Source organism: Macrosteles quadrilineatus, unplaced genomic scaffold (assembly GCF_028750875.1).
Source record: "Macrosteles quadrilineatus isolate MER2022 unplaced genomic scaffold, UCM_ALF_1.0 Scaffold_10__1_contigs__length_6754688, whole genome shotgun sequence".
NCBI lineage: Eukaryota > Metazoa > Arthropoda > Insecta > Hemiptera > Cicadellidae > Macrosteles > Macrosteles quadrilineatus.
In genome coordinates, this window is record NW_026542603.1 from 831,467 (window position 1) to 975,645 (window position 144,179).

Below are 144,179 nucleotides of genomic sequence, written 5' to 3' on the forward strand. Positions count from 1 at the left end.
TAAAATATATTTAATTGTTACTTACACAGGTTAAATGAATGAGAATTTCAGTTGCATTATAAATTGGCATATAATGAAATCTTATCTCATAATTTGCCTAATTATCCTATGATTGTGAAATGTACACTAGCTTTGAATTCATACCTTTTCGTACAGTTACCTAACAATGTACATGTTCTCTCACTGATTTGAGAAAGCAAAGTGGCCAATTCACTCATCAGTGAGACAATGTTAACATTTTCATGATGGGTAGCCTCTGGACCATACAGAAACAATAATAATGGTTTAATTTACCTCTGTCAATATGGTCCTTGCGTGTAGTTTGTCACTACCACTGCAGTTTCGTGCTCGTGGAGCACATCTTCAGGTGAAGGTCAAAAAGTTCAAACAATTTCCTCACGTGAAGGTCGTCAATTTTTGAAAACACACCGAAAAACACATAACACACGAACGGTACGAAAAAACCATTTATAAACATGGCCAGTATATTAAAAACGTTACACACGGGGTCCGGCGCTTCACCTAAAGATGTGCTCCGCGAGCACGAAACTGCAGTAGTGACAAACTACACGCAAGGACCATATTGACAGAGGTAAATTAAACCATTATTAATGTTAACATTGTCTCACTCTAATTACTTTGTCTCACTCCAGATTTGCAACGTGAACGCACGAAATAGTGAGCGCGTAACGTGCAGACAAGGTCGTATGCGCGCGAAATACGTTTGGCAGCACTGGCTGTAAATCAGCTGGTCAGCTGTTGTACTGTTGTATTTGTCACTTCACATTAAATGTTATATTAAAAGTCACTTCTGTGTAAAAATATGTTACGTTTCTTCATCAATTTATTTGTTTTATTGTAACTGTAGGAAAAATATAATGTACAACTCGAGTGCAAAGTACAATTGCCTCACTCGAGAAACCATTCCTCACTCGCCTACGGCTCGTGTGTAAGGATTTCTCTCGAGTGAGTCAATTGCTCACTTTGCTCACTAGTTGCACAAATAACTTTTGGCATAATATAGGTTTACTTTGACTTATTTGTAGCTTATAACGTCTAGAGTATAAGATTTAAACGTTTCAGATTTACAATAATTACATTTAAAATGCCGTATAAGTGTAAATTGTGTGTAAGTTTAATACATTTGTATAATTATGTATATATTTAACATTGATGTCACATTTATTCTGAAATATATCTAACGAATACACAATTATATTCATAGATGTTTATGTTCCTATTTGAGGTTGAAACATCTATTTTCAGTCAAAAATAATTAATTTAAATATTTTATACACTTTGTAGCTTAAAAAACTTAATATCTGTGACCTAAAATTTGCAACATTGTTTTGTAGTAAAAAATGTAATGTAACTTTGTACTTTGTATAACATGAATGGTGCATACCCATACTATTGTATTTTTAAATCTGGCTTATTAACAGACATTCGAAAAATATGAGTTGTTACATTATATTACATGAACCAAACATGTTGCTTAAACAAATGAAGTAAATCGTTTCAAGATATACATAATTATTAATATATGGTCAAATTTAGAATTTTTACATTGCAAATCATTATCTAATCCGTAGACATAAAGCTAATTACAAAGCAAACAGATAGTCAATAGTCGACTTAAATTCCGGGAAAATCAAGATAATAGATAGAAATTCGTTGCTAAATATTCATCCAATATTGACGCTGCCGTCTCTATTGGACATTCCAAAAGTGAAAGCGAATTCCTACCGTTTTGGTCTTCAAATGTTTTACTGATTCATAAACATGTTGACAGCCAATTTAAAACTGGTTTTAAATTGTTAACAGAAATAATTTTGGTCATTTCATGTTTTTCGCTTATGGAACAGCGGAATCTTAAAATATCTATGAACTTAAATAAACCGTAAAGTTGAATCTTACATTTATTACGTCAGAAATGACATTCGACAACAATTACATACTTTTTTTACAATGACAAATAAAAATTTCAGCTGCAGAAAGCCGACCGGATATCAATTTATCAATGTTATTCGGTGAAGCACAAATATCACAATTATTCACTGCTATTTTTAAAAAGAGATCACAAATATTTCACTTGTTCAGATATACCTAGTGGTAGCCACAATTTCCATGAATGTTTCACGTTACATTCCACGTCAGTTGTTTTGCGGTTATTTTTAGCAGATCACCATTCATAAACTAGTGTCATTGTTCGGGTATTTTAATGTAATTTACAAAACGTTTGGTTTGAACAATGATAAAAATTAGCATTAATTTGTTTTGGAGATCCTTTGTTTGAGACCCTGGGATAGGCTATACAGCGTTTGCCATTTTCTTATCTACGAAATAGGTTTTGTATCATTGATGCGATGTTAAATATCCACGCACTTACAAAGGGGTTTGAAAGTGACAATACCCATTGTGATAAACAAAATTCAAAGTTCTTTAACAATGGATAAGAGACTATTTTGTGCAAATTATATTTGTAAATGAACAGGATGGTATTTAATTTTATGTATTACAGTATTACTAGCTAACTTTCATACTTTTTTAAATCAAGCGATGCCATTCATTTCCAAATCTAAAATTATTTTAATACCATTGATTATTTGACAAAGCTTTTGATGCTGTCGGTAAAAAAACAGCATGAAAAACTATTTTTATTTTATTTATAATTTAATCGTGGATGAATATTTTTCACATTCCATATCCCATCCATACAATTGTTATATACAAGGAATCGTTAAAATCAACATTTCGTGACGATCACATAAAACTCATTTTATAAATATCTTCTATCTCTAATGTCAATAATATGAAACATGGACAACGAAAACAATGAAAACCGTTTACACAGACATCGGTTACATCGTTACAAAGACAGATATAATCCATGTAAGCCCTGGATAACGAAGACTGCCCTTGGCTAACCTTTATACAAGCGGACCTTTGTTGGTGACCACAAGCAATTATTTATATATCTGACAAGAATCAGAAATCGGTCCAACATTTGTGTCCCAACGTCGGTTAAGTTGGTAAAACTACTCTATTAACCAAAAGCTCCACCCGAATAAATCAATAGTTATAAGATAAATATCAGTAATTCGTTTAACATTTATTTCTCATTTAACAAAACTTTTTCAATTACTTAACGCAGTAGCTCAATAGTTGTGATTTTGGCTGATATAGTATTTGCTAGTTTATGACTGTACGATTGCACTATGTTATCTCTGGGATCAACAGTGGTTTGCGTGTGTGACTCGAATCGTAATATCGGTTCTTCAGTCCCTTTACAACACACACATCAATAGCGTACCGGTAACGGGTAGTTGAGTTTCACACATCAATAGCGTACCGGTAACGGGTAGTTGAGTTTCACACATCAATAGCGTACCGGTAACGGGCAGTTGCGTTTCACACATTTTATATTCACTTTATTTAGACAAAAGGATCCTGTTCAGGTTTGCATTTAACAGGCAGCTAACCCGCTCATTAAAGTGTTATATGCAACACCAAGAACTTCTTAACGTTTCCCTCAATATGGTATTGTGGTTACACATATTAGCCAACTTAAGTAAATCTCTACCTTGTACAGTCTGGTGTTAACCCACAGAATTTACATTTACGTATATATTAAATATTTATAATGATTTATTTGTAATCTTGATTTTATAAGACTGGTTATTTTCAAATTGTATGTTTTAAAACGGCTTACAATAAAATATTAATGCCAGAAAGAACCGACATGAAGAACATACCAAAACTGGATTCCTGTTGATTTATATAACTTACAGGGCTTAATTTATTGTACCTATTTAGTTGGATTTATTGTATATCTTGTTATGGTTATTACTAAATAAAATATTTATAATATTTTGTATAAAAACTTAACCCTTGTTTTGATACAAGTTGTTAAAAGTTTACAAAACGCAAATTATTCATTTATTTATATCTTGTTATGGTTATTACTAAATAAAACATTTATAATATTTTGTATAAAAACTTAACCCTTGTTTTGATACAAGTTTTTAAAAGTTTACAAAACGCAAATTATTCATCTTGATTTGATACTTAATAATGAAACCAAATACTAATACAGGTTACTACTTTGATCATATATGTTGGTAATTTGTATATAAAGGATATTAAAATTTCGTGGTTAAGTTCATGTATTCATTACTTGAGAAAAATAATAGTTGTTAAAATATTATCGTGTCACTGGAAATTTAAATAGAATTAAAATTTATTTTATAAACTTGACCATAATAATATGAAAAACACATTTTTTTATTTTATTGGTTTTTATTTTGTAAAAAGTACTTATGTATTTTAAAATTTCTCAATTTTCATAACAATGTCAATCACCTTGGCCTTCTCTTACCCCCACGCTAATATAGGGTAGGGTAGGGGGTAGGGGGGGGGGTAGGGTGTGGTAACTCATGCTCAAGACTGGTTAAGAATTAATTTAAACTTTTGTTGTGTAATGTCAACATTTCCATCAATTTCTCACTGCTCACTTCAGTGATTGATAGTGCCTTACTCGTAAATGTAGGTATTTAACTGATCAATTTCTGTTTTCAACCTCGATTGCCAGCTATTAAGGACTAGAGGTCTTTTCAACTATCTTAAGGCATTAAAGCACCACAGCATTAAAATCAGTGACAGAGGCATACAGACGACAGTCAAGTGGTAATGTTTGGCTTATTTGCCCAAAACATTACCATTGAAGTTATAGCACTAATTATGCAAAGTTATTAACATAGTTCTCTTCCTTTTATATCATAGTTCTATTTTATAGTTTTATTTCTTGGAATAACCATGCAAATACAAGATAAAAATAAAATGATTTGGAGAAAGTCTGTCTTCAAAGTAATAATGCCTCTCATTCATCGTATTTCAGTTTGCCGAAGACTCAATAAATATTTATTCAATCGGTTCATTTTAAGTTCTTGTGTAAAAGTATACTCCAAGGAATACAAAAATATTAATTCGACTTTCTATGGATAAGGCTCTAAAAGCATACAGATTATTTTTTCTCAACACCATAACAAAATTATGTATCAATTTAATAATATAGTTGTGTTAAATTTTTATTGTATCTCATTTATACTTTCATTGAATGATAACCATTTAACGTGTCATAATTTATTTAAAGCATAAAACTACCTCCGACAATGGAAGGAGGTGTAATTTTTCGAACTCAATTTTATCATTCTGCTTTATTAACATACAATTTAAATAATTAATAGTTGGCTCATTTAAAAAAATGTATAAGGAAAATATTTCTCGATGGAGAGAGGACTTGCATATTATACTTGGTAATAGCACACAACCCCTCAGTAAACCTTATAAACTGTATGGTGTGAAAAGAAAAAATAAATATCACTCATGATAGTACAGTAATGTCAATTGTTTAACACGAAACGTATGTACTTTCTTAATTAATGCAATAGGCACCCCTGACTACCAGAATAACCAATAATAACCCCTAGTAATAATCATTGTTGTGGTATCCTTTGGAACTAACTACCAGCACTATATTTAAGCTGTGGATATTAAAGAAAATCTAAATTTTTGTGGTAAAAGCTACTGGTCAAAGGATTTAATCATTTATGCTACTAAATACTTCTGATTAACCACTGAAAAGTCCAGAAGACTTTACTAATTTAAAAATGTAAATATACCACTGTCTTATATCTAAAAGATTTTGTCAAGGACACGAATGTTTCGTATGCGAAAGTTTAACACTGCATTGAACAATAAAAACATGTTTTCATTATTTTATCATGAGAATAGTAATTACAAATTGACAAGAACCAAGCAATGAAATCAGCACTCTTCCATTTAACTCAACTAGTAAACAAGAGTAAACGGTAAAAAATGAATAGTAACGTAGCTTCAATTCAGCAATAGATTAGGGTAACTCAATTGTATACCCATGATCTTTGCTAGAAGCGAAGCTACTCTTTGTTTTGCATCTAATTTAAACTTCAGTGACAATACGTATTTCACACAACTAACTTTTAATAGAACGTCGTCGTTTTTATTTTCCACCGTATTGTACAGTGTTACCCCAATACCATTGTGTTACCCACAATTCCAAATGATTATTAAACTAAAGTATTTGGTAAACGTTTAGTCATAGATATAAAATAAAGTCATATATTACATGCATTTAGTACGTGAAATGTACACTAGAAAAAGTTGTTTTCAAAACATTTGTTTGTTTTCACATAGCTTACGTTTATGTACTTAAAGAGAGGTTGTTACATTTAAGAGAGTTTTCAAAATTGAATTTTTATATTTAAACTAAAGTTTATTGTGGTGAAATTAGGTAGGGAAAACCTATTAAGTTGATCAACAATAAACATTGACCATATATGAAGTGAGGTATAAAGTCAAACATACTCAAGACTGTTAACCTACTCTGAGCCAGCTCAATCCCTCAAAATTAGAAAAACTAGTAACAATTTCATGTTTGAGCCTGAATTTGAAGCTGGATGATTGAAGATAGAAAAGATTTATAAGTGACACAAAACGTAAGGTGCAAAGTTATTACTACGTTTATAGTAACAAATTTAGGAAAGAGTTGCCAGGGCTACAGATATACATATCTGTAGATATGTGTAGATATGTATATCTGTAGCCCTGAAGAGTTGCAGTATGATGGCTTAACCACCCCTAGAAAAATAGGAAAGAATACTTAAATTTGAAAAGTCGAGTGCTTTCAAAGGGTATAGGGGTATAGCTCGTTTAAAATGAAGTGCACTAAGTGATCTCCGTGCTTCAATTGGATAAACTGCTTTCACCACAATAAGTGTAAAGAAAATGTTTTTTTTTTTACTTTTCAAAAATCCACCATTATAAATAAGGGGGGGGGGTTAAAATTTGAAAATGTCACTTTATGAGTTTTCTGGGTGGCTTAGGACCAAGATCTGTAATCTTAAAAAAATTGCAGACCACTAGCTTTTCTAGAAGTGTGTTAGAATTTGTATACCTGATCTGTTAGCCTGCGGATGTATATTTAATTTTAAAAAGTCATGCTAAATGATCGAATAGATATAACACTATCAGAAATTTTAGATTATAACTTTAGAAACAGCACAAACCTTTTCCTAGTTCATAGCTTTTTACTTACAATAATTTATCAAACCAGGGGGGAGCAATGTAACCTTCTTGTTATCACAGACCCAACGATGCGTAACTGATTGTAATGTTCCATTATATCAGATTGGCCTCAGTGGAACGCCACTAAAACATGATACTGAGTAACTAAGTAGAAAGTCCTGTGTGTGTAATACACATAGTAGAACGCATAATGTAGAATTGCAGTAGTGTTACTGTAGTATTTTCATAAAGACACCCCCCGGTCTTTTTTTTTTATCATCTACCCGTCTCCAATCGTATATAAATCAATTTAAATATCAATGAGTATTGAGTAGCAGCTAAACGAAAAGTAGATCTGTTTATTACTAAATTAAATACTATATAGATGTTTTAAGTAATTGGCTGACATGGCTTTTCGTAACTGTTTTCGTTACTGTATTTTTCTAGGAACCATAAGCATTTCATTGTTGAATGTGTTTTAAACAAAATATGAGAAATATGCTATGAGTAAATTCAAGTAAAGCTGCATTATTTGATGTGTACTAGAGGCATCAGTTTATTCTATTGCCACAAAATACTGCTAAAAAATAGACAAATAATTTCGTAATCAAAGTTAAAGATCATAGTGAAGTGAATTTTACCAATTTTTTCAAACAATAGGCCTAGGCCCTATAAATCTATAATGGTTCTATTTGATGAGAGGGAATTTCTGCTCTAAGCATTTTAATATTTGAGGTATGTCTGTCTCTCTCACAGAACGCTTTTTTTATTATTAAAGCACATTATGTATCCATCGTAATTTATAATTACATGCATAAAATAAGCTAAAGCATATTGATTCAAATAAGACAAGGCAGTTTACATTTCCTTAAACAATACACCCCCCGGGGTTGTTTTAAATCAAAACTTAAAAATTAATCCAAAGTCTTTTGTAGAGTAGCTGTGTAGCATGTAGTATGTGTGTGCTTTAGATCTGGGTCATCATACTTTAGCAAACAAATATAGAACGACATGAAACTAAAAGTTCCCTCCGGTTATATGACTTCAACCAATAGTTTGTGACTCAGATGTTTACAAGTTTAAGATTTGCTGGTTCGTGGCCCTAAACCTTCTTTATCTGTTTGATGTTTGAGGTGATCCTGAAACTCAAAATATATTTTTTGACAAGTAGAGCTTTTCAAATTTAATTGCGTTGCGAGATTTTATGTAATACAGAGTCCAGTAGAGAAATTACACGTACATATATTTTTTTAGTTTATTGAAACACCGGCTTGTTCATTTAATTAATGTGGTATACAAAATTAAAAATCACTTATAGAACAATTATTTTAGGACTCGAAAAATTATTGCCTCCCCTTGTATAGTAATTGGTATAAAATTTATTAACCATATTATCGATTGCAGTTCGGTTTCCATTTTAGTTGTTAAATGTTTATCCAGACAGAACAAAGATACATAAATCCTAGAGAATGATTTATTACGATTCTGGTAATGAAAAAACTTGTTATCTGTAATAAATTAGATAATTTGCATAAGATTTTAATAGTCGATGCAAAGTTTACGCAAACATCCTCTCTGATACATCTTTTGAATAAAGGCTTCACCTCTTTTCCAGATAAAATGTTATAAATAAAAGTGAATATACTGGCGAATAATACAGAAAATACACGAATAAACGTTCGTTAAAAGTTTAAATATTCATTTGTGTAGTTCCACAGCTTAAACATTTCCACAAGATTTTAAGGAACGATCAAATCCTAGCTTTTCTACTAACAAATGTTAACCCGTTCTTATAGAGAATCATAGCTCATACCAGACTAATTGTACAACACAATATAGACTACGACATTTTTTTCACGTCTGATGGGATAACGATGATGAGTGAATGACAAAATTTGGTTCGAAGAATTACCATATCATTTTTGACTTCTTGCTTGATTAATAATTTGAAACTGCAATAATTGGAAACAAATTTTATATCTGATCAGAATTTTTCACCACACTAATTTTTGGCTGTATTACATGCGTTAATTGGTGGCTGAAAGTTACGTTTTGCTGGCCATGCCAGCTGTCATCGTAATTTGGGGACCGAGCAGGTTTTTACAGGCCGGGGCCGCAAAATCAGCTGTCCGCTTACTTACTTAAAACATGAATGCATTTTAAATACACAATCAAAATGCATAGCATTGCAATAGAATTGCGTTATTTTCACCGTTGCCTAGCAACTATTTATTTTTATTTTTGCTGATTCCTCAAATTATTTCTTCACATAACATTAAAGTTCTAGTTGTGTTGACTATCAGTGTGCATTATTATAGTGGTGAATAGTGGTAATAGGGTATAGTGTGGTGAAAAATAGCGTTCGTACCACGGACCGAAATGGTTTTGCCGCTCTTGATCGATTTAAGTTCACGACTTCGTCTCGAACTTAAAAACTATCTCGAGCCGGCAAAACCTCATTTTCGGCCCTAGGTACGAAATATACTATTAACCCGACGACAAATTTGAACATCTTGAAACAATAATAATTTGAAACTTGATTTTTAATTTGAAACCAATTTTATATCTGAATAGAATTTCAACCCAACGACATTTTGCTTTACTTATTTCCACATTCGACTCCTGGAAATTTATACCCAGGGAAGTTAAACATCGGCGATTATGTAACAAATTCGACACACTTAATAAATTGTCCCACTATTTCTTACATATCTATCATATTTATTTAAACATTGATATAAATGCTAAATTATAAAAATGTGTATTTTTATGTGCACAATGGACGAATTTGACAAAATTGTACAAAATGGACAAATTTAAGAAAATTTGAGAAAATTTGCAAATATGGCAAAATTGGATAACTTGTAAAACCTTGTACAATATTGTCCAATTTTTTCAAATTTGTCCATTTTATCAAAAACTTTCATTTTGTCAAATTCAAAGGTAATACCAAAATTAATGCCAAATCCCATGTATTGGAAAGTCTGTGTCTGTGTCTGACATCAATGGAATTCAAGACACAATTGCACTTCCCACACACTTGATAGTTTTGTGGCTTTTACGCTTGCTTCCCAAAGTTACATTCATCAGTTCCTCAAGCAATATTAGGCTATTGGGTTTTTAATTAATATTTTAAATATTGCTTGATCCTATTTTGAAAGTTTGTATTATACACCTGAGCTTTTGGGTTTTGATACATATATCGAAAACAGGTTTTTCGAAACATGCATGATCTTTTAATTTCAAATATATTTTTTTATTGCAATATCTTTAATATTAGGAAATGTTAACAGCGCCATTATGTGCTTAAAATGTAAATACTACTTTTTAATCCCCTTTTGCAAACACAATCTTGTGGTACAGTTTAAAAATAAAGACTAGGCCTTTACATTTTAACGAATAGATGGAAGCTTTTTCTAAATATGATACGAATTAGGAGCTATTTTGGTTTACAGCTTAACTTGTTAAAAGTATTTTTGTAATTCCATTTCAGTTTGATAATTAGCATGTTAGTTTCATTTGTAAACTTATAAAAATATGTGGTTTTAACTGTTTTATTCCCTTGATATGGGCGAACGAAAATACTAAACTTACATTTCGTGGGTGGTTTATGAAATACTGTTTCACGTGGAACCAAATCTGATTGAAATCTCAGGATAAGAAATAAACTGAGGTGGTTTTCTTGAGTGAAACCTTAGGCAACGAACATTTTCGAACCTAGGAGAAAAATCCAATTTAGGTCAAACTGTAATTAAGATCTTTCAAGAGCTTCCGTTATGAGTTTTAGGAAACTGTTCAGAAAGTAAAAATAAAAAATCTTCAGCTAATAACACTTTTATCAACCTCACTCTAGAGAATACTCTGTCATAATAGTTATAGAAACTAGTTAATTTTATAATTATAACATTATTATTACTATTGAGTATTGACTTAATTTTAAAACCAACAATCCTACTAATATTATAAATGAGAAAGTTTGGATGTATGGATGGATGTATGGATGTATGGATGTATGTTTGTGACAAGTGAACGCGAAAAATACTGGTCGGATTGGGCTGAAATTTGGCATGATGATAGCTCACATTCCCGATTAACATATAGGCATATTCTTATTTCAAAAATCCTTTCGGGCTCCGCCCCAGTGGCTCTGGAGTTTCCCATGTTAACCTTATGAGAAATGAAATTATTGAATCTTAACAGCTGTTTCAATTAAACAAGTTGGTTCTGTTCTGTGATCTTCAATAGCATTAAAGTTACAAAAATTACCAACAGGGTGTAGCACTATTATTTCTTTCACATTTATGACAACAGCTAATTTGCAACCAAAAGGTGAGTGAGCGTAGCGAACGAACTTCAACCTGGAGGCGAGTTAGCGTAGCGAACGAGCTAACCTGAAGGCAAGTGAGCGCAGCGAACGAGCTCCAACCTAAAGGTGAGTGAGCGTAGCGAACGAGCTCCAACCTAAAGGTGAGTGAGCGTAGCGAACAAACTTCAACCAGGACGTGATTGAGCCATGCGAACGAGATAATCTTGAAAATTAAGAAGTTAAACGGGGCAAAGCCCGCGGGTTACAGCTAGTTTTACAATAAAACAGCATTTTGTTGATTTGAAAAGACTTGAATTGAGATACTGTTTATCATACCTCCGTGGCCACTGAAACCTTAAGAAGATTCTTGCCTCCAATTGTCTTCTATACCCGCCTCTTCTAATGTAGATCCCGGTCAGGATATGTCTTTAATTACTTATGGTCTTTCTTCCACTTCACTCTTGGTCTTCTACCTTGTGATACTATTAAGAATACACTTTTAAACATGTGGAGGATACACTGTAGCCTGATTTTAACTTCAGAGCAGGTTACGGTGAATTACTAGACAGACAGTGGTCATACACTAGAATCTATGATCCCGAAACAGTTATTATATTTTTATTACATACAGAGTGTCCAGCTTCAACGTGGGAATCTTGAACGAAATGTATGGTGAAAAGAAGGGAATTAATAATACAATTTTAAAAATGCTATATAATATATTTCATTCTTCATACAGTCATTGGTGTAATGATTTATATCCGTTAAATTTCATTTTTCAACTCATCTCTGTACATCATACATTAAGTTTTGTCAACGGAAGTACAGGAGAAAACTGAAAATACATTAAAACTATTCTTTACAATGTAGCTTAACAATAGGTTATTTTCCCATGTTGGATATAAGTGGAAACTCATTCACTGATCCACTCACCCTATAATGGGTATACAAATGCAACACTTTTATTCGTAAAATACAGTGGCTTTCAGTTTACTAACAATACTTACAGTGAAAGCAAGTACGTACTGAAGTAGTCACTAATGAGACGGACATTCATAGAACACAATGGGAACAAATTTAATTAGAAACCTTTTTATAACAGATTACTCCACTTAATTAAAAATGAAATAAGGCAAATTATTTTTTCATCTACTATTACTTTTATTTTTGTGTTCTTACTTGTTGAAATTTAAGGTGGTCCTAATAGTCGTGTTCATATTAGTTGATCATTATTTAACTTTACCATGTAAATTTCGATCAATATAGACCTAAACGTGGATGATCTATGGTTTTACATATCTCTACTAGATAATTCATTGGATTAGTTTTGTTAGCAAACTATAATAGACAGTAATCTAAGAATGATAGCAAAGGTAGCATAAGTATTTAAAGTTCAATTTTTAATTTTATGATAGTTAAAATTGAAAATATATGAACTAAAATTAAAACTCGTACAATATTGTTTAATACAGTGGAACCTTGATAAGAAGACCCTCAATAACAAGTGGCCCTCGGTAACTAATGTCATTTTTAAATAACCATGATTTTATATTGCCCTTAAATGCATGTTATTGCAAACCTCTATAAGGAGTCAACCTTGATAAGGAGTCATATTTGATCATCCCCATAAGGGTCTTCTTATCAAGGTTCTACTGTACTTACATATCATGATGAAGCAGAGACATAATTAAAGCTTCAGCTCTCAACAGGTTTGATGTTTTGGCTATGACTTGCTAACTAGAGTGGTACTTTAAATACATTGGTTCTGACACTGGATCACATTACCACATGGTCAAAGGCCAATAACGACAAGCAGAATACTAACTCTGTGCCTCTAGTATAGAGTGAGGCTGAGATCACATTGGACGCACAACTGCAAGTTGCGAGAACGGCGATGTGCTCACACTGATTGCAAGCAAATGCAAGTTAATTATAATAAACAGGTCAGTTGAAATGGTGATGTAAGACGATAAGGACATCGTTTTAGAAAGTGGTATGTTGAAGTCTTTATTGTTGGTTGAACAAGATATTAGAGAAAAGTGGTGAACGAGTATTTTGTGAGCAGAGAGGAAGATTATTTTGATAGAGAGTATGCTGAGACAACTTGAGAATTTTTTTCACTGGGCCTATTTTAGGATGGCGCCAGAGACTTTCATACAGGACAAAAGAACACCTACACTAAACAGGCAATGTAATTTTTCCGTATCCATAGTATAGCATGTCACTTTCACTCGACTCATTGTCAAGGTATCCAACTGAACTGAGATCCTGCTACTTGAGCACGCTTGCAACTACGAAACAAATAGTGTTGTTTTGGTGTGGAGTCTGAGTAAGCTTGTGGAAGCGTTCACTTGCTGGTGGCAGACAGCATGAGCAGCAATGGACAAGTCACCACTTGTTTTGTCGATCTCGTCAGATTTCAATTCAAGGCGCAGTCTTGCGCACGTATGAGCCACGAAATTACTTGCACAAGCATGCGTCCAATGGGATCTTAGCCTTAAGTTCAACATTTTAGCACTAGACCAGTGGCCCTTGGTTAATAAATAAATGCATTTTGTCTATAAAAAATATCCATAATTTTTATTACCCTATTAATTTGAGAACTAAAATAATATTTAAATATGATAATTCTATTTTCATAAAAAGTATAACTATTACAAGTACTATCATAACAAGAAAAAGTTAAAACAGTAAACTATTTCCAAAACTTCACTATTAGAAAGTGAAACAACGAGGCCTAACCATAAGTCACAGAGTGCCTGAGAGCTTGATCAGAGTCAATTTTTTCTGTTGCAGAACAATTAAAACAGCTGTTCCCAAAGTTTACCCAGCATTCCACACAGCAGTAAGAATCACACTTTGTACACTTGTGGTGTTTAGGTTTCCAGAATACAAGGAATGGCTCATTTTCCTCGCAGATCACACATACTGGACGAGCTGAAGAGAAGACTCTCAAGGGAAAGTTCCAAGGCTGCGGTACGCTTGTGCAGATGCGATAGAGACATCTTTCGTTATACTGGAACCAGTCATGAAAGAATATAAATATAGATTTTTTTTATTAAATCTGAAGATTTACAATTATTACAGTACAGTAGAGTTATCTGACTTTTGACAATTTTAACCAAACTACAGGTGATTCTAGTCCCACAAAATATCATGCTAGGTATGTGGTAGACCTATTAGTTATCAATAGTAGCACAGGTTAAATGATGATTAAAAATGAATTAAATTATAATTGAAAAGACATCCATACATAAATCCCAAAGTCAAACTTCATAAACCATACTTAAAATGTTCATGACGAGAAACCTAGCGCAAAACTATCCATTATTTCATAAGTTGCCCTTTAAGGTCGTAATTCCTTTCTAAAGGGAACTTTTCATATACCTAATGTTAATAATACTTCAGCTTTACTTTTTTGTATGTTATTCTATCAATTATAAAAATCAGGTGTAATTATTTGTTTGTATAGCTGTACTCTGTTTTATTTATTTCAGCTTCCAATCAATCATCAGTTTTATTAATACTTATGAAGGCAAACAGGGTGAAGCCCGTTGGTAATAGCTAATAGCTATTATATCATAATGTACGTTTTTACAACTGAATAAGCAAGTCCTTTCAAGCGATGAAAAAAACATTGTTCATTGAAATAAAATTTCTGTATAAAAGTAACGTTTTACTTGTAAATAAATAAATCAACATAGTAAACTTAAGCATTGTAATTTGAAAGTGGACTCTAAATATGCGTAAAGTTGTGCATGAACAAACCAGAAAAAGCTTTCAGAACTACATAGCCTTAGTCCGAGGGAATAGATTTTTACATGCGTTGCTGTATAAAATAAATAATAGGGATTACCATTGTTTCATTGTTTTTCACTCTCTTGAATATTTCTTCTATTTGTCCTTTGAGCATTTTCCTTCTATCATATATGTTTCTCCTATAGAGTGTCTCAATTCTTTTCTTCTCTTGCTACAAGTAAAACATACCATCAAAAAGTTGTTGCTGGAAACATATCTTTGATTCATCTTCCTTTAAACAGGTAAAATGCTTAATAATTGCATAATAAGCCGACAATTTTTGGCTTTTTGTAATGTTTCTATAGCAAGGGCGATAGGATGAAAATACACCTTTTTGTTGAATAGATTCTCACTGTTTATTTTGATACCATAACTGCTCTTAACTCCTTTAGTTTCAACTTAACATATCATATTCCAAAAAACTTGCATAAACTACTTTTTAAGACAAAAATATTGTTTGAGCTTTATTAAAAAACAAAATAAAACGTACAATTAATTGTTAGTTTAACATTATTTAATTAAAGTGTACTATATTCATATCATGTCAGGTTTACTCTATTATAAAGGATTAATTCAATTGTATTATACCTACGGTAGTAAAAAATCAACTTACTTCACGATAGTAGAAAGCACAAATGGCTCTTCTGAGTCTTTTTAAGTACCCCTCAGAGTATGTCAGAAGACATAAAAAAATACAAGTTCCGTACAATTTTATGTACGCTTTCATGCCAAGATGCTTTGCAGCTGGTAAACATGCTGCAACAAATATAAATGCAATTAAAAGAACATTTTCTCAAAAAGATTAGTGGGTTTAAGAAGTATAGTACAGTAATTATTATAATAACTCATTTGTTGTTTTTTTTAATTTTGTAATAAAAATTATTTACAAAAAATTTAAATGATTTGTTATACTATATTGTAAAAAATACAACAAACTTTATCCATTTAGTTACAAAAAATTATACTGCTTTTTATAGAAACATTTTATTATTGAACTTATGTTGTGGATGATGCATTTTTTCACTAATCTATCATATCTGTCAAATTTATGGAGGAAATTTTGAAAAATCTATATAAAACAAACTGAATTAGAGGATCTATGAAGGGGCTCAGATAATTAGTAGATGTAGCAAAGAAAGAGGAATAAAAAGGGAAAAAATCATAAAACAGAGGATGTTACAGACACTCAAAAATAACATTTCAGTAGGGATGGTTGAGACTGGATTTTAAGTTTGAGACAAGATCGAGGCAGATTCTTTTTTCTCTTCAAAATTCGAGGCAAAATTATAGATCTCAATACTATCAGGAATTATCCGTTTACAAAGATTTACAATGGTTAATAAGTAACAATAGAGCACTATTAAAATAACCGCTTAGATACAATAACTAATTATGTATTACAAAGGTTGATACCAAATGAGTGGACAGAAGAACAAAAGCTTACAGGAACATAAATAGTTATCAAAATATATAATAAGAAAAAATTTAAATAAAATAAGACATATTTTTTTATGTAAGATTATAACATGCACACCACAACTAACTGTATTACAACCAATACAGTCTATAAGAGACAAAAGAAAATTGTAGTAGCTTGTGTGGTGTTACTTCTGATCTCCGTCCTAGTGCATCCCCGCGAGCAAGGTCATAACGGATAAACAAATTACAGCATAAACAGATTTTTCCGATTGATGTACATCGTTAAAAACACCTTCTATACAAGTCTCTACAATGCCCGCAGTACAGGAGCGCGTTGTTATTGCGTTTCCTTTGCGAAGGTGTTCAATTTTTATTTTTTTTTCAACATCGTCTCAAAAATGTCTTGGAGCAAAGCCATATTTTGCTCGAACTAACAAGATTTTTTTATATTTGAGATGTATTTCACGAAAAAAGTATACGGAAAGAAATTAAGAGAATATTTCAGTGGAAATTTGATCAGGCAAATGGAAATTAGCTGTACCACCTGAAGGGTGGGACAATCTCAAACAGGTCAGCAGGACCGGGAAATGATAACACATCGTAACTGACTCACCCTGATTTATTAAAAGAAAAACAAATACCCTTTTACAAACTGATTCAAACCATATATGACAAATTTACTACAAGTACGACAGGCGTAGACAAATTTCTAAATAATTAATACACCTGAAAAGCCAAAATGTGAATTACTTATCAACTAAAACCTTTGTTTCGCCAACATTAACACCAGACGAGATTTTGGGCCCAAAACTCTTAAAAGATACAAGTACTTAAATAAAATGACAACCTGCAATAAAGAAACTAACTATAAATCTAAACAGTAATTCCTGGGACACCAAGTCTGTGCTGTAACCTATTGAAGCTTGGCCAAAAATTTATAAAAGTTAAAGTTAAGTGAAATTTAATCAAAACATCTTTTAATTCTTCCCAGTATGGGTTTACAGAATAAAATTCAATATAAAATGAGTTAAAGTTAAAGCTAAAATTCAGAACAGATAAAACAGTTTAACGTTACAAGAATCTCTACCAAAAATTCGCTGGAAATCACCAAGTTAAAGTTAGGCCAGAAATAATAACCAAAATTTATAAAGTTGTATACATGAAGTTAATTTGAGTCCATGGGTGCACCCACTAAGTTCAAATAGGCCTAGGCCTAATTTAGATTTCACTTTGAAAGTTGTAGATCAGTCCATCCGCTGAAGTAAAATAATTTCCAAAAAGTTTAGAAGTCACCTGAGTATCGAGCAATTTTGAGGTGTGTTGGCGAGGTGGACAGAAGTAGGTAGTTGCCCATGGATGTACTCTAGCGTTGAAAAACTCCAGGTCCGACAGACTCACAAGGGTCCTCGCCCTCCAACACAGGGTAGACAAGAGGTTCCTCTAAGTGGTGTTGCTTTCCCATACCCAGGTGTCTAGGCTAGTAGGCCTGCGGCTGCAAGTTAGTTCTACGATGACATCAGCGTGTTCGTCCCAGGAAGTCGAACCCCTGTTACGAAAAACTTCATACATAGTAATCTGTATACAATAGGCCTAAGTCTTAAATGAAAGTGAAATTCGTTACATCTTTAACACTCAAAATTTGAGATTCATTTAGTTCACATTACATGTTAGAACATTTTGATATTTAAAGAAATTAGCTACATACAATTGGAAATAAAACCTACTAAAACCAAATCTGATTTGACAAAGATAAGTTTCCTTTTTTATTTAGTGTTGCCATAATAGGCCTAAGTTGTATAACTCGCTATATTTTTTTTTTTTTATTAAAATTAACAAAATTTATAGAAACCAATATATTCATGCCTGTATGAAGCAATAACAGTGTTGTTCCTTTATCTGCAAAACCAAATCGACATGTGCCGTTAACCAGTCATTGGATCTGGTAGGCCTAGCCTGCAATCTTTAGTCCTATCCTTCCAGCTAACTAAAAGTCCAGAAATTAAATTTATCTTAAACACAGAGCCTCCTGGATGTCTAACAAAGTTACAGCAATGCAATAAACAATAATTAATCGTTACTAGATACCAATACAGAGATTTCTTTCAAAAATATACCTGCCAAATAATTCAAGTGTAGGCCTAGGCTAGTAGGTATGATACAGTTTATTTTATACTCATAAAACAAAGGAAAAGAAATTGTACAAGTCAGGGATTAAAATGAGATTAACAGAACTTTATAAAATAGTTTGAATCTTGAAAAAGTGTAACATTTTAACAGGTATGAAACTTTCTACAGGCGAAACGAACTAATCAGCATTTTTCTCTGAGTCAGTTTTGAGATCTTAATTAGTAGTTAATACAAATTCAACTTACCATTATTATGGGGTTGTGGGTGAGTCAGTCAAACATGGAATTTAAAATGATATCACTCAAACATATTTAAGGAAACAAAATTCAAAAGACTTTGGTAAAAGTTCTAGAGTGACAAAACGACATGATTCTTCACTGCAAGATGGCGAAGCAAGAGAAAAAGAAACCGGGACGCCGACTCAACTAACGACTGAAACCAAAACCCAAACTTAAACAACAGTAACGGATTTAAACATAGTCAAACGACTGGAAAAAGTAACACAAAATTAATATCGTCCACCAACATGATTTCCAATACGCCTTAAATTCTAAAACAAAGTAATATTAAATATCTCAAACAAATAAACTTCCACTTGATTTCCTATAACGTTGTCAATTTTCGGGTTGTCATTGCCGATGCTCCCAGTTCTACCACACACGCAAAATAAAATCTCAGCAACTCGGTGTTCTCGCACTATAAGAATGTTTTAGAGAAAACTCTCATCATTGATTAAGTTCTCTTATGACCCAAAAAACTGGTGACGGAAAAAATTCAAAAATTTCTGGTGAATTTCCGGCACATACTCCCTCCTCCAAAACAATGAACCCCGGTTCATTGAAACCTATGAAAACTTAAATTCTAAATACTAATATCTACTGCCATGGTCTTTTATAGTTTTTCATCGATGAAATAATTTTTATTTACACATTTGTAGTACTACTTTCTTGTCTCGTTATGCCTGCATAACGGAAATTGTCTGAGCCGGGTAAATAATGAAAATAAGAAGTTGATCAGGCTTCTTATCTTACATATAAGTCCAAACAGTAAACACTTGTTTGTACCTAACCATTATTAGATTTATGGTAACCTTTCAAATGAGAGACGTGACTTTTCCTGTAAACTCGGTTTGTTTTCATGTCCCACAGTTCCGCGGTAACTGGGGATAAGAAACGTATAATCCTAAACGGTCCCTTCCACCTATAACTGAGTTTGGCAGCTACTTTGTCCTTTCCTCTACTTTGTGGAAAATCTTTGCACCACACTAATTGTCCTACTACAAAAGGGGAATCTCTATGTTCTCTGTCATATTTTACTCTGACCCTCTCATGAGCCCTGACTAGATTTCTTTTAGCCCGAAGCCAATGCTCTTTAATTTCTCCAGTTGTTGGTCTGTCCGGTAGCAGTGTGTCGATGTTCCAGAGATTGGATAATGGGTAGTTGGGTCGGAAACCAAACATCAATTTGAAAGGTGTGTCTTTATTGGCTTCATGTACGGCTGAATTGAAAGCCAACTCCAACCACGGAATATTCTCATCCCACCTGTTTTGACTTTCAGCGTGGAAAGCGATTAGTGCAGATCTTAAATTTCTGTGAAAACGCTCAACTTGGTTACCATGTGGCCTATAAGGGGAGGTAGTAATATGTCGTATCCCATGAGTGAAACAGAAATTCTTAAAAAGCTTGCTAGTGAAAGGCGTGCCATTGTCTGACACAATCCATTTTGGATAAGAGAAATGCTGGAAAAGTCTCTCCTTTAGAGTCCGACACGCAATCTCAGCTTTAGCCTGCCTAATCGGGAAAATCCAAACAAATTTACTGAAAGAATCTGTGGCTGTCAATAGGTACTGGTTTCCTTGCCGACTCCTAGGGTAAGGGCCAACAAAATCCACATAAATCTTCTCCATTACATAATCGGAAACATCTGACGCCAACTTTCCTATGTGAGAATCTTGGGCAGGTTTACTCAAACTACAAATTTCGCATCCTTTTACTCGTTCCGCTATCTCATCACGCCAATTCGGCCAATGAAAGAATTCTCCTATCTTTAACGTGGTTTTGTGTTTACCTAGATGTCCTCCTACAGCCGAGCAGTGGAAATAATCAAAAAACAAAGGTACCAAACTCAAGGGCAATTCAATTTTCTTAATGCCTTTTCCACCTTGCCAATACAAAATTCCCTTGTTCAACGTAAACGCCGGAGGGGCATTTCCTTCTTTTACTTTCTCCACAATTCTTTGTATTTCCTCATCCTTCTGCTGGTGTGAAATCAAATCAGAAAAGGCCAAAGGAAAATCTACCAACAAACCTCCCACTAGATTTTCTACTTCTCCCTCTTTGGTTTCCCTACTTGACATCTCTTGATTGCCTGAGTCATACATCCGTGAAAGCGCATCAGCCACCACATTCATAGTTGACCTGATATGTTGAACCCTAAACTTTAAAGACATTATTCTCATAACCCATGTCCCTATCCTTCCAATCTGTTTTGGGTGAGCTAAAATCCATGACAAGGCCTGGTTATCGGTCTCCAAGAGAAAAGGTGCATGTTCCAGGTAAGATCGAAACTTTTCAATCGCTTCAACAACCGCTAACCCCTCAAGTTCATAAATGGAGAACTTGCGCTCACTTTCCGAAAGGGTCCTAGAATAGTAAGCCACAGGCTGTCTAACTCCATCTGTCTCTTGTTGCAATACCGCCGCGATAGCAATCCCGCTGCTGTCCGTTGTTAGAATTAGTTCCTTTGAGAAATCAACCATCCTGAGTACTGGGGGGTTCATCAGAGCTTCCTTGAGAGCTACGAAGGCCTGGTCCTCTTCTTCTCCCCACTTGAAGATTGCTCCTTTCTTCCGCAACTTATTCAAGGGTGCACATATTTCCGCATACTTAGGTATGAATTTAGAGTAGAAATTCACCATTCCCACGAAACGTGACACACCTTTAACATCTTTGGGAGGTTGATAGTCCCTAATGCTTTGCGTTCTATTAGCATCAATGGATACGCCACGATGAGAAACGATGTGTCCAAGGAAAGAGATCTCCTTTACAGCTAAATTTAACTTCTTGGGATTTACTGTCAATCCTGCTGTTCTTAAACGGGTAAAGACTTCCTCTAAATGTTTGAGATGGTCTTCAAAAGACTCTGAATATATCACACAATCATCCAAAAAATTGAAAACATATCTGAACTTAATGTCACTGAAAATGTGGTCTAACAGTCGTGTCAAAACTTGAGCTCCTGTTGCTAACCCAAAAGGCACCCTAGTGAATTGGTATAGGTTCCAAGGCACACAGAAAGCCGTCAATGCTTTGGATCGGTCAGAGAGAGGAATTTGATGGTAGGCCTGATTCAAATCGATACAACTGAAATACCTAGCCTTACTAAACCAATGAAATGCAGAGTGGAGATCGGGGAGTGGAACTTGTTCAATCTCAATATATTGATTTAATTTACGAAAGTCAATAACACAACGCCATTGTTGTTCAGTAGGATTTTCACTTTGAGTCCCTTTGGGAACCAGGAAGGCAGCACTAGAGTGAGGGGAAATAGAAGGCTCAATTATATTTTTTGATAGTAATTCGTCAATATGATTCCTCATAACTTCCATCTTAGGTGGGGATAACTTATAGGGATGTGACTTAACTACCACGTTTTCCTTCAGTTTTATGTCGTATTCGATTAGATGCGTCAATCCTAACTTCTTAGTAAGGACATCTGGAAATTTAGCACAAAGATCTTCTACAGCCTTCCTTTCACTGGGAGTTAACAAATCCTTGGTCTTGCTATCACTCACAATTAAATTGTTTTTTGAAACTTTGCCCTGGGAAGTATGGGTGACTAAGTCAGGATCACTACAATTGGCTAACGGAATCTTTACCTTGCGGTTAAACTTAAAGTACAAGTATTGTGATTGAATATCCAAAACTAACCCAGCCTTACTTATAAAATCAGCTCCTAATATACATCCCATTCCTAAATTTCTTGAAACTAAAAACTTCAGTTTCCATGTAAAATCTGAAATTCTTACTTTAACAGTGGCTAATCCTTCAATTGCAATAGGTGAACTGGTGGCCGTGACACAAGTTATGTCTGTAGAAACCCATTCATACACAAGACCCCTTTTTTGTAAAGTAGCATAAAGGTCATGGCTGATCAAACATCTAGAAGAACCTGAATCCACTAAAGCATTTACACACAATCCTCCAAAATCTACTCTGACCCAGGGGACTCCATAGTTACTCCTAGAAACTGTAGAAATGTTAGCTGACAACTTGTTTGTTTTAGCCCTGGTCCATTGTCGCCTGTACTTTCTCTTGGGTTTATGACGCCGTGAAACGTTTTGAGGTACGTGCCGGCCAAACGCCCTCACGCCAACTAGTTTTTTGGATCACTACGACCTTGCCTACAAAACCTCCAAATATGTCCGACTTGACCGCAGTTGTAACATCGAGGTGGTCCCCGTGCACCATCTTGTCTTGGGAAGTGTTCTTGACCAGTTGTACTTGGTGGCTTTGAAGTTGATTCTCTGACAGCATTGACTGCGCTTCGTTGTCCCAAAAATTTTCCCCCTGAAAAGTTCTGAATCGGGGTACGGTGTCTATCGGCATACCCTAGGTTCTGAGAGTAAATGCACAATCTGTCTAGTTCTTGAAGATTGGTAGGCCTAGTTGAAAATACAAAGCGGGACCTTTCGACCGGGTTTAATCCCTCAAGGATAACATTTACCAATTCCGCCTCATTCACTGGTACGCGTAAGAGCTCAGCGGATCCTTTTATATCAGCTATGTAACATGTTAGTGGTTCCCCATTCCGTTGGAGCCTATGAAAAAGTTCTTGTTTCATTCCCTGATATTGCCGGTTTGGGATAAAAAATTCAATGATGTCCCCATGGTACTTATCGAAAGACCACCCCTCGCTTAAGGCTAATTTTGTTCTCTCGGCCAGAGGTCCTCGGGTGAAAGGATAAATTAAGTGCAATAGTTCCAAGTCAGTAGCACCTGGTTGCTGTTTCATTTTGAGAACTCGCCTTAAGAAATCCATTAGTTTAGGCAAAAACAATCCATCAGTCTCAGGTATTTCCTTCAAAAATCTATCCATTGGGTGGGGTAATTTACTATACAATGATACCTTACTAACCTGGCTAGTTACTCTGTTTACCTCTTCCCTAGCGTTGAAATGCTGGTTCGGTGAACTCAAATTTATTAGACTGTGGGATGTGGCTTGGTTTAGGTTAGGTTCGGTTTTACTCTGGGGACTTTCGATACTTCCCCCCTCTACAGTTTTCTGTATAGGCCTATGCTGTTCAGGATGTACCACCAGTGGCTGCAAAATCTTTAATTCCTGCTGCTCCTTTTCTTCTTCCCCAGCCTTCGTTGTTAGTTCATTAGAGGCTGCCTCTATCCTCTCTAATTCCCTCAATCTGTCTTCAATTACCTTAAGAAGGTTAGGCGTTAGAGATTGCATACCTTGTACAGCCTTCTTTTCCTTAGCATCCATACCCTCCCCTAAACTTACGAGGACCCCTAGGCGCCTCAACAAATGTTCAAGTCTAGCTTTGTATCGTTTCAGGGCACTGTGTGAACTTTCTACATCAATTCCCTCTACTATACCAGAAAACTCTTCGTACCTGCGATAACAACGATTCACCTCATCTGTGACCTTAAAATAACTAACACCGTCAAGGTTCTTTGCATCAGAAACAACATTGTCCGAAAAAGCTTGACGCAAATTACGCCTCATCGAGTTCACATCTAATTTCTCAAAATCCAGTCCACGTACCGCTAACTCAAAAATAAGATCCTCTTTCAACAAAAGGTCCGGATTGAAAGCCATGTTGGTTCGCCCTAATTTAACAACAACCTAACCACAAACTAAATAAAGCGTCTTTTCTTTTACCTAGCACATCTTTACTTTCCACCCCTCTACAAAAAGGAAAAACTTTAAAAATTTACTTTATCACAGCCCGTTCCTCGACCTGTTAGCAGAGTGGCGCAGAATTTGTACCACCTGAAGGGTGGGACAATCTCAAACAGGTCAGCAGGACCGGGAAATGATAACACATCGTAACTGACTCACCCTGATTTATTAAAAGAAAAACAAATACCCTTTTACAAACTGATTCAAACCATATATGACAAATTTACTACAAGTACGACAGGCGTAGACAAATTTCTAAATAATTAATACACCTGAAAAGCCAAAATGTGAATTACTTATCAACTAAAACCTTCCCAGTCAGCACACGAGGTATTATATACATATATTTTAGGTCAATCTTGGTAAACTATGTAAAGTATATTGAAATATGTAAAATTTACATATAATTTACTCGCTGATATTTACATAGAAAATATTGCTACCTTTTGTTTTAGGTCAACATGAAATACTGTCTTAATTAATATGTGATTGATTTAAACCTATTTTCTGGCCTATTTCTCGATACATTTAATGTATACTGAATGTAACTTATTCACATCCCATATACTTTAATATTGACGTAAAATATACATATAATTACGTCACATATACATAAACCGTTTCCCTGGATTCATACCAGATAGATTTGTAAATTTTGCTCAAAGCCTTGAGAAAGAGATATTTTTTGCTCAGACCAAACAGTTGCTTTTAGAGAAAGTTTTTCTTAGAAGAAGGGACAGTAGGAATTTACAATACAGGCAGCTAGACAAAGAACTGTAATACAAAGGGGTGGCAAGTGCGAAGGTCACTTGTAGAATTCCTTCACCAAGCCAAGAAGTGTAGTTAGACCGAACCGGTTTGGGATTGGGGTTGCAGCGTTGACTTATTGGATCCGAATAAAAATATCGAAGCCAGACTAGGACTAGATACTAGAATTATATCGATAGTCAATATTAACATCGAATGTGATAGGCTCGATATTTCTATTCGATAGCTTACTGGGCAGTTATGATTAATTTAAATTTATGTAACTACTACAGTCTAAGTTAGAAAAACTAAATAAGTTAATAATTAATAACTAATATTATTATTATTACTAAGGTATAACTGAAATAAATCATAAATCCTTTCTACACGGAGCATTACTGGTCTTTCGATATACATTGAAAATCGTATTAGCACGATAGTATCGAATGGGTCAGACAGTACCGTAACGCCGACTAGCCGTCAGCCGAAGCCGAAGCCGCCACGCCATTGTTGTTTTTGTATTTGTTTAGTTCTGTGTTTCTGCTGCAGTTCGAGTTCTTTACTTTATCTCTTCTGCTTTTTATTCTGTGTAGTCTCTGCCCTCTTCGAGATCAATATTTTAATCGTTGTTTGAATAACTTAGCTGTTAATTATTCAGTTTTTTAGTTAGTTTTAAAAGTTTATTTTACAGTTGTATTTAAGTTCAAGAATCAAGAAGTTTAATTGGCCATCGGTGTTACCGTTGGTCCTAGGCCCACTTTTAGATTTTCGCTAGATCAAGCTAACTTATTTATGTTTTCAAATCATCATCAATTTTCTACAACCCTCAAAGGTAAGTGTTCTGCTTTTATTTATGGTCTAAACTTAAAAATACTGGATTTTAATTAGGCTAGGCTAAGTTAAGTTAGGCTACTTACATCACAGACAATTGGATAAAGAAGGTTTAAGTTACATCTTCATTTTTACTGGTCTTGGATGATATTTTCGGTAGGTGTGTATTCTTTCAAGATTTCGGTTGCACTTTAGTTTCTGTCCTACATTTACTACCCTATTATAGGACTACCAGTCACGAATACTAGAACATGTTTTCTAGTAACTTACCTAAGTTATTTAGGTACTACACAAATAGGTAGGCCTATTTGTGCTACCAGCTGATGAAACTGTTCTAAACTTAACTTAACCTTAACCAAACATGCAGTAAGTACTAGGTAACTTGAGTTATGTGAGTAAATGTAGGACAGAAACTAAAGTGCAGCCAAGATTTTATCAAGTAGGCCTACGATATTAACTAACTTAAGTTAGGCCTATTGATTAGCACATTAGTAAGTTACAGGGTTTTTAAATTCGCAGAGGATACGCATCTGGTAACTGGACGTGGAGTGGATTAGGCGTCCAGCAGTTCCTGTCATAACCTAACCTAACCAACCAAATTTGCTGATGATGAAAAATTATAATGAATGAAGGTTAACCCTCCCAGTGTTACTTGACGAAAATTCGGCAAGCACCACACTTTGTATAGTGTTACTTGCCGATTTTTCGACAAGCAGACATCGTTTACGGCGAAGGCTCTATAACTGACTGAATCGGATTGAACTGGATCGAGTTAGGTATCGTTCTTTCCGTTACATTCTAAGCTGTCTCCAGATGTCTGTCTCTAAGCGCTATTCATTTTAGTTCTGAAAATATTGTAGCAGACAGCTGACTTGCGTGTATTTGTAAACAGCTAGGTTCCCCCGGACCGATGACTGATGTGTTTTATTACGTTTATCATTGTTTTAGTGTTAAAAATCAAAAGTAGTGATATACGTGGTGCATTATAAGAAGATTTAAGTGGTTTTGAAGTGCTGGTTGATGATCCTGAAGAAGTAGGTAGTGATATTGATGTAAATTATCAGCCAGATTCCTAGCTATGGTTAGGCTATGCATTCTTAGCTAAACGCTATGTACTGAAATCAGTTTTTTGCCCATAACTTATTTATTTGCAAATATACTTCCTTATATTATTATATATTTGTAATCCTCATAAAATTTAGAGTGGCTATTTTCAAATATTTATAGGCCTATAATTTATACAATTTCATTAGGCGCGAACTTATTTTTTTTTGAAAATTTTCGAAATTATATTTTTTTTACCTAAAAAAATTTTTTTTTTTTTAAATGTTCCTTATGTTTTATATATAATATTGAAGCCCATGATTTTCCAAACAAAATGGTATATAGAACATTAGAATTAACATTGTTTTAAGCTTCTCAGATCCGTTTTAATAAAACCTTGCAAATGCGCCAAAAATAGGTGGACATTAAGGCCTAAACTATGGACACTTGGAGGGTTAAATTATGTCCATAAAATAAAATTATAAATGCCAAAAAGGCTGCACTTTACTTGACGTCCTACACTCATTTTGAATGAAAATATCGATCGATATATCGATTAATCGATTGCTTCATTCGTCATATCGTTTGGTTAGTTAGGTAAGGTTAACCTAACCTAACTAACCAAACGATATATCGAATAAAACAATCGAATGAAAATATCGAATCGGAAAAAAAACAATCGAATGAGTGTAGGACGTCAAGTAAAGTGCAGCCGCCAAAAATTCTAACAAAAGATGTACAGTTAATGGCATTCAAAGCAAAATCTTTGACAAAAAGTTAAAGTTCAGGGACCTCTTGCGTTAATCAGCCTAGCACTCTATCCACGACACCAAAAACACCGATGGTTGTACATCGTATCGTTGTGGTAATGGCGTTCCAGGCCCTCACAACCCTGTGACGTCACTGCCGGACGCCTAAGTTAATCCACGTCCGGTTACTTGACGAGTATCCTCTGTGTTTAAGTTACGCTTGATGTTTTTTTAAATTTACAGTAGGCCTAATGGTAATTCCCAGGCCTACACTAAGATTTTAACGCAACTAATTATATGCTTCCTTATGTTAAATTATCAAGAGATAAGTTAATTTTTTGGCTAGGGGTTTTTGAAATTGTCCAGTTTTTGTTACACGGTTTGTTTATTTACAAATGACTAATAGGTAACTATATACTATATGCTAATGAACTTAGGTCCATGTTATACGGACAGCAAGAACGCGACAGATAAAACGCCGACGCTGAACTAAAAATTCAGTGCTGTTATTCAATCAGCAATCACACTGCGTCATCGACGCCAGGGAGCTGTTATACAAGCAGTAAACATGCCGCGGCAGGCTCCGAGGGAGCCCGAAGGTCGCCGAAGTGTGAATTTTCATTCCCGTTAAGTCGCCTGGGAACTATCCTGTCGGAGGAGTAAAGTGGGGGTGAAGCACGGATCTGCCGTGTAAAAGCTGCCCGTATAACAGTAGGTAGCCTACTCGCATTATTTCTGTCGCGTTTTTTCTGCCAGTTTTACTGGTCCGGTCGCGTTGTCGACGCTGACGCCAGGTTTCCAGTGTCCGACGCGACAGATAAAACGTTCGTATAACTTGCACACAGTGACGTCCATTGCTCTGTAGGCTTGGCGTCTACGCGGCGAAAAATCTGTCGCGTTTTTTCTGTCCGTATAACATGGGCCTTAGGCATACACAATTTCATTCAACAATTATTACAAGGAATTAAGTTAACTTATGCATAGATAGGTATATCTGTCATAAGTTAATAAGATAAACTTAATTAATTGTGAATGCAACAAATGTGCCTAATTTAAAAAACATATCTTCTGTTGCTGTATCTAGGTTAGGCCTATGTTATGTTCACTCCTAGGGGCCAGTTGTGGAATCAGGTCTGGGTTTACTTATTGTTTTGGGAAATATAATGGTTATAACAGTCAAACACACCTAAGAAGGTACTTAGCCAAAAGTATAAAACCATTAAATATGACTAAAAAGTTTTTTTGTTTTTGTAGATCGACTTCTTCCAAAGGATTGGGGGCTCAACAGTGGAGGACTCTGGCTGTCGAGCCCTCATCAGATCGCGTACAAACGAAGTAGGTGTTAATTTCAGTTGGGAGGGAAGGAAGGGAAAGAGGACCCTCCACAGCCTCAACTTCATAAAACACTGGAGAGTGAGTATAATAGTTGCCTACTAATAGTTACTGGAATCTAATGGAATTTAAACAATAGTCCCTGAAAAGTAATTTTACCTGGGGAGCAGTGATTACAGTAACTCTTTTGTTTGAGTTATAATTTTAAATCTATTTTTAAAAAGCTACCCAACTTAATATTTATGAACACTCTTTTTTTAAAGGTGTGCGAATTATTTGATTTATTTCAATCTAATCTGTATCTAATCATGGGGAGACTGTGGGAGAAATTTGTAAGGGTGAGATGCCGTTTTTTTCTCTAAAACTAATAATGTTAAATGTGAGTCTGTTCTATATTCATCGTTAGATTCTATTAAAACCCTCTTATGTTCCCAACCGGAGACTTTATTTGGGGCCCCTAATTTAAACCAACAAAAACAGAAAATATCAAAAAGAAAAAGAAGAAATAGGGGCCTAGTTATAAAAAAGTTAAAGGAAAATTTTAACAAGCTAACAAGTTAACAAGTTTAAATTCTTTTAGCGAATTTCCCATATAGGGAATAAGCTATTACTGTAGGTCTCATGGTAAGACCTCGACCCGGGACCGATTTACTTTTTCATTTTGGGGTCCTCCATAGGCCAAAAACACCCTCCGTTCAAATTCATATATATATATATATATATGAAATATATACATATGTATGTATATGTCCGTTAGCGCGATAACTCGAGCAAAAATGAACCGATTTTGATCAAATTTGGTACTAATGTATAAACCTACGTTTATTCAAAATAATTTGAACAGACTATGGGAACGAGGGTTTATGGGGGGTTTTATGGGGTAAAAATTGGGTTTTCTGATTTTTGATTTTAAAAACACATAACTTCACGATTTATTTCCAAACCATTTTGTATAGCTTAAAAAAGAAATAATTTTGTCCCTATTGAAGCGTTGTTGTATGCCTATCGGGTACGGAGATAATCAAAATATATTGTAAATTAATAATTTCTGTTATTCTCACGGAGAAAAACTGTGGTAGGCTATATAAATATATTTTTGTCAAATTTGACAATTTTGTTTGTTTCATTGTAGTTTATGAACATTTCAGTTGAAAAAAAAACCACTTCAATACCTTCCTTGTAGCAGCAAACCTAAGTACAGTACTCATTATAATCAATGTTACCTATTTAAATAGGAAATAAATCTTACAATTTTAAGGGAATGCAGTAGAGTTCCGAAAACTCGGCATAATGTGGACTGAAAGGGTGTCGAGTTTGTGAAATGTCGGGTTATTGGGAACTAGGGTTATAAATAAGAACCATACAATTTGTAATCCTTTTAGCTGCCTTATTTATTTATATTTATATTACAAGTCAGTATTAAGTCATCAGATATAGTACAATAAATCCTTGGTACAAGTGGGAATGATTTAACTTGAGCCCATGTTTAACTCGTACTCAAAATTCACTAATTTTCTGAGCCAGGTGATGGCCGAGTTATCCAGACTGCCGGGTTATCGAGTGCCGAGTTTGCGAGACTCTACTGTACTTAAGTAGAAATCCAGCCTAGTAAATGGAAATTTGCTTAGTCTGCAGGGTTGCTGTGGCGGGGATATTTGATATCCATAACATAAAAAAACTTTTTGTAAATCATCACTTGGCCTCTATTAATCTAGGTAACTATAGTTGGCTCTCAATAATCGGACATTTACTTAAATAGGCCCATTAGAATGTCAGTTTGCCAAAAATGTTTGACTACCAATGTATGGTGATTTTCCCAATTTCATGGTGATCGTAGGTGGCAATGGTTTCATGATCACAGGATATGTTAACGATTTCGTCGTGATCGTAGGATAACTGAGGTTAGTTTGACCTAGGTCCGCAAGTACTCTAATTACGGCACTGTTATTAGTAATGATTATTTCTGGATACACGAATAAGCTAGAGTATATAAAAATGCTTATGTAGGCTATGTCTAAAACGTGCAAAGGTCTACCAGACCAGTCCAAGTAGATGACAGAGAAGTGTTGATGAACGAGTCTATTTGTGGGTCTCCTTAATCCTGAACATTGGATGCGCCATTTTGCTTTGCTTCGACCACATACTATGCTTACTACTCAAACCGGCCCTGCAAAATATTCCCGAGTTTATACTCATAAAGTATTTAGTATTAACTAATTAGTGTCCAGTTGCATCACCGCCATGTCGGATTATCAAGGGTAAATTGTTTTGAACCCCCGTAAAAAGTCTTCTTCTAAGTTAAAGGACAAAGTAGAAACAACCTTATGAGAAAAAACTGAATCAAACACATTAACACTTGCTTATAACATAACAATCATTGGGAAAACTCTGTGGTATCATATTGTAAAATCATGTTTCAGGTGTTGTTGCAGCCTCTCACGGAGACAATGTCACATACAAGGCATTTGAAACCAAGGTTAAAGAATGGTTCCGGCAGGCAGGCTCGAAGATTAAATTTTCAAATGTAAAGCTGTACTTGATTTATTAAGATTACATTTTTTATTGTAAAGCTGTACTTTGTACTTATTGCCTACTGTTCTAATTTTAGTTTTGTTGGGTAAAAATTAAATTCTAGTAATTACTAATTATATGATATTATGTTAATAATTCTAGAATTATTAGTTTTCCTTTTGATTAATGAGAATTTGTTTCCTATAAAATAACAAATTTTTTATACATTCAAATTCAAACAAATACTAACACACCACGAATGAGTGAAGACGGTTTAAAAAAATAAATTACAACTTACCACAGTTTTCATAGTACTACCGTACTGACCATAGTTTATCGTACTGACCATAGTTTATCGCCTAAAGAGTCACCCTTAAAAGTGCCTCAAGTTTTTAGGATGAGTAATATTTTTATAATAATTGACTTTAGCTGAGAACTAATCCATCTTTCTTATGTTGATTATTGACAGAACATTTATTATTATGTTTATTTAGGTGCTCATTATAATTGAATAAATTGGTTCTTAATACAATTTAATTAGATTCAGATATTTTTTGCATTACTGTATACAATTAAGATGATTTACATAAATAATACTTAAATTTACATATTATTGCTTCAGTTTAGCTTGTACAAAATTTACATTCCATATACATATATCATTGACGTATTATTTTTGTATATGGTTTACGTAAATTAACGTATTAGTAATACGTATTATTTACAAAATAAAGTGGGACGTATAGATGTCAAATAGATGTATTCAATATCAATTCAATACGTATAATTTATTTTGGATTTACTTTGGCTCAAAGTAAATAATACATATTATATACTTCTGTGTGCTGACTGGGTTTGTTTCGCCAACATTAACACCAGACGAGATTTTGGGCCCAAAACTCTTAAAAGATACAAGTACTTAAATAAAATGACAACCTGCAATAAAGAAACTAACTATAAATCTAAACAGTAATTCCTGGGACACCAAGTCTGTGCTGTAACCTATTGAAGCTTGGCCAAAAATTTATAAAAGTTAAAGTTAAGTGAAATTTAATCAAAACATCTTTTAATTCTTCCCAGTATGGGTTTACAGAATAAAATTCAATATAAAATGAGTTAAAGTTAAAGCTAAAATTCAGAACAGATAAAACAGTTTAACGTTACAAGAATCTCTACCAAAAATTCGCTGGAAATCACCAAGTTAAAGTTAGGCCAGAAATAATAACCAAAATTTATAAAGTTGTATACATGAAGTTAATTTGAGTCCATGGGTGCACCCACTAAGTTCAAATAGGCCTAGGCCTAATTTAGATTTCACTTTGAAAGTTGTAGATCAGTCCATCCGCTGAAGTAAAATAATTTCCAAAAAGTTTAGAAGTCACCTGAGTATCGAGCAATTTTGAGGTGTGTTGGCGAGGTGGACAGAAGTAGGTAGTTGCCCATGGATGTACTCTAGCGTTGAAAAACTCCAGGTCCGACAGACTCACAAGGGTCCTCGCCCTCCAACACAGGGTAGACAAGAGGTTCCTCTAAGTGGTGTTGCTTTCCCATACCCAGGTGTCTAGGCTAGTAGGCCTGCGGCTGCAAGTTAGTTCTACGATGACATCAGCGTGTTCGTCCCAGGAAGTCGAACCCCTGTTACGAAAAACTTCATACATAGTAATCTGTATACAATAGGCCTAAGTCTTAAATGAAAGTGAAATTCGTTACATCTTTAACACTCAAAATTTGAGATTCATTTAGTTCACATTACATGTTAGAACATTTTGATATTTAAAGAAATTAGCTACATACAATTGGAAATAAAACCTACTAAAACCAAATCTGATTTGACAAAGATAAGTTTCCTTTTTTATTTAGTGTTGCCATAATAGGCCTAAGTTGTATAACTCGCTATATTTTTTTTTTTTTTATTAAAATTAACAAAATTTATAGAAACCAATATATTCATGCCTGTATGAAGCAATAACAGTGTTGTTCCTTTATCTGCAAAACCAAATCGACATGTGCCGTTAACCAGTCATTGGATCTGGTAGGCCTAGCCTGCAATCTTTAGTCCTATCCTTCCAGCTAACTAAAAGTCCAGAAATTAAATTTATCTTAAACACAGAGCCTCCTGGATGTCTAACAAAGTTACAGCAATGCAATAAACAATAATTAATCGTTACTAGATACCAATACAGAGATTTCTTTCAAAAATATACCTGCCAAATAATTCAAGTGTAGGCCTAGGCTAGTAGGTATGATACAGTTTATTTTATACTCATAAAACAAAGGAAAAGAAATTGTACAAGTCAGGGATTAAAATGAGATTAACAGAACTTTATAAAATAGTTTGAATCTTGAAAAAGTGTAACATTTTAACAGGTATGAAACTTTCTACAGGCGAAACGAACTAATCAGCATTTTTCTCTGAGTCAGTTTTGAGATCTTAATTAGTAGTTAATACAAATTCAACTTACCATTATTATGGGGTTGTGGGTGAGTCAGTCAAACATGGAATTTAAAATGATATCACTCAAACATATTTAAGGAAACAAAATTCAAAAGACTTTGGTAAAAGTTCTAGAGTGACAAAACGACATGATTCTTCACTGCAAGATGGCGAAGCAAGAGAAAAAGAAACCGGGACGCCGACTCAACTAACGACTGAAACCAAAACCCAAACTTAAACAACAGTAACGGATTTAAACATAGTCAAACGACTGGAAAAAGTAACACAAAATTAATATCGTCCACCAACATGATTTCCAATACGCCTTAAATTCTAAAACAAAGTAATATTAAATATCTCAAACAAATAAACTTCCACTTGATTTCCTATAACGTTGTCAATTTTCGGGTTGTCATTGCCGATGCTCCCAGTTCTACCACACACGCAAAATAAAATCTCAGCAACTCGGTGTTCTCGCACTATAAGAATGTTTTAGAGAAAACTCTCATCATTGATTAAGTTCTCTTATGACCCAAAAAACTGGTGACGGAAAAAATTCAAAAATTTCTGGTGAATTTCCGGCACATAGCTGTCAGCAGGTTTTTTGCAGAAGAGGTTTTCCTAAATCCAAGAGAATAAAAAAATTGTGTAGAAGTTGTTAAAAGGGAATTTATGTGGAGACATATGGCAAGTCTAAGATGAAATTCATTAAATTAGTTATACATTTTTAAATCCTGTATCGGTCAGTGAATTTTTAAACAGTAAAAATAGTTTAATTAATTTAATAAACTCAATTTTTTATCATTCAATACAAAACAGGCTAGATTAAAATTACAACCAAACATTCAGCTAGATGGATAAAAAATTATTCAAAGTAAACCATACAAAATTCCTTGGATTAATACTGGACGAGAATGAGTTGGGATAAGCACGTTGATCATGTAGTAAATAAAATGTCAACTGGCATATACACTCTGAGACTAATGTCTCATGTATGCAATATTGGCACTATGAAATCAATCTATTTTGCTCTGATCAACTCGCATATAGCTTACGGTATTGCTTTATATGGCGGGACTAGCAATAAAAACCTCAAAAAAGTTCTGAAACAGCAAAAGAAAGCATTACGTACAATTTTTAATATAAAAAATAGAAAGTCGACAAAATAATATTTTTCCAAATAAGGCATCATGTTATGACCTATTTGAAACCATTTTACATTTAAAAAAATCAAACACAAAAATACAGCTGAAAATCACATAGCCTACATACAATAGAACCACATAAATTACAGGTTTTTTTTTAAGAAAACTACTTTTATTGGTACTAAATTTCTTTATAATCTGCCTAAAAATATTCTTTGTGAAGAAAAATATAACAGTTTCAAAACCCGCCTTAAAGAATACCTATTGACTCATCCTAACTTTTCAAGTAAAGATTTTTTAAATTTAAGGAATGTAAAATACATGTTTTTGTATTAGTGTCATACAACAACATACAATTATTTGTAATTATCACATTTTATCTATATCTATAAAAGAGGAAGTTTGTATGTATATGTATATATATATATATATATATGTTTGAACGTTATGGACTCCGAAACCGCTCAACAGATTGTAATGAAACTTTCAGGAATTATTAAGCATCTTTCAAGGATGGTTTTTGTGAAGTTTGGTGCAGATCCGTCAAAAGGGCTCCGCCCCAGAGGGTTTTAAGTGGGACAATGTCAGACTTTTTGAACTACAATGTTTACAAATAAATATAATTTAAAAGCAGATGTTTTCTTTCACCAACTGTTTTGTAGGTTTGAATAATCACAACGTTCTGTATTAGTCATGATTTGAAATAGTGCCACAATGTTTCTACAGAGTGCAGCACAGAAAACTATTTTACTTTTGAATAAGTCCAAATATATTAAACCCCAATCGCAGCACACCTGTGCACTCAACAACGTTTAAATTCTCCAATGTTGAATATGTAAACATAAAAACCTTGATTAAAGTATTATCTTATCTTATCTTACTAATATTATAAATGTGAAAGTTTGTGTGTTTGTTTGTTTGTTTGTTTGTTTGAAGTTCAATCACGCATTAACGACTGGACGGATTGGGCTGAAATTTTGCATGATGATAGCTCACATTCCAGATTAACATATAGGCATATTTTTTCCTGAAAAATCCTTTCGGGCTCCGCCCCAGTGGCTCTGCAGTTTCCCATGTTCACCTTATGAGTAATCATATTAAAAGGGAATTAAAGAATTTTGTCAGCTGTTTCAACTAAAAAGTTGGTTCTATGATATGAAAAGCATTAAAAAGTTATACGATTTACCAACAGGGTGCAGCACTATTATTTGTTTTGCATTTATCATAACTACAGCAAGCAGCAACAAAAACTGTGATACGCAATGAGAACTGTCAAAGTAGGATTGTTATGTTTATGTTTTTAATTTCATGAATAATTTGTGATATTTTGCAAACTTTTAATAATTTATTTTTCTATATAGTTTAGGTGAAGTGGTAGAACATTATGACTATGGTGGATGTGTAATACTATGGTATACCGTAAATTTAAATAAGCAAATTTTATCAAACTGTGTCCTCCCCCATTGAAAATGCAAATGCAAAGCTCGAGTATAACTGCAATAAGCGTTTTATGCCGACCCCGTACGAAGGACGTGTACTCTGCTAATACTATTATAAAGAAGAGGTGGTGTATGTGTGTTTGTATGAGATAAACTATAAGCTACTGAACCGATTGGACTCAAATTGGACAAAAATCAAGCTACCGCTCCGACGATTAGAACTACCCCCCCCCCCCCCCCTTCGATATTGAACTAGTATCTGCTCCACGGGCTTTCAAAATTCTGAGGTGAGGGATTTTTAACTTATTTAATACGCAAGCAGGTTTTTCTGTGACATTTACTCCTCCGAAACTACTAAACCAATTGGCATGTTTTTGGTGTCATTTGGAAAGAGCGAAACGTGAAGTTGTGCAGGAAACTCTCTTTTTAGGGAAATAATTAGGGTGAGGCCATGGGGCCCTTTAAAGTTTCGTATTTCTCCATAAGATTAATGGGAAACAGACGTTGTTATGTAACTCCAGCTGTTGTCAGAAATTAAAAATAAGAACATATGTTAATTGTAAACATTATGTAATTTACACAACTATGTGGTAGGTTTATTTATGCAATTGATTATTGAAATGAAGAAAAATTCTATAACCATAAGTTATGAAAATTATGTTATTGATATATTTTAGTAGGGTAATTACAATGTAGGGCATACTACAAAAATGTATAAATGTAAATTTGATGGCTATTTGTTTAAAAATTCAATCTACTTAACAAGTGTTTGGATTAGGCAGTATGGACGTTTGGTACGTATCTTCCCGTTGCGAAGCACGGGCACAGCAGCTAGTAAACAATAAAAGGGATGGTAATGCCTTAATATTTTTATCATTTGTTCTATACCCACACAATCTAACATAAATTATTAAGTGAATAATAATCGTGCGTGCTATCTCAGGTATTCAAATGCCATTACTGGCATTAAAAGAAGGAACTCCATTAATACTAATGCGAAACTTAAATCCACTTAAAAGGAGAAATAGTCTTAATCCCAAGAATACTGATGACTTCATCCAAATTACCCTCTGAATTGAAGCAACTACAATTTCCTTTTTTTGTCTTTCTTTCCCAATCACCATTATAAGGCACTAGGGCAAACCCTGACTATCGTCGGTTTAAATTTTGAAAATGCATGCTTTTCACACGGACAGCTGTATGTTGCGTGCTCACGTGGTGGTAGGTACGTCTAAAAACTTATAGAAAAAACAAAAAAAATTGTTTAGGCCCTATTCACTGGCAATTAAGTAAAATATTCTATTTTTATTTTTGGTACACACTTTTATTATTCATCGTAAAGAACAAATTACCATTTACAATAATAGTTGTTAAGCGCAGCAACGCGCGCCGGGTAACTGCTAGTGTTGTTATAAAATTTGACCCTGTTCAATGTATTCATGTAAATACTAATAATGAATAAAGATTATTTGATTTGATTTGATAGATTGAAGCTCTGCTGGGAAACTGGAGGTGCTAGATTAATGATGATGATGAAGAAGAAGTGCAAAATCTAAATGAGGATGCAAGGCTAATTTATTGCTGGGACTTACCTCTGTTACTGACTTCTCCTTTCAGTTCTTTGTTAAAGTTGAAACTTTGGATAATTGATCTAACAAGGGAAGCTACAAACCCAATTCCTTCAACATCAATTTTAAACTTGTGTTGTCCTTTAACAACAAAATAATAATGCTAAAAATTTGAATATGTACCTGCATTTATGCAGTCCACAATGTTGCTATAGGGCAACCAGTTTCAACCATACCAAGTAGTTATATTGAGGCATACTAAAATGTTGTATTTCTATTGATAAAATTGATCAATTTTGTATCAACCAGAAAAAGATAGTTTATCAGGTTTATAAAAAACCTGATCGATTTTAACTTTGTCTCACTCATTCCGTGTTAGAGGTAGAAACCTCTAGTTTTCATTATTTGTTAGGGAAACTCAAAAAGTTTTATAATCAGCTGTTTTTATTAGCAGTACCTTCTTACATTGTTGTGTGATAAACAAAAACAAATAAGTAACATTTTACGATGGATCCTCGAGTGAAGACGCAGTATGTCGAGTGGTTAATAGAAACTAAGTCTCCTCTTGCTGTTCAGCGTGGATTTAGAAGGAGATTTAACGGAAATCCTCCTTCAAAGAACACGATAAAAGCATGGTATGAGAAGTTCATGACCCATGGGAGCATACATCACAGAAAAGGCAATGGTCGTCCAAGGGTAAGTAAAGAAAATGTTCAAAGAATTAATCAATCATTTCTTAATAATCCGAGACAATCAACAAGATCTGCAGCTCGAGAGTTGAATATTAAGCATTCCACTCTACACAAAGTGTTAAAAAGAGTTTTGCATTTTCGGTCTTATAAGTTACAGATAGTTCAAAAGATTACGCGACAAGGCTGGGCCAGACGCAGAGAATTTGCAGTTACAATGCTCGACCGTTTAGAAACTGACAATAACATCTTAAACCGGATATTTTTTTCTGATGAAGCTACGTTTCATGTATCAGGGAAGGTGAACAGACACAATGTCAGGATATGGGGATCTGAGAATCCTCATTTTCACCAGGAGCATACTAGGGATAGTGAGAAGGTGAATGTTTGGTGCGCCTTATCTTGCAACAGATTGATCGGCCCTTTTTTTGCCGAAAGAAATATCAATGGGACCATTTTCGTGGATATGTTGGAAAACTTAGCCATTCCACAGTTTGAAAATGGGCAACCAAACCTGATATTACAACTAAATGGCGCTCCACTTTATTGGAGACGGTTTGTTCGTGACTGTCTCGACGAACATTTCCCAAATCGTTGGATTGGCCGTGACGGACCTATACCTTGGCCACCAAGGTCGCCAGACATTACCCCATGTGATTTTTGTTTGTTTGGGGGTTTGTAAAAGATCGTGTTTACTCCAACAAAGTCAACAGCCTGGAAGAAATGAAGCAAAAGATCAGAGAAGCATTTGATGAAATTGATGTTCCGATGTTGTGGCGAGTTTGGGCAGATCTCGAACACAGACTTGATTATTTAAGAACTAATAATGGAAAACATGTAGAAATAAGATAGTGTGAATGTGTCATCGTAAACTTAAGGAAATTGCCTTTGATTTAACATTAATTTTAAAAATTGTGATGAAAAATAAAAGAGCTATGACTGTTTAAAATCGATCAGTTTTTTTATAAACACCCTGTACAATTTAATTTAATTTAACATCTTTGGTTTCTGTTTATATAATTTATTCGGTTTGATTCAACCAGTTGTAAGGAAGATTAATAACTTATTAAAATGCAAACAAAGTTTATACCGTAACTTTATCACTGTTTTGATTTTTTCGCTGTTAAGGAGACCAAGCAAACACTGCTATTTCCAAAAGCACCACTTAGAGCATTTTAAGGTCCACAGGGGGTTGCCTGAGAGGATCATGATAATCCCGTCATGATAATCATAAGGACATCATAAGCCATGTTGGACAGGTTCATGATCTACTTTTACGTAAATAAATGTCAGCCCATTATTGGCTCACCTAGAACAAATTAACAGGCACACAAATAAAAAGCACCCCATCTTTATAACATGATAGATTTTAGTATCACATACCTTGTTCTGAATATGAGAACTCCAAATTGTTTTTTATCCAATCCAAAGCTTCACTCAGAGCGAAATCAATCCCAAGAACAATTGAGCAAACAAGTATCAGGGCACATATTAGCCAAAACTCTTTGTTCTGTAACATTAGATGTATGTACTATCGGACAGCTAGGAAACAGATAGTTTCTTTGATACTTTTTGGATATGAATTCATACAAAATATATGACCACAACTATTGAAATAAAACTTAACTATTAAAAATAAAACCCTGCGAAGAGAAATGTGCCACAATGCATGCAAGTGATGTTAAGAGGACCTAGATTGTGAGAAACAACACTCAACTCAGTCTAAAAATCTTTGATGATTAAGAAAATCCAAAATAACAGGGCAGTCCAAGATCCAAGATCACTAACAGACAAGTGGAGACTCCTGAGAAGAATAAATAGGAGGTTGTAGAACTACATGATCTGAGGTTGTAGATAATGAAGATTCATTAAAGCAAGAAGGATCTGTTGAATGGAATGCTCAGAGTAAAGTGTTTAGGAACATGGTGCAAAGTGGGAGATAAATGCAAATATGGATGAGGAGATGGAATATCTGGTGAACTTTAAGAGGGAGAGACTGAAAAGTTCTACATCATCAACAAAGTGAGCCGAATGAAGTGAAATTGGGACAGGGTGAGTCGGTGGCTCAGTCGGTAGCGTCGCAGACTTCGGGCCCAAGGCAGTAGTGTCGTGGGTTCGAATCCTGGTCACTGCCACTAAATTTATCAGTACAGTTCACCTTTGTACTGTACCGGCTCACCCCTTGCTTTGCTGGATACGTTCCACGCACAGATCTGTAGTCTATGTGGACGGGCAAATGCAAGGTTAAAAGAGGCCACCAACCTCTTTAAAATAAAAAAATAAAATAAAAAATAAAAATAAAACATGGACAACAAGGCCTGACAGAAGAAAATGTAACTAAACTACATGATAAGTTAGAATAGACTGAAGTATGATATGTATCTCCTATATTATTAAAAGGATTTTTAGGATTTTCGTGTGCAGCATATCGACCCCTAAATATTTATTTTTATAGGCATATTGAGTATCAATTTAAAGCTCTATTCTCTGATGTGCATTTTGCCGGTTTGGATGATATCCCGTGAAAGCCCATGTCCTATAGGCTTTAAAATTTCATAGTTTGTGCTGAATTATTCTGTTGTCAATAATCTGAACTTTTTCAAGCAAACATTTGTTTACAAACAGATGACAATGATACAATTTTGTTTACATCCATACGAAAATGGGGTTTTCTTTAGTTGGTGATCTTTAAGTGAATTGAAGTAAAATGTTGTAATATTATTTGTATAAAATGTAAAGAAGAAAATTATTTATGCTAGATATTGTATTGTGATAGGATTTTGTGTTTTCATAGTATGTTTTATTGATGTCTTAGGGAATTCAAGTAAACTATTGTAATGTTATTTGTTTAAATGTAAAGAAGAAAATGACTTGCGTTAGGTTTTCTGTTTTCATTGTATGTTTCATTAGTATTTTTAGTTTTTCTAAGATGCCTCGAAGAAATCGTGCATACAATGAAAATAATAGGGCTTGCGGTGCAAATAATAGGAATATGATGAGACATAATTGTTTTCACCCTTATCAACTATACCTATATCAAATTTATACGGATTTTAAAGTCACAAAGTGACACAGGCTGCTAGTAGTTTTAAATATGTCATGTATCTAGTATTTTGTATCTAATGAAGTATTGTTAACTGACCTAGACTAGTTATTGATCTGACCAAGTGAGGTGGCATGCTTCTTCTTATTCGGGAGGTCGGGTTGTGAGGGGCTCCTCAATAATGGTCCTGACTAAAGAGCCAGCTGAACTTAGTCAGTAATAGAGCTCTTATCTCATACATTCAACACTCATTCTCCATTCTCTTTTGGGTGTCAGCATCGTAAAAATCTAATCTATTCCAAACATATCTGACATATTGAACTGTAGGCTACTACTAACCAAACCAGACTTTTCTGCCTTTGACAGTGACAGACTGTATGGATCAGCTGTCAATCTTCTCTCAACTTTGGTCTGTGGAAGCAGTGTTGATTTGCTGTATTTACGGCGTCGGGCATCCAAAACCCTATAATCTGCTGTTATATAAATGTTATCATAGTCTGTGAATCGTAGGTAGTTATTGTGGTAGGTTTGGGCACTGCAACAAAAGCAATCCAAATATGAGCTGGAAAATATCAGAGAAGAGGCTGGGTTGGTAACTAAGTAATCATCTCATCAATGATTATTTTTATTCCTCACCATTAAGTTTCGAACTATGGTATTGATACACTTGGAACTTAATTGCCAACCCAACCAAGCCTTTGTGATAAGAAATAAACAAAATACTTACTAAGAAAGAAAATTGGAAAACAAATATTAACATTCTTTATTTAATTACCGGTAGTGATAGAAACAAGAGCTGTTTGTAAGTTAAGGTCATTGAACTTCTGACGAGACCAGAGAGCTGGTTCATATCTGAGACCAACGCTGTGTTGTTTATGTAGTTCACAACAACTCCAAACAGCAGTTTCTACCCCTTCAAGATGATATGCCTTGTCTAATAGCTGAAAACGATATAAGGGAATATCACCCTTCCCACTATGTGAATCAGGTTTTTTGTGGTAAGGGGATAAGATAAACCCATATTTAAATTCATTGGTAATTAATATATGTGTATGCAAGAAACTGTTTAGACATATTATGACATGTGCACGAGAGGTTTAAAGAATTCTCAGAAGGCCATACATATTCGCAAAAACAGGATGGCACCGAGCATTCAACAATTTCCATCCGGTCAGAAGTCTATAGTCTTATAGAGCAGTCGCCTATCAGTTTCAATCACAACACAATCCATGAACAAAACTAACCCCTGGTCACTGCTTCTAGCGAAACTGCTAAAAGACTGTCATACACCATTGTGCAAATGATGATAACTACCTCTGTACCCCTCAACCACTTCATACTTTACTCCATTCACATCCACCAACTATTAATATTTGGTGGACGCCTTACACTACAGAAATCTTCATACTTGGTGGGAGCGTAGATTTTCCTTCACTTCGTAATTGACTAATTTGACGAGACCAATCGTCCAATAGGGGTGGGAACCAGCTAGAACAGTAGTGCATGATATAAAATACACAAGTTGTTCTCAACTTTGAACTGGCTTGTTTGACCACATCAGCAGTTCAATAATGACTTTAATTTACAAATAGCTCTTGTGTATGATAATAAGTAACCTTCTAACCTAATCAGAAAGATTTTAAAATCCACACATTAGTTATGTTTAAAAATTATACCTCATAATTATCTCACCTGAAAATTACCATTATAAACAAAAAAGCAAGAAAAGTTCTCGTAATGGTCAAGAAGGCATCGGCTAAAGTCTTTTTTAAATAAATTTCATGAATGAATTCTTTTGTAATTGAAACCACTGAGTGAAGTCCTACCTGAAAGAAGTTCATGGTTGTTTAGTAAAGTAGGCTATATGGTGGTTCTAAGTATTACTCGTATGTGTAGTTCAATGTCTTCAACGATTTTTGTTTTAATTTATATTTGTTTCATGACATTAGTATGAATAAAATAATAAAAGTGTTATACTGCTTAAGCAAAAGAGTTTAGAGAAAGACCAAAATTTTGCTGTTCACAATGATACAAAATTTCTCGGTTTGTACGTAGATTCAAATTTAAATTTGAACAAAAGCATGAAAATTTAATTAGTAGACTGAATTTGGCTTGTTATTAAATGATATGTTTAAGAAACACTATTGACTTAAAAACTCGTTGGATGTTATACTATGCATACTTATATTCAATTCTTCAATATGGAATATTTTGTTTATGCCAATTTTATTTTTATAGTTTTAGTTTATTTTAGTTTTTTATAACTCCTTAGTCTTAAGTTATTTGTATTTTGACAATATGACCTGATTTATAACATTGCTTTGCTATATTATGAAAATGTCGATTTATTTATTTATTTCATACAAACCCATATTAGTTAAGAATATATGTAGTTATTGAGCTTTCTGCGATGACGTAGAACCATTCTCAGCCTGCCCCTTCGATGCCGTTGTCAACGCGGGCGCGGTTTACCCAAAACGTAGTAAATTATAACTTTGAAAAAAAAGTCAGATTCTTACCCCTCGACAGGTTTTGGGTCGTTACAAATACAAGATTGAATAAATTATATTGAAGATATTGCCAATTGATAATTAAATGTATAACTAAATTTATATGTTCAACAAGGCCAATATAAAATAAAATTATTTGTTTTATTCACAAGCGCTTTCAGAAACTATATGTTTCTATCGTCAGGCTTTGTTTTTCAACACCAGTACAAAAAGTAAATATTTACTTAATAATAAATTTATTTGAAACTAAGTTAAAACAGATGATGTAAAAGATATACGAAAAATATATAACAAATAATATTAGAAAAAATAATCTTTTGAATTTTGTATAAATTACAGTGTTGTTCTGGATGTAATTATTTTCAGAAATTCCGAGTTTATAATTGGGCCGTCAACCGCAGTTATGTACTTGAGAATGAGATTGGATGTCCGACTAACTTTCCGAGAACAGATAATGTTTGCGACTGAGAAAGCGGAAAGGATTGTTGCCAATCTGAGCAGGCTGATGAGGAATATCGGTGGACCAGTTGACAGCAGGCAGTGAGTTCTGATGTCCGTTGTTCACTCCGTTCCTCTTTTCGGATGTGAGACATGGGCAGAGGCACTCGAAACAAAAGACTAAGAAGAAAGATGACAACAGTCCAGAGTAGAAGCGCTCTTCAGATCGCCTCGGCGTATTGTACAGTGTCAGAGCCAGCGGTCCTCGTAGTTGCAGGGGTAATTCCCATTGATCTCCTTGCTTTTGAACAGAAGCGGATCTTTGATGGGAACGGTGACTCGAGCCGTACTGAAGCCCGAGAACGCACTACGGAAGATGGCGATATCGCTGGGAGAGGGATGAACGATGAAGATGGACAGTGAGACTCATTGTCCTCTCGTCCTACAGTCATCAGCCAGCTATCCTCACAAAAATCCTAAAAACCTAGGCCCTTGTGCTGTATGTTACATCCTTAACATAAAAGTCACAATCTTAGAAACAGAAACACAATTCATAAAATGTATCTGTAAATATTTTTGTCTAAGAAAGTGTAGTATCATTAATAATAAGATATGGATAGACTTATACTTACAATGTTAGGAGGCTTAATTAGTTTATACTGGATACGCTCTTCTATAACTTTATTTTGAAGTTTATCAGGTGCATTTCTTAGGTCTATGTATCCTTTTCCAATACAACTACTGACTACGGATGAAGGGTCACAGTCGTATCCTCCATAAGTAAACACTAAAACATGTTAAAACATGCATTTAGTTGGGAGGCTCACAGGCCTTGTGGAAGGGAAAATGCCAACATGGAGGGAGTAGTATGGGTTAATATAGTATGGGTTACTAGTATGGGTTTTATATTGATGACTTTTCTGACTCTTCGTTGTTTATTGATCCCAAATATTTGTATTAAAAAAGTTCCATTAAAACCTTTCTGAAACAATATTACACAATGTTCCTGTTTTAAGAAATGGAATTAATTTTTTATATAGGCCTATGATTACAAATTATATCCCATATAATTACAAAAATACCTTAACTCAAAATTATGTAATATAGTTTTGGAGTTGGCCTACACTACTCCTCTTTGATAAAAATCTTGTCTTCCAATGATATATTCCAAACAATAATTATTTACGTTTAAACATTTTTCATCGTATATTTCTATAAGCGACAAAATTTAAATGCAACTGAACACCATATAATTAATAATTATTAATTATTCTAATACATGAACACTGCTGGTTACATTTCAGCATTTCATAGCCCAAACACTTTATTCGAAGCATACAACTATTGACTTGACACTGACTAAACTGAGGTAGTGTAGTGAGTGACACATTAAGTGAAATGACAGATCAACAAGTGGCTAATACATGTCACTTGTGCATCTATCAGCCAATGAGAGCGCTCGGAGCTACTTCTAAGGCAGCTCCCCATAAATTTGCAGGGATTGAAGCGGTAAATCGGCTGTCGCTCCCTTGCGAGATGTAAGACGGGGATGACACCAGCAATCACCATGACTGCAGGCTCGTTGACCGTGCTGTAGGCAGAAGCAACTCGCGAGGCCCTCGACACTGAATATGGGAAAGCCGGTCATGGAAGACACACCTTTCCAGCACATGGTCCAAGACCTTAGCACTGTGCAAGAGCACTGATTGGACAGCAGGCATAAGTAGGTGGTGTTGCAAGAGCAGGGACCGCCGGCATTTGTCATAAGCCTACAAAGAGCAGCGAATCCCTTAGCGCTATTACCGTTGATGGCATGGTAAGACCTAGACTCGGGACTGATTACTCTGTCATTTTTTAAGTCGCCGCAGACAAAAAACACTAATCGTTATAACTTTTTTATGTATATTTTTCCCTTTCCGATTAGCAGCAAACCTGAGTACTTTACTCGTTAAATCTAATGTTATTTAAATTGTGACGCAAAATTCTAGGGGGGGAATAAACTAGTATTCACCTAAGTCAGGCTAGGCCTACCCCTAGAACCGGCCACACTCAAATTTCTTCCCCGGAGTGCTCAGAAGGAGCCGAGAAAAATCCAGGGGTCGATACGAAGTTGTCACGGCTTTGACTGATCAATTTATTTAAATTTAATCGAAGGCTCAGAGCTCTAGAAGCGCTCAGGAAATCCTGCAGACGCCCAGTTGGAGCTATATCATCCCAGCCATCGCTTAAGTGTTTTGGAGAATTTTGCCTAACTTTTAGAATGGCTCTGTAGGGCCGACGAGTATTCAATCTTAAGCCAATGTGATATAAATACTCGTATTAAACTGTGAACTATCTGGCTAAAGTCGTTGGTAAATAATATAAAATCGAATATAAGGTAAAAGTAATAATTCCTACAGAGTCGTCGGGCCCAATCAATATAATCGAACGGAGAATTTAACGTGATAGGTTTAAAAATAGATTCAATATTAATATTCGTAGCTGTTTGATTGTTCAAATCAGCTGCTCCCAAGACTTGATCCTTTCACCCGCCAAAGACAACATAGACAACATAGAACATAGACGACAAGTCTCGGGGTATTAAAACGGTGAAAACGAGATATAATTTTAGACGTGATAATTATTTGTTAAGCGAACGGAGAAATCGTAATTTCGAAACTAATTAATGGTAATTAAATAAACGATAGCCACCGCTAGTCACTGGCAGGCAGGAACTGGCGGGTCAAGACTCAAGTTAAGATATTAAATTTAGATAATTCGAAACGGAATATTAAGAAAACGAAAAGGTATAATAAGTTAACACGTTCGCGGCGGCATGGGAGCAATCGCTCCCATACGGAACCCTAATGCCATCCTGGTGGGTGCGATCGCTCCCAAGCTGCAATGCAGTACGAAATGATTTTTCTTTAAGCTAGGATTAGAGCTAGAAACTTAAAACCTCGCACAGCACTGCTTAATAGTATACTGTATTTTTTGTGGTGTAGGTTGGTAGTAAATTTCCCCGTAAAATCCTCGTCTGACAATCTCAAAAATGTACTTTTTGTCCCGTCTTTTTCCCTCCATTTGGCAATACAATTCCAATGAGACCGGCTACGTTACAAGCAGTGCTGCTATCTGTGCGTGTTTAGCGAACTACGTCGACTCTTGTTGTAAAACAGGACATCCTCGCACGTTATTTGCTATACGTCAGACCGAAATTGGAAAGCCAATCACACGCGGCAATCGGGTTTGTTCGACGCTGAGGGCCGCGCCGCACTGGGGATACGCCCGCCATTTGACGTGCCGCCGCGAACGTGTTAAGTATGCGTAAGGTAAAACAGAAATAACGTAAAACGTAAAAAGGGGCCTAACTAATATAGTAGCTAACCTTCGTAATAATATCGTACAGTCGTAAGAGCTTCTCGTGAACAAGTCGACGGTTGAACAGCGAATAATCCTTGTCCGGCTCAAGTCCCGATTTCCTCGGCCGCGGCTCAAGCGCTGCGGTGGCGATTTCGGAAACTAGCCAACAGCTGATCGGGGATTTGCCTGTTGAGCCGGTCTAGTTGTCGTCTGTCGTTGGTCAACAAACACCATTTTGAGGCTAAGTGATGTTGTAATCGGCGTTAAATATTCGTAAAATCGGTCGTTTTAACTTTATTTGGTGAAAAGGATTGCTATTAAGAATAAATATGTAGTTGTGGGTGTGTTCGTGTACTTCACTGTTATCAAAAGTAGGCCTACGTTCTTTGGCCCATAGCCCAAGCTAGGGCCAACACATAGGCCTAGGATTAGGATGTTGTGGATAAAAATCGGGTAAGTTATGGTGTTTGTTGACTAGCAATACGTTTTTACCCCCTTTAAAATTTGGTACCTCACACCCCTTACCAACTTCACAAAAAAAGAGAAAAAAAGATTCCAAACGTAGGGGGGATGGTCCAAAGGTCTCGTAGAAGGGGTAGCTGAAGAAACGGCGACGTGAAGAAGAGGTCGTGTATGAGAGGGAAAAGGAAACGAAAAAATAAAATCTTCTTGAAAACAAAATAAAAAGGACTTCTTAAACGAAAATAAAGACCAACTGGTATAAAAACACCTCTCGTAAAATCGAAAAAAAAGGATGGACGATAAAACAAAAAAAACTTCTGAATCATCCGTAGGGGAATGATTCTTCGGCCCTCAACGTTGGTGGTAGGGCTTCAGGTCCTTCACGTGAACTACGTGTGACAGCCCCGTGCGCACGTCTCTCACCGTGTAGATGTTGGCCCCACGCCGCTCCTCAACCTCGCAGGGTCCGTCGAACTTGGGCGCGAGCTTCCCGACCACGGCGTCGGCCGCGGAAGACAGCGTGTGAATTCGCCGCAGCACGCGATCGCCGTTATGGTACTTCACCTCCCGTCGGTGGAGGTTGTAGTACCTCGCCTGCTGCTCGTAGGCGGTCTTGAGGTTGGCGTGGACCTTCTCGTAGATGCGTCAGAATTCTTGCGTTCGTCTGTCGTGGACTTCGGCGAGCGTTGGCTGTCCGTCAACGTCGGGTGTCGCCTCCAACGTTTTCCCTCGAACAGCTTTCGGGACTCTGAGTTCGCGGCCTAACGTTAACATCGCCGGCGTGTAACCCGTTGAATCGTGGACGGCGGTGTTTATGGCGAACTGGAGCTCGGCAATATGGGCGTCCCATGACCTATGATTCTCCTTCACGAACTGAGAGATCATGGTCTTCAAACGCGGTTGACTCGTTCTACCGGGTTCGATTGCGGACTGTAGGGAGCTGTGTTCGTAAAAGTTATGTCCCAATCCGTCGCCAGGTCCCTAAAGAGGTTCGAAACGAACTGAGTCCCATTGTCAGTGATTATGGACTCTGGTGCTCCGTATCGAAGGAGCATCTCTTTAGTTTTGCTGACAACGTTCTTGGCCGTTGCTGACCCGATAGGACATAACTCAACCCACTTGCTGTACGTGTCCTGGATCACCAGCAGGAATCGGTGGCCCTTGCCCGATCTGGGTAGCGGACCCACTAGGTCGGCGGACACCGTGTACCACGGACCTTTTGGAGCCCGGAAGTACATCTTCCCTGCCGGTTTCGTCTGCGCCACCTTGTACTTTTGGCAGGCATCACAGGATCTCACGTAGGCTTTCGTCTCCCGACGCCATCCAGGCCAAAAATATTCGGGCCCTACACGGTGAAGCGTTTTCTTGACACCCAGGTGTCCTGCCGTAGCGTCATCGTGGTTCTGTCGTAGTACCGCCTCTACTTGCCCTGGAGGAACGCACATTCTCCAGGACAGCTTACCACCACTCCCATGGCGTTGGGAGGTTCGGTAAAGGCGGTTCTCCACGATTTGATATCGCGGATAGCGTCGTGGGTTGGCGGTCACAGCTGCGTACAACCGGTCGTACCAATCAGTCGGAGGGACGTCGTTGGCTTCGTCGGGACGTGCGTCGGATTGCGTCGCGTCACTCGGTTGGTCTCCCGGTCTCGTCGATTCCCTGCGTCTGGTCGTGCGTCGCTCGCGAGGCGCGTCTGTCACCTCCGATGTGAGATGACTCACCGCGACCAGGCCCGATTGGCCCTTGTTGGTCACGGGTTGCCTCGACAACGCGTCGGCGACATGGTTCAGGGTGCCCTTCCGGTACTTGATCTCGAAGGTGTACTGCTGAAGTTCCATCACCCACCGCGCTAGGCGTCCGCTAGGCTCGTGTAGCCTCATTAGCCATTTCAGCGCGACGTGGTCGGTTATGGCGACGAACTTGTAACCCTCAAGGTACGGCTTGAATTTTCGGGTCGCCCAAACCAACGCAAGACACTCTAACTCCGTCGTTGTATAATTCTTCTCTTGGTCCGTAAGCAGTCGGCTAGCGTAAGCGATTACGACTTCGCCGGATTCTTGGTTCTGCGTGAGAGCGGCTCCAAGACCGATGGTCGACGCGTCGGTCTGGAGGACAAACGGGACCGAGAAGTCGGGACAGGCCAAGACAGGAGCGGAGGTGAGGCGTCGTTTCAGTTCCTCGAACGATTCCTCCTGTTCAGGGCCCCACAGCCACCGAGCGTTCTTCTTCAACAGTTGTCGCATCGGGGCGGTTACTTGGGCAAACCTGTCCACGAAACGACGGTACCAAGATGCGAGACCGAGAAAGCTCCGTAGGGTTTTGCCGTTCGTAGGCCGCGGGAACTCGGCGATAGCACGGACCTTCTCTGGGTCGGTCGATATCCCCTCGTTGTTGACGACGTGTCCGAGATATCTGAGCTCCTTTTTGCAGAAGTTACACTTCTCTGGGTTTAAACGTAGGCCAGCCTTTCTAAGGCGTTCGAAGACCACCCGGAGGATCTGCAAGTGCTCAGTAAACGTGGCGGACACCACAACGAGGTCGTCGAGGTAGGGGAACACCTTCGGCTCAAGCTCCGGACCGATGACCTTGTCCAGGAGGCGTTGAAAGGTCGCTCCGGCGGAATGGAGTCCAAAGGGCATAACCGTGAACTGGAATAGGCCTAACCCGGGTACGGTGAACGCGGTGATCGGTCGGCTTTCCTTCGCTAACGGCACCTGCCAATAGCCTTGTTTTAAGTCCAGTGTGCTGATGTACCTCGCCGGCCGTAGTTTCTCCAGAATCGCGTTGATTCTGGGCAGCGGATACGTGTCGGGGACAGAGCATTCGTTGACTTTGCGCATATCGATGCAAAACCGAAACTTTCCGTTGCTCTTCCTCGTCAGCACGACTGGCGAACTCCAAGGGCTATCCGATGGTTCTATAACACCATCGCGGAGCATCGTCGCCACCTCTTCGTCGATGATAGCTTGCATCGCGGGATTCCTGGGATAATACCGTTGCTTGACGGGAGCGGCGTTTTCTTTGAGCCGTATCGTGTGCTCAGCCAACGCCGTCTTCCCCGAAACGTCGTCAAACAGTGGTAGTTCGCGTTCCAGGAATTCCGCGAGTCGCGTGTCTTCGTCGGAGGTCAATGTCTGAATAGCGTTGACCGGACAGGACGGGGGAACGTCGTCGTTGCGGAGGTTCTGTACAGCGGTGTGTACACTGACAAGAGCGAGGTCAGTAATACACCGAATGCCGAGTACCACCTCCACACTCAGGTTCGGGACATACAGGGCATCCCACGAATACGTCTGGCCCGCGATTTCACCGTCCACTCTGTACCGATCCAAGACACGGCAACTCGCTCCGTTGGCCATACGTAGGTTGACGTCAGCCTGGTCGGGTACGCTGCCGCACGTCCGAAGGTGACATACGGCGCGATCTCCAATCAGACTGACCGACGAGCCGGTATCGACGAGGGCGCTGAACGTCTCACCTGAGATGACCACGTCGACGAAGGGTCGGTCATCTCTGTGGGTGCGTTCGCGGCTGACGGTTCCCGTGAATTCCGTTATGAAGCCAAGCCAGCGATTCCACTCCTCGGAGGTCGTACGACGTTTCGTTCTACGGGGCTCAGGTGACCTCCCGCAGACTGAACCCGATGTCCGTTTCCCGAGACGCAGTTGCAACGACGCGTCGAGATGCCTACCCTCTTGCAGTGGTAGCAACGCAGGACCTTGGGCTTCGAACACTCGCGAAACAGATGTCCGGTTTCGTCGCAGTTCCAGCACACGAATTGCCGAGAGCCTGCCGCTCGTTCGTTCGTCGTACCGGGCGATCTGGTTCTCGTAGAGTCCGGTGTCCGCCTCCGCCTGTAGTCGTCTCGTGGCGAAGGGTCACGGGAGTTGGACCGAGCAAACGTCGTTCTCTTGCGGCCGTCCTCCAAGGGTTTACCAGGTCGTGACCTGGCCGTCACCTCGGATTCCTCGGCATGGTCGTCCGACCAGCGATTAATCGCCGCGCTGTTGTAGACCCGGTCGACTTTCCGATCTCGAACGTAGGCTGTTTCCGGGATCAGCGACATCGAAGGTGGTGGCGGCGGACGGAAGGTCTGTCGGCAATGTACATACGCCTCGTACCCCTCAGCTCTTTCCAGCAACTCCTCCAGAGTACAAAAATCGGCACGACGTATGGTTAATTTGTACTCCGGGCGCATGTTGCGGTAAACGAGGTCAAGCTTCCCTTGTTCCGAGAACGTACCGCTCCTCCGAATCAGCGTTGAGAGCGCGACGACGTAGTCCCGAATGGATTCGCGCTCGCCTTGTGTCCGTCGCCTTACCTCGTCATCTGGTCCTGATGGTACAACGGTGGAAGAAATTGATCCTCGAACTGGCGTTTAAAATCTCCTTACGAGCGCCAACTACCGCGACAGTTACGGTGCCAAAGCAACGCCGGGCCGTGAAGAAGATCTGGCAGCGCCTTCGTCACTTCATTGAGGTCGATCGAGTAGGCTTCCGCCAACTCCTCCAGACGTTCTAGAAACGAGACCGGGTCCTTCTTGCCGTCAAACCGCAGATTCCACTTGTGGACCCGATTGCACAACGACGGCGTATCGTCTCCCACTCTCGTCCCACCCCACGGGTTAGGGTTGTCTGGACGTGAGGTTGAGAAGCCGGGTTGGATTCGCGACGTCCGCGGGTCCTGGTTGGGATGTGACCACTGGTTTGTCCGGTCTTCGAACCCGTGATGCGGAAGGTGGGTCTGTTGCTCGTAGGTCCGGTCTTCGTAATCGCGGCGCATCGTCTGCGTTTGCGACGGTATGGTAGACTGTCGAGGTAGTGTCAGGTCGTGCGTCGTCAGGCAAGTCATTGGCCGTTCTCCGCGACTCTCAAACATCGCGCGGGATTCGCGTTCCGTCGGTAGACCGAAGGGCACGGGGTACGATAGGATGTCTTCCCCGGTCGACGGGATGTAGGCCGGACGCCTCACCAACGCCGCGAGGGCTCGTTGAACGGATTCGGAATCAGCGTTTGGAGAGACTCCGAGCATTTCTCGCACGCTGGCCATCTCCTGGTACGCGGAAGGAGGTGCCAGCCACTGTCGGACTTGCGTATCGTAGGCTGTCGAGGCTGTTGTCGCCATCGGGTTCATCGGCTGACCGACCTCCCGACGGGTTCTTCCAATAATCGCAAAAACGTTTGCGGAGCTCGGCGACGCTACCCTCAGTATCTAGCTGATATTTTGTCATCTCAGCAATCAGGAGCTGTTTGCTCAGAGTATGAATCCAGCCGACGCGTGAGTCGTCCAACGGTGATTTCGGGATGCTCTCCATCGTCGAAGGTATTTGGGAGATCGTCGTCGTGGTCGTGGTCGTCGTTGACGTTTGAATTCCCACCGTGGATATCGTCACGTGGCCGATCGGTAGCGTATCGGGTCGGGCAATAGTCGTCGGGGTACTAGAAGTCGTGGATTTAGTTTCTCCAGTCATTTCGTGTAAATTTCGAAGTCAAAACCGTGTTTTCGAGTCCCTGTTCGGGCGCCAGAGATGTGACGCAAAATTCTAGGGGGGGAATAAACTAGTATTCACCTAAGTCAGGCTAGGCCTACCCCTCGAACCGGCCACACTCAAATTTCTTCCCCGGAGTGCTCAGAAGGAGCCGAGAAAAATCCAGGGGTCGATACAAAGTTGTCACGGCTTTGACTGATCAATTTATTTAAATTTAATCGAAGGCTCAGAGCTCTAGAAGCGCTCAGGAAATCCTGCAGACGCCTAGTTGGAGCTATATCATCCCAGCCATCGCTTAAGTGTTTTGGAGAATTTTGCCTAACTTTTAGAATGGCTCTGTAGGGCCGACGAGTATTGAATCTTAAGCCAATGTGATATAAATACTCGTATTAAACTGTGAACTATCTGGCTAAAGTCGTTGGTAAATAATATAAAATCGAATATAAGGTAAAAGTAATAATTCCTACAGAGTCGTCGGGCCCAATCAATATAATCGAACGGAGAATTTAACGTGATAGGTTTAAAAATAGATTCAATATTAATATTCGTAGCTGTTTGATTGTTCAAATCAGCTGCTCCCAAGACTTGATTCTTTCACCCGCTAAAGACGGGGTTTAGAACATAGACGACAAGTCTCGGGGTATTAAAACGGTGAAAACGAGATATAATTTTAGACGTGATAATTATTTGTTAAGCGAACGGAGAAATCGTAATTTCGAAACTAATTAATGGTAATTAAATAAACGATAGCCACCGCTAGTCACTGGCAGGCAGGAACTGGCGGGTCAAGACTCAAGTTAAGATATTAAATTTAGATAATTCGAAACGGAATATTAAGAAAACGAAAAGGTATAATAAGTTAAGTATGCGTAAGGTAAAACAGAAATAACGTAAAACGTAAAAAGGGGCCTAACTAATATAGTAGCTAACCTTCGTAATAATATCGTACAGTCGTAAGAGCTTCTCGTGAACAAGTCGACGGTTGAACAGCGAATAATCCTTGTCCGGCTCAAGTCCCGATTTCCTCGGCCGCGGCTCAAGCGCTGCGGTGGCGATTTCGGAAACTAGCCAACAGCTGATCGGGGATTCGCCTGTTGAGCCGGTCTAGTTGTCGTCTGTCGTTGGTCAACAAACACCATTTTGAGGTTAAGTGATGTTGTAATCGGCGTTAAATATTCGTAAAATCGGTCGTTTTAACTTTATTTGGTGAAAAGGATTGCTATTAAGAATAAATATGTAGTTGTGGGTGTGTTCGTGTACTTCACTGTTATCAAAAGTAGGCCTACGTTCTTTGGCCCATAGCCCAAGCTAGGGCCAACACATAGGCCTAGGATTAGGATGTTGTGGATAAAAATCGGGTAAGTTATGGTGTTTGTTGACTAGCAATACGTTTTTACCCCCTTTAAAATTTGGTACCTCACAAAATTAATAAATATAATAATTCTAGTAAAACTTATTACTTTTGAAAATAAAGTCCTACGCAAAATCTTTGGTCCTACTAAAGGAGATGTGTGGAGAATTAAACATAATCAGGAACCAAGAGACCTGTTCAAGGAGCCAGATATAATTGCAGAGGCTAAAAGCAGGAGGCTTAGCTGGACGGGCCACATCATTAGAAGAGATGAAACTAGCACACATTATCAAATATGGAAAAGTGACCCACTGAGGAGGAGACCACAAGGGAGACCGAGGAAACGCTGGACGGATGAAGTAAAGAAAGATATGGCCAGGATGGAAGTTAATGAAGATACCGCAAGAGACAAGGCGACGTGGAGACAGTGTGTTGGTGAGGCCAAGTACCACTTGGGGTACAAATGGCCATGGGAGTAAGAGAGTAAGTAATAAATAATTCTAGTAGTGAAACCAGGTATTGGCTGGGCCAAATGCACAATAAAAAAACATTTTTAATCAGCAGTGTATCAATGTTTATTTTATTTGAAAATGTTTAAAGTCCCTTCATATTAGCTGGGGTGGTGGTCCAGGACCTCCAATTCAGGCCTGACATCTCTTTCTTGCCATGCGATTGTCGTCATCACAAGTGATATTTCGTCTGTCGTTTGTTGTTTGTTGTTGTTCATTTTTTAAAGCTTGGTCCAAGTCCTTAATCAAGATGTTTATTTTGTAAATCCTCATTTTGCGATCTCTCTCAATAGTTGTTTCTTCATGTTTTAAATACTCAGCTTTTTCTCCTGGCTTTTTCAATCTTCTACAACCCCTAGAAGGAACTTCGTTGATGTTCCAGGCCCTAGGCCTTTAAAGGTGTGGTTTTTTAACTCCTACTGAAGCTCTCTATTTGATGGTGCTGCATAAAATATTTGGCAATACTCTAGTACCCCTTTCCCTTTTCAAGCAGCAGCATTCGCCCAGTTAGCTTACCCGGCGGGTGCCGGCTGAGGGTGGCCAACCACAGGAAGCACAGCAGGAAGAGGTGGTGGTCCAAATAGTTGCTCAACGACCCAATTAACACTAGTCCAACACCTAACAAAAAAGTAAGGACACGACCCATTTTTATTACTTACGTATCAAAAAGAAGAATTAGTATGGAAAATTAGCTTGTGCTATCAATATTGTAAGAGAGATGTATGCTTACTTTCTTGATGATTTCTTTAATAATTTTTTACTCTAATTGGTTTTTTATAGTTCAAAAATATAATTCAACTGCTTGATTTTTAATGTAATCGTTCACCAGACCCAGATGCCATTTTTGCCGTTAAGCTAACAATTAATGATAATATCTTTAAAAAAATGTCAACGTTTGATAGTAACATGACCGAGGTTTGGTTTGTTTCTCTACAAAAACGTTATAAAATGCCAACATGTAGACAAATAAAAAAATTCTAAACCTATTTTCCTGGATCAAAAACGATTTAAGCTGAATATGGTTCTTGGTTCCATGCCTAGAGCGGGCGCACAGCTAGTTAACATTAAAAGCGTACAAAGTGATTGTATTGTTGTGATTGTTGTACCAATTTAATGCAACATGGAAAGATTATGCTTAACGAGAGTTGCTAAACAAACTCAAAGTGTAATTTTAACCATGCTAACTTACAAATAGTGGTATATACAATTGGAACAAAAATGTTTACATTTTCAACTATTTACAATCACACTTTATAACTCACTTTAAAGATTCAGGCATTTTTCTACTAGACTTGCAGAGAAACAATTAATTCTACATTACAGTCCTGCCTGTGATAAAGATGGGAACCGAAGTATTTAACACGTTCGCTACTGAGCATCATATATGCGCTGCCGCGGTCATTGCCATGGACCAAGGTATACAATTTAATCTTACACATAGACCAGTTGTCACATTGTACCAGTAGGCCTACACGCAGACCACAGGCGAAAACCTGTTAAAGAGAGATCATTTACTTTGTAATACGCTGCAATCGTGTTTGTAAATAATATATTCTTGTTTTATATATGTTTGATGACCTTTTTTAATGTCGCTAAGCAGTGTTTTAATTTACAGCAGATAAACTGACCTCTATTTTTTCCCAAGTACAGGAAGTTAATCTGAGAGCTAGTTAGGTCAGGGTTGGTTAAAAGAGTCTATCATACATAAACATTTAAATATTATACTCACTTTTAACTATATCACAGATGACGTCCAATTTCATAGGCCAACAAATGGCCCAAGATATTGCCCAGTGTAACGCCTCTTCACATTTGTCTTTGAAATTAGAAAATCGCTTCTTGCAAGCTTTTCCCATACCAGTTTTAACATCTGTACAATCAAGTTAACAACATATTAAAATGTGTTTAACGATGGGAAAATATAAATGCCTATATACACAATAATATTTAAAAGAAAAACAAGTTATGATGCTGCTGAAGTCATGAAGCTGTCAACCTGACAAATGCTACAGTTATGATAGTATCTTGATCAGCCAGTCACAAAAAGGAAACTATGGCATAGTCTTACACACTCAAGAGTTTCTGGAACAGTTGCATCACACAATTAAAAACTATAATTGGACTGGGACGGGTGGTGTTGTCCTGTAATCCAGCTACTAGGAGGTCACGAATTGTGGATATTTATAGGGATGGACTGTGGATGCGATGCTCCCTGGTGTGGATTAACGTCCGCACGAGTGAGTAATACGACTATCCGCAGTACTATCCTGATAATTAGACCAATTTGTAAATTACAAGGAAAAATGTGGTTCGGATTCCACTATAAACTGTAGGTCCCTTAGTTGCCATTAGCTGTATGGGCTTTTAATTAACAGCTGTGTCTAAGGCACAATTTGGCCTTAGTCACTAACAAGACTACAAGATCGCGCCACTCATCCTACACTCATCCTTCACTCATATTTGGCTTAAAATACACACATAGTGGCGTTCCCATCTTAAATAATTGATAATTGATAATTGATATAAAAAAGCAATGAGGAGTCAAGCATGCCAGAGCATCTGCTTCAAGCTTGGAAGCATTACAATTCGCTTCAAGCATTACGATTCGTAGAGCAGCACAATTTGGAATTTTATAGGAAGAAAACTAGTTATTAGGAAACAAATTTTACACCACCTACCAGAAACTTTAAAGTTAGAAAAAAATCCAAATAAGTTTTTGAAATCATTAAAAGGGGTTTTTATTGGATCAGCATTTCACCCCATTCAAGAAATTTTTTGTATGCAAAAATCAATAAAAGACATTAAGTTACCTCCATTGATTGTTCTATGCTTTTTTACTGTACTTTTAAAATGCATTGACATGTTTTTGGACTACTGTTATACTGTAAAGTTAAAAGTGTCAATCACTAGTTTTAAGCAATTTAGATAAGACAACTAGATATTATTTAATGTACCAAAATGTACATTTTATGAAATAAAGATGATGGTGGTGATGATGATGATGATGATGATTTGTCATTTTGTAAAACTCAATGTGTAACAACATCCAGTTCTGTTTTTTAATAAAATAGTATATTTCATTTCATCACTAGAGAGTAAAGTGACTCTTTTCGACCCAAGCTCAAGTTTTACGATCAAGGCAAAGACGAGGTTGGAAGTAGAGTGAGGTATCAAAAGACAATTTTTGTTGTGTTATGAACTATTTTTTTTTGTCATATTGCACCATTATTTGAACAAACTATGTTACAAAACTTAAATAGTTTTCATTTAAAAATAACCTCTCAAAACTACTTCAAACTTGTTTTTAATTTAATTTGCTACTGGAAACAAGCAGCTGTCTAGTAAGTGATTTAATCGTTTTGTCTGTTACAATTGTGTTAGTGTACCTACATTCATTATACTATCAAACTTTTTACAATAAGGCAAATGTAACAACAACAAACATTATCAAACAATAATCTACAATCAATACATACATTCGATACATGTGATAAAAACCAAGTTGAGAACAGCTGATTTTTACTTCCTAGGGGCTAAAGATAGTTTTTACTTCCTAGGGAGTAAAATACTACTTTAGATCCGCTATGCATGCATTAAAAACGGTTGTTTTTGCTGCAGTATGATGAAAATTCTTTTTATTAGATATTGTAAAAAGTTAGAGTGTGTACTACAGTTATAGAAACTTTTTTATAACTAATAATACAAACATTACTATAGTATACACCATCATCCTTCTTTTTTTACTACTTTTTGCAAACAAACTATAACTTCAATTAGAGTCTGTTTTCTAAAGATTTGTATCAAGAGGCATTTAACACTCATCTATGATTTAACCATAAAAAAATGCACAGTAATGTAATGTACGGTAATGGAAGTATAATTAATTTTGGAAACACTTACTTTCACATCTAGTTTCCAATTTCTTCAAGTATTGTTTTTGATATTCCTCAGCAGTAACTGTATTATTTAATTCATACTCTTTAAAACTTGTTGACTTGTTCACATTTTTTATAATGTCAAACATGTTCCTGCTTAAATTATTAGAATATTTATTTTCTAGTTCTTCACTTCTTTTTGTGTCATTCTACAACAATTGAACTGATAAAGTAGTGAGGTGTTTAAAAAACTAAGATGAAAGGTAAAGCTGTGATTGATGTAGGTTCAGGGATTAAAAAATATATGTGGCATGGTGTATTCAGGAACCTTATAGACAATAATGTCAGCATTAAATAAGGCTATTAATTGCTATACCAGTCAGTTGTGGTTAGGCGCTCACAACGTCTGCGTGAGAGAAATACAATAGAACCACCTTGAAAATGCTGCACGTTGACATTGGTGCAGCAAAACATCAAAAATAAGAGTCTGGTATTTTATTTTTATATTTGCATTTTTATTCTAAATGTCTGTGTTTTTGAACAATCGTGACAAGGACTGTATTCTCCTTATTTCAAATACCCCGGCCGCAGCAAACCTACCGGCTAAGCGAATTTCCATTAGTCTGATTCGATTTTCAATCAAAATCTATTTAAATAGCATTAGGTACTTAACGTGGACCAACGATCACATAAGACCAATAGATGGAGCACATTGGCCGCGACGTGAAGACAGTATTTTTCACTAATCTTCTTCACCAAGATGGTGGCTGCCGGCTGTGATGAGCCCTAGTAGCGTGCACAACTAATTAAATGTTAGTTGATATCAAAATGCACGGCTTTGTATTATAAATATTTCTATTAATAACATAATGACCTTCAAAGTACACTTTTAATTTTTTCCTAACGTTTACCGTTTCTTAGAAAAAGTTAGTTTAGATAATAAACAACAAAAACTTTTTGGGCGAAAGAAAAATTCTGAAAGCTAGAAATTAATTTAAAATATATGTATCTATATCGTATTAAAGTTTGATAAAGTTCTGGCGTTTGGTTTACAATATACAAATTTTCAAAGTCACAAGATAGTTTCTGAAACTCTTAAATCAACTCTCCTTTATATTCTGACTGTCATATTAACGTTTGTGAAAGAGCTAAAAAAATATTAATTTTTATATGAATACAAAGAATTAAACGAAGAACATTTATATGTACTCCGTATCTCAATCACCTCTACACTCACTTTGTATTTATATTCAGCTTAAAATATTTACAAAAAGTAGTAACTATTCTTCACTGCCTTATTGATGTGATTTTTTGATCTAGGTTAAAACTTAAATAAATAAAGACTGCAAGATTGCAGTCTGTGGTTGGAATTTAAGTATGATCATAGAAAGGTTAAAACTCTAGCACTTACCAATGCTTCATCCATATAGTCGTTTTCTTCTTGGATGAATTTGACATCATCAACTCCCTCTATCTCTTGAGCAAACGGCTCTACTACATTGTTTACAGATCCCAACATATCTTTAAGTTCTTCTGATTCAACCTACAGTATAATTGACAAAGATTATTAAGTTACTTCTTTTATCTAAATAGGATGGAACTGACCGATTGGTTGTTGGCCATTCTAAGGCTCACTTGCGAACCGACTAATATGGTCAGTTGGCCACTCTCAGGGTTAAAGTTACAGCTATAGTTTTCGAATGAAATCTAATTAGAATGAAACTAGCCAGGCTAGTTGAATTGACCCAACAACAAGAGTCGGCTGTAATATCAATTACTGGTTTATTTCGTAAAGACCAATTTTTTTAACAATCCAAACTCAAATTACAATTCATTGATAGCTTAAGAATCGTTTGTATCATATTAACAGAGTTATAAAAACTTAAGAGAGTAAAAAAGACGTTTTGACATGTTCTGTGAGTATAGCTCATTCAAATTTGGTTCAGATGGGGGACATCCTACTTGAGTATGTAGGGCAATGAATAGTTAACAACCACCAACCTTAGTGTTCAAGAAGGCAATCTTGAAAGGTTTGACAAGAAGATCATATCTAGCCTGAGAGAGGTTATGAGCCATGGAGTTGCTACAGGTAAACATCCTCATCACCTCTTCAACATTGACCATGATGTTAGGAACAGGTCCAGACATCAGTGCACTAATGATCAGAGCCTTCACAATGTGTCTCCCTGACTTTCCGAAGAATGAAGGCATCGTCAACAATGTTATGCATCTGATCTAAACATTCAAATGCCACTGATTGGTTGGACAATTATGTCTTTCAGAGCTGAATTCCAAAATAAATTTGCTGGGTTAAATTCCAGCAACAACTAATTCATTGTCCGAAAATCCGGATTCGGACAAAGAACACTTCTAACAGCCAAGATAAAAAGGCATCTTCAAAAGTGTTAAAAATCAGACCTAAACATCTTTTACTGAATTTTGAATTTGTGACTGCATAGAACTGACCTATTCTCAATGAGCTTTTTAGTACACATTTATAAAGCATTGCAAACAATGTAAACTATAATCAATCACCACAAGTTTGCAATACAATAAACAATTTTTAAATTTTAACCAACACATCTTTTTATATGAAACGTTTGGATTTTTTTATTGTCTCCAACTACTAGTCTGTGACTAACATAACTGTTTTAACTAACATAATTTATACCTAAACTATTTCAGTCCACGAGTAAAATTTTCTTTCAATACTCAAAAAGGTAAAGAATCACCTACGCGAGAAAAGTATTAATGATTTTTCAAGTACTATAGCCTACCGGTAATAGAAAAGAAAAAAATAAATGCAGAGGTATATATTATTTTATTATTTATATAACCCTGTCAACCTTTTAATGGTTAAAGAGGTGAATTACCTTTAATTTTACAATGAATGAAATAATTTAATGTTTTAGCGAATTTCCCATATAGGGAATAAGCTATTACCGTAATACTCATGGTAAGACCTGGACCCGGGACTGATTTACTTTTTTGTTTTGAGGTCCCTAGCGGCCAAAAACACCATCCGTTCAAATTCATATATATATATATATATACTAGCAGTTACCTAGCTGTGCTGAACAACAATTATGGTAATTTGTTTTTTACAATGAATAATAAAAGTGGGATTCAATAATAAAAATAGAATATTTTACTTCTGCCAGTGAATGAACAATGTTTTTTGTTTTTTCTAAAAGTTTTTAGGCTTGCCTATCACCACGTGAGCACGCAACATACAGCTGTCCGTGTGAAAAGCATGCATTTTGAAAATTTTAACCGACGATAGTCATAGGGATTGCCCTAGTGCCTTATAATAGTGATTGCGAAAGCAAGACAAAAATACCCCCGCCGCAGCAAACCTGCAGACTAAGCGAATTTCCATTTGCCTGATTGGATTTATACTAAAATGTCTCCTTAAAAATATCACATTTATTCCCTATTTAAATAACATTAGTTTAACAAGTACTTAGGTTTGCTACAACAGGGAGGGTAAAAAGGTGTTTTTCTAAAATGTTAGTAGTTTAGTATGAAATGAATGCATTTTCCAAATTTGATATGATCATAAACAAGCAAACTACAACAGTTTACTTATTCTCCATAAGAATATCATGCAAAATCATCTTTCATATCTCATCTTTTATATCCGGTCATTTTCCAAAATTATTAAAAGTTGCTAAGGTTGTGCCTATTTTCAAAAAGGGGGACCCTCAGTGCGGAGAAAACTATCGACCAATATCACTTTTGCCAGTTATTTCAAAATTATTTGAAAAGGCAATGAAAATTAGGCTAGTGTCTTTTATAGAAAATAACAACCTTCTATTTAGTGGCCAACATGGTTTTCGCTCAGGCAGATCAACAATTACAGCTGCTTCAAGTTTTTTTGAGAGTATAATAAATTCAATTGATAGCCACGAAAATGTTATAGGAATATCAATGGACCTTACGAAGGCTTTTGATAGGGTATGTCACCAAACTCTAATACTCAAACTAGAAGATATGGGAGTAAGAGGTCACATTTTGGCGTGGTTCAAATCATATTTATCGGAAAGAAAGCAATACGTTGAAATCATGTCTAATAAAAATAATTGGCTGGTAAAAAACAGATCAGAAATAAAACTTAATCACTTTGGTGTCCCTCAGGGTTCAATACTAGGCCCTGTTTTATTCCTTTGCTACATTGATAAGATTCCAAATGTTCTGTCGTGTGTACCTTGTGGAAATATGTGTTTATATGCTGATGACATTAACTTAAAAATTACAGGAAAAACAGTAGAACATATCGAAATAGATACCTTTATAGAACTTGCAAATATTAAAAATTACTTACTATCCAACAATCTCAAAATAAACAAAAGTAAAACTAATTTTATATCATTTTCAACTAAGCAATGTAAAAACAAAATAGAACCGTTGATTATTTTGGATTCCGATGAAATCAAACAAGTTGAAAAAATAGATTTTTTAGGTTTAAAAGTTGATAAACATCTATCCTGGCAGGACCACGTCGATCATGTTTGCTCAAAGATAAATTCAGGGATATTTGCTTTGAAAAAGATGTCATATCTATGTAATATCAATACTATGAAAACAATATATCATTCTCTTGTCCATAGCCACATTTCATATGGTATATCTTTATATGGAGCTACAACTAAGAAAAATCTTAATCGAATCTTAAAATTACAGCAAAGGGCATTAAGAACAATGATGGGACTAAAAAATGATGAATGTGTTAAAATTCATTTCAAAAATTTTAAAATATTAACTGTGTTTGCCCAATACATTTTTGAAACTGCTCTCTTAGCGAAAGAAAGTATATCAGATAACGCACAATTATGCTACAATACAAGAGGAAAAGCCCTAAGAGAAAATAGTCGCAACCATCTTTTATTTTCAAATAAAAAGCCCACCTGTGCCGGAAGAAGATTTTTACGGTTTCTTCCAAATCATTTAAAACCCATTGGCAACACAATCAAATTTAAAAACAAATTAAAAAATTATCTCATAGAAATCGCTCCCTACTCCATTAAAGAGGTGTTTCCCCAATTAACCTGATTTTATTTTTAGTTTCTTAGTATTATATAAATTGTAATTTTAGCTTATAACTTTATTTACTAGGTTAGGAATCTGACACTATTCGATGTACAATGTACAATTGTTGAATAAAGATATTGAAATGAAATGAAATGAAATGGGAATTTTTAAATTTACAGTGTTTTGGAATTTTCTCCGTAACCATTAGGCGCATAATAACGCTTCAATATACTAAATTATTTGTTTTTTTTAAGCTCTACAAAATGGTTTGGAAAGAAAATGCTAAACTTTAAGTTTTTAGGGTCAAAAATGGGAAAAACCAATTTTTGCCCCATAAAACCCTCATTGAGCGGAGCGAGCGAAGCGAGCGTAGCTCTTTTGGATCAACTTCAATGCAACAAATAGAGAAACATCACTCAATAACGGCTGAACGCATTTCAGCCAAACTTAACAAAATTACTTAGACTAATAGTGAGATGGTTTTTAAACAAGCAAATTTCAATTAGATATTACTAATGCAATTTAAAACAAACTTAAAATTTCCAATTTTTAACATTAGGCTTATGGGACTAAAGTAGCCATATGACAGTTTTTTGTTTACAAGAAAGATGTAAACAAGAGAATCATAAGGTATTTCTAAACTTTCTAGACTTTTCTTTTAAACGTTTTTAAACCATTCCTATGATTTTAATAAACAAGAAAATGCCGTTAAAACATTTTTTCAAGGCGCGGAATTCACTGAAAATTGAGAAAATATACGGAACTACTTTTTCAATGCGCGGAGCATAAACAAGGAGCAGAGGGATACGGACCGCGGTGACTACTTTCTTGGGAACCTATTTGTGTTGCCAGCTGATTAGAATTTAGAAACAGCCAATGTTAGAAATCAGAATCTAATAAGCGATATATCGAACCGCATCGAAATCGATATTTAATCCGATAATACCTCACAGGTTATATTATGTTGAATTACATCGACGGTGCAGTAAGTTATTACACTTATTAATAAAACGCAGATTGAACACTGATCTAATTTCGGCAGTGGGGAAGGTAGGTCGGGGTTTATGAGTATTCGTGGTTTATGAGTATTAGTGTTTTGAAGTAAGGTTAGATTAGGAAGGTAAAGTGTAGGTTAATAGGTAGGTGATCGGGTTGTTTATTTGTGTTGCACCATATAATTTTTATCTTTTGGAATAGCTGGTTAAAACGGGGAAACGATTACAAAAATGCTTGCATTATAGTATTAACAAGCCATCTACGGTATTCTATAGCATTGTCTTTATTAAAGTCAATGATTCTAGAAAATTACTACATAAAAACCAAATGAAAAGAACATTTGGATTTGGACCTTTGACCATAGCAAAACTAACATGTAATTTATGAAATGTGAAAAGTTGTATATCATTAAATACTATTCTGTAATATTAATAATTGTTCGGCAAATCCTCATTTTAATGGCTCGGCTGAAAATTGAATCTGCATTTTGTGAAACAGTAATTTGGTAACAATTCAGTAATTTCAAATGTTGATAACAGTAGCCTATCCAGTATAAATACTGTTATTTGATTGCCAAGCCACGGGCTATACATACAACCATAATACCATAATAATAACATATGGCCATATGGCCATATGGTGGGTTTAGTTACAACCATAATAATAAGTAAATATATTAATTACCTTGGCTTATAGAAGTCCACTTTTAACCACGGTATGGATAATTGTCAAGGCTTATCCAGAAGTAGGCTACTAATTTCTAATTATATTATCTACATTGTATATTTAAGGCATGTCTTCCCTTCTTATTATTATTCTGTTTTCACTTAAATCAGCTGAATGCGATGTTTACTTATTACTTATGTTTAGGCCTACATTTCAGCCATTTTATGTTGCACGGTTGAATTTAAATGTCAAATTTCCCCTCCTGTTGTTATACTTTAATACTCGTTTTTTTTATAGTTACTGTTTTTTTTTATAGTTACTGTTTTTTTTATACTAAAATACTTTAACCGATTGTAAGGGTGAAAAATGTAGCCCAATGTTTTTTTGTTGTAGGCTACAGTTGCATTTGAATGTTAAATTACCTTTCTCTTTTTTATACTTTACTTTTTGGATGTTAATATCAGATTCCAACTACTGTAATATTTTCATGGTCAAAACTACCATAATGCACTTCTGGAAGAGGTATCTGAATAACAAGATGTAGTAAAAACAAATTTGAATTATTATAATTTTAATCAATAAAACCAGCATTAGTACATCTATTGACCTTTTTACATTTAATTACTTATACAAATATCAAATCACGTTTGTTCCGCTCAACTGGCTTTCAACTCTCTGAAAGCAACCCTAGTAAACCCCGGTTCCCATAGTCCGATCATGCTGGTTCGCTAACTCGTTCGAATAAACGTAGGTCTACACGTTTGTACCAAATTTCATCAAAATCGGATGATTTTTGCTCGAGTTATCGCGTTAACGGACACATATATAAATATATATATATGAATTTAAACGGATGGTGTTTTTGGTCTCTAGGGACCTCAAAACAAAAAATTAAATCGGTCCCGGGTCCAGGTCTTACCATGAGTACTACGGTAATAGCTTATTCCCTATATGGGAAATTCGCTAAAAGGAAATTGTAGTTGCTTAAATTCAGAGGGTAATTTGGATGAAGTTATCAGTATTCTTGGGATTAAGACTATTTCTCCTTTAAACTTACCACTGATAAATTTTTGCTTCAATCCAATTTTGGTGTCATTTTTTTTTTTTTTTCGTCAGTCTGGTAACTTTGCACAGCTTCGGTGGTTTTAAGTTTCGCATTATTATTATTGGAGTCATTGGAGTTCCTTCTTTTAATGACAGAGTAATGTGGTGGGTAAATGACAAATTGAGAGGCATTTGAATACCTGATATAGCACGCACGGTTATTATTCACTTAATAATTTATGTTAGATTGTGTGGGGGTATAGAACAAAAGATAAAAATATTAAGTTATTGCCATCCCTTTAATTGTTTATAACTTTGATCAAGGTTTTTATGTTTACATATTTAACATTGGAGAACTTAAATGTTGTTGAGTGCACAGGAGTGCTGCGATTGGGGTTTAATATATTTGGACTTATTCAAAAGTAAAATAGTGTTCTGTGCTGCACTCTGTAGAAACATTGTGGCACTATTTCAAATCATGACTAATACAGAACGTTGTGATTATTCAAAGTTACAAAACAGTTGGTGAAAGTAAACATCTGCTTTTAAATTATATTTATTTGTAAACATTGTAGTTCATAAAGTCTGACATTGTCCCACTTAAAACTATAGCGTCTCGGTTTCCCCTTCTTAGAAACTGATGAGAACCTCTTTAGAGAAGGAGTGGGGGGTGAGACGTCACTCTGCTCTTTAGGGAACACCATTACCGTAACGAGACGATATGATTCCATCGTGGCGTAGTTGAGGGTCTCGGATTCCTGATCTGGAGGACTCCAGTTCGAATCCCGCCGGCGACACTAACTTTTGTCCAAGGTTTTGCTTAGATTGCGAGTACTTCTAACTGTACATCTTTTGTTAGAATTTGAGGCATTTATAATTTTATTTATGAACAGAACTATTTTTTTTTTAAATTAGTAAACCTTCATTAGGTTTTTACTTTAACTTATATATTTTTTATATTATCAGCAAGTTTGGTTAGTTAGGTTAGGTTATGACAGTTTAATTTTATAATTAAAAATTTTAAAATTAATTTTATAGTTAAAAAGTTAGTTTTCTAACTAAAATAGTATAAAATAAATTTAAAGATTATCTTAAATCGATGTGAGGGGCTCTCCCACAATCCCCCACTCTTTCGCAGAAAAGGTTCTCATCAGTTTCTAAGAAGGGGAAAATGAGACGCTAGTACTTAAAACCCTCTGGGGCGGAGACCTTTTGACGGATCTGCACCAAACTTCACACAAACTATCCTTGAAAGATGCTTAATAATTCCTGAAAGTTTCATTACAATCTGTGGAGCAGTTTCGGAGTCCATAACGTTCAAACATATATATGTTTGTTATTATTGTTTTAGAATGCTCAAACAATATACAGGGTGGCGCAGATGGATCGGGTGGTTTTAAAATACTTGTCAAAATGTCAATTTTAAAGGTATTGGATTGAAATAAAGTGCAAAACGTGTAGTAACAATGGAAGTTTAATAACAAAAAATTAGTTAAGTTAGTTTTTAAAAATTACATCCATCAAATGCCTTCCTTCTCGAGCTACGCATTCTTGGAGTCGGTCCTTAAGGTTCTGCATTGCTCGCTCAAGCACATCACCAGGAATTGATGTGATTTTGTTGTGAATTGCAGCCTTCAACTCCTGGAATAGTCCGAGGTTTGTTCATGTAGACCCTTGCTTTTAAATAGCCCCATAAGAAAAAGTCACATACCGTGAGGTCCGGTGAGCGAGGGGGCCAGTGGAAATCTCCATTACGGGAAATCATACGGCCAGGGAACAAAGCGCGTACAGCTTGCATTGATATCCTAGCGGTATGTGCAGTTGCCCCGCCTTGTTGGAACCACATATTGTCCATGTCGTAATTGTTCACTTCAAGTTGTGGGAGAAGAAACTCTTCAATTATGTTCACATAACGCTGTGAATTAACAGTAACCGCCTGCTCCCTTTCATTTTCAAAAAAGTAAGGCCCAATTATCCCTACCTTAGAAACACCACACCAAACTGTCACTTAGACACTATGGAGAGGCCGTTGTTGTAGGTCTCTTGGGTTAGTGTCGGCCCGATAATGGCAATTTTGCTTGTTGACGTAGCCGTTAATGTGAAAGTGAGCCTCATCAGACATCATGATAATCAGGTTTTCATCTTCCAATAACTCCAACATCCGTTGGCTAAACTGAAGCCTTTGAAGATGGTCTGTTGGGAGAATCTTTTGCACCACCATGATTTTATAGGGGTGGAATTTCAGTTCTTTGTTAAGAATCCTTTGAAGGCTCCGACGTGACATTCCAAGAGCTTGAGCACGACGTCTAGTTGATGGACGTGGGCTCGTAGCGACATCGTGTCTCACACGCTCCACGTTGTCAGGTGTTCTTACTGTTCGAGGTCTAGGCGTCCATTTTGCAGCACATGAACCAGTAGTGCGGAAATTATGCACCCAACTCATAATCGTATCTCGCTTAGGAACACTACCGCAAGGTGGGATGTTGAAATGCCGGCGAAAGGCACGCGTCACAGCAGCAATTGACTCGTTATTGTGGATAAACTCTTCCACTGAGAAAACACGATGCTCAACGGACCACATGGCCATCACGACTGACTGCCAGTCTGCAACTGAGACTTCCGGTCCCCCCACCACAGGACGAAGACCGCCAAACACCTGGGTCCCTCCTCCCAGACGTACGGTACACTTCAAAACCACCCAATCCATTTGTGCCACCCTGTATATATACATACAAACTTCCTCTTTTATAGATATAGATGTATTTAAACACTAGGTAAATAACACTAGGTAAACACTTAGAAATTTAGAATTAAATGATTTCTAAATTTAACTCATAATTTAACTGTATAAAAGACGCTAAAGACCAAGTTCCTACTTCACAAACTTACAAGGCTCTTTTAATATATTTATAGCCCAAGACTTAATTTTTACCTGAGAAGATAGAGAGCAACCCAGAGTCAGTAACATGGTGAATACAACTCCTAGAGTGAACACTGTAGATGGCTGGAAGGCTATGCCAGAGATAATGAATTCGTAAAAAGCTGAAAATGATTAACAATGTTAGATGGATGGATGGATACAACATATATGGAGTTAGTAGTGCTCTATGCTATATGATGAGTGATGGTTTTTAAGTTATTCATCCATTCCTGTGCACTCCATTTTTAACTCAATAGTAGGGCTACACAATTAAATACATTGCTAAGCCTCCTTGTCATTGACCCAATGCCGGATTTGCCACTAGGCCGACTGTGCAGCGGCTTAGGGCCACAATCAAAATGGGGCCACAGCAATTGGTACAAAAGCAGTTTTAGAACAAAAATTGAATTTTTTTTATCAATAATTTACTACAATAATGGGTGACGATGAGGATGTCTCCCTGTGAGATCGCAGGTGATATTTATGATTTTGTCGCAAATGCCGGTGAAGATAATAATGTCTCCACGATCGCTGGAGTTGTTCACAATTCTATCACGACCGCAGTGCCAATAATGATGCCCCATTTACGCTGAAGTTGTTCAAGATTAATTCAGGCAGTTGCCAGTGACGGTGATCGTTTCCCTGGGATAACAGAGATGTTCAAAATTGTTATGCGATCACGGAAATGATGATGTCCGCCGCTATCGTAAGAAAATCTTTATCGCCACTTTCAATTCCAGCCTGCTACAAAAAGCTTCAGCGATTGTGGGGACATTATTGTAGTCAACATCGTCATCGTCACCCATCATATTTGTGGTGAATTGTTGATTTTATAATATAAAATTTGAATTTTAGTTCACAATTTTGTACCAATTGTGTAGGAAAATTTAAACTTAACGGCAGGGACCGTCTATAGAAGTGTTTATTTAGTTTTTAAATCTGGCTCTGCTTTTACCAGTTATTCTGAATCATAATTGTCCATCTAAGTAGGCCTTTCTCTTTTGGAAGCTTTAATATAAAGTAAAACTTAAATTGAAAAAACACAAAAAAAAACAATGAATGTGGATCAAAAATATAAGGGCTAAAATACACACACTTACCAAGCCCGACAATTAACCCGAACACACTTCCGATCAGCATTCTGTAGATTAAGCATTCATTTTGTTCCCCAAAAATAACACGATTCATCAATGGAACCTGTTGTTTGGTCTGTTTTTGTACACCTTAAACATTCAAATGTAAGCAATAATTTTTTTCTATAGGCTATTCAACAAACAATCTCTGTTGGGTATGTAGTTTAAAATTTATTTCCTGTTTATTTATAAGTTTTGATGATTAATAAATAGTCATTGTTAGCCATTTCCCATTATAGTCAGCCATCGATATTAGCCCTTTGTAGTTGGGAACAGTATTTTACTATTGATACAAGACATTCCATCCCCATATCCATATTAAAGTTGTTGCCAGTTATTACATCAAAATCATCATACCCTACAATTAAAATAATTTATTAAAACACTGTTAGCGGTACGTGAGACACTGCTTGATTGTGCTGATCTAACTTAAATTACTAATTTCTGCTGAATTCACAAGTTACCTTTTTACCAAGCTATAACTTAGCAACTGACCCATCAACTAGATATCAGCAACAAAAATAAGTTAAAAAGTAGAATTTTAGAGAATAACTTATTCTGTGACTTGCTCACACTCAGTTACTACCTAACTTACGGTAAGTAATGTTTATTTTAAATTACAAATTGGCGACAGCTGGAATAGCCAACCGAGTGTTAGGTGGGATGTCTACTTCTATAATCCATATTATCCTATATTTATATAATATGAGTAAGGCTTAAAGTTTGAATATTTGTTACTTCGATCTCCAAATTGGCACCACATATATACTTACGAAATAACTAAGTTCTGTGCCAAAAATAAGTTCTAGACCAGTGGTAGCCTATAGCCAGGAAAATCTATTTTTGCCATAATATGAGTAGGCCTACAAACTTTTGAAAATATAACATGGGCCTTATGGGACGCCATTCTTTTGATTTGTTTCTTTTGATTGTTGTTGTTCTTTTGATAATTTACATGTTTATTATCAACCCGTTTATTGCTTATCATTGGCGATAAACAAAACCAAAATTTGTTAACAATCCTCAATCTCAGGTTTTTGTTTAAAAAATCTATGTTAAAAAAATGTTGTGTACCGTACCATACTATGTGTGCTACGTCTTGGAACAGTTACCATTTACAAAATGTCTTCATCTTCTATATATCTTCAACTAAGTTAATTACTGTAAATATAACTGAATAAAACTTTGTCTTTTCCTTAAACTCATTGATTACTAGCACTACTTTAAAAACTCAGTAGCAGACAAGAAGCAACTGAACAATTGTATAATAATCGCACCAGTGACAATGCCTACTGCTACTGCAACAATTATTGCTGAGCTATAATCGTCCAACAACTGCAGATCCAGATGCACCAGTGACAATGCACCTTTAGAGGTGCGGCCTGCTGTGCTGTAGCTCAACTGAGTAAGTAAACACAATACAGACCGTGAGCGATCTGCAGTGCTAAGGACTGGCTCAAGACATTTATCAAGTATATGCAACTGCATGTCTGTAAATCTGTAGGAAATAAATGTTTGAGTATTGGTTCCCTGTTAAGTTAACTTAGTGGCTGGATAAACCAAGGACTAGTAAAACCGAGGCTGGATATCAGGGTTTCTACTTTATATCGTCGCTACCCTAGTGAAAGGGACATTTATTAACATTATGGCCTTCTTGAGATGTAAGAAGTAAGGATGCATCATCTTGTAACTTAGGCCTAAGGCTATATAATAAGTTAGGCCTTAGTATTTCTTAAGGCTATGATTTGCAAATTAGCGTACAGTAGAGTATGAAAATTACTACTTATTTTTGTTCTAACTCATCACAAAGTTAAAATCTAACTCGAACCGTAAGTAAGTTAAGTTACCTAACTTTATTAAGTTGCTCAGCTGCATTTCCTTATAAAATTGAGGATCAGCCTACTCACTGGATTTTAGGGTAAGTTGGCTGCACTTTACTTTAGGTCCTACACTCATTCAAATGAAAATATTGATTATTCGATATATCGTTTGGTTAGTTAGGTAAGGTTAACCTAACCTAACTAACCAAAGGATATATCGAATGAAACAATCGAATAATCAATATTTTCATTTGGTTGTTTGTGTAGGACCTAAAGTAAAGTGCAGCCGGTAAGCTAGTAAGGTAAGCTGATAGCCTAAATAAATTTCTTAAAATATGTAGGCCTATGTTTAACCATTAGACTCCTCATCCCATTGTAAATTTGAAGTGTTTTTGTTGTCTAGTTCATGTAAGTCCACACTGTCCCTGGGGTAGACGAAATTTTGTTTATATTATTTTAGGGGTTTTTTCATGATTTGTGCTTTACTATTTGGTTATAAGTTATAGCTAGGAGACCAGTTGTTGTTTATGATTATGTCATTTTATTTTGTTAAATGTGGCTTTAAATGACTGAAATAACAAGAAACAAATTTAAAAAAAAACACGATCTCTGATTTCTACAGTTGGACGTACCTACAGAACTACAATAAGTTAGGTATTGTGAATAATACTGTGAATTTATGATTTTGTCGCAAATGCCGGTGAAGATAATAATGTCTCCACGATCGCTGGAGTTGTTCACAATTCTATCACGACCGCAGTGCCAATAATGATGCCCCATCATCGCTGAAGTTGTTCAAGATTAATTCAGGCAGTTGCCAGTGACGGTGATCGTTTCCCTGGGATAACAGAGATGTTCAAAATTGTTATGCGATCACGGAAATGATGATGTCCCCGCTATCGTAAGAAAATCTTTATCGCCACTTTCAATTATGTGGTAAGCTTATTTAGTAAGCTAGTAAGGTAAGCTGATAGCCTAAATAAATTTCTTAAAATATCTATGTTTAACCATTAGACTCCTCATCCCATTGTAAATTTGAAGCGTTTTTGTTGTCTAGTTCATGTAAGTCCACACTGTCCCTGGGGTAGACGAAATTTTGTTTATATTATTTTAGGGGTTTTTTCATGATTTGTGCTTTACTATTTGGTTATAAGTTATAGCTAGGAGACCAGTTGTTGTTTATGATTATGTCATTTTATTTTGTTAAATGTGGCTTTAAATGACTGAAATAACAAGAAACAAATTTAAAAAAAAACACGATCTCTGATTTCTACAGTTGGACGTACCTACACAACTACAATAAAATTGGCTTCAGCTGTTCCAAGGATGACAAATCTACTGGTCTTACTTACAACTTTATTAACATACCTTCTAATAATAAAGGAATGATTTTTAATAAATTTAACTTCCCACCATACTTATCTTGCTTTAAAAAAATCATTTTCCACCTAGGCCTAAGCCTATCACTGAAAATCCGAATTCGAGCACAAGTATGTACACTAGTTTGGCTTAATACTGGACTGGCGAATTGTGATATCAATCAGAGGTTCATTTGCTTGTACTGTAGGTCTTTAGAACTTTAGCTGTAGTCGATTTTTTTATTTACTTTTCTATACATAAGTTATGTTGTTCTTGAACTTGAAATTAATCAGATAACAATGAATTGTTTTCGTTCTATAATTTTGATTCAGAAAAAAATCATTTTCCGTCCTCGTACAGGTACACTCCTCCTCATAGTACAGATAACAATAAAAACCAATAGACACTAGACGGAGGATATCATTGGTTATTCTCAGTATGTACCATACTATGCTATAACTTATTGAATTAGTTTGAAAATCGGCCACCTAAGCTCTTTATAACTACGGCCCATACTACGGACGACTTTAACTCCATACCGAGTTTTCGAGTTTGAATTTGGTCGCCTTTAACTACAGGCCGCGGCCTTCGAACTGGCAACGTCGCAAGTGGTGTTGTAACAGCTGTTTTTGTTTTGGAAGCAGCTAATTTTATTTGTGTATTTACGAAAGATTGGTTACTGGACTATGACAATATTTACTCCGCTTAAAAATGTACAGATATAGGTTTTAATTCATATTGTTTCTGTTTCCAATTCTGTGGGTTTTATTTTCAATATTTTAATACATTTATGTTCATAAATTTAAATTTAAATCAATAAAGTGCGAATTAATGAGCTGATGTCACCTGTCTGCCATGTTATCTTATGCGACGTCTTTCGCCGAACAACACCACTTGCGACGTTGCCAATTCTACCAGGCCGCGGCCTGTAGTTAATGGTGGCCGTGGTTCATACGTGTCAAATCACGACCGCCTTTAGCAACAGACGCTACGGACGCTGGATCAGGCCTATGATACAGAAAGTTAAACCTTGGGTTAATCGGCGGTGCGGAGAGGTGGACTTCTACCTAACCCAATTTCTGACGGGTCACGGCTTTTTCCGGTCGTACCTGTTCAGGATGAGCAAAGCCGTGTCACCCGATTGTACTGCCCAGGCATTCCCGATGACGTGGAACATACCCTTTTCCACCGCCAGCGTTGGGAAAGGCCCTGCCTGGAGGCTCAACAGTTAGTATAGGACTGCTGACGGTGAACACGGTCATACCACATACCGATGATAACGGAGGGTGAAGACAATTGGACCAGTGTGTTACATTACATCCAGGGTATTCTCCGTGCCAAGAAGCTCGACCTTGACCGGGATGCGGCGTAGGTCATTAAGTAAGTATCCAAATGCCAGAAACGGCGAGAGCCCTGAGGGCTTAGGTCACATGTTGGACTGACTTGAAGTAATGTGACAAACAATTCCAGGTCTGTGTCCAACAGATCAGAGGGGGTTTTGTAGTGAGTAGTCTGTGATAAATTCAAGAGTCTCACACTTAGTCGCTACCTATATGCGTAAAAGCATTTCCCATCCTCTCCCTTAAAAAAAACCCATGGAGTGAAATTATAAAAAAATGTGAGCATTTAGCATTGTTTAATGAGTAATAAATAAGTGCGTAGAAACAATAATGACTATTGCGTTGGTTACAAAATATGGTTGATCATTTAACGAATAACATATTAAGGAACTCGGCAGCGTTCCGCCCCGCCATGTCCCCCAGCGGTACGCAGCTGCTGCAGTGTATATATATATATATATGTATATGTATATGTATATATATATATGTACATGACGTGACAAAGTGGCTTTTTTACTCGTCTTTAGCTCTGAAGAAACAAAAGCTAAAATAATTGTTCATCTACTGGATGGGGGCACTCATTCTCAACAAAATAAAAATAAAAAAATTTAAAAACGGTTGTGATTGAGCCAAGAAAAACTAGTTTGAAAATTCGCAAATTTTCCGTGTTCTCCTTCTCCTCCTCCTTCTCCATGAATGTTGACGGACCTACAGCCCGAACCACTGGCTCAATTTTAATGTTTTGTAAGTTGTTTGAAAGCCCTTAACGTGTAGATGAGAGATGTGCCTTTCGAGGGTCTGAAGTCCGTGCGTTGACCCATAAACCCTTGGCAAGCCCTCAAAGTACGATTTTGGCCTATTTAAATAACATGGGATTAAAACCAAAACAAAAGAGGGACCAGCTGCGATTAAATCTTAATTAATTTAAATGTTAGAGAACAGCTGATAATTATTTTAAAACTTTTAACTCGATAATTTGATCTTTAGTACAGCTCGTACAGCTACACAAAGTTTGGTTAGTCATAACCAAAGATAACACTTAGTTATTTGATTTTCCAACAGTCTCACTCAGACCATATGTTTATAGTTCTATGACTCAGACACAGCTGTATTTATTTTTTCTCCAGACAATTAAACTTAAACGTCAGTCCGTCACTCATTCCATTCTCAAATCAAATCTAAATCTGAACTCATTAATCCTTCTCGCTCGCATCGCATGACTTATGTCAGTGTCTTGTTTTATCATTTTTGGTTGGAGTAGTGAGGCTGGTGTCTGTTAGACCATAGACTAACCGTTTTATCTATGGTTAGACTGTGCTGGTGCTGGTGTTGTTATTGTTTGACTCTTTTTACTCGAAAGGGAGCATTTTTGAAGACAGAAAATTTATTTCATAAGTCTGAAAATATGGTGTGTGCACTCTACGATTTTAGACACCTAAGTTATACCTAATAAAGCTGTTAAACCTAGGTATTATAGTTTTAGGTTACATATAAATAACTTTGTTTTGGATGCAACAAAGTAAATTTCATTGAAAATAGTAACATAGGCTAACCCTAGAACCCTAAATCTTTACAGTACTAACAAATTAATTCATAAATAACCCGCACAGTAAACTTGCAGACGAAGCAAATTCCCATTTGCCTGATAAGATTTTAGGCATTGTCTTTAAATAGCAGATTTATTTTTATTAACATTAAATTTAACAAGTAGCCTAGATTTAGAGGGGTACTAAACTGACTTACCTACCGGATAGGCCGATGGATAGGCCGACAGACGTAGTGCTACTGACTAGTAATGTTCACTTAGAAGCATCGGTCCACCCGGTTTACTTAGGATTGCGGCTACAGAAAGGGTAATATAGGGCGCGTGCCGCTCAAATACCAAAAATCAAAATTCATCAAATAGCCTACGCAAAGAAAATAGTGACTTGAAACGTAAGATATTCTTAACACTAGGTAGGTTAGCCTAAGTTTATCTAAAATTGTATTGGTGGGATAACTTATAGGTACCGGTTACACACTTAGGCCTATGTTTTTATACCTATATTTACAAAAGAGCTTCAGGACAAATCTAGGAGGTTAAACATTAAGGAGAGGGCACGCAAATAGAGATATACATGTTGCCGTGAAGCCAGCTTTAGCAGAACACTTGAGGGACATGCAGAGCCGTAGAGTAGCAAATATAAGCCGCGGCTATGTAATGGGATGGATAGGGGAAAACATTCAGTATTAATCTTATAACTCTATGCATGTTTTTTTCTATCTATTTAACTGTACAGCTATTTATTTATCGTAGCGTCTGTGATATGAGCCTTTCTATTTTGTATGCTAAAATGTGACTGTGATAATGTATCGCTATTGTTTTATATGTGTGTCTCTGACGAGGTCTATTGTAATCAATGATTATTTAATGACCAATAAATTACTTGATTACATAACACATGCTGTTTCGAATTAAAATTGCCGCCAAACTAACTTAAATTACCCGTGTTACTTACCAGTGACATTTTTAAAGTAGCCTAAATTAAATTTCCTATCCAATGGTATTTACCATTTACCATTTTTACCATCCGGTGTCTTCTCCACAATCCAGGGATCGGGGAATCGTCAAACTTCTTCCTGGGACCAGGGGAATGATGGGTTTGTAGGCCTATTCACGTCTCAGGTGTTGGAAAGTGTGCTCCACAATAAATTCGAAGACTGTGTAGTATGGCCTATATGTTAAGTATTGTTTTAGTTTACTATTGAAGGTGACAGGTTTTTTGATGGTTTTGAGTTGTGGTGGTAATAAATTGAAGAAGTAAGAGCCAGAATAGTGAGGACTATTGTTGAATTTCTGCAATCGATGTTGTGGCAGGTCTATGTTATGTGTGTTGCGGAGGTTGTATGAATGTTGTTCTGATCTCAGGGTAGGTGTCGATTGTTTTGCAAGTGTGATGGATTCCAACAGGTACAGGGATATAACTGTAAGGATTTTGTGTTCTCTGAAAATCGGCTTGCAGTATTCATGATTTGGCAGTTGAAAGATTGTCCTTATGGTCTTCTTTTGGATGGTGAGGATGCGTTCCATGTTCCTGTCCGCTGTGGATCCCCATGCAGCAATCCCATAACGCAAATGTGAACAAAAGAGGGAGTGGTAGGCTATTAATGCTGTAGGTTCATTGGCGATGGCTCTAATTCTTCGAACAACGTGGTGTGCAGAAGATAGTTTCCCACAGAGGTAGTCAACGTGGTCCTGCCAGCTGAGATTTTGATCGACATATATTCCGAGGAACTTTGTTGAGCGCGATAGGGGTATGCTGAGGTCATGCCAATTGCCACCAGATTCGTTTTTGTTGTTAGGAGTAAAGTTTACGAGGACAGTCTTAGCTTTGTTGATATTAAGTTTCATAGAATTGCACGTAGTGGCTGCGCTGTCAATTGTTGAGTTTACTAGGTTACTATTGTCAATATGATGGTTGGTGAGTACTACTATGGTTGTGTCATCTGCAAATAATATACAATTTATGTTGCCGTTGAATGATTCTGGTAGGCTGTTGATATAAATCAGGAAAAACAGTGGACCAACTATCGAGCCCTGTGGAACGCCTCTGGTAGTCTTCCTCAAACTTGACTTGATGCTTGATACAGTGTTTTGCTGCTGGTGCTGAATTTCTACAAACTGGAGTCTGTCTGTAAGGTAGTCTACAATCCAACGCTGGGCTTTGTCTGTAATGTTTAATTGTTGCAGTTTGCTCATAAAAATATTCCAGTCTAAGTTATCGAATGCTTTTTGCAGGTCTAGAAAAATTCCTGTTGCACTTTTTTTACCTTCCCAGATGCTATTTATGTCCTTGCATAGCTTAGCTATTGCTGTGTTTGTGCTAAATCCCTTCCTAAACCCATGCTGGCAAGGGGAAAGTGTTAAAGCAATTTCAATAAGCCTGCTTATAATGTCATATAAATCATGAAACATATGACATTATTTATAATGTGTAATTGTTTAGTTCAGTTTGTATTGGTGTTGTGTTCTGTTCTGTCTATTAAAAGTTAAATTTAATTTCCAAACAAGTCTTAAAGTTTCCTACTAATAACAGAAAGTAGGTTGTTGTCTTCCAAGTAGGCTATTAGCTGATTATGGATTGACCTTTCAAGCAGTTTGGAGATGGTGGGTAGGTTTGAGATAGGCCTATAATTATTGGGGTCCAACCTTTTGCCCTTTTTAAATACTCGGTAAATTTTGGCAATTTTCATTTTACTGGGGACAACGGCTTGCTGTATGGACGAATTTATTATGTGGTGGACTGGTTTTAGAAGTTTGGTTTTGCAAAATTTGAGGATTTTCCCAGACAGATCGTCATAACCAGCTGAGTTGTTGGACTTTATTTTGTTCCAGAGTTTGTCGAGTTCGATTTCTGAGAGGTTTTTGAACATTGAAAGCGGGGGTAGGCCTGTATTGCTTTCCTTTTGTGGCGCACCTGTGCCTGTATGCTGTTGGTTACTTTGTTGAGCAAATAATTTGTTAAAAATGTTACTGACATGGTATGGATCTGTGATAGTTTTACTATTGTTGACTAGGCTAATCTGGTTTGTTTGGTTACATGATTTGCTTCTTTCCTTGTTCACTGTCCTCCACAATTCTCTTGTTTTGTTTTCGGCTTGTGTGATTCTATCTATGGTGTGCTTTTGTCTCCTACTTTTTACCTCAAAATCATACCTCTTCTTCAGTTCTTGGAATTTGCACTTGTCCTCTAGAGATCCTGTTTGATGATATTGATCCTGCGCTGCACATAAAGTGTTTTTTTGGTTAATTAGCTCACTGTCCCAGAAGACATGTTTATTTGAATTGTTGATTTTTTTAGGCTCTTTTGGCATTACGTGGTCCATGTTAAGTCGAATAATTTCTATAAAGTTGTTGTATTTAGCCTCCACTGTTGTTGGTTGGAAGACTGGTTCCCAATCAACTTGTTTCAGTTGATCCCTTAGTTCAGCTCCAATTTCACCCTAGACAAATTCCTGGTGTATTTATATGTTGCTTGGTGTGGTTTATTTTTGTTTTTTACTTTGCAGACCAGATAGTGGTGATCAGATATTGTCGTGTTATACGCTTTAGTCTCAATTTCATACTTTTGGATATTGGAGTAGCATCCATCTATACTTGAGGTTGAGGTCGGTGTTCTCCTTGTCACTGGAATGTGGTAAATGTAGCAGCCATGTTCAGCTAGAATGTTTTTAAGATGTTTTACTCCTGGTTCTTCCGGCTTCAAGATATTAAAGTTGGCATCACCCAAAATTACGATTTGGTCAGCTCTTGTCGAGTGCAGTCTGAGTAGGTTGTTAAGTTTTTCCAGGAAAACCATTTCAGTTCCAATGTTTGGAGACCGGTAACATCCAATTAAGACAAGGTTGTGGAATTTATATTTGATCTATTAATTATTTCCGGCAAACATTAAGTTATTTAAGTTATTATTTAGGCTACTATTGGAGATCAAAATTGGGAGAATTGTCTCGGACTTTGAACATATGATTACTTTAATTCAGTTTTTGAAATAAATAGGCCTAATGTATGATGTAAGCCTATCTATAAATAATCAATTTATTCGTGTTCCCCTAAAGGGTTTCTCAAAATAAAAATAATATAGACTATTTACCAATAGTTAGTCGGAGTATTAAAAAAAAACCATATTAACTTAAGTCAAGTGGAGTAAGTGTACGCCCCGGTCAAGTGGCTTTCCAGCTACAGTAGACTCCCTCTTATTCGGACTCCTCGGGACCGAGGCCAGTCCGGATAAAGTTTTTCCGGTTAAACTGACTTCCCCAAAAATTTTTAGAACGGACCGTTTAAATGCATACTGTATACAGTATTATTCTACTTAAATATAAGAGAGCATTTTATTTAGACACGTGATCACTTAGCACCGCCCACTTCCTGCCGATCTAGTCCAGTTAAACCGATGTGCTGATAACAATTGTCCGGTTAAAGAGATGTCATTTCTGCCGAATGTAGTCCGGTTAAACCAATGTCCGGTTAAAAGGTGTCCGGATAAGAGGGAGTCTACTGTGATAATAAATTTGTTTATTAAAAAAAAATATAAAAACTTGGCCAAAGGTATTTCAAACTATGCTTTTAGTGAATTTTCCATATAGGGAATGAGCTATTACCATAGGTCTCATGGTAAGACCTGGACCCGGGACTGATTGTCTTTTTCGTTTTGAGGTCCCCAAAGGCCAAAAACACGATCCGTTCAAATTCATATATATAAATATTTATTTATATAGTTACATTTTAAATGTGTGTCCGTTAGCACGATAACTTAAGCAAAAATGTTGCTGAAATTTGGTATAAACGTGTAAACCTACATTCATTCTAACGATTTTGCGAACCAGCATGATCGGACAATGTGAACAGGGGTTTATGGGGGCTTTTATGAGGTAAAATGTGGTTTCCCATTTTTCACCTAGAAAACATAGGTAACATTTTGCAATTTCTTTCCAGACCATTTTGTTGACCTCTAAAAAACAAATAATTTAGTATATTAAAGCATTGTTGTACATGCCTAACGGTTACAGAAAAAAATTTCCAAAAAAGTGTAAATTTAAAATGTGTTATTCTTATGGAGAATAAATAAACTGTAGCAGCTTGCTTGTCTATGGACATATTTTAATCAAATTTGGAAAATTTGTTTAGTTCATACTAAGCTATTAATATTTGAGTAAAACACACCTTATTGTCTCCCTGTAGCAGTAAACCTACGTACCTATTAAAATTAATGATATTTAAATAGGAAATAAATCTGACAATTTAAGGGAATTATTAAGTGGAATTCCAGCCAGGTGGATGGAAATTCGCTTAAGGCGGCACACTATCGATCTTTTCCCCGATCAAGACCCCGAACCGAGCAGGGAGAAGGGAGATAAATTTCAGCAAAATTTCACTCCGAACATTTCCCCGAACAAGACCAAGACCAGACGAATTCTACCGAGCGCGGCAAAAGGAAGTTTAGAGAGAGATGGAGAGTGTGTGCGAGTGAGAGCACGTTAAAAGTCGCTTTTTGAAAACTTGTCGCAAAAATAAAATATTCTAGAAAGGATGCTTAGTTATATGCATTGATTTTTATTGGTTTTATTCATTGAAATAACGTTACAGAATAATAATTTTAGTTATTTTTTAATTCGCTAATATTCCCTATATGGGAAATTCGCTAAAAACCGAAATAAAGCTCATTTTCAGCTCTTTCTTGCTACAAATTCATGTTTTTTTTTTTTTTTTATAAAAAAACATAATACCAAACACTTCAAAGAATAAGCTGAGCAAATTTGAAGTTGTACTAACTTGTGTAATTTGGGGCGTTCACTTGACCCACTTCCCACTTGATCTTTAACTTTTTTTAGTTTTTGCAGTTTATAAACCAAGTTTATTAAGTTTAGTTTTTAAATTAAAATCCAATTTAGATTGTGAAATTAAAATTAAATTACCATTCCTTACTACTTTCTCAAATGTTCAATACAGTTTTTTTGCTACTTTTAATGCATTTTTATGTGCTAGGCAAGTAATTTGAAATAGCCAAAGTCAAGAAAAAATTCAAAGCGGCTTCCTCATTTATTACACTCACAGCCATTCTAATTAATTATGAACATAAAAAGTAAAACATTTCCTTAGCCATTGAATGTTCAATTTGTTACTGTATGTCATATTGAGCCATAGGCTAGATAGCTTGATGTTTGTTAAGAAGTATCAAATAATCTTTGTGTAAATTGTGAAATCTTTCAGTTCTCGCATCCTCTGATGCCACATTGCGTACTTATCATTATTTTATAGTTTTAAAACTTATTTGATTTATTTTTATACAAAAAATGTTCAAATACCGGTACTTATATTTCTTTATGATTTGAGTATAGGATTATGGAATTATGGAATTGGAATTAGGAATTGGATTATGGAATGGATTATGGTATTGGAGTGTATTCAATATTAACACAATAGTAGTAGGGGAAAAAATAAAAACATTCATCCTTTAACTGTAAAATAAAAAATAAAAAAAAATATCTGATCATGTTAGGATTTATTATTGGTTCATGAATACACATTCTTCCTCTTAGATTTTGCAATTCTAATTTTAGTTGGTTCTTAATGAACTTCTTTGTTTGCATGATCTGCGTAGTCTTAAACAAATCTTTTAAATACTTTAGGCCTACTGCTATTTCAGTAACTAAATGCCTAATATGACATTCTAACGGTCCTTATTGGCTGGTGAGTTTGGTTAGCTTTAAAAATTTTACTATGTATGTCTCTAAACACAGTATCTCCCCCCCACACTATAGCACGGTGCGCGGTTGGGATGGCTTCAACGAAACTCGAGCGTGCCCCCTCCTTAGTTTAATTCTCCTAGAGACAAATGGTAATTTTTCAACTACAGACTTAGTTAAGCATTCTATAACATGACAAATAGATAAAACAATCGGAACGTTTCAAAACCCATCTCGCAACAATTACAGCACACATCGTTGAATATAGTAGCTAACATAATTTTATTGTTGTCTTTTTAAATGTTTTATTTTGCACGGCGATAATCTGTATACTGTTTGTAATATAATTTCTTAACAAGAAGTTACCTGTAAGTTGATTGATTTGTAATAAGTCTAGTACAATATACAATTACCCTGATGGTACAGTGGATACAGAGGAGGGGGGAGTATATAGGTCAAACATGGGTGTCCATTAATATGGCTGGAGAGGAGGGGATTGACTCTGCCTATGCAACCCCATGTAAACATATTTTTTTAAGATTTGCAGTAAAAACGTAACATTAAAATAAACCACCAGACCATGTCAAAGAATGAGTGTTAAACAATGGGTGATTCACCTGCTGTACAGCAGGTGGATTACACTGTAGGATTACACCTACAGTAGCCAGCAGGCCTAAGTAAGCTTTGAAATAAAATAAGTTACCAGCACCTCCGTTTGAGCAAATCTTTAAATAGCCATGTTGTTATGTGTAAGAAAGCTTATAAAGGTAGTTATTAATGTAAATAAGTATCCACAAAAACTATTTTTAAAAAAATTCAGTGACTGGCTCTTAAGAAATCCTTTTTACAGTATTGAAGAGTTCCTAGAACAACCTGTGATAAGTCTGTAACTTTGTATCCAAAGCTGTTAATTATTTCTATATAGTCTATTTTTGTTTTCTTCAACTTTGTTAATTGTTCATTTGTTAAATTCTTTATAGTCTATTGTGATTGTTAACCCTGTAGTTAAAAGGAATTTGTACAACATAGACTCATACCCAAGTTACCTCTGATTATTTAGACAATGAACATTGAAATTTTATGTTCTGCTCCACTGACAATGTCAATGCATGTAAATGTCCATGATAATAAATGATTTGATTTGATTTGAAATCAATTTTAAAAACAATTTAAAAAGGGTATAAAACTGTGCATCTTAACCATTTGGCCTACCTACATTTTTCGGGATACCCTTCTTTACTAAGGGTTATTCCGTACTCCAAAGAAACCTCGACCCCCTTATGGAAAAGTTAGATGGAGCCGAAATTGTAACTTGAAGCCTAAATTACAAAATGTCTCCTATTAATAAGAATAGCTTCAATTAGACTAATTTATTTTCTCTGTTACAGGAAGTGAACATGGATCAAAAAGAAGCTTTGAGCAGAAATAGACTGATGTTGGTCAACAAATAACAAAAAAAATTATTCAATTGGAAAACTTGCATCAATAAATTGAATCTTTACTGTAGTTTGGAATCTCTCCTTTAAAAAAGCTAAAAAATATGTTGACATATTTCCCCAAGAAATAAATAGAAAAATGTTATTGGTATTTACTTTTACAAACACAATTATAAATTGTTAAGACAATGGAACAACAAGTGTCTAAGGAAATTATTTGTGCGTTCTGCAATAAAACAGTTGATAGTGTGAATAGTTTAAATGTGCACATGTTAGAGCACGCAAAAGACTTATTAGATCAAAATAAAGACAGATCCATTAAATGTATTTCAAGAACTAAAAGTGATACAGATATCCCAAAACAACTCAAGAAGCTTGAATTTCGATGCTCCATTTGCAATAAGACATTTGGTACAAACGGTGCTTTAAAAGTTCACCAGTACAAGCATACTGGGCAGTATCCGTTTGTTTGTAATATTTGTAATTTAGGTTTTCCGATCAATTCAAAGTTCAAGGAACATCTACAAAGGCATAAAGGAGAACGCCCCCACATGTGTGAAATATGTAATAAAACATTTATCCAGAAAAAATGTTTAAGAATCCACTTATTGACTCATTCTGATACATTAAAACACAAGTGTCCAATTTGTCAAAAATCATTCCGGCATAATGGAAGCTTTAAACGACACGTTAAAAACCATGATGAGAAGAATGGACCAGCTGAAAAGTGTCCTGTATGCAATAAAGAATTTGTGTTTAAAGGTTATTTAAAGGTCCATATGAAGATTCATTCCGGTGAGCGCCCGTATCAATGTGAAGAATGCGGAAAAACGTACACATTTGCTGAATCCCTGAGATGCCACAAGAAAACTCACAGTGTTGAAAAACCTTACCAGTGTACTCAATGCGACAAAAAATACAGATTCCGCGGCCAACTGCACTATCACCTTCGACAACACCGTGGAGAACGGCCCTTCAAATGCAATGTTTGCAATAAAGCATTCTCCCGAAAAGTATTGTTGAGGGTTCACACATTCAATCATACTGGGGAAAGACCTCATAAGTGTTCTATTTGCAACAAAGGTTTTACGATAAAAGGTAGACTGGATGTTCATATGAAGACTCACAGCAGAGTTAAGCCCTACCAATGTGCTTTGTGTGACAAGAGTTTTGCTGCTAAGCAAACCTTAAAGGCTCACCAATTATGTCATGTAAGTGAGCAACTATTTAGATGTGATATTTGTAACAAGTCCTTTTATCAAATTCAATCATTTAAGGATCACATCAAGACACACTTGGAAACCAAACCGCTCAAGTGTTATATCTGTAATGAAGTTTTCAGCTTGAAGTTGCATCAGAAGAACCATCTGAAAACTCACCTAATGTATTCACAGTGTTCTGTTTGCAACTCCATTTTCAAAGATGATCAGGACTTGAGTCATCATATCTCGTGTCATAGTGAGAAACCTGAACTGAATGAATCAAGTAACAGTGATCTTCCGAAACAAATCTCTGGAACAAATAAGTTTTTGAGTCACAGTGAAGAATATTGTACTGAACAACTTTTACAGTGCAAATTATGTCGGGAATTTTTTGGAAGAGGAGCTCTGAAGAAACATATCTTGCTTCATTCTAAATCCTGGGCTCAAAAAGTAACTCCAAGCAAACTTTTTAGATATAATGTAAATACTCAGGTAGAAAAAATAAGTGAAAATCTTCACATTTGTAAGATCTGCTGCAACGTTTACAAATCAAAGGAAAATGCTGTTATGCATCTGTTGGTTCATAAGTACATTCACTCAGTCTTTATTAAGAAACTTTTACGTCAAACTACAAGAGTCAGAGGTAAATTTAATAAAGTAAATTCAAAGAAATTACATTTCCACTGCATTTTTTGTATCAGATCGTTTAGGGATAGTGAATCATTAACTGATCATATATTAACTCATTCAGTGTAAAGACTTAATATACGAGGGCTATCCAGAAAGTAGATTACGTTTTCGTCTGTATCCGCTAGGGGCGGGGCTGACCATCTTGGTGTTAGTTCGTTATGCAGCTCAGTCGGCATCTAGCCGTGCTAGTAAGAGGTTTCTGTTACTCCGTTGAGTTACTGTGACACTTTGAAATTTCTTTGTTAATTAAAAATTCCGCGAACTGTGAAGTGTGGGAAAAAAATGAATGGACTCTTTGGTTACAGTTTGGTAACCAAATTTTTCGGTTACTATCTCGTTCAACAAACTTCACGAAATGTTTTGGAAAACCCATAGAGAGTTCTGTTATTGTGAACTTTTGAGTTTTCGGGACATCGGCATCGACTTTTTTGACAAGTTCGGCAGTCACAATGACACAGTCTTCCACTTCGCTCTTCGTGGTGAACGTTAGTTCGGCCATTTTTAAATTTGGTGGCCAACTGAGGAACTCCACCTTCAGTAATAATGTTTTCCTCATAAACTTCACAAAGTTGCCGATAGATTTCTTTTGGTTTACGTTTTTTTGCAGTCAAAAACCTTATAACTGCACGCACTTCACAGTTCGCGGCATTTTCAACTAACACAGAAATTTTCAACTGTCACAGTAACTCAACGGAATACAGCAGAAACCTCTTACTAGTACGGCTAGATGCTGACTGAGCTGCATAACAAACTAACACCAAGATGGACGCGCTAGCCCCACCCCTAGCGGATACCGACAAAAACGTAATCTACTTTCTGGATAGCCCTCGTACAAGGAGCGGAGCAAAATTCTTCTCTGTGAAATATAGGCCTTGTCTATTAAAAAATGCTAGCGAGCGTGACATAAAAGTTGTCCAATATAGTACTTTTTGGTTTGCACCACTTGGCACACTATTGAAACATCTATAGTATAATTAGACTGAACTAACAACAGCTTCAAATTAACACAATCACATGTAAAGGAAGCCTTTCCTCGTTTCATTTCCTAGCACATAATTTTTACTAGGCAAGGTACTTTGTTAGTATGATAATAGACTGTCACTCTCATCTAAAGCTGTTTTGATTGGACACATATTTACTAATTTTCCTTAGCTACTTAAACTAACCAGACTTAGCCTGTTCTAACTCTGGACAAGATGTTATTGTTGTACAATACTACTTTGTTTGTTTCAGTGTTTCCATATTATGCAGGATTTTTATCCTAAAATTTAAAATATAATTTTTAAACCGTGCGCGAGATTGAAACAGGATATAAGATAAAACGGAATTTTTGGCCCTGACATCTGGTTTTCTAATTTATAAACCTATTCATTTTTGGAAAAAATAACCTTTATCTAATAGTCATAAACAGTTCCCACACTCCGGACTGCTTGCCTTTACTACTTCCTTTACTTTCCTACGTCTCGGACCTGTTTCCCTCCCTTCCCATAGCATCATAGGATTGCAAATACCTTAATATAATGGTCTTAAACAGATCCCACACCCCGAACAGCTCACCTTTACTACTTACTTCACCACTTCGGCACTTCCTACGTCGCGGAACTGTTTTCCCCCTTCCTATAGAATTTTAGGAATGCAGATACCTTAATCTAATCGTCATAAACAGTTTTCACACTCCAGACTGCTTTCCTTTACTACTTCCTTCACCACTTCCTACGTCACGGACCTTAAGCTAGTGTCGACATTTGATTATATTTATGATCTATACCGTTTCAGTTCCAATATCTGTGGAATAATGCTTAACACCTTTTGTTATAGGGTGTGTGGTGAAAAGAAAATTAAGGTATCAAACATAAATTCAAAATTGTAATAAAACTGTGACATATCATTACGTAGAAACAGTTTATCCTTTTTATTATCATAAGCTATGGGAAACCCCCTGAGGCTCAATCTAAATTCCCATTGCAAACATATGCTGGTAGTTGATTGTAGCGTAGCCAATAATATATTTTGAGTAAATATTATGTACCCTAAAATATTGTGACAATAAATGTATATTCTACTTACCGTACTTATAGTTTTTGTTTATGTCCAAATCAACTATGAGCAGCCTAAATCTGGTCTTACTATCGATCATTGGTCTTTTTATTAAATACCATCTTGCAAATTGATAGAATTATAACATCTGGGTCTAGAGAGCAGAATGCTTGGGATTAAATCGGCAACCATTAGATTTCAAGTGCAACACTAACTATTCAAGCTACCCAGTCAATTCATATACTTAAATTTGTTATTTTTAATCAAATTACTTGTGTTCAATATTTCCTAATTTTAATACATTCAAACTATCTTCTATACTATCATACAGGGTGAGTTTCTAATTGTCCCCCCTCTGAATTTTTTCTACATTTTTCAATAATTATATAAATCCCAGACCACTTCCAAACTTTGTTGGGTAGTAAGTAGGGTACTTCATTTTGACTAGGTGGTAATTTCCGGCCGCCATCTTGGATTCACCATATTGGATACAAAATACTTTTTTCGGATGTAAAGGTGGAGTTGTGACCCATTTTTTCCAACTAGATCTTTACAATTTTAATGCCACAATCCATTTTTTAAAACTTGATCCATTCCAAGGTTATGTACAATAGTAAGTCGGCCTTAGTCACTAATAAGACTACAAGATTGCGCCAATCATACTACACTCATCTCCATTTGTATATACTTGGCTTAAAATACCTACTTTGTATGGTCGCCATTTCATTGAAAAGTATAAAGTATATTAAGTATGGAGGGCTTTTTATAACTTTATTTTTAGCTCATTTTAACATTGTGCATTTACAAACTAAGACCATAATCTCAAAATAGTTCTAGATAAAGATAAGTATACACCACCATCAGTCATTGTCTACCTATTTTAACTTGGTTATGACATTTTTTCAGCAACCATCTTGGATCAGCCATTTTGAAATGTTAATTAATCCAGCAAAATCATGTTAAAGGTTTATTTAAAGATGATTATCGTCATTGATTGTAAGGAAACAAACTAGATTCTATAGCCATTGTCTATTAATATAGGTTCTGTCTCCGAGTTTTATAAATTAACATTAAGTTCACTACAATATAGAAAGAAGTTAAAGCAATTAAAGAAAAATATATATAAATATATATAAATAGAGTCTATATTAATAGACAATGGCTATAGAATCTTTTACATATTATGTAAAATATAGGGTCAATCAAGGAGCGGAGAGGCAGTGGTGGTCCCAGGATTTCATTTCGGGGGGAATGACCACCGGGGGGGTCTGGGGGTATGGAATATTCTCCACAAAAAAAAGGTGCGGGGTCCCCCCCCCAGAAAAAAGTGGAATTTAAATCCTAAAAACGTATTTTATATGTATTTGAGCTCTAAAATATGCTCAGGATAATAGTATTTATGTTAGCTAATAAAATTTAAAATATTTCGGGGGGATATTCCCCTCCCACCTCCCCCCCTGGGACCTCAACTGCGGAGAGAGGATCAGAAGTAGAGTGGGCTTCACTTTAAACATGTAAATATAGAAACCACTTTGTCCTTAAGTAGTCTTTAAACGCCTTGAATTTTTATGTCCTCCGCTCCCATCCCTGCACCTCACCACTGCATTCATATAAATATTTGATATTGGCTAGGCCACTTTAATACATTTATGTAGGCCTATAGTAAGGTTAAACCAAATTATATACAGCAACCTCAATTTGGCCACCACCCAAAATTTGCGGCTTAGGGCAAGTGGCCCACCCTTCCCCCTTGCTTTGGCCCTGCTTTTACTATAGTGTGTAGCATATCCATCTATCATTCTAGGTTACAAACAAAACTAATACAGAGTGACACTCCATGCGAAGGGCACAAATCTTTTCTAGTTTTACCGGTATAGATTTTGCTATTTCCAAATCATGTCACTCTTTGACTGTGATCCTAAAGAAAATTATAATTTCCTCTTAATGTAATTGCTTAATAATTGCAATATCCCCTGAGAGCTGTATTACCGGCAGAATGGTTATTGAGCTGTAGGCTACCATTTATTTTTACAGCGCCATTTTTAAATGGTTTTTTGCGCCTACAACTATTTTTATGTGTTACTGGTACCTACAATCAAATTAGACCGAGGCATCGAGGCCATTGTGAACTCTTCAATTATTACCATTATTGTGAATACTTTGTTGACCCGGGCAACGCCGAGTTTTGCTGCTAATATTGTATTAATATTACTAGCAGATTACCCGTCCTTCGTACGGGGTTGGCATATAAGTATAAAATGCTTATTGCAGTTATACTCGATCTTTGCGTTTGCAATGTGAGAAGACACGGTTTGAGAAAATTTGCTACCTAAAATTTACGTTATGCTATAGAATTACAAAAGTATTACACATCTACCATAGCCATCATGTTCTATCACTTCACCTACACAATAGAGAAAGATAGATTATTAAAAATTCGCAAAATATCACAAATTATTCATGAAATAAAAAAACAAACTGTAAAAAACTGGCAATCCTCCTTTACAGTTCTCATTGCGTATCACAGTTTTTTTGTTGCTGCTTAATTCAAATTAGCTATGTTTGTAAATAATAATAAAAAATAATAGTGCTGCACCCTGTTGGTAAATTTTATAATTTTTCAATGCTTTTGCATATCATAGAACCAACTCTTTTAGTTGAAACAGCTGGCTAAGTTTCTTTAATTTCCTTTAAATATGAATACTCATAAGGTTAACATGGGAAACTGCAGAGCCACTGGGGCGGAGCCCGAAAGGATTTTTGAAATAAGAATATGCCTATATGTTAGTCGGGAATGTGAGCTATCATCATGCCAAATTTCAGCCCAATCCGACCCAGTATTTTTCGCGTTTACTTGTCACAAACATACATCCATACATCCAAACTTTCTCATTTATAACATTATTAGTAGGATGATTAAATCAAGTCAACCACCATTATAATATTTAATTTAAGGTAAGTGCTTGCTTCTCCCTAGCTGAAATAAAATTATTCATTTTCTTATGTGATACGGATAAGTCGCCTCATATTCTTCCTAAAAGGTTATAAAAAGAACGTCTCGTTCTCCCGGAAACAACCAAAATACATCTTGTCGTCATCTCTGAAATCATCATATAAACACTGAAAAACACCCCTGAGCTCTTACTTTTAGTAACAGATTGCCTCCCAATACTTTTGTTTTGTCTACGTTTATGACGCGTTCAGCTTCTTTACTTATTCACTCTGAGAAACTACATGTATGTCTGTAACACATTCGGTCAGTCGCGTGGCCTCGCCACATCTGTCGCTACCCCAAGCGACTGGCGGTCGCGCGCGACTCGAGTGGCCGCGCATAATAAGGCTCTAATGAACATATTATTTCAGTTATATCTGTTATTTAATATTTCCCACATTTCTATATGAGTCTTGTCAGTGGCATCATTTAGAAATCCATTAGCCCAAATCATTAACAAACCACTAGTGGCTTGTAGGGACATTAGTCCCTAAAAAGCTCAAATGTAAAACAAATTATTGTAATATTTAAACCTAAAAAAACTTAGAATCTATTTGTCACGATAGATATCCCAGTACAGGATTTCTGTTGTGTCAAAAACAGTTTGTTGTTTGTTATAGTTTGCTTTTGTTGATGTTATTTTCAATAAAATATTTGAATTATTACAAAGGTTTAACTCCGCTAAAGGCAGCAAACATGTTTGTGAATTAATATTGGTTTCCTAAGGTAGCATTGGTATTTTGGTTGATGATGCTAAAAAGGCTTCCCTGATTAAATTATTAGAAATTATCTTCGTAAAATGTGAAAAGGCAAATAAAGGTGTGTTGAGATAAGCTTTAGTTCTTGGTCAAAACTGCTAAATTAGCACCCCGACCCAGTTATTATGTCTAAGTTGGTGCTCCTTTTGTAAAGGTTTAAAAAAATTAATGAAAGGTAAAGACATCTCATTGACCAAACTTAAAACTAGATTTGTTTCTGATCAATAAAAAAAAACAAAAACTATAAGAGTAGTGTAAGATTATGTGGTGGTAATCCTCCTACAGGTAATGACTACATATTTTATCAAAAAAGGGCCTAATCAACGGCTGATTCCTAACTATTTTGCGACTGGTTACGATTCTATTAGGCTACCCAGTTATCGAAATCAATTACAAAATTATATCTCATCAGCATCTTCTACATGCAAATTTTTGGTTAAGAAATGGAAAATACCTCAAGGTTTTACTGTTATATGGATGCTCCCTTTACCACCGTGCATGCTAGGGTATATTATTTGAACCTTTTTTGCTTGGAGCTAAAGGCAGTACCTGGTTAAAATCTCCTACGAACAATATTGTTTTTCTGCCCATTGGAAATTGACACTGCACTTACTTAATGAACAAATATATTGCCTGTACGAACCTATTTCATCTTTATTCCCAGGTTGTTTTCCAAGAGTGGCCGTTGAGGTTAGTCCACTACATAGAAAATATTGATTAAACACTACAATATATCTCAAATTAAAAATGTTAGTAAATAAACAAAAAAGTTTAGAATAAATCTTTAACATATGGTTTGAAATCAAAACAAAACAGAAGTTTTCCATTTAATCTTGAGTCTTGAATAGTTTATTATTTAGTCAATGTGGTTATTTCACGTTAAACATTCCTTCAACAAAACAATAAACTTCAAATTAGAAGAAAAAAACGTAATTTTTTCAGCCATTCTAAGTTCAATTCCTTTGATTTGAGACATCTCCTACGATTCTACTATTTTGCTTGCCACTGGTCTTCTCAAAAATCTCGTATACTGTTTTTAGAAACTTTTTTGCCTCTTCAAGGTCAGAATCAAATTGGTAGTGTAAGAGGTCCAACAACATAAATACAGATTCTTTAGTAGACCAATAGACCTTTTTGATTAAATCTGATGATCCTGCAGAGTATTTAGCGAGAAGCCCTTTGTTTGTAAATCATACAGCTCTTTTGCTGACATGTCATTTATCTCTGACCTATAATAACACATGGTGTTTTCAAACAACATACCTGTATGACTTACATCTTGCAATTTCGGAATTCTGGACCAATCTTTACTATAAGGCAAACCATTCATAGGACATACCAGAAAACGCTTCATTAGAAGCACAAGATCAGACACCTTGACCCTGTACTTACGGTTTGCAAAGTTCTCCATTAAAACCAGCCACTGTTCTTTTTGTAGTGCACAGCTAGAGGGGGTGGAGGTGGAGACTTCACTGTTATCATCTCTCTATTATGCAAGGCAACTTGTGTTCCCCGCTCTCCCTGTTTACCCAAAGATCTTCCACTTGATGGGTATAATTGGCCGAGGTCCGGCATGAGGGTCCTGCCTGTCCAGTTGGATCTTGGAACAATGAACCGCATACCTCCACCAGTCCTGGGGGGCAGATGTTGTACTTCCTCCCTCTTGTACAGTTCCACCTTCGCAATAAACTCGGCATGGTTGTCCGGATTTTTCACCGAAAACTGTTTGTTTTGGTTCTTCCAGGTGATAAAGGAGGATGTTGAGGAGGCTTTCGTGGTCCAACCGGATGAGGGGAAGTGCTTTCCTGAAGATGATGGGGTAATCACGCCAGTTTGAGATTCTTCCACAACAGCAGTTACTTGAGTTCCAAGTACAGAGGTGGAGGCAGTGCCAGTGGTCAAAATTTGGTCTGGAAAGGTAGCTAATAAAGTAGGATTGTTCTTCTCGGTACTTAAATGGGATACTTTGTTTCTTATCTTGATCCTTAAGGAGTTCAATAAAACTTTCAGTAATTCCCTGGTGTTGGCATCGGTAGGTCTCGATAATAATGTATTTTGATTTGTAATTAAGCATGTTCTTAACAAATTGTTGCCATGACCGTTCTGGCACTCCTTCTTCATCATCTCTATTAGGTAATCCATAAGTTCTATTATCTCTATTAACAGTATCTCGTTTACCTCCACATCGTCGGCTGCCATCATCCATCTCCTCTGTCCAAAGAACTGTTAGAAGCAGATAATGAAGACATAAGATCCCTTGGCACACAACCAACAGGTAGGCTCTGAGCTGGATCCCTTGAGATGTTATTGTCTGCGCAGTATTCTCCGATATAATGCCCTTCGGTGTTGGTACCATTGTTGATGTCTCTGTTATTCTGGATGTAGTAATTGCTTGACCTTCCTTCATCTGCCTCTTCATGGTAGGATGAGTTGTCACTTGAACTGGAGTATCTTCTTTCTTGTCCCTGTTTTTCCTTTTCTTCAATTCCTTGGTCCCATGTTGGATATCATGGCTCTGACATAGGTTTTCTTGAATGTCGTCTGGATCGTCTTGAAATGCGTCGGCTATATCTTGAGTATTAAATAATTCTATTTCATCTACAGAAGTTAATTCTTAAATTTTTCTTGATTCACAATCACCACCATAAGACATGGTATTTTCAACACTAAACTTTTTAGGTTCTAAATATCTATAATATAGTTTTGATTTCACTAATTTATTTCCCTTACGTCTACACACACGATATCTAATATTTCTAACTCTACTGGTGTAATAGTCTGTTAACCGCGACTAAGATATAAGCAGAACTGAAATATTGTAGCGATAACATGTTGACAAAGCAATTATAGCTCTTATCCCCTCAGAGATAATGATGTGGTAAACAGAACACTTAAACAACAAGTGTTAGTTATCTGCAGTCATACAAACATTCGGCTACCGGTACTATCTAATCTGAAAACATGTATGAATGACAACAACTCCTTGGCCTTGCATACCCACCCATACATACGTTGTAATACAGGCCTTCTGGAGGCTTGTCGCAGCTACGCTGCCAGTCACACTCCGACGTCCAATGGCCTGCAGGACGGAGACAAGTTGAATGAGCAGCCTAGCAGAAGTTACGAAGCTACCGTACAAGTCATGTATAGTAAATAAAAATAAAATCTATATATGACTTGAGAAAAAATACTAAATTAAAATAAATCTTGTGTATGTCCGTGTGAGGACAAACACAAGTTCCTAATTGACATCTACACATTTATGGGTGATTGTGTACGTTAGCATTGTGTGTCAGCTGACACCGTTAGCTTCGTAACTTCCGCTAGGCTGCTCATTCAACTTGTCTCCGTCCTGCAGGCCATTGGACGTTGGACTGGCAGAGTAGCTGCGACAAGCCTCCAGGAGGCCTGTATTACAACATATGTATGGGTGGGTATGCATGATACCCCACCCTCTAACATGGTTATGTTATCTCAAGGACTAATGCCATCGTGTTAGTTATGGATGTGACACCACCAAGAGAGTTTGTACACCAACATCGTATCAGTTTTTTGCAAATTATAAAGTTAGTTTTAGTATTTAAAATTGTGTACATAATATTAAACCCAAACTTTTTAACCAAAATATGGCAAGTGTTATGGATACTCTCCTCCGAGGAAGTGCAAAACCAACCACTATGAAACCAGGCGGTGAACCAGCCCCTAAGAAGAAACGAGCAGTACCAGTAGAGGGCAAAAGAGAATCTGGTGGTGGAGGTATGTCTCAAGGAGCAAATATTCACACAGGTGGAAAGGATTATCAAAAAATCAGCTTGATGTATAAACATACTAGACTGATGTCAACCTTTGCTTTTAACTACTCTCCAGTTCTAAGTACAGTACATATAAGGATGATTCTGATTCATACTGGCATTTATTCACACCCTATGCTAAAGTACCATTTCATGGGATTCCATTCTTTCTATCTACAGCTGAGTTTTACAATTTACCCGTAGGAAGTGAGGTTAAAAATCTTAAAGTATCTGTCAAGGCTATTGGATATAGGCTTCTATTTCAAACTGGACATAGCAGTCAATTATGTAAATTCAAACCAGACCATACACTGCATGCATACTCATTGATTAGAAAACAAAATTATTATATGCTCCTTTTTTGTAAATTTAATAACTATTAATGACATAAAAATATGGCATATATTTCAGCATGAGTAATTAGTCTAAAAACAGCGTGAAAGTTGAAAAATGTACCCTAGGGACACGCAATGGTTGTGAATTTCGAGACTTCAAAGATACAACAACAAAAATACCTAGAACCTATTTAAAAACAAATAAATGTTTGTAACATGTTGCCCCCATCCCAAAAAAGATTAAAACACATAATAATATACTACAAATACAGTATCTACAAAATAAAAGGCCAGGGACAGTTTTCACCCAAATACAAAAAAGCTACTAAAGAGCTGTTATTATATACGGTATTCAATATAATTTTAAAATCTATAAAAAGTGTAGGGGCGCAGTATAATAAAGCACAGTAGCAATCAATGGTCTGCTGCCACAGCCACAGCGAGCCAAAGTCACCTGTTGCCGCCCTATCTAATATGCTCCATTATCATTATCATTGCATGTTTCGCTTGTTTGTGCGTCAGGAGTGGTGGCGCCAGATCGCATAACAACATAATTTAACATACAAAGTTATTATTTTTTTTGTCTACAAAATGTTTTGGAAATAACTGCAAACTTTAATGCTTTTGGTGTAAAAAATGGGAAAAATCCATTTACCCCATAAAAGCCTCCATGAACCCCTGTTCCCATGATCCGATTATGCTAGTTTGCGAACTAGTTCAAATTAATGTGGGTTTACACCAAATTTCATCAATCGGATAATTTTTGCTCAAGCTATCATGCTAACGGACACATTAGTACAGTAGAACCTCTTTAATCTGAACTAATTGGGACCAGGGGTAGTTTGGACTATTGAATAGTTCGGATTACAGAACATATTGTTATTTTTACATAACAATAGCTAAAACATGGCTAAAATGGTTCAACATTATTTTGGGAAAAGTGAAATAGGTAATGTTATATAAAGTAAAATACAGTGTTTATTTAATACAGTAGTAAATATGGTGTGGTGAATAAACCATACTGTAAATTAAATACAGTATACAGTAAAGAACTGCTGTCCTGTGTATAGAGTACAGCAATGAGGGGTTCGGATTAGTGGACGTTCGGATTACGGGGGTTCGGATTAAAGAGGTTCCACTGTATAGTGTTTTTAGCCTCTGAGGACCTCAAAACGAAAAAGTTAATCGGTCCTGGGTCCAGAGATCTTACCATGAGACCTACTATCCTATTGCACTAAATGGGGAATAGACCTTGTGGGATTTTTTATAATATGCAAATTTTCATGTAGTGAACAATACAGTCATGAGTGGAATACTGTATTCAAATATTATCTAGGTCTAAGATTGTTCAGTTACATGGCACACAAGTGTTTGTATAACTGATAATTTTGTAGTAGTTTTTAACACCGTTTGCTGGTTTGCTACCAATCGCCACATATTTGCGACGCTGCGGTCAATGCCACGGCTTGTGGTATACAAAAAAGGTATACAATATGCCATGGCTTGTGGTATACATTTTAAGTATACACATAGACCAGGTGTGACTTGGTTAACAGTACGAGTACTTGCAAACCGTGGGCCAATGATGCAGCAAAGTAAAAAACTGTTTTGCCAAATATGATATGAGGTCTCAAATCATCATGTCTACAGACGCACATATGCGACAGACATCCCTGTAGACCACTGCAGAGAATTCAGGGACTTCAAATAGACTGTTACGAAGATATATGCTCCTTAATAACATTGCGATGTCAGTCTATTTTAATGTGGCCAGCCGTCGCATATGTGCATCGCTTGGTATATATGATTGAAAAATTTAGTACTATTGCGGTAATGAACGTATTAATATGATATGATGAGAAATCCTTGTCCCAAGGGCACTAGGCGCACTAACATTTATAACAAATTTGTGAAAATGACATTTCTCTACCTTATGTTAATATAATCCTTTGTAATAGTTCAAAGTAATGACAAATTCTGCACTCAGTGGACTTACATTATATCGTACAGACTTTAACTTGGCTATTTCATTTCTGTTGGTGTTACCTAACGTCTACTTCTCATAAGAAGTATAGAATACACTATACCCATCTTCAAAAGTCTGTATGGGACCTGTCTCCTGACTCTCCATCTATCTCAAGACTGGCCTGTGCCTTAAACCTTTAATAATCTTATAACCCAGGCCTTATAATACATACGTATTAAAGGAATTATTTCCTTAACGTGTATAAAATATAAGTTGAGTATTGTTTGTTATTATACCGTACTAATAGTTCATTGTATACTTATTTTTTCAGAGATTCGGTACTGAGGCTGGTTAAAGTAGTGAATGTTCAAGAGTTTGCAGCCAAGTGAGGCAAAGGAACCGGGCTTACATCCACCAGGATAATATTATCCATCAGGCCTCTGACCATACAACAGGGTTGTACAACCTGGCCATATTCATCACGTAAGGCAGTGTCCCACTGTACAGATCGGCTTATTGAAACATTGGATGGCGGAAGAGGTCAATCAGCAGAGAATGGCGTTGTTAGGGGTTGGGGCGGACCCAGTGATGCGTCCTCAGAATAAGCCGGTGTTAAAATAGGTAAAACCACATTGATGTAGAATGCTTTAGTTTATAACATTACAATTATTGCCATATGGCTGGCTTGATAAATAGTAGTGCTGTTACAAATGGGATGGGTTCGTCCTTCACTCATATTTGGGTTTAAATACGTACATATTGGCGTCCCCATCTTAAATAATTGATTGATTGATTGATGGGTTGTTATAGGATGTACTCCTAATTTTAGTATGAAGCAAGACCCACCACTAATTTTTTGATCATAAAAAAAAATTTTTTTGGCAAAACATGATGATATTTTTTACATGCATTAAAAATATATATATACTAGCAGAGAACCCGTCCTTTGTACGGGGTTGGCGTATATTCATATAAAATGCTTATTGCAGTTATACTCAAGCTTTGCATTTAGTATAACCATATAACACGTCTAACACAGACATTATGTTCTACCACTGCACCTGAATAATAGAAAAAAGTAAATTATCAAACATTTGTACAATACCGCAAATTATTAATTAAATGAAAAACATATATAAAACTGTAAACAATACAACTTTAACAATTTGCATTGTGTATCACAGCTTTTTGTTGCTGCTTAGTTAAAATTAGCTGTTGTCATAAAATTACAAAAAATAATAGTGCTGCATCCTGTTGTTAGCTTTTAATGGTATTCAATGTCAAAGAACCAACTGGTTTAGTTGAAACAGCTGACTAAATTCTGTAACTCCTTTTAAACTTGAATACTCATAAGGTTAACATAGTAAACTCCAGAGCCACTGGGGCAGAGCCCGAAAGGTTTTTTGAGATAAGAATATGCCTATATGTTAATCGGGAATGTGAGCTATCATCATGCCAAATTTCAGCCCGATCCGACCAGCAGTTAATGCGTGATTGAATTTCAAACAAACAAACAACTACACAAACTTTCATATCTTTCTTACTAATATTATAAATCTGAAAGTTTGTGAGTTTGTGTGTATGTTTGTGTGTGTGTTTGTGTGTGTGTTTGTGTGTGTGTTGCTCAATCACGCATAAACTACTGGACGGATTGGGCTACAAATTGGCATGATGATAGCTCACATTCCCGATTAACATTAAAGCATATTCTTATCTCAAAAATCCTTTCGGGCTCCGCCCCAGTGGTTCTGTAGTTCCCAATGTTAATCTCATGGGTATTCATATTTAAAGGGAATTAAAGAATTCAGTCAGCTGTTCCAACTAAAAAAGGCTTTACATCATGCAACATAATCAGACATTCCAAATAGTTCATAAGGTTAACTTCAGAATGCAGCACTTAAAGGTAACGTTTATGTGATTTAAATATCCTAAAGAAATACAGCTGCCATTTTAGTTATTTGTTTATATTTTTTTTTTGTTTTTATTTTGGTTTACGCATCTAAATATCGACACGTCATTATGGATTCGATGTTAACTGCTGTTTTGAATTCAAGAAATACATCTTAAAATGCCGAAGAAACGTAAGTCAAATTTATCCCAAAGTTCGCGAAAAGCCAAGCGACAAGCAGCTCACAGATTAGCAGAAGCGCCAGAAGAACGTCAGCGTCGACTTGAGGAGAATGCTCAGCGGCTGGCAGGTCACAGAGCAGCAGAAACACCAGAGGAACGTCAGCTTCGATTAAATGAGAATGCTCAGCGACTGGCAGCTCACAGAGCAGTAGAAACACAAGAGGAACGTCAGCTTCGACTATCAGATCAAGCCCACCGGCAGGCCAGCTTGAGAGTAGCTGAAACACCAGAAGAACTTCAGCTTCGACTAGAGGAGAATGCTCAGCGGCTGGCAGGTCACAGAGCAGCAGAAACACCAGAGGAACGTCAGCTTCGATTAAATGAGAATGCTCAGCGACTGGCAGCTCACAGAGCAGTAGAAACACAAGAGGAACGTCAGCTTCGACTATCAGATCAAGCCCACCGGCAGACCAGCTTGAGAGTAGCTGAAACACCAGAAGAACTTCAGCTTCGACTAGAGGAGAATGCTGAGCGACTGGCAGCTCACAGATCAGCAGAAACACCAGAGGAACGTCAGCTTCGATTAAATGAGAATGCTCAGCGACTGGCAGCTCACAGAGCAGTAGAAACACAAGAGGAACGTCAGCTTAGATTATCAGATCAAGCCCACCGGCAGGCCAGCTTGAGAGTAGCTGAAACACCAGAAGAACTTCAGCTTCGACTAGAGGAGAATGCTGAGCGACTGGCAGCTCACAGATCAGCAGAAACACCAGAGGAACGTCAGCTTCGATTAAATGAGAATGCTCAGCGACTGGCAGCTCACAGAGCAGTAGAAACACAAGAGGAACGTCAGCTTAGATTATCAGATCAAGCCCACCGGCAGGCCAGCTTGAGAGTAGCTGAAACGACGGAGCAGAATGAACGACGTAGACAACAACACGCTGTTCATATGGCATCCCAGCGAGCTACAGAAACTGCTGAGGAAGCTGAATTTCGCAGAAACGTTATTGCGGCAAGGGCTGCCCAACGGCGGCAAACGTTCCACAGGAATACGTGGGGCGTCTTTGAAAATGCTGCCTTAGAGTACGACCCAACTCTAGATTACAGTAGTCATGTTTTGATAAAAGTTGGGCGAATGGATACTGAATGTCGATACTGCAGAGCTTTAAAGTGGAAGGAGGAGCCTGTAGGGATGTGTTGTGCTGGTGGTAAGGTTGCTATTCATCGGCCACAAGAGCCAGTACAACCTATGAAAGAGCTATTCCTCGGTGAGACTAATGAGTCAAAGCGATTTTTGAAAAATATTAGGCGGTACAACACCTGCTTTCACATGACATCGTTTGGGGCAGATACAATAGTGAACATGCCTGGGTTTTCACCAACCTTTACAATTAAAGGGCAAGTCTACCACAAAATTGGGTCCCTACTTCCTGCACCAAATATGCAGCCAAACTTTTTGCAGATATATTTTTATGGAGATGAGGAAGCAGAAACTGATAGAAGATTTGAAATCGTACCAGGGGTTGAAAAACCAACGCTAAGAAAAGTACAGACAGTCCTTCATGAGCATAATAATTTAATCAAAGAGTTTAAAACTGCGATAGAGGTTATGCCGGATGAAAGCTGCAAATTAATAATCCACCCTGATCGCGTCCCTCATGGGCAGCATGAGAGACGATACAACTTACCCACCATAAACGAAGTGGCAGCCATTGTAGTGGGCAATGATCATTCTACAAGTAGAGACATTGTGTTGCACGCCCGCGATGACAAGCTATCCCGTGTCGCGGACACGCATAGGTTCTATGATGCCCTTCAGTATCCGATAATTTTCTGGAATGGCCAAGAAGGATACCACTTTGATATACCCCAAATTAACCCACTCACTAGACAGCCTTTGCCAAATAAAAAAGTGTCATGCATGGATTTTTATGCATTTCAAATCATGGTGTGTGCAAATGAATTCAATTTACTTCTGCGCTGCAATAAACTTTTACATCAATTTCTGGTAGATATGTATGTAAAAATAGAAAGCGAACGTTTGAGGTTTATCTCATTGAACCAGAAAAAGTTACGGGCTGAAAATTACATACACCTGCAGGATGCTGTAAGAAACGACAACAATGTGAATCCTAATGATTTAGGACAGATGGTGATTCTTCCGTCAACTTTTGTTAACAGCCCTCGATATCTTCACGAGTACACGCAAGATGCATTTGCTTATGTCCGTAACTATGGACGCCCGGACTTATTCATCACGTTTACGTGTAACCCCTCTTGGAATGAGATAACTGATGAACTCATGCCTGGTCAGAAAGCTACAGATCGCCACGACCTCATTGCCAGAGTTTTTGAATTGAAAGTGAAAAAACTTATATCTCTGCTCACGAAAGGTAAAGTATTTGGAGATTGCCAGTGCTTTATGTACTCAATAGAGTGGCAGAAGCGTGGCTTACCACACGTACATGTTTTACTGTGGCTTAAAGAAAAATTGCGTCTAAATCAAATGGATGACATAATTAGTGCTGAAATCCCAGATCCTGAAACCGACAAAAAACTGTATGACGCAGTTCTAAAACATATGATCCACGGACCATGTGGCAATTATAATACATCAGCTCCCTGTATGAAGGACAGTAAGTGCACAAAGACGTACCCTCGGGCGCTACTAGATGCCACTCAAACAAATGCGAATGGTTACCCTCTGTATAGACGTGCAGCGCCAGAGGATGGAGGACGCACAGCTACTATTCGAATACGTGGTGGAGAAGAAGTTGTAATAGATAACAGCTGGATTGTGCCATATAATCCCCTACTCCTTAAAATGTTTACTGCCCATGTGAATGTGGAGTATTGTGGCTCTGTACAGGCCATAAAATACATTTGCAAATATATTAACAAAGGGAATGATCAGGCAATATTTAATGTTAGGCAATCCGATAATGTGAACATTGATTCTAGGGATGAAGTGCAGAGTTTCAGAGCTGGACGTTACGTGAGCAGTAACGAAGCAGCGTGGCGTATATTGGGATTTCCAATGCACGAGAGATACCCCACTGTAACCCATCTCGCGGTGCACTTGCCCAATGGCGAGCGTGTCTTCTTCAATGATCAAAATCTCCACGACAGAATCGCTACTCCTCCTATGACGACTTTAACTGCATTCTTCCAACTTTGTCAAAATGATGAATTTTCAAAAACTTTGCTCTATGTTGAAGTACCACGTTATTATATCTGGAATGCATCGGCGAAAGAGTGGAAGCGCCGCAAACAAGGAAAGCCTGTTGAGAACTGGCCGGGAGTAAAAGCTGCAGACGCACTAGGTCGTATATATACCGTACATGTCAGCAACTTTGAGTGCTACTGCTTGCGCATGCTGCTTAATCAAGTACGGGGCCCATCAAGCTTCCACGATCTTAAAACAGTGGGTGGACAAGAACATGCTACATTTAGAAAAGCCTGTGAGGCACGTGGGCTTTTAGAAAGTGACGACCATTGGGACGCTACCATGGATGAAGCCGTGCTGTGCCGATCACCAGCTAAAGTCAGAGAGTTGTTTGCAGTTATAGTAAGTACTTGCGGTCTCTCAAATCCACTTCAACTGTGGGACAAGTACAAGGTTGCATTATCAGAAGATATAGCTCATAGACTCCAAGGTACGCACATAGAATTGATAGTTAATGAGGCTTTAAAGTTAATAGAGAACAAAATAACTAATTTATCTGGGATGAAAATGACAGACTTCGGTTTGCCCACTCCAGAACAAAGGGGAGAATTGTCAAGCGATGTTGTAAGAGAACTGAATTACGATGCCGTTGCCTTAGATATCTTTGTCCATGATATGGAGCCACGTTTGCTTCCCGAACAAAGGCACGTTTACGATGTAATTATACAGCATGTAAATAGTAGTAATGGGGGACTCTTCTTTCTGGACGCACCAGGGGGTACTGGTAAAACATTTGTGTTAAACCTACTGCTCGCCCGACTTCGCAAGGACCGGAACATAGCCCTGGCTGTGGCTTCCTCGGGAATCGCTGCAACGTTGTTGAACGGTGGACGGACAGCACATTCTACTTTTAAATTGCCATTAAATCTAGCAAGCCAAGAGACCCCTACATGCAACATAAGTAAAAATAGCAACCGCGGTGCTCTCCTGCAACAGTGCAAGTTAATTGTGTGGGACGAGTGCACTATGTCGCACAAGCACGCCTTAGAGGCTTTGAACTTCAGCCTGCAAGATATACGCAGCAACCAATCTCTAATGGGAGGTGTTGTAGTTCTGCTCGCTGGTGACTTCAGACAGACACTGCCCGTTATTGAGAGGGGGACACCGGTGGATGAGATGAATGCATGTCTAAAGGCGTCTCAACTGTGGTCCAAGGTAATAAAGCTCCAGCTTACATGTAACATGCGTGTCCAGCTTTTCAACGATTTGGAGTCAGGTGCCTATGCGTCTAAGCTTCTGAAAATAGGAGAGGGTCTCCTAAAAACAGACACAGATGGAAAAATCGAATTTACCAATGATTTTTGTCATCCAGTGACAACAGAGGATGAACTTATTGCTCACGTTTATCCAAACATACAAAGGAATATAAGCAACGAAGAATGGTTATGCGAGAGGGCAGTTCTATCTCCAACAAATGAGTCTGTCAACAACATCAACAAACATATATTGGCAATGTTAGCAGGGGAGTCAAAAATATACACGTCAATAGACACTGTGATGAGCAGTGACGACAGTCCCACTTACCCTGTAGAATTTCTAAACTCATTGGAACTAACAGGCGTGCCTTCCCATAAACTCGAGCTAAAAGTTGGCGTACCAGTTCTGCTGATGCGCAACCTTGATGCACCAAGATTGTGCAATGGCACTAGGCTTCGAGTCACAGAGCTAGGAAGAAACATAGTACATGCCACTATTCTGACTGGAACAGCTAAAGGAGAAAGCGTTTTGATTCCAAGAATCCCGATTATTCCTAATAATCTGCCATTCCAGTTTAGGAGGCTACAGTTCCCGATAAAGGTGGCATTTACGATGACAGTCAATAAGTCACAGGGACAAACGCTGAGAGTTGCAGGAATTCATTTGGGAACACCTTGCTTCTCACACGGTCAGCTATATGTCGGTTGTTCAAGAGTGTCAAGTCCCCAAAACCTGCATATACTGGCTGAGAATAACAAATCTTACAATGTTGTCTATAGAAATGTATTATTGTAATGAATTTACATCAATACAACATAGATTTTTCCAGTTTAAAAAGGTGTTGTTGTATTGTTATTGTTTTATCTGGAATTTGTTGATGAATTATTCTACAAATTAAAAATAGTTTTGTTAAATAAAGAGTTCAATTTGTTAATATTTATTCGGGTGATTACTTTTCTATTTAATTTAAGATGCTAAGTTTATGTAAGTACATAATATATGGAGTATATCAAGTTCGAATAGAAAAAATATAGGGAATGAGATGCTGGATCTAACAATAAGACAAAAAGGTTACGTCGAGCGAAGCCGGCGGGTAACAGCTAGTTTATAATATTAGTAAGATAATGACTTTTTTACACTAACTAAAGTGTCATAAACTTGAGTATTACACTACTTTCCACACGGTCGTTAATGTATTTTACAGTATAATCTTATACAAGCTAATCAAGGAAAATGTACATTCTTTTCACTCAATACCACAAACCCAACAATTTAAGGAATATTTTTATTATGCTAAATTGTTTACCTTTATGTTTTAAGGTGATTTGTTTCCCAGGCTCAACCAGCAGCTGCAGAGATCCCCGCCCAAGCTCCTGCAGTGTCAGCTCTCGTGGTAATATATTTTTGAAATTTAGTAGTTATTGAATTTCGTGACTATAAATGATGCCTGCGGCTTAATCGGGTAGTTGAGATAAGAACTGGGCACCAGAAGAAACTGAACTGCCTGGAACATGGACAGTGGGCACTGATCTAAATCTTAGATGAGGGTCTGCTCCCAGGTAGAGCTGTCTGTTTTAAGAAAACAACAAGTCAGGCGGTTGTCTGGGACACTAATGAATGAAGAAATACAGTCATTTTATTCAAGTGTGTGACCTACTGAGATACTTATACTCATCCATGCTTTAAAAATTTGATTATCATTAGAATAATACTTTTATGCTAAACTGCAATACGCATTTTTATAAAAAATAGTCATAGAAACATTTATATTAAACTGTGAGTTTTCAAATTAAATAAAATCAATCTTTATTATTACAAGTCATAAAGAGCAGCATTTAAATCTATATCTATAAAAGAGGAACTATGTATGTATGTATGTATGTGTATATATACTAGCTGAGTACCCGTCCTTCGTACGGGGTTGGTATACAATGCTTATTGTAGTTTTAAATACTCGTGCTTTGCATTTGCAATGAGAGAGAACACGTTTTGAGAAAATTTGGTTTACTATAATCTATGGTATACTATAGTATATAGAATATCTACCATAGCCATAATGTTCTACCACTTCACCTAAACAATAGAAAGAAGTAAAGTTCTCACACTCAGGTTTTTGTTGCTGCTTGGTTCAAATTAGCTGTTGTCAAAAATGTACAAAGAGTGCAGCACAGAAAACTATTTTGCTTTTGAATAAGTCCAAATGTATTTAACCCCAATCGCAGCACACCTGTGCACTCAACAACGTTTAAATTCTCCAATGTTAAATATTAAAAACATAAAAACCTTTATCAAAGTATTATAAACAATAAAAGGGATGATAATGCCTTAGTATTTTTATGTTTCGTTCTATACCCACACAATCTAACATAAATTATTAAGTGAATAAAAATCGTGCGTGCTATCTCGGGTGCCTCTCTAATTGTCACTAACCCACCACATTACTGTCATTAAAAGAAGGAACTCCAATAATACTAATGCAAAACTTAAATCCACCGAAGCTGTGCAACGTTACCAGACTAACGATTAAAAAAATGATGTCAAAATCGATTAAAGCAAAAATTATCAGTGGTAGGATTAAGGCAGAAATAGTCTTAATCCCAAGAATACGGATGATTTAATTCGAATTACCCTCTGAATTTAAGCAACTACAATTTCCTTAGTGTCTTTGCTTTTGCAATCACCATTATAAGGCACTAGGGCAAGTGACCTAGGGCAGACCTGACTATCGTCGGATGAAATGAAATGAAATTAAATGTCGGAATGTCTATGTTCAGTACATTTGGGACAATCATTAACAAATTTTTCAATATCAAGTGACATTTCTGGCCACCACATACTATTGTTGGCTCTTAAGTCAACATTTCGTAATGCCTAGGTGGCCCGTATGTATTCTTGTCAACATTTCTTGTCTAAGAGTTGCCGGGATTATGAGACGTTATCCTCTAAGCAATAGTCTGTCACAAAAAGAGATTTAATCCCGAACTGTGTATGGCTTAAGATCATCGGGAATCTTAGTTTTATCAGGCCATTCAGTTGAGCAGTAAGATTGAATTATCCTGAGTTCTGAACTAGCTCGCCGTGGCAATTCTATCAAAAACCATGTCAGTTATATAGGCAATGTTTCTTGTTACTGTGTGGATGGCCAGTTCAACTTCCTCATCTACATCATAACTCTCATTAGTTGCTACAGGGCTTCTTGAGAGACAATCAGCAGTGGCTAAATGTTTGCCAGGTGTATATGTCTCATTGTAGGAATATCTCATCAGACGAAGTCTTAGTCTTTGAAGACGGGGTGTGATATCATTGATCTCTTTAGTAGCCAAAATACTTACCTAAGGTTTGTGATCTGTTTCCAGCATTATGTGTTCGCCCACAATGTAGTCTTTAAACTTGTCACAACTCCATGTTAATGATAGAGCTTCTCGTTATGTTAGAGTAGTTTCGTTCAGAGTTCGTGAAATATAAGAAATAGGTTACCAATTCCCACCTTATTGTTGTTGTAAAAGTACTTCTGTTAGAAATTGTTTTAAGTTGTTTCTTTTTCTACTGGCTTAATTTAATCAAGTCAGTTGTTATATTCATATGTTTGAATTAATATTGTTACTCTTGTAAACAAACAAGAGTTGTTAGTTTTGAATTAAAATAAGAAAATAAAAAGCTTGTGTTACAAAAGTGGTTTTAATATTATAATTATTTATGAGAAAATCACTTATTTGATTGGCAAGTTTTTACATTTGGCGACCCTGCCAGGATTATATGATATTTAAGTCTAATATTGTATAATTTAAATTAATATGAGTGAAACTGAAAGAAAAGGACTTAGGTCAGTTTTTACCAAAAAGGCCAAGGCTATTGAAGAACTTGTAGACAACAATGCTGATTTGAGGATTATTTTACCAAAATATAATTCATTTATGGAGTTTCATGAAAAATTACAGAAAGTAAATGAAAAAGTGTTAAGTAAGTTGATAGAAAATGAGAATGCTAATGAAGAGGACATTGAAAATGAGATGACAACAGCTTCTGAATACAATGAGAAGTATCATGAGGTAACTATGTTAGTTCAAAATACTCAGCTAGCTGTTGCAGTTGATTCACATTCAAATATTAGTATACCGGCCCCTTCAAATTGTACTAAAGTAAGACTCCCAAAAATTGAGCTAAAAAAATTTGATGGAGAAATAAAAAATTGGATTGGGTTTTGGTCTCAATTTGCTAAAATACATGATGACAATAATTTGAAAGATGAAGACAAATTTGAGTATCTTTACCAATCAATGAAACCAGATTCTCCTGCTCAAAAACTCATAGAAAGTTTTCCAGCATCTAAAGAAAACTATGCAAAAGCTGTAGATGTTTTGAAGTCCCGATATGGGAAAGACGAGTTCCTCATTGAATATTATGTAAGGGAATTGTTAACCCTAGTTCTTAAAAGAGAGGAAAATCTTTCTGTGACATATCTTTATGATAAATTGGGGGTACAGCTTAGATCTTTAGATTCATTGGGGGTAACCAAAGACAAATTTGCAGCAATAATTTTCCCTTTAGTAGAATCAGCTATCCCAGAACCTGTGTTTAAAGTCTGGGAAAGACACCGTGTTCTACACAATGCATCAACTAAAGAACCAGAAAATTGTCTTGTTCAGCTTTTGAATTTCTTAAAAGTTGAAGTTGATGCAGAGGAGAGATTAAAGTTGCGGGTTAATAAGTTTGATCAAGATACTGATGGTAAACAAGAATGTAAAATGACTAAATCTGTTAAGCCAAAGACAAGCTTACCTTCTGCTGCTGTTCTTGTGTCATCTTCCAAACCTGAGTCAGTTGTTAAATCCAACTGTATATTTTGTTCAAAAGGATCTCATTTGTCACATGAATGCTTTTCGTTGATTGACTTGAATGTAGATGAACGGGTTGAGATGGTAAAGAAAAAAGGAGCATGTCTAAGATGTTTAAGAAAAGGTCATTTAGCAAGTAATTGTAAGTTCCAAGTTAAGTGTATTTTCTGCAAAGGGAACCACTTAACTGTCCTATGCAAGAAAGTTCAGACTAATGATGAAAAGTCACATGTATTCAAGAAAAAGGAGCCTGAACAGAATAGCACTAATTCTGTAACAACAACAGAAAATAAAGTTACTTATTTACAGACCCTTTTAGCTCACATTTTTGGTCCGAATAACACAAAGAAAAGGGTAAGAATTCTGTGTGATTCAGGATCTCAGAAGAGTTTTGTAACTGAAGAATGTGCAAGACAACTAGGTCTCAAGCCTAAAGGAAGTGTTTTGGTCCAACAAGAAGTTTTTGGAGGAAGGAACACGAAGCCAAGACAACAGGCATATTACACCCTTGCTCTGGAATCATTGAGTTCAGACTACAAAATGAATCTAAATGTATTGGAACAGCCTATGATTTGTAGTCAAATTCCTCAACTCACGGACCAAAATCTTATTGATGCACTGAAAAAGCAAAACATTATTTTAACTGATATTCCAACAACAACAAATACAGATCATACTAACATCGATGTGTTGATTGGAGCTGATGCCTGGTCTACTATAATCACGAACGAGTTCATGAAAATAAGCGATCAGTTGGTAGCGATAAGGACCCAGCTTGGTTGGACTGTTGTTGGGTCATCACATAAGAAATCGTCCTTCGTTTCAACGATGTTTGCATCCACCTTATCTACATCTGACATAGGAAACTTTTGGGACCTTGAAACATTAGGTATTGCTGACCCCATTCAACAGCTTGATAAAAAAGAAAAGGATGCAAGAGTATTTGAACATTTCGAAAGAACAGTCAACAGGAAAATGGATGGGCGTTATGTTGTGAAGCTTCCATGGATAGATGACCATCCACCATTAGAAACGAATCATCAAGCAGCAGAAAAACGGCTACAGACGACCACACGTAAGTTACATCACATGAGTTTGTATTCTGGATACGACTTAGTTTTTAATGAGTGGTTGGAGAAAGAAATAATAGAAAAAGTAGATGTTGATAACTCTTTATCATCACAAAATGTACATTATTTACCTCATCGTCCGGTCATAAAAGAAGGAAGTACAACAAGAATTAGACCTGTGTTTGATGCATCAAACAAGGATATAAACGGGTACTGTCTAAACTCTTCACTTGAATCAGGCCCCAACTTAATTGAACTGATTCCTAAAGTATTGACTAAATTCAGAAAACATACTTATGGTTTAACTGCAGACATAGAAAAGGCATTTTTACAAATTGTTATAGACCCTGAAGATCGAGACATGTTACGTTTCTTATGGTGGAAAGATGGGAAAGTAATCACTTATCGCCACACTAGAGTAGTATTTGGTCTTTCTTGTAGCCCTTTTTTGTTAGGTGCGGTGCTAAATCATCATTTTGACCATGTTTCAACTGATTTACAACCCATAGCTCAAAATTTAAAGGAATCTTTTTATGTCGACAACTGTTTGACTGGGGTTGATGATTTAAGTGACCAAAATAAATTAATCAGACAAGCAGAAAACGTTTTAAAGCTTGGGGGTTTTAATCTGAGAGGATGGGTTGGCAATGGTTATTTTGAGTCTCCAGATCATGTAGAAAATGTTTTGGGTTTAAAGTGGTCCTGCAGAAGAGATGAATTCTATTGTAGTTCTTCACCCTTAAAATTAAAACCAACAAAACTGACTAAGCGAACATTATTGTCATGTGCTCAGAAGATTTTTGACCCTATTGGTTTTACAGCACCCACTAGTTTAGTGCCTAAGATGATACTACAAAAGACTTGGACTTTGAAACTTAATTGGGATGATAAATTACCTGAAGACTTACAAGAAGAATATTATAAGTGGGCTGACCAACTTGAGTATTTGGAAAAGTGTACTATAAACCGTAGAATCATAGTTAATACTAGTAGTACATTACATGTATTTTGTGATGCAAGCAAGAACGCTTTTGGAAGTTGTATATTTTTAAAAACGGTAACTGACAAAGGTGTTCATGTAAGTCTCATTTTAGCAAAGGCAAGAGTTGCACCAGTGAAACAGATATCATTACCACGACTTGAACTGATGGGAGCTGTAATTGGTGTAAGGCTGTGTTCTTTAGCATTGCAGTGTATCGACAGCCCTAACCTCCCTGTATTGTTTTGGTTGGATTCATCTGTGGCCCTTGCTTGGATTGCCAAACAGGGAAAGTGGTCAGTATTTATAGAGAATAGGGTAAAAGAAATTAACAAGTTCACTGTACCCTCTCAGTGGAGACATGTACCTGGTCCTGATAATCCTGCAGACATTCTCTCTAGGGGATGTACTCCAAAACAGCTATTTAAGTCACAGTGGTGGTGTGGACCTGAATGGCTTTATAAATCTCTTGAGGATTGGCCTTCAGATAAACCTGTGCCTTGTTCCCAAGAGATGGAAAAAGAAAAGAAGAGGTTGGTGACTACTATTTGCACGGTTCAAACATTTAACATTGCTGAATTGTTGGGTAACCGAATATCAAAATATTCAAAAATAGTGCGGACAGTTGCATGGATATTAAGACTGAGTCCTACGAATGACAGAAGAATAAAGTGTAACATTCAAGCAGATGAGTTTAAAAGAGCTGAAAAAGTTATATTTAGACTTATTCAACAAGAAAGTTTCCCTGCAGAACTCAAATGTACTACACTGAGTGGAATCCAAAAATTCATAGATGATGATGGTATCATCCGACTAAAATCAAGAGTTTTAAGTGCAGAAGATAATCAAGAATTTGTTTATCCTGTTATCCTACCATCTCATCATATTGCAGTTGACAGGCTAATCGAACAGTATCATGTACAGAACAAGCACGCGGGTGTACAAGCCTTGTTAGTTATTCTACGAGAAAGAGTGTGGATACTAAAAGGACGTAAAACTGTTGGTAGGGTTATACACAAGTGTGTCACGTGTAAAAAGTTAGCAGCTAAATCACTACAAGTCCCTTTACCCCCACTGCCTGAAGAAAGAACAAACATATCAAACTGTTTTCAAACAACAGGGGTAGATCTTGCTGGTCCGTTGTATTGCAAAGATGGTAGTAAAAGTTGGGTGGTTATATTTACCTGTGCGGTTTATCGAGCTGTTCATCTAGAGCTAGTAACTTAACATCTTTAAGCACCGAAACCTTTGTTCTTGCTCTTAGAAGATTTATTGCAAGAAGAGGAAGAGTTGAAGTAATGTATTCTGACAACGGAACAAATTTTGTTGGTCTCGATAAACAGTTGAAAACATTGAACTGGGAGAAGATACAAGATGAGTTCAACCTAAAGTCAATAGTTTGGAGATTTAATCCACCAGCAGCTCCTTGGTGGGGAGGGTTCTGGTAGAGGTTGATTAGAATATTAAAAGGTCTTCTCAGAAGAAGTTTAGGAAAAGCTTCCCTCAACTATGAAGAACTAAACACATTAATTTGTGAATGTGAATGTATAATGAATAAAAGACCGTTGACTTACATATCTGAAAACCCTGATGAGTTAAATCCATTAACACCTTCCATGTTTATTCAAAGTCTTGAAAGAAGTGATGTTTCAGACTTTGATGATCTTGAAAGAACAAGTATAAAATCAAGATGGAGATATTTACAAAAATTAAGAGATGAACTACGAAGAAGATTTAAAAAAGAATATTTAAGTTTTTTGAAGTCATCTAAGAATTGTCGAACTGACACTATCAAAGTTGGAGACATTGTGATTGTACACAATGAAGACAAAAGAAGATGTATGTGGCCATTAGGAAAAGTTGTACAAGTGTTTCCTGGCAAAGACAACGTTGTACGTCTTGTAAAAGTACAGACAAAAAATGGAGTTTTCTTGAGGCCAGTACAAAGGCTGTACCCATTAGAAGTCTTGAGTGAAGAAAGAGATCCTGTACTCAAGATGAACTCTACTCCTGACAAGACAGTAACAAAAACAAGAAGCGATCCTGTACTCAAGATGAACTCTACTCCTGACAAGACAGTAACAACAACAAGAAGCGGGAGACGAGTACAGAGAACTGAGAAATTGAACCTGTAGTAATTTCCCTTCATTGAAAAAAATATTTTTGTTGCGAACACTTTCGCAAAGGGGGGAGTGTGTTAGAAATTGTTTTAAGTTGTTTCTTTTTCTACTGGCTTAATTTAATCAAGTCAGTTGTAATATTCATATGTTTGAATTAATATTGTTACTCTTGTAAACAAACAAGAGTTAGTTTTGAATTAAAATAAGAAAATAAAAAGCTTGTGTTACAAAAGTGGTTTTAATATTATAATTATTTATGAGAAAATCACTTATTTGATTGGCAAGTTTTTACAACTTCACCCAAGCCTTGAGTAGAATAGCCAGCAGAAATCATAGTCGGTTTATTTTTATCATAGAATGCAAGTTAAGGTGGTAAAGCCAATAATTCTTTCAGTTCATCGAACGCTTTTTGTTGTTCACAACCAGGGGGGGGGGCCAATTGGCTTTTTTAGAGGGCGCCAAAAATTTGAAAAAAAAGTTGGTGGTTATTTTCATGCGATTGCGGTAAACTTCTGATAATCCCTCGCGGCCGTGTAGACATCGTAATCGTCTCCCGCGTTTGCGGCGAGATTCTTACTATTTTCAGCGGTCAGGTCGTTTAGACATAATTATCGTCTTCCATGATCGAAGCAATATATGAGCATATCCCGCGGTCGTGAGGAGATTATCATCGTCTACCGCGAATGAGGCAAAATTCTGATCTTTTCCCGCAGTCGTAAGGACATTATCTTCGTCTTGCGCGATCGCGGTCAAATTCTGACCACCCCTCGCGGCCCCCGCGGTCGTGTGAACATATTAATCGCCTCCCACGATTGTGACAAAATGGTTATCATCTCCCTCGGTCTTGTGGAGATCATCATCCTCTTCCGCAAATTAGGCAAAGTACTGAACTTTTCCCGCGATCGTGTGGTCATTATCATCGTCTTCTGTGATCGCGGCAATATTCTGATCATCCCTCGCGGCGGTGTAGAAATCATTTTTGTATCTCCCGCGGTCCTGTAGACATCGTAATCGTCTCCTGTGATTTTGGAAAAATTGTAATCATCCCCTGTGGACATATGGAGATCATCGTCTTCCGTGAATGAGGCAAAATTCTGATTTTTTCCCGCGGTCATGTGGAGATTATCATTGCCTTGCGCGATCGTGGCATAATTCCGATCGTCCCTCGCGGCCGTGTAAATCATTATTGTATCTCCCGCGGTCCTGTAGACATTGTAACCGTCTCCCGCGGTCGTGTATACATGGTAATCGTCTCCCACGATTGCAGCAAAATGTTAATCATGTTCCGCAGTTGTGTGGAGATCATCATCGTCTTCCGCGATCGCGGTAAAATTCTTGGTGTTTCGCGCGGTCGTGTGGACATTATCATCGTCTTCCGTGATCGTGGCAATATTCTGAATATCTCGCGGCCGAGTGTAGACATATTATAGTCTCCCGCGGTCACGGAAACTGTTGTCATGCGCGATCACGGTAATTTGAAAACTCCAGGTAGAAATACAAAATTCACACATAATTCCCGGTTCATAAAATTTCCGCATGATTCCCGGATTTCCCGGTCGGTGGACACCCTTATGTATATATTGCAAAGGGGCGCTACTATTAGTTGTGCCTAGGGCGCTAACAGGGTCAAAAACGGGCCTGTTCACAACCCCAACACTAATAGTTTTTTTCTACTTGGTAGGTCGGTAATGTGTTTTAGTAACCGGCTCTTGTTAGGTATGTATTTGCCAATGAAGTTAAACATGCCAAGTAACCCTTGAACACCCAAAATCATTCAGGCCATTCAGAGTTTTCAAGACCAGTGTATCTGGTAGCAAACTCCAAACTGTGTACCGTGTACCACAATCAGATCGCAGCTCAATTGAAATACCGTGACGGCAAAATACAGATAATAATACCCTCTTGTTTTGGTTGGAGGTGCTATTTTTCTTATAGCTTTGACTTTGTTCTCATCGACTTTGATTCCTGATTCAGATAAATGATATGACCTAAGAAGGTTAGCGAGGTTTGAGAGAACAAGCATTTGTCTTTGTTTAGGGTGAAGCACCTTCAAGTTTGGTAAGTACTTCTTCTAATAAATATAGTCATATTCTTGTTGAGTTTTCCCCCGAACAATTATATGGTCCATATGCGCAAGTACATTCATTTGACCTTTAAGGGTTCGATTCACACATTTCTGGAACACTTCTGGTGCAGATGTTATTCCAAAGGGTAGTTTCAAAAATTTAAAGCGTCCAAAAGGTGTCAGGAACTTTGTCAAATCTTGGGATTCTTCGTCCAATGTGATCTACCAGAATCCGTTATTAGCATCCAATTTAGATTAGCATTTTGCTTCTGATATTTGGGCAAGTGTTACTGTATGTCGATGGGTTGAATAGGATAGTATCTTCGTTTGACGCAACACCTGTTTAATTTAGTAAGATCCACACAAATGTGAACTTTGTTAGAGTCCTTTGGTACAACCATTGGAGAGCACCAGTCTGTGACATGGTGTACCTCAGCGATCGCTCCCATTGACACCATTCTTTCAAGCTCTTCTTTAGTAGCTTCCCAAAGAGGAAGAGTAATCCGACGAGGTGTGTTGATTGCAAAGGGATTGGCGTTATTTTTCAGTTCTACTTTTGACATCAAAGGAACCTAAAGCCTTCAAACAATTTAGGGTGTCTGTCATATCAGTCATTACAGGATGGCTGTATTTCGTTGATTCGAGCAAGTAACTGCAAACTTTTTATTGCAGGTTTACCTGGAAGTGGGTGAGAAGTGCCCTTAGAAACATATATAGTCTCATTACATGTTTTGTGATTATGTGATAGTTTGACTGTAGAAGTTCCCAAAATTGACAGAGCTTGACCATTTGCGCCACTAAATGTTTTGGATGTGGGATTGAGCTTGATTTTCTTGTTCAATTTAATGTCAGAAGGTTGCAAAATTGTTATGTCTGCTCCTGCATCAATTTTGAAAATAACATCATCACTGTCAAATTCATATTTAAACCAAGGATCATCACGTAAGTTTTTTCCAACAGTGCCAATGAATGATTGAGGGTCTATGTACTGAGAGCAAACATTTTCGGTGGGTGTTTCAAAGTGAGTATCATCATATTCAATTTGACTGACTTTGTGAGTGTTTTTATTTAATGCTATGTCAGCCAAGTTTAGCGTTTGTTTCTATCTTGATAGTTCTTCAGATCTATGGATGGTGTTTATAGTTGTGTTTAGTTTTATTTCGGGTTCAAGTTGAAGACGATCACTTAGTGTTTCGTCCTGCATACCAAATCAAAACCATCAAAATCATCTCCTCTTCAATTTTACTCCAATCACAGTTTTATGCATGATTGTGAAGGTCTGTGATAAAGTTCTCAATTGGCATGGAACCCTGTTTAAGTTTTAGAAACCTTCAAAAATTAGGTCCTTTTTAGGAAGGAAATGATCGTCAAACTTGTATAACAGCTTTGAAATTAGATTTGTCATTGTCATTTAACCTTAATGAATTTATATCCTCTTCCTTTTCCCCCACAGTAGATAAGCATGTCAATCTGATACTTACCAGAATGTAGACCTAAATTGCTAAGGGAATAATACCTCTCAAAGGAAGTCTACGATGTCTTCCAGTCGAGAGTATTGAAGGAAAAGGCTTCAGGAGGCTTAATATGTCCAGGGATACGGGTTCTTCATTCGACTGTGACCTGTTCTATTTCTTACTAGCTGTTGTACCTGTGCTTTGCAACGGGAAGAGAACACAAAATAGAAACCTTTTAATCTTTACATCTGTTGCATATAATAGTTACACATCCGTCAACGCTTTTAGAAACAAAATTCAACTTTTATGGCCTTAATAGAAACGTTTAAGTTATGACTTTTAAATCTGGTAAGTAGTGGATACCACCATTTTGGTTTTTATTAATTTAATTTTAAATTTTGTGTAGGCTGATATGAGAAAACTGACCAAATCTTCTGATAAAACTTTGACATTCATGATCACTTCATCTCCCTTAATTACATATATTTTAATTTATTATCGACATTTTAAATTTCAATTTTGAAGTTGCAAAAATACTAATTATTAAATTTAAATGAATTTTTATTTATTTCACTCTTCTTTACATTGAATCACAATTCAGTTACTTCACTCACAATAAATTATTAGCAAAACTAAGTCAGCTGTTATAAACTTTATAAATATTGCTGTGCCTTATAAATTCAGTCTTTTGAAATATTAAAGAAACTATATCTATAGGTACTATAAAAAATGTTTAACAAATAATTTAGCATTAAAGACAGCAGGCAAACCTAATATGATTATCAAAGCATCAAGTACTAAAAAATGTAATAGCAAATACAGTATATGTTTCATTGCATCTCTGATTCTACACTCTACAAAAATATCAACAAACAACTTAAAAAAAAATATATATATATATATACAAACCAGTTCTTTTAATCAGTTCCATCATCCATTGCCTTTACATTTTCACACTTACCATTAAGTAAACATAGTAACAGATATTTCATTGATTTTAGAAACAAAAGAACACTGTGTACTGCTTAGTTTTATGATATTTTCCTTGGTTTAATTTAATCAGTGGTGTGGCAAAACAAATAATAAATGTATCAAATAAAGTAAATGTGAACTGAAGCTATGTTAAGATAAAATAAGAGTATTTTGTATTACCATTTGATAATTAAATATATAGGTAGTTACACATAATAGGCTACAACAGATGTTAGAAAACAAAAATCAACGGTACAATTTAGTTATTGGTAATATTCTTTAGTTTAATTTAAGCATAGGTTTAGCAAAACACGATAACTTTAACTTACCTAAATATACATATAAAAAACAATGTGATGTGCAAGTTATCTTAAGTTAATCTAATACATGTTAAGCAGTTAGAATTTATTTAAAGTAGCCTCCAAATTTATACAAAACATCTATACATTGTAATTGTCATACTGTTTCCATGAAAACGTATCAATAACATTATTTTCATAACTTAGACACTTTAAAAAATCCAAAGCAGAGCCGGAGTTGATACAGCAACGATTATAGAATCTTTTTTTTATAATCATTGACATAGTTTTAGAATAAATAATCCATGATAAAAGGTTAGATTAAAATAAACCTACCTCATAGTTATAGAAAATATTATATTTAATTTCTTTGTATCAGCTGTCTGAAATATGCAGTTTAGCAGTTCTTCTTGTTTACATTTAAATGTCAAAGCAAATGTAAACAAACATTGTTAGTGTTCTCATCACAGCCATGGAGACCAATCAATATTTACTTTTAAAATGTTCACCTAAGAACTTTTAAAGCCAAAGGGGCAAAGCCTATGGTCAGTATCGAAATGTGAATAGTCCTATAATGGTCCTTGGTATGGTAGCTATATTTTTGTAAAATTTAAGCCCAGTTGGTTCAGTAGTTTTTGCACCTATTAGTAATACACATACAGACACCATTAGATTTTTATATAATAGTATAGATATAGATTTAGATCAAAATTAAAAGATCAAAAGAAACTAAACTGTTTTAATTAAGACACAAATACAAGACAACATCAGGAATGAAAGTAAATAAAAACATATGGTTAAATATTAATTGAATAACCATAGAGGTTAAACACTTTTAGTGAATTTCCCATGTAGGAAATTTCCTACTCATGGTAAGACCTGGACCCAGGACCGAATTACTTTTTCGTTTTGAGGTCCCTAGAGTCCAAAAACACTATCCGTTCAAATTCATATATATATATATATATATATATATATATATAATTATTATTATTACCGATAATTCCCCTTTAGGAGAGCGCTAAAACACAACCATTATCATCATGGTCTCTTTTTCTGTATTTTCCTTCTTTCTTCCCAAACATAATAACATATATATATACATATAAACATGTGTATATATATGTGTGTGTGTACGTTAGCATGATAACTCAAGCAAAATTGATCCGATTTTGATGAAATTTGGTATAAACGTGTAGGTAATCCTACATTTATTCGAACTAGTTCACAAACCAACATGATCGGGCTATGGGAACGGGGGTTTATGGGATGTTTTATGGGATAAAAATAGGGGTTTCACATTTTTTACAAAAATAAAACATAAAATTTAGCAATTTCTTTGCAAACCATTTTGTAGAGCTTAAAAAAACATATAATTTAGTATATTGAAGCTTTGTTATGCCTTGTTTATGAACATATTTTCATCAAATTTGGAAAATGCATTATTTTTTACTAAACTACGTTTTCCCTCCCTACTGCGGCAAACCTAAGTACTCATTATACTAAATTCTATTACAATAGGGAATAAATGTAGTGTAGCCTAAATACAATCAGGCAAATGGAAATTCGCTTAGTCTGCAGGTTTGCTGCGGCGGGGGTATTTATAACTTTATTTTTAGTCCATTTAACATTGTGCATTTACAAACAAGACCATCATCTCAGAATAGTGCTAGATAAAGATAAGTGTACACCACCAGTCATTGTCCAACTATTTTCACTTGTCTATGACGATGTAATTTTTTTCAGCCGCCATTTTGGATCCGCCATTTTTAAATGTGATCAATTATTTTAAATATAAATGTGTTGTGTTGTGACCCATAATTTCGAATGACTATTGTAAGCTGAACTCAATGCTGCAATCCGTTTTTGTTATCATGTTTCCTTGATGAAATATTGCAATATTTTAATTTAAAATGTCAATAATTCAAAAACAATATTGTTTTGTGTATTAATTACTACTCACTCTGTAGTTTAAGTTATTTGCGCACTGAGCTGCATGGCTAGCCACGTCGCCAGCCACTGTAGTGCAACAGGATTCCATTTGATTCAGTGTATAAACACTTGCACCTGTAGCAAGCCAGAGTAACATGGGGTTTTTAGGCTGCAGGTTTGCTGCGGCAGGGGTATTATTATGTGTTCCTACTGTTAATAACTCTTATACCTAATTGGCCATCATACCTTAACGACAATAAACACTGTGAACTGTTCAAATCATGTTTACAACCGGACCTTCGCCTTCCGCCTCTCTTGTCTCGCAATTCGCAGACTGTGCCAATGACAATGACAATGACAATGACTTGGCCAATGCAATGTATTGTCAATCTGGTTGAATAAAGGACTTTGACTTTGACTTTGTGGTAAAACGTCTGCAGCATTGTTGGTCCATGATACCACAGATAAACATACTCCTCAAGGTGGATACTCCCTAAAACATTTGGAAAAGAAGTCATTTATCTGTTATTATTTATCCATTCTTAACTGAAGGTATCATTGAAAACTACACCTACATAAAATTTACTACCGGTACGGTAACTTTTTTGTCTCTTGAAATGTTTGTGTAAAGTTGACGGTTTTCGTGAAATTTGGCATCAAATATTTTGAATAGCTGCCAATTTTGAAACGGTTAATGATTCTTTAGTATAATGTTAAACAAAGAAAGATCTTAATAAAATAAACATTTTTTTGAAAAATCTCAACGCTGTTTCTCAAACCGTTTAGGAGTTATTAATTTGTTTGTACAAAACACATAAATACAGACAGACGGAAAACTAGGCACCACAGACCCATGTTCCACAATATTTCGCTTGTTATTTGTGTATTAGTACAAAATAAACCTATCTCCCAATTAATTAGAACAGGGGTTTTTCTATTTACAGAGGTACGGAGGTTAACACTTAATTTTACCGAAGCAGACCATCTTCCCACTGTCATTTCATTTTACAAAAATTCTCGCGTTTCATACTTTAAATTTTATATTCAGTTCCTGTGCCTAATGTTACCTAGGAATAAACAATTGCCATCCAAATAAAACCTCAAGTTACCTAAGTTGCTGCTAGACCAAGACCGATTTGTCGTAAATCAACTATAGTGAATTCGACGAGCTGTCTGTCGTTGAAGGTCTCGTAAAATGATGCTGATGCACATCATCGGGTCAGATTGTCAACTTTTACTTTCCCTCGTGGTGATAGGGGAGATAGCACCAAACACAAACACAACACACGCGAAACCACAGAGCGACTGTCTGTCTAGTATACGTAAACAACACTCACAGTGGTCACATATCGCAACCAACAATGCCGCGCCTTATCTCGTCATCAGTGTTCTAAACATAATCTAAAAATTATACATAGAATTAATGAGTGAGCTTTTAAGAAACCATGACCAAGCCCTGAGTCCCACGTGGATGAGCAAATGAACTTGTACATTAATGGCATAGCTTGGTTGTTAAATAAAACGAAAGGGTAAATAGATAGTGTTTTACCTACTGACATGATAAAGATTGTGGATACTAGGATACATTATGAATAGGTGTACAATGCAGTTATCTGCTTTGCAATATTGAGCGGAGCTAATCCAATACATTTTCAATGCTACATCTTTTTTCTCGTTAATGATAAATGTATACTAGTAGTATATTTTTTTATATTTGATTCACATAAATGGAATTGTCTATTTGCAGTATCAAAAGTCAATAATAAGAAGTCTGGTTCACGTAAATGAATTGTCTGGTGGTCTACCCTAGAGGCCAAAAACACCATCTGTTCAAATCAATATATACTAGTGTACTTGTTGCTCGAATTCGAGCAATTGTGAAGCATTACAGGCGACTCAAAGATTATGGAAATACTCACGATCTACACAACAGTTAGATATAATCAAAATCTTTTGTAAATAGCTTATCTTTTTTTCAAAAAGCTGATCTTGTTTTTTAGTGTTTCTACAAATTTTTCCCTGTCATAGCCGCATTAGGTTGTCTATAATAACGATTATAAATGAAAAAAAAAAAACATTATTTCTTTTCTTCTACTTGGTTGTGTTCCATGACTTTTTCTATGTCTCCATTGTTTGCAAATCGGTTATTTCAATGATTGCTCAAGAAATGTAGCATATTGTTAATTCAGTTTTATTTTTAGCCTATATCAAATCGTCCAGGATTTCTCGCTTTTTTCCATTGTAATAATTTCACCAACCGAAGTTTCGTCTACAGATGCAATACGCCAAAGAATATCACCTACGTAGGTATACCTACGTATACCTACAATCTCCAAGAAGTGGTAAAAAAAGGCAGAAACCAAGCCATACAATAGATATAAGTTAACTCCATAAGAAATAATTTTAAGAGTTACTGTGATATTAGGATTTTCCACTGATTTGGTAATAGAACATTATATTGCAAAACATGACACGATGCAGAATAAAATCGATTTTAAAAACCCATTGCAAATACTGTACTTCATTTTGAAAAATTCAATAAATCACAATTTAAATATTAACAGCTGTTTCATTAAAAAGTAGTGTAGAATTATGCATATGGTCGTAATGTAAACAAATCTGAAGAGGCAACTTTAAATGCTTCTGAGGCAGAGCCCCAAGGGAATTTACCTCGTTTGATTGCTCATCTATAGAACAAGACCTTTCTTTAGAGACCCATATCAAGTTTCTACGCCCAGCCGTTCTCCCAAATTAGCTGGGACAAAACCCCAGTTTTTCCTCCATAAGAATAACATGGGATGGGAATTCAAAGGCCACTGGGGCAGAGCCCCAAGGGAATTTACCACGTTTTTCTTTTGATGGCTCATCTACAGACCAAGACCTTTCTTTAGACACCTCTACTGAGTTTCTACACCCAGCCGTTCTCTCAAAATAGCTATGACAAAGAAAAACAGTTTCAAATTAATATATGTATAGATTTAGCATATATAATAAACATAACACGATAACTCGAGCAAAAATGATCAGATTTTGATTGAATTTTGTATAAACGCGAATCGAACTAGTTCGTGAACCAGCATGATCGGACTATGGGAACGTGGGTTTATGGGGAGTTTTATGGGGTAAAAATGGAGATTTTCCCATTTTGACCGTAAAAAGATAAAATTTTTCAATTTATTTTAAATACATTTTGTAGAGCTTAACAAAAAAATAATTTAGTATGTTGAAATGTTATCATGCGCCTACAGAGAAAATTACAAAATATTGTAGTTTTAAAATTCCTATGTTATTCTTATAGAGAATAATGTAGTTTGCCTGTTTTTGAAAATATTTTGATCAAATAATTTTTATGATGACGCAAATATATATGCACAATGATACAGAATAGTAAAACAGTTTTAGACCAATCTTTATCAGTGAAAATCGACATCACAACGTATATACGGCATTATGAATATACATATTTTTGATAAATACATACTTAATTTGGTTTAACATTTTGTCAGTTCAACCGGTGAACCAGTTCGTAAACTTTCTGTGTTCCTCTTCAAACCTTCTCTGTTGGAAGGTGTTTAGTAGGTGTTTGTTTGTAAGCTTTTGTTATAAAATCATTAGAAATGTTAAACATATTTTGAGCAATTTCAAACACGCAACACAAAAATACATCAAAACAAACTAATGTATGCTTCTGCATACATTTAAATTGTACAATAATGAAAACAGCTGATTCATTTATTTAATCGTAACAAAACACAAGCACGCGTAGTAGGTAATTGAGGGCGAGGGAAAGTAAATTTAGGTTGAGGGGGGATTTAGAGCGAATTTTTCTGCTGATTGTTTTTCACTCGCTCTAAATTAAAGCTTGGGAAACTACTAAAGTACTTTCATTGATGTCAGCTCAGCGAACACAGAATGAAAATAGAAGGGCCACTCGAGACGAAAGCTGTCGCCACTTTTACACCCCGCTGCCGCCACTAACGGTGCGGATGAGTCACTGTTGTGGTGCGCGCACACCGTACCGTATTCGTTTCGTTGGCATAGTCCAGTCGCACACACCCTACTTTTTAGTGCGTCTTGCAAATGCCTCAAAACAGAAGAGCACTGTTTTGAAATGGAATTTGAACTTAGCCATATTATACTTCTTTTAATAACATCTGTTTGTAAAAGATACTTCACTGTAAGATTGCACCGCCATTCAAATCTCAAAACTAAAAGAAGAGAGGTTTTTATCGGTTGAATAGTAAGACTGTTAGTTTGTGTATAAAGCTAACATATTTTTCAAGCTTCTAAAATAAGCTACGCAATACAGTAATAAACCATCATTTAAGAATAAATACACGTCGGTAACGACCAAACTTTGTATTTCCATGATCTCATTTTTATGCATGAAGTTGCAATACTCCATTTACGATTCACATGCCTGTATCACATGGAAATTTATGTTTATTTACTTTATGTTTATTATTATAAACTAGGTGAAACCCGTCGAAATCGACGGTTACTTTCAAGGCTTACGCTAATTCATCTAACTGCGATAAATTGAGTGAAATTATACATATTTTGAGCATTTAGCATTGTTTAAAGAGTAATAAGTGTAAAAACAATAATGATATTAATTGCATTAGTTACCAAATACGGTTGATCATTCAATGAATAAAAGATTTCCAATACTTTGAAAGAACCTATATATAGTATTAAAATCGTATTGGTGGATCTTTTTTAGTTAACAACTTCCCCGATTTCATCAGTGTAATAAAGATTAATCTATGATTTTATTTGAGAAAAAATATCTGCTTGTTGAGGAGACACGTTCTAACTTTAAGAAAGGGAGGTATATCCGTCACAGTGTAAGTTTGATTTTTCCTTCAACACGTCGCGTCAGTTCATATCGTACTTCTGTGCCATTGAATTACCCTCTAGCATAGTTTTAAGAAATTGGTTGTGGGGATATCGTACATCTGTACCAATGAAATACCCTCTCGTATAGTTTTGAGAAATCGGTTGTGGGGTTAATGTTTAAGCTAATAAGACACTTCTGCACTTGTATTATTTTGTATTGTATTACACAATCGAAGATTTTTCAAATAATTGAAAACATGTATGACAATAATCTCATGAACCTATGATGATCTGTCTAGAATAATATGATAAAATATAGCCAAAAGTGGTGAAAAAGGCAGACACCAACCCGTACAGTAGATATAAGATAGTTCAATAAGAAATAATTGTAAGAGTTACTGTGATAAAAGGATTTTCCACTGATTTCGTAATGGAACGTTATATTAAAAAATATGACATGATACAGAAGAAAATTAATTTTAAAATCAGATAATAACATTGCAAATACTTCTTTTCCCAATAAATTTGTGTTGTTTGAAACACAATTCAAAAATTAACAGCTGTTTCATTAAAAAGTATTATCCACATGGCCAAAATGTAAACAACTCTGTGGAGGGATCTTTAAGGGCTTCTGGGGCAGAGCCCTAACGGGATTCACTTCGTTTTTATTTTTGTAACTCATCTAGAGACCAAGACCTTTCTTTGGTCACCTCTACCAAGTTTCTACGCCCAGTTGTTCTCTAAAACTAATGGAGACAAAGTTTCCAATTAAAAATTTAGATTCCCCCATGTTAATCTTATGGGAGAAAATCCAACTTTGATGGAAGATCCTGCCCAAACTAATAAAGATTTCAAAAAACAAAAAAGACTTTGCAAAACTACAGATCAGGGCCATTCATTTGACACTTTAATCATCAAAATCGGTACAAAAATGAGGGAGGAGTTCTGTTTACAAAAATCGGCTTAGCGTATTATATATATAGATTTTATTTTATTTACGTATATTTAGTTTGTGTAGTATGTTTTCTGTGCCCCGGGATGTAAAAACCTGCTCGGTCCCCAAATTACGATGACAGCTGGCATGGCCAGCAAAACGTAACTTTCAGCCACCCCACCAATTAACGTATGTAATACAGCCAAAAACATCATAGTGTGGAGAAATAGTATATTTCGTACCTAGGGCCGAAAATTAGGTTTTGCCGGCTCGAGATAGTTTTTAAGTTCGAGACGAAGTCGAGAACTTAAATCGATCGAGAACTGCAAAACCATTTCGGTCCGTGGTACGAACGCTATTTTTCACCACACTATACCCTATTACCACTATTCACGACTATAATATAGTCAACACAACTACAACTATAAGGTTATGTGAAGAAATAATTTGAAGAATCAGCAAAAATAAAAATAAATAGTTGCTAGGCAACGGTGACAATAACACAATTCTATTGCAATGCTATGGATTTTGATTGTGTATTTAAAATGCTTTCATGTTTTAAGTAAGTAAGCGGACAGCTGACTTTGCGGCCCCGGCCTGTAAAAACCTGCTCGGTCCCCAAATTACGATGACAGTATTATTATATGACAGTATTAAGTATGTAATACAGCCAAAATAGTATATTTCGTACCTAGGGCCGAAAATGATGTTTTGCCGGCTCGAGATAGTTTTTAAGTTCGAAACGAAGTCGAGAACTTAAATCGATCGAGAGCTGCAAAACCATTTCGGTCCGTGGTACGAACGCTATTTTTCACCACACTATACCCTATTGCCACTATAATAATACACACTGATAGTCAACACAACTACAACTTTAAGGTTATGTGAAGAAATACGAGGAATCGGCAAAAATAAAAATAAATAGTTGCTAGGCAACGGTGACAATAACACAATTCTATTGCAATGCTATGGATTTTGATTGTGTATTTAAAATGCATTCATGTTTTAAGTAAGTAAGCAGACAGCTGATTTTGCGGCCCCGGCCTGTAAAAACCTGCTCGGTCCCCAAATACGATGACAGCTGGCATGGCCAGCAAAACGTAACTTTCAGCCACCAATTAACGTATGTAATACAACCAAAAACATCATAGTGTGGTGAAAAACAATTTCTCTAGAACATTTCACTTTAAAAATTATTTGAATTATCTTAATTTGGGTTTATTGTTGTTTGTATACCATTAATTATTATTTGGTTGAAACTACTGTGTTTAGATATTTATGAATATCATATAACCACAACCACGATGGATGTTCGCCCCGTTTAGTAATTATATGTATTTGTTTTTCTCTGAAAAGTTCTGTATCTTACAGTTTTGTACTCAATTTACATGATCTCGGTAATGAATGGTACTTTTAGCTTATAAAAGTATATAAGTCGGTTATCGTAAATGGTTATGATATAAAATCGGTGGCCGAATATCGTGAAAAAACGTCAAAAAGTATTCCTGATGTATATCTGGGAGTTGGCAAACCTTATTTAGTTTGTATCGATTGAGCGTTAATTTACGAGTACAGATGGATGCAAGTTTATCTTAAGTTAGGTTAGCAAAAAAACTGATTTGCATAACAATGAACTGATAGCTGAGCGTGGGGACGTCCAGGACTATCTCTTCTTCGTATGTTCCTATTTCCGTTGTGGAGCGTGAGAAATTTTTGTTGTATTCATTTATTGCTGTTGAATTGATAAATATTTTTGTCCCAAAGGAAAACTGCCTTAGCTTTTTAAATATTATTTTTGACTAAACGCTATGCTATAGTTTGCTATAGATATTTTGACTGAGGAAAACCAACACACACTCCTGATTTAGCCTAGGCACAATTTAGGTATGATTTATTTTGTCCCCAATGTAATTACAACAGCGACTGTGTTTATTTATTGTTGATGCAATACCCAATTTTACTATAATTATTATTTTTATTACACATTTTTCTATAATTTTAACATTAAAAATGTTAGACTTTTAAGTAGTTTTGGTTTGCTGACTTGTCATCCCAATCAAAACCGATAACACCACGAACGGGATAGGTAGTAAAATCCTTTCGACTTCAAAATAGGTAATTCGGATAAAGTTAATACAAACAATGCGAGGATGTGTTTTATTGTGTAGTATCAGGAGACCGAGCTTCGCTCGGATTGAACTAAACATTAATTTTATTATACAAGTTATTTAGATCAATTAAAGTTATACTAGTGAACCTGTGCGGCTCAATGCCCCGCAAAATAACATATGAATTTAGAAAACAAATTCATCGTATTATATATAGACTCGACGACGAAAATAATTTTCATCGACAATTTTCATTGACTATTTTCATTAGGTTGTTTGTGCCAACAGATATGGAAGTGTACCCCTATTAAAAGATGTAGCCTTACTTAAAACGACATATAATATAGTTGCTCATGACTGAAATTGGTCTGGGTAAGAACAGCGCTGCAAATGCCAAAGGTAACAGAAATTAGCATCTTTCCATTTTAAAAGGTAGGCCTAAGTTTGTTTCAGTTGGGTAAATTTGTATCCTCGAAATCAAAATACGTCCCCACTCCCTTGTTCAAGTTAAGACTTTACATTCTATTAAGTTGTTAACCATTCTGATCACATGAAGCCTTGTGCCATTAATAAGGCCTTTTTTGATGTATTAATATTCCTCATCATTAAAACCACTACCCCCTTTTATTAGTCTAATCTGTGTCTTGGAAATCCACTGACCTCTATATTTAAAAACTCGGTTGTATTTTCTAGATGGGTGTCTCCCACCTTCGTCTGTTTTCAAGGACCCATTCTTCTTCCCCTTGGTATACTGACAATTAATTACCTGACTTGTCAAGCTCATGTAGTACCTAATCATTAGTACTGTTAGTTTATAAAGAAAATTAAATTAGATAAAACTTACTTGGTGCTTTCATAACTGCAAACTCAAAACACATCCACAAGTAAAATACCCCCGCCGCAGCAAACCTGCAGACTAAGCGAATTTCCATTTGACTGATTGGATTTACACTGAAATGTCTACTTAAAAATATAACATTTATTATTGATTTAAATAGAATTAGTTTAACAAGTACTTAGGTTTGCTGCATCAGGGAGGGTAAAACTGTTTTTTTTTTGTAAAATGTGAATAGTTAGTAAGAAATAAAAACATTTTCCAAATTTGATCAAAATATGTTCACAAACAAGCAAACTACAACAACAGTTTACTTATTCTCCATAAGAATAACATGGGAATTTTAAATTTACAATTTTTTGGAATTTTCTCCGTAACCATTAGGCGCATAATAACACTTCAATATACTAAATTATTTGTTTTTTTAAGCTCTACAAAATGGTTTGGAAAGAAATTGCTAAATTTTATGTTTTTTGGGTCAAAAATGGGAAAAACCTATTTTTACCCCATAAAACCCCCCGTAAACCCCCGTTCCAATGGTCCGATCATGCTGGATCGCGAACTCGTTCGAATAAACGTACGTTTACACGTTTGTACCAAATTTCATCAAAATCGGATCATTTTTGTTCGAGTTATCGCGCTGACGGACACATATATATATATATATATATATATAAATATATATATATATATATATGAATTTGAATGGATGGTGTTTTTGGCCTCTAGGGACCTCAAAACGAAAAAAAAATTCGGTCCCGCGTCCAGGTCTTACCATGAGTACTACGGTAATAGCTTATTCCCTATATGGGAAATTCGCTAAAAGAATCAAGAGGTTAAAAAAACTATGTTTGTTATTCACATGAAGTAGATTATTTGTTTGATTTGTCGATCAGCTGTGTAGTTTCAAATGAATTAATAATGTCAAAGGTTTGTGATTTAAATACATAAATTATTATAGTAAAGTTTTCTAAATCATGGTAACTTATTCTCCACTAAATTTGACTATTCCCAGCATTAAAATAAAGTAGTAAGATCCATTATAGATAAACTTTAAGGTACACAATCCTTGATTGAAATGTAGTAGGTATACATTAAGAGTCATAATCCACAGCAATTATTAGTGGGATCGTATAGCTGCATATAGTGGCAGAATTTCAGTTCTGGCAGACAGGCTGCAATTTTAGGTGGTCATAGTATATAAGTTTCTGAACCTAAAACCGCCCAGACCCCAATTTTTAATGACCTCGGTCGTCCGTAATGACGTCATCAAAATGGCGGCCGTAAGAGGATGCTGGGTCCCCATGAATTGGCTATAACGACCGAATGCCTGAACCGATTTTCATGAAATTTGGCACACAAGTGCTTGAATATATTATCTCGGCCTGGGTTGAAAATGGTCAAGTTTCATCAAGTCATTTCAAAATGGCGGCTATTCAAAACTTAAAAAAAAATATGAGGAAAATAATTGTGAATTGTTTTATACAGGGTGAGTTATAAAAGAGTCCCCCCCCTACTTTTTTATACATTTCTTAAGATATCAACTTTGAACCATGTCAGATCATTGTAGAGTAGCAAGTACTTCATTTTGACTGGGTTTACATTTTTGGCCGCCATCTTGGATCCGCCATTTTGGATACAAAAATATTTTCTCAAATATAAAGATATGCTTTTGACCCACCGTTTCAAACAAAACCTTTACGCTGAATACGATGCTGCAATCGGTTTAAAAAAATGTTGATCCATTCTAAAGTTATGAGAACTTTTTATAACTTTATTTTAAGTCCATTATAACATTGTGCATTTACAAACTAAGGCCATAATCTCAAAATAGTGCTAAATAAAGATAAGTGGACACCACCATTCATTGTTGACCTATTTTCACTCGGTTATGACGGATGTATTTTTTTCAGCCGCCATCTTGGATCCGCCATTTTGAAATGTGATAAATTATTTTAAATATGAAGGGGGTGTTGTGACCCATCATTTTGAACTACTTTTTCATGTTCAATTCAATGCCGCAATCCGTTTTTCATTGTCATGTTTGGTTTTTGAAATATTGACATTTTAAATCAAAATAATTGTTATATTTTATCAAGAAAGCTTGATAACAAAAAACGGATAGAATAAAACTAGTAAATGAAGTAATCGCTACTCTACAATTATCTGACGTGGTTTGGAGTTGATATCTTAAGAAATGTATAAAAAAGTAGGGAGGGGAACTCATTTAAAACTCACCCTGTATAAAACAATTCACAATTATTTTCCTCAACATTTTTTTAGTTTTGAATGGACGCCATTTTGAAATGACTTGATGAAACTTGACCATTTTCAACCCATGCCGAGATAATGTATTCAAGCACTTGTGTGCCAAATTTCATGAAAATCGGTTCAGGCATTCGGTCGTTATAGCCAATTCATGGGACTCAACATCCTCTTACGGCTGCCATTTTGATGACGTCATTACGGACGACCGAGGTCCTTAAAAATTGGGGTCTGGGCGGTTTTAGGTTCAGAAACTTGTATACTATAACCACCTAAAATCGCAGCCTGTCTGCCAGAACTGAAATATTTTCCTGCTACCCAACCTGACTATATTATGTAGTAGACTTTGACTATTTTCAAGTAACAAACATATGTTTCTGTAAATAAAAATTATCTCCCATGTTATCCTTATGGAGAAATACGAAACTTTAAAGGGCTCCAGGGCCTCAATCTCTCATTATTTCCCTAAAAAGAAAGATTCCTGCACAACTTCACGTTATCCTCTTTCCAATTACACCAAAAACATGTCAATCGGTTCAGTAGTTTCGGAGGAGTAATTGTCACAAAAAACCTGCTTGCGTATTAAATAAGTAAAGAAATAGATATTTTTACGATAATCAATATGAACACATTATAGATGATTCAAAGAAAACATGTATTAATTTACACCTATACTATAAATACTGTACATAGATTGCCATAAAAATAATCTGTATCAGCTGTTTTTATTAACTGCAGCTACAAAAAGGTATTGACGATAAAATAGGCACTTAAAAGGGCTGTAGGGCTGGGAACTGGATTATTCCCAGCCTTGTGACCAACTATTACTAGAGACGGCTATAATATCATAGACACATTATTTTTGTCTATGATAATACACTGGGGCTCTCACCTGTACTTTTATAAAGAAATTATAAAAATTTTAATTTCACTTCAATTTTTCTGTTTGTGATATCCAATCCGATTGTTTATACTACTTAACTGATACAAAAACATTGCAAGACATTCGACTTGTCTAAGAGGTCCATGTTCAAATCCCGCAAATGACTAATTACCTTAACCATGTGATATCACTTATTCACTGCGTTAAGGTGTAAATCAGAGTGAAATGAGATTCTTTGTGTAGCTTTTTTATCACTACCAATGATCAGCTGTTTCTTTGCCTTGACCTTCGGCCTTGGATTGTCTGACGAGTACTGTGACTTCTTACCACAATAGTATATTTCGTTACTCGTTCGGAAAAGAGCTTTTTGGACGAATATTTAAACAATACTTTTCGTCATGCCACAAACAAGTATACAATTTTCAGATAATTTTCTGAAAGAATATTACCTTGACCGGATGGCCGTGGCTTGGCGGGATGGCGTGCGTTAGGCCTAGATGCAGCAGAGGGTGTATGTGTGTGTGACTGTATGTTAGTGAAAGATGAATAGATTTATGCTATTTTATTACTAGCTATGTTACAACCTTTATTGTATTTTTTGTTATCATTTTGTTGTTATTATTAGTTTTTTAGAGGTTAACTGTAAGAAAGGACCATGTGGTCCTAAGTTTGCCTCAATAAAGAAGCATTTTCATTTCATTTCATTTCATTTCAAGTATGATTATTGGCCCGATGGTTTCATTTGTACACCAGTTCACGTTTTGTATTCATCCTCGTATCTGTTACGAGATACTTGAAGTAGCAATTAATTTGAAGTTGACTTGAATTTACTTAAACTTGACTAACTATGTCCAACAAGTTTTGTGGTAAATTTCCACTTCCGCTAGCCATTATTTTAGAAGTCCCAAAAACACAATGCCATAATATGCTTCACACGTGTAACATCAGTAATGAGACGTTAACTCAATTATTTGACAACAATACAAAATAAACTGTTGCGTCGCGTTTGTACCTTATAAAACTGTTCGGAAAAGAACTGTCCAGCAAAAATAGGCATATTTACCATAAGGTTTACATGTAGCTAAATTTTAGTGATCGAAAAAGACAAGGGAAAGAAAACGTTACCTATTTAAAATTAAAACAGCAAGTTTCCAGCCGCATTTTAGAATATAAAGTCATGTGTTCCCGCGTATGACGGAAAGTACATTACTTCTCTGTGCAGCTACCTATGGTTTTACCCATTGGTTCCGAGCACACCGGTGAATCACCACCTTTCCAGATAACCATAAGAATGAAGATAAAAATGGTCCTGTGTCCATATCTCTTGCTCCTATAAATAATCAGATGTTGTTGTGTGTATGCGTGTTTATTATTTTATTTGCCCGCCTTTTACAATTATTTAATCACTGTATCCGTTGAACTAGCGAGATAAAAAATAAAATATAGGCCTCTAGGACGGGGAGAACCTTTTCGCTATTTTAGTGCTCTGTGGAAAGAACTCCTTCGCTACAACCAGGGGATAGTCGGTCGGGTCAAAGCAAGTTTTCCTGCTACCCAACCTGACTATATTATGTAGTAGACTTTGACTATTTTCAAGTAACAAACATATGTTTCTGTAAATAAAAATTATCTCCCATGTTATCCTTATGGAGAAATACGAAACTTTAAAGGGCTCCAGGGCCTCAATCTCTCATTATTTCCCTAAAAAGAAAGATTCCTGCACAACTTCACGTTATCCTCTTTCCAATTACACCAAAAACATGTCAATCGGTTCAGTAGTTTCGGAGGAGTAATTGTCACAAAAAACCTGCTTGCGTATTAAATAAGTAAAGAAATAGATATTTTTACGATAATCAATATGAACACATTATAGATGATTCAAAGAAAACATGTATTAATTTACACCTATACTATAAATACTGTACATAGATTGCCATAAAAATAATCTGTATCAGCTGTTTTTATTAACTGCAGCTACAAAAAGGTATTGACGATAAAATAGGCACTTAAAAGGGCTGTAGGGCTGGGAACTGGATTATTCCCAGCCTTGTGACCAACTATTACTAGATACGGCTATAATATCATAGACACATTATTTTTGTCTATGATAATACACTGGGGCTCTCACCTGTACTTTTATAAAGAAATTATAAAAATTTTAATTTCACTTCAATTTTTCTGTTTGTGATATCCAATCCGATTGTTTATACTACTTAACTGATACAAAAACATTGCAAGACATTCGACTTGTCTAAGAGGTCCATGTTCAAATCCCGCAAATGACTAATTACCTTAACCATGTGATATCACTTATTCACTGCGTTAAGGTGTAAATCAGAGTGAAATGAGATTCTTTGTGTAGCTTTTTTATCACTACCAATGATCAGCTGTTTCTTTGCCTCGACCTTCGGCCTTGGATTGTCTGACGAGTACTGTGACTTCTTACCACAATGGTATATTTCGTTACTCGTTCGGAAAAGAGCTTTTTGGACGAATATTTAAACAATACTTTTCGTCATGCCACAAACAAGTATACAATTTTCAGATAATTTTCTGAAAGAATATTACCTTGACCGGATGGCCGTGGCTTGGCGGGATGGCGTGCGTTAGGCCTAGATGCAGCAGAGGGTGTATGTGTGTGTGACTGTATGTTAGTGAAAGATGAATAGATTTATGCTATTTTATTACTAGCTATGTTACAACCTTTATTGTATTTTTTGTTATCATTTTGTTGTTATTATTAGTTTTTTAGAGGTTAACTGTAAGAAAGGACCATGTGGTCCTAAGTTTGCCTCAATAAAGAAGCATTTTCATTTCATTTCATTTCATTTCAAGTATGATTATTGGCCCGATGGTTTCATTTGTACACCAGTTCACGTTTTGTATTCATCCTCGTATCTGACGAGATACTTGAGGTAGCAATTCATTTGAAGTTGACTTGAATTTACTTGAACTTGACTGACTATGTCCAACAGGCAACAAGTTTTGTGGTAAATTTCCACTTCCGCTAGCCATTATTTTAGAAGTCCCAAAAACACAATGCCATAATATGCTTCACACGTGTAACATCAGTAATGAGACGTTAACTCAATTATTTGACAACAATACAAAATAAACTGTTGCGTCGCGTTTGTACCTTATAAAACTGTTCGGAAAAGAACTGTCCAGCAAAAATAGGCATATTTACCATAAGGTTTACATGTAGCTAAATTTCAGTGATCGAAAAAGACAAGGGAAAGAAAACGTTATTTAAAATTAAAACAGCTCGTTTCCAGTCGCATTTTAGAATTGAAAGTCATGTGTTCCCGCGTATGACGGAAAGTACATTACTTCTCTGTGCAGCTACCTATGGTTTTACCCATTGGTTCCGAGCACACCTGTGAATCTCACCCTTTCCAGAAAACCAAAAGAATGAAGAGAAAAATGGTCCTTTGTTCACATCTCTTGCTCCTATAAATGATTTTATTTGCCCGCCTTTAACAATTATTTAATCACCGTACCCGTTGAACTAGCGAGATAAAAAATAAAATATAGGCCTCTAGGACGGGGAGAACCTTTTCGCTATTTAGTGCTCTGTGGAAAGAACTCCTTCGCTACAACCAGGGGATAGTCGGTCGGGTCAAAGCAATAAATACAATCTGTATTCATTGGTCAAAGGCAGCGATATCGTGGGTGCGGATCATGGTCACTGCCGCAAACACAAATCGTACAGTCATACTGTACCGTACTGTACCGGCTCTTGGACCACCTCTTCCTTGTTTTGCTGTGTACGATCCACGCACGAGCAGTTAGTCTGAGGACGGAAAATGCAAGGTTAAAAGAGGCCGCCAACCTCTTTGAAAAAATAATATAAAAAGGTTGATCACTGTGCAAATATTTAATAAAATCACATCCAGAAAGCGTAGTACTGCAGAATCCTCACTGAAAAGATTTTTCCACTTTACTGATCAAGTTTCATTATGGTGCTTAGTACTCCTTTACAGAATAATTTCTTTTAACACCAGATATTAGCTCACAATCACCCTATGTAGTATTTATAAGTCTTGCTAAATTTTCAGATTAAAATACTTAATAATCATTGTTCTCCATGCCCTAATCAGAGAGCACAGAATAGAATTCTCACATTTTCTATTCTGTGCTCTCTGGTCCAAATAAAATCAACGATAATATAACAGTTCTCACGGTCTCACAGACGGTGTTGCGGGGCTGGCGCCACTCTGACCGGAAGTGCTGGTAAAACATTGATAGATACATCGCTACATTACTATCCTAATTTAAAAAATAAAAGTCTGTTGTGCTCATATTTTAAAATATACTATATCAGATGAGAACTTGGACCATTTTAGTACTAATTACGAGCTGCTATGCCCACCTGGGAAGAAATCGTGGAAAAGAATAAAGCTGCTGTATAAAATAGTTACACATCTATTGTTCATTTTAGATTAAAAACTCAATTTTACCACCTAGTGAAGTGAGTGAAGTTATATTATTTTCTTTATATTTACATATGGGGTTAAACTTCCTAGGCAGCCATTACAGTGTATAAGTGGTGCTGACGTGTGTTTGAAAATACAGTACAGCAACTCTATGATTTAATTTAAAAAGATACACTGATTTAAAGTGTGACCCTACCTTCATTCAAACCCATACTTTTGATATAAATAGATCCAAAAGAATATGACTACATACCTTAGTATAGCAATAACATCAACTGCTTAATATTTTATGTTTCGTGAATGAGACGTTTTAACATAATGAATTTTAGTGAAGCCTCTTTACATGTAGCTTACTTTATAAATTACAAAATGAAACTGTGAGCAATTCTAAAACTTGGAGTACCTTTGATTTGACCAAAAATAACCCTTTTACTAAATAACACACATAAGCATCACAAACAACTTTTTAGAGTAAATAACAAAACACCCGTTGATTGCATTGACCAGCTGTTTCATTAAATAAATTAAATTAAATCATTTACTTTGGAAGCGTGTCAGGCACAGCCCCTTGGAAATTGGCATGTGGGGCACAGCCCTTAACACGTTGAGTGCTGAAATTGGTTAGTATTGCGTGCCTAAAGTGCTGAAATATGAGTATTGATAACTCCCCAAGTAAATGATGTGAATGCATCCAAAATGTCAATAGAAGATCCCCAGGTCTCCATTTTGGTCATTATTGGTGACGTTACTTCCGGTACGTCAATTGATGTAGTCCGCCGGTGGGGCCGGTTGGCTGAGTCACCGTGAGGAAGAAGTAGTCCGCTTACTGTCAAATTTGTGTCTAACGACCCACAAACTTGTTTCTTGACACAAAATTTGGTAATTATTGAAATAATAACCACAGAAAATTATATACAATCCGTCCAAGTGTCATTTAGAACGATCGTCAATGCAAAAAATTAGTTCACACACAATGTCAAAAAAAGATTTATTATTATTTATAAAAACACTGATCTTACAGAGAAGACGATTATAGTAAAATTTAAAAACTATTCAAAAACTATTTACAACCCCACCCACCACATTTACACACACCACACAAAAGTACGAGAATACCACGGTCCCGTGCCGAAGTGAAAACCCGGAGCTGAAAACGATTCGCGCCAAAATAAACTCGAGAACTGGCACAACAGGCTGACGCGCGATACAACGTTCCCCGTCTATATCTGAGCTCACACTAAACCAATATATTTGGAGTGGCATGACTACAGCTTTTGATGTAGTCAGCCATTCGTGCTTGTTACGTACTACATCAATTGATGTAGTCAGCACTCAACGTGTTAAGAAATTCGTCCATATCAATACTTTTCGGCAATTATACACACTCTAAGCTACATTTTGATATGCCATCATATGCCTTTATTTGTATTTGATAAAATGCCTTAAGCGTTTACACAAATTGGAATGTAATTAAAACTTTAATAATAGATTGGTAATTACAATCCATACACTAGCATGTCCAAGGTGTAGCCCTGAGCATGTCCTACAAAAGCTTTGGCAACTTTACCATACATTGATACATTGTACATATCATTGCAACTCCGCTATGAGGTAGCCCAGGGTCAGGATCCCCAGCACGTACCACTTGTACAGGGCACTGGATGTAGTTTTACACTGTTATAAAGACCATGATTTGGAATTGATCGCATCTAGAGGACTTTGGCCTATAACTTAGCAGGCTATTTATTGAAAAGTGGAATGAAATCAAAATACAGCATTTCCCTCAAGAAAGCTGGTATGTCGTAAAATTTTGTGTTTTTATTCATACGCCATTCGTATTTTTAACCTTTAGTTCCAAATCGTGGTCTTGTTAAGATTTGACGTCGACCTTTTGTTATGTTTTGTTATTACTGTATTTTATTTCAACCAATAATCGTCTTTTGAAGAAAGGCTATCCTACGGAAACAACAGAGATAAGTGACCGTTGAAAATGCATATTTTATTAGACCAAACAGAGCACAGCAGGTTTTTGGCGGGAAGTAAATCGATGCAACAACCGATAGTAATAATCCGATAGTTGAATGCATTGCACAGTTTTGGTGGGAAGTAAATAGATGCAACAACCGATAGTAATCATCCGATAGTTGAATGCAGTGCACAGTTTTGGCGGGAAGTAAATCGATGCAACAAGCGATAGTAATCATCCGACAGTTGAATGCAGTGTACAGTTTTGGCGGGAAGTAAATCGATGCAACAACCGATAGTAATCATCCGATAGTTGAATGCAGTGTACAGTTTTGGTGAGAAGTAAATAGATGCAACAACCGATAGTAATCATCGATCGTTGAATGCAGTGCACAGTTTTGGCGGGAAGTAAATCGATGCAACAACCGATAGTAATCATCCGATAGCTGAATGCAGTGCACACAGTTTTGGCGGGAACGTAGAAAGACGGGGTTCGGCAGGAATTTACTCGAGCAACAATTGGTAAAGTGCAATGTTCGAATGCATTCCAGTTTTGGCAGTTTTGGTGGAACGTACGGTAGAGGTAGATACGAAAGTGAAGAATATATAGTCATAGTACTCATCCGATAGTTGAATGCAGTGCACAGTTTTGGCGGGAACGTAGAAAGACAGGAATTTACTCGAGCAAAAATTCATAAAAGTACATAATGCAATGTTCGAATGCAGTCCAGTTTTGGTGGAACGTACGAGAGGTAGAATCGAAAGTGAAGAATCCATAGTGATAGTACTCAACCGATAGTCGAACCACATTGTCTGTGGTCGAACGTAGTGTGCAGTTTTGGTAGGAACGTCGGGTCCTGGTCCTATCCCCCCACCCTGTGAAGGCTCCGACGGTGCCTCGGTACCATCAAAGTGTGTTATATACGTCGATGCTCGGTACCTGTACCTGCCTAGTGCCTGGTCAAAGATGCAGCAACTACACACAGTACACTAGTGCATATAGTTTATTGTTGCCCTCCACTGCTGCCTTTCCCACAGTCTTAACTAAATTAAGACTAAAGAAAACAATAAATATTTGGTTCTCCTCTCCAAACGACGTGACAAACAGTATGGTTCAACTAAAATGATTAAAATATTCTGGAAAAAGCTATTGGGTGATAGGTTTTTTGGGTGATTGGTAATAGAAGCGAATCTGTCTTAAAACAAGGTCAAGGTTCAAGAAACTTAATGAGAATTAACAGGGGCAAATTAAATAAGTTATTACTTGTAACTGATGCTATCCGCAACAATCTCAAAATAATTATCGCACTCATCAGAAGGAACTTTAGAAAGGAACGAACGCCAACGTTAAATTCACTTACTCTGGTTAAAAGTAATATTATCAGTAGTTAGTGTTTCTAATATAATACATACCTCATAATGATAGGTTTCATACAGGGTCGGTAATATAAGTGAATCTGACCTAAACATTAGGTCCAGGTTGAAGAAACTACTGGTTTAAATAAAAAGTAATATTATTTGTAATTTATGTTATCCTCGATTGTCCGAAAACAATTATAGCACTTAGCAGAATGGTTTTAGGAGGAAAGTCCAATGTACAGTTGAGGGTACGTAATCTACTAAAGAATATAAACAAGTAATATTACCAAGGTAATATACAAGAAGGTAATACTGTATTTAGGTGTTACTCTTGATAGTTCTGAAATGAAAATCCGACTCAACAGAATGGATATCAGGCGGGGATGGGGCGGGGATTGTAACGCCAAGTTGAGGTAACGTAATGCTACAAGTGTTATTGTGAAAGAAATACGTTATTACTAAATAATTATGGTTTAGCTGGAAAGTCCTCAAATTATAACTGAACTCGGCAGAATAGTGTTAGGGGAAAACAGCCAAGTATTATACAACTCAAGTTTATTCAAGAAAACGTAATGCTCTAGCTCTAAGGATGAATGATAACAGCTGGTGGTTGATCAATGTTACACAGGTAACACTCAGTAGCCCTCTATACAGTAGCCAGGATTAACTACTGGCACGAATTGTCACTTGAACCTAGACAAAAAGTAATAATACTGGTAGTGTTACTTCTAGTAACCCCTCAAAGGTCATAGACATAAGGTTCAGATTGGTGGATTTTTGGCGGGAACGTAAACGGAAGTGTTAGAATCAAAATTGGCAAAGCATAATAGTTTAGGTATGAATAAAATAAGTATAAAAAAGTAGTTATTTACTACATTAATCGAAAATAGTTTACAGGAAGGCGGATCGAAGAAGAAGAAATGCGCAGTTTTGGCGGGAAAGATCAGCTGTTGTGGCGGCCAGTCCTTTACCCCCACCCCGCGACGGCGCTGAGTTTGCCTGGTCAAAGGAGCCGCCTGGCACTAGTGGCGCCAGTCTGGAGGAAGGGGTGTGGTAGGGGTATTGCCAAAAAGTCATTTTAGCTGAAGATTTGTAAAGAAGAGGACGTCGCAGGTTACATGGAGGTATGTTATAGTGTTTATTGTTAGGTTTAAGTACAATTAATTATGTCTTACAGGTGGTTTAATAGTGTTTATTCTTTGGGTTAGGTAGAAATAATCATGTTTTACGTTTAACCGCGTGTTTAAGGTTGAGTTTTTGACGGATTTGATTGTTTGGGTATTTTAGCGAGGGTTTTCGTACAATAAAATGGGTACATCGTAATAAATGAAATTAGTTCTGATTTAACTAAGTCCCTATAGTAATATTTGATCACGTTTTCAATGACTAATTACCAAATAATTCTCGTGCTCTCTGAGACAATCATTGATTTACAATATGATCTAAATAAAATAATGAGACAAGTAAATGTTTAGGCTGGATATCAAGGGTAGGAAATTGCTCTTACTGGCCTGACCATTCGTCTATCTGAGAACTGACTAGGCCTATTGGCCTATTATGTAGTTTTATACTACGTTCAAACGGCCATGGCACCTGAGGGATTAGGAGGCCCCAAGGGTTTCCATGGGGTCTCCTAATCCGTCAGGTGCCACGGCTGTTTGAACGGAGTATAAGGGTCGGGCCAGTCTAAGGTAGATATGGTCAAGAGACATGTTCAATTACATAAGACTTTAAAGGTACAAAGACTGTTTGGTAAAAGTTATTGTTATGGGCTATACTGATTTTGAATGTAAATTGCATCACGGTTTCAACGGATGGAAGTACAGGTGATATTTGCGGTTTACCTAAGTGACTCCTACATCTTAGCCCCACAGATATCTAAACGGTACACACATTTTAAATTTTATTTGCACTACTATTTATTAGTAGGAGTTATTTGACATGTCTCTAGCTAGGCTTCATATTACTGTATAACTTTATTATGGACTCCCACATCTTAGCCCTACAGATATCTTGTAAACGGCAGAACTCTTTTCAATTTCGATTGCACCAACGTTTCTAGGATTGAAAGTAGGTGTTACCTGATATGTCGCATGATAGCCTTCACATTTAGGCTTTTTTATGGACTCCTACATCTTAGCCCTACAGATATCTTGTAAACGGTAGAACTCTTTTCAATTTCGATTGCACCAACGTTTCTAGGATTGAAAGTAGATGTTACCTGATATGTCGCATGATAGGCTTCACATTTAGGCTTTTTTATGGACTCCTACATCTTAGCCCTACAGATATCTTGTAAACGGTAGAACTCATTCCAATTTCGATTGCACCAATTTTTCTAGGATTGAAAATAGGTGTTACCTGATATGTCGCATGATAGGCTTCACATTTAGGCTTTTTTATGGACTCCTACATC

At 36.3% G+C, this 144,179-nt stretch overlaps 3 protein-coding genes across 5 annotated transcripts; 2 read left to right on the plus strand and 1 right to left on the minus strand.

Moving 5' to 3' along the window:
* Positions 1-12,126: 12,126 nt before the first annotated feature.
* Positions 12,127-75,277, minus strand: LOC129004686 (protein sneaky-like). The gene is made up of 15 exons (XM_054433248.1): positions 75,157-75,277; positions 71,936-72,058; positions 70,848-70,957; positions 62,180-62,413; positions 61,590-61,721; positions 60,204-60,387; positions 58,033-58,173; positions 45,784-45,938; positions 43,896-44,029; positions 42,543-42,738; positions 40,544-40,670; positions 38,496-38,612; positions 15,822-15,964; positions 15,267-15,380; positions 12,127-14,426 (listed from the first exon to the last, which is right to left on the minus strand). The coding sequence occupies exons 1-15, from the start codon at positions 75,227-75,229 to the stop codon at positions 14,148-14,150; spliced, it is 2,262 nt and encodes a 753-aa protein (XP_054289223.1). The 5' UTR covers positions 75,230-75,277; the 3' UTR covers positions 12,127-14,147.
* Positions 75,278-77,750: 2,473 nt separating this feature from the next.
* On the plus strand, positions 77,751-90,112 carry LOC129004714 (gastrula zinc finger protein XlCGF57.1-like). Of its 3 annotated transcripts, XM_054433290.1 has the most exons (3): positions 77,751-77,895; positions 86,102-87,994; positions 89,275-90,112. In XM_054433290.1, the coding sequence occupies exons 2-3, from the start codon at positions 86,338-86,340 to the stop codon at positions 89,304-89,306; spliced, it is 1,689 nt and encodes a 562-aa protein (XP_054289265.1). In that variant the 5' UTR covers positions 77,751-77,895; positions 86,102-86,337; the 3' UTR covers positions 89,307-90,112. The 3 variants fall into 3 exon arrangements, with proteins under 3 accessions (XP_054289265.1, XP_054289263.1, XP_054289264.1); XM_054433288.1 differs by lacking the exon at positions 89,275-90,112 and having other exon boundaries at positions 86,102-88,789; XM_054433289.1 differs by lacking the exons at positions 77,751-77,895; positions 89,275-90,112 and adding an exon at positions 77,929-77,955 and having other exon boundaries at positions 86,102-88,789.
* Positions 90,113-101,988: 11,876 nt separating this feature from the next.
* Positions 101,989-118,187, plus strand: LOC129004659 (uncharacterized). The gene is made up of 8 exons (XM_054433213.1): positions 101,989-107,196; positions 107,750-107,806; positions 110,352-110,462; positions 112,161-112,323; positions 113,413-114,300; positions 115,239-115,431; positions 116,131-116,299; positions 118,155-118,187. The coding sequence occupies exons 1-8, from the start codon at positions 101,989-101,991 to the stop codon at positions 118,185-118,187; spliced, it is 6,822 nt and encodes a 2,273-aa protein (XP_054289188.1).
* The last annotated feature ends 25,992 nt before the right edge of the window (positions 118,188-144,179 follow it).

What these genes read in the sequence shown, in the direction of transcription:
- LOC129004686 (XM_054433248.1), bottom strand. Translation starts at nt 75,229, where the DNA reads ATGATTTTTTTAAAGCAAGATAAGTATGGTGGGAAGTTAAATTTATTA. An exon ending in AGGCAGAAAAGTCTGGTTTG is followed by an intron (nt 40,671 to 42,542) that starts GTTAGTAGTAGC and finishes CTAATGTTACAG; the next exon opens with AACAAAGAGTTTTGGCTAAT. An exon ending in AGGAGAAGTCAGTAACAGAG is followed by an intron (nt 15,965 to 38,495) that starts GTAAGTCCCAGC and finishes TATTTGTTGCAG; the next exon opens with CATGTTTACCAGCTGCAAAG.
- LOC129004714 (XM_054433288.1), top strand. Translation starts at nt 86,338, where the DNA reads ATGGAACAACAAGTGTCTAAGGAAATTATTTGTGCGTTCTGCAATAAA.
- LOC129004659 (XM_054433213.1), top strand. Translation starts at nt 101,989, where the DNA reads ATGCCGAAGAAACGTAAGTCAAATTTATCCCAAAGTTCGCGAAAAGCC. An exon ending in ACAATGAGAAGTATCATGAG is followed by an intron (nt 110,463 to 112,160) that starts GTAACTATGTTA and finishes CCCATTCAACAG; the next exon opens with CTTGATAAAAAAGAAAAGGA. An exon ending in ACTGAGAAATTGAACCTGTA is followed by an intron (nt 115,432 to 116,130) that starts GTAATTTCCCTT and finishes CTTTTCCCGCAG; the next exon opens with TCGTAAGGACATTATCTTCG.